General features: G+C 41.9%; 1 protein-coding gene across 2 annotated transcripts; it reads right to left on the bottom strand.

Annotated features, from left to right (window-relative positions):
- Nucleotides 1-22932: 22932 nt before the first annotated feature.
- On the bottom strand, nt 22933-84533 carry CDH17 (cadherin 17). 2 transcript variants are annotated; one of them, XM_043601383.1, is made up of 17 exons: nt 84387-84533; nt 79015-79113; nt 65523-65657; nt 64472-64610; nt 61868-62026; nt 61565-61764; nt 58906-59037; nt 58453-58603; nt 52196-52411; nt 48074-48150; nt 45995-46186; nt 36656-36900; nt 33076-33206; nt 30221-30460; nt 26259-26375; nt 26008-26121; nt 22933-23832 (listed from the first exon to the last, which is right to left on the bottom strand). In XM_043601383.1, the coding sequence occupies exons 1-17, from the start codon at nt 84432-84434 to the stop codon at nt 23732-23734; spliced, it is 2496 nt and encodes an 831-aa protein (XP_043457318.1). In that variant the 5' UTR covers nt 84435-84533; the 3' UTR covers nt 22933-23731. The 2 variants fall into 2 exon arrangements, with proteins under 2 accessions (XP_043457318.1, XP_043457317.1); XM_043601382.1 differs by lacking the exon at nt 22933-23832 and having other exon boundaries at nt 25185-26121.
- Between the last annotated feature and the right edge of the window lie 56799 nt (nt 84534-141332).

A 141332-nucleotide genomic window follows, 5' to 3' on the forward strand; every position in this document is an offset into this window, starting at 1 on the left:
GCTGTCAGCACAGAACCCGATGCGGGGCTCGAACCCACAAACTGCGAGATCATGACCTGAGCCAAAGTCGGATGCTGAACCCACTGAGCCACCTAGGTGCCCCATGTTATTCTCTTATTAAACATGCTCATCTATCTACATTTAACAAAAGGACAGATTTTCACTGAATTATTCATGGAACAATATCTTAAGACTTAACTACTTACAAGAGGGTTTGGAGGGGATGAAGTAGTCACTGACTTACCTAATAGGCAGTTATTGATTATTAATTATATTAAATGGTTAGGTAAAGAAATGAAAAGCATTACAGAACTGATATTTAAAAAAAATAACTCCTGGGGTGCCTGGGTGGCACAGTCGGTTAAGCGTCCGACTTCAGCCAGGTCACGATCTCGCGGTCCGTGAGTTCGAGCCCCGCGTCGGACTCTGGGCTGATGGCTCAGAGCCTGGAGCCTGCTTCCGATTCTGTGTCTCCCTCTGTCTCTGCCCCTCCCCCGTTCATGCTCTGTCTCTCTCTGTCCCAAAAATAAATAAACGTTGAAAAAAAAATTAAAATAAATAAATAAATAAAATAACTCCTCATAAAAAAGCATTCAAAACAAGAAACTCAAATGCTAAACGTTGAGAAGGTCATATTCCTGTAAAGCGTTTGGTTAAAAGAAAAGGAAACTTAAAATATTAGATAGAAAGTCCCAGCAGATGGGAGAAGGTTTGGACAATCCTGTAGGCAGGATAAATGAAGTCTGTCTAAAACAAAGGACCCAGTCCAAAAATGCTAGTCTGATTACTAATATCTGGGGTGGAAGCCATATTGAACCTCAATCAAAAGTCTATTATCCTATAACTTCAGTATCTCATGATCTCAGCTGTTCTAATGTGCCCCTCTGCCTCTTTGGATTTGGTAAATCCTGTGAATTAATCAGTTCAACACAATATATATTTAGTGTTTGCTTTAGAAATGGGTGGTGTCTTGTTTTAATTTTGTGGAATCTCTGTATATTTTTGAGCATGTTGAAAAGATTGGATAATTGGAATATACATACATATGTACGTGTGTGTATATATATATATGTACATATATATATATACACACACGTACATATGTATGTATATACACACACGTACATATGTATGTATAATCCCTATATATATATATGTACATATATATATAGTATATGTACATATATATATATAATTATATTTATTGGGTTAAAAATGTTCACTAGCTACATCTAAGGAGACACTCCAAAGGGAGGCTAATGAATCTGACAAGGACTTTTGGGGCCAAGTAAGATGAGTTCTGGGTGCTGCCTTGCCTCTAATAGACAGTTTCTTTGTTTTCCTACCCATGTGAGGGCTTGTTCTCAACACTAGAGCTAGATAAGAAAGCAGATTCTTGCCTCTATGACCAGTACTCCTGGCTAGTGTTATACAAGGTCAGAACACTGATGAGGCTGTGTATCACCTAGTCATCAACTTCAAAGGCCACAAGAGAACCTCTGGAAGCAACGGCTGGAATTTCTCTTGGTTGGTTGGCAGGTTTTACTACATTTCGAAAGGAAGCAACAAATTTCTGAACACCTCTGTCTCTGTCACCTGACACTTCTGTCCTCACTAGGATACCATCTATGTGATTAGAATGAAACGTCCAATTAACAAGGTTGGTCGCGCCTCCATTTTTTTCTACGCATCACGTGTACTATTACTATAGCGTTGTCTTGGGAGTAGATACATATGGCAGAAGTAAACAACTGCACGCCAGACATCTTTCAGACCTCCCTTGAGCTCACCCGCTCTCACATCTCGAGGGTGTACTTCCATTTTAGCAAACGTCCCCGCTTGCTCCATTCACCCCTGGTGTCTGGTCTGTCCTCTAATTCTTTCTTAGGATGACCAGGAGCCTCCAGCGACGTCCCTGGGTGGGCTGGGCAGAGGTCTCAGGGCCCGGCAGTCCACCTGGCAACAAAATGACCTGCATAATTCAAGGCTGTTCAAGAAAGTTTTCCTCAGGATGAACTTTGAGCTGTGTTTTGAAGGAAGGGTGAAAAAAGTGGTAGGCAAGGAGAAAGCAAAGCCAGGTGGAGGGAATAGTACAATGAAAGCAACGAGACCAGAGAAAAGAGTGAAGGAACCTACTTTGGGGGGGGGCGGTAAGAGGACCCTCACCAAGGAGTTATTATGGGATGCTGTTTTCCTTTACCTCCAACTAGGAAATGTGAGGAACGTGTCTTAAAAGCAGGCATTTGAGCCAGATGGCCTTGTAAAAAATAACCCATTCTATGCTTTGGAATGTTCTAAAGTGGAAACCCATACCCAAGAATGGACTATGAGAAACAGCATTTTGCTATTTTTAGACGCAAACGCCCTCTTTCTCTGAGTAATAAGCTTAATGCTCAGACTTATGACTCAAGAACTACAGGCAAATGAAAACTATATCAGATTAATATTTTCATAATATTGTTCCTATTACAGTTTTGCTCAGGATAACTGCCAAAAAGGATGTTGTGAATCATAAGCACATGGTTTCATTTGCTGGATTTAGCAAAGAAAGAGGAGTGAGGGCCTTGGGGTTAGTGATAAAGGCCGAGAGCGTGTCACCTGCTAGGCCAAGCTCTTGCAGCCATAGATCAACCTCTGAGGACTGTGCCAGGCCCTCTGCTCCCCGAACACAGCAAGCACAGCGAGAGGCCCACGGGGTTGCTTCAAGGACACGTGTGACTCATAAAGGTCCTAAGGAGAATTCTGTATGGTTATGCGTGAAGGGGTTTTGTCCCCTCTGTTTAAAAGTTCCCACAGTTCTGGGGCGCCTGGGTAGCTCAGTTGGTTGAGCATCTAACTCTTGATTTCGGCTCAGGTCATGATCTCATGGTTCGTGGCTCTGCACTGACAGCGTGTGGAGCCTGCTTGGGAGTCTCTCTCTCTCTCTCTCTCTCAAAATAAACAAACTTAAAGAAAAAAAGTGCCCATAGTTCTGCTTGATACCAGAAGCTGCCACGTTTTAGGAATGTCCATATGAGCATATATCTGGATCTTGAAGCAGCTAGATCCAGAATAAAGAGAGCCTGATGGCAGAGGGAAACAAGAGAGCAATAATACTAATGAGTACTCTTTATGAAGCACTCGCTACCTGTGATATTGTGATACAAAAGCAAATACATATTTGGTCTTGGGTTCCTGGCACAGAGCTCTTCAAACCCGTGTAATTTGCTAAGTGATAAGTGCTATAAAGGCTGGAAGGGAATCTTTTGTTCCACACAAGCCCCTTTCAACCACATCTGAGTTTATGTTAATGAAGTGATTTTTGGAAAGCCCACAGGATGGGGGCTGGTTGCCAAGGAAACCAACCATGTGATTAGAGGGTCGGAACTTTTAGCCCCACACTACCCACACTACTTCCGCTTCCCAGGAGGGGAAAGGAGCTGGAGACAGAGTTTCATCACCAATGGCCAATGACTTCATCAATCATGCCTATGTAATGAAGCCTCTGTTAAAATCCCTAAAGCTCTGGTTTGCTGAAAATGGAGGTGCTGGGAGGGTGGTGAGCCCTAAGAGGGCATGGAACCACACTCCTTTCCCCATACCTTACCTGTGCATCTCTCCCATATGGCTGTTCCTGAGTTATATCCTTTTATAATAAGCCAATAATCTAGTAAGTAAACTGTCTTTCTGAGTTCAATGAATCACTCTAGCAACTTATCAAACCCAAGAGGGGGGTCATGAGAACCCCAGATTTATAGCCCAGAGGCACAGGTGGTAACCTGTTCTGGTGATTGGCATTCAAAATGGGAACTGGGGACAGTCTGGGGGGGACTGTGCCCTTCACCTGTGAGATCTGATACTGTCTCCAGGTAGATCGTGCCAATAGAATGAAATTGAGTTAAATTTGTAGGACACCTAGTTGGTGTCCACTAAGAATCAGAGAATTGCTTGGTATCAAGGAAAAAATCACCCCACACACTTGGAGTACAGAAGTATTCAGTGAGTAGTGAATAAAGGGAGCCAGTGTTTTCCTTTTCATTACCGTATTTCTTATAACCCTGATGGGCTGATGGAATCCTGCAGAGGGACCACTCCACATCCATTTTCCCCTCTCTTTTATCACTGTCAGTTTTGTTTTCCCCAAGTGCAGCCTGCAGAAAACCACATGCATCCCTGCTCCAATGATGGGCCTGATCTATCTCAGGGTAAGCCTGTCCCCTTCCCAGTACTTGGTTCAGGAATGGCCACTGTAGAGGCCACTTTTAGGGAACAGGCTTGAGCAATGGAAACCTGAGTAAGGGAGAAGGATCCACAGTGACTCCCTGGCTGAATACTGTCAGACCCATCGGGCAACCCACCTCAAAATACCCCTAAGCCCTAGCTGACCAATGGGCTACTTACAACCAGGCAGTTACCAAAAAAGGAAAAATTCCATATGTCCCCATACCCCCTGATCTTCCTCTTTTAAAAACAGCCCCACCCACTGCCTCATTGCACACAGTCTCTTCTTTGCTGTCCTGCCAGCCACTCCCTTGTGGTATATTCAATACCCTTCTATCGTCTTTGTTCTGCCTCAGGTGAATTCTTACGCCACTGGATTCCACAGATCATCATGTTTTGGGGCCCCCATCCAGTCAAGAAAGACACCACAGCCATGTGTACCTCTCATCTAGAAAGTGAGTTGGGAGGAGAATGCTCCTGGAGCACTTCTTAGAAAAGTTTCCTTAATATTTGATGCTTAGATCAGCTGCAAGCATATAGCTAACTGGGCAGAGCCAGCATGAGGGCGGAAGGGGCCAGGAGAGGTAAAGACTGGCTTCCTAGCTAGCACAGTTGAGCCGCTGAGTCAACGAGCCCTGAAATCTGCATTCTTTAGGACATCCTATTATGTAAGATAATCAATGTCCTGACTGCTTAAGCCAATGTGAGTCGTATCGTTTTGCTACTTGCAGCCAAAACCATCCTAACTGATACACTGCTGTCTTTTCCCACTTGGAAATCTTGACGCAGACAGCTAAGTAACCTACTCAAGAACTGCAGAGCAGACTTCAAAGCGAGGTCTCTCTGACTCGAATGCCAAGCTCTAATCTGCTGACTAACCTGAGAATGGGCCATTCGTGGCTGTGGAGGAGAGCCACGGAAACAATGAGCCAGACGTGGGGGCTGCAATATCAGAAGGGAGCTAATGCGACTCTTCTTCAAATGTTCCTTCCCACACAGTGGGAGGGATCCGAGGCACGGCCTCCTCATCAGTCAAAGCAGCATAAAAATAACATCATCACGGAGTTTTTCTATGTACAAGGTGCTCTTCTGATAGATGATGTTAGCTGATCTCATTCTTTTAACGATCCTGCTGAGGCATGCATCCAACTTTATAGATGAGGAAACTGAGGGTCTATAAAGTTACAGGACTTGCCTGAAGTCCCCTATCTATGTGGTCAAGCGGGAGCTTGCTACAAAGTGAATCTGGGGTGCCTGGGTGGTTCAGTGAGTTAAGGGTCTGACTCTTCAGCTCAGCTCACGGTTCCTGGTTTTGAACGCTGTGTTGGGCTCTGCACTGACAGTGTGGAGCCTGCTTGAGATTCTCTCTCCCAGTCTCTCTGCCCCTCACCCACTCTCTCTCTCTCAAAATAAACAAATAAATAAACTTAAAACACAAAAAACAAAGTCTTATTCTAAATCCATGCTCTTTCCACGTCGCTGCGTTTGTCAATAGGACCCTTGTTCTTACAGAAGATATGCTCGAAACCATGTACTTCAGAAAAAAATTCTTGGCAACACCTCGGGGAATGGCAGGCTGCACAGTTAAAGTGAGGACTGAGAGGTCAGTACACTCACCCTTCTAAAGTCTCCAAACACACCTCAGCCCTGGGGCCAGGAATCCTTATTGTCTAGAAACAAGGCCCTCAAGGAAGGCTGGGAACCCTCAAGCAATGAGCCTTTCAGCCAAATCTCCTGTAGGATTGGAATTTTGCAGTGCACAATCTTTCGTTGAAAAGCTCTTTGTTCCCCACTAATAGCCTTAGGCCATGGAAGAAGACATTCCCAGTATCTATCTGTTGGTAAGTGGCAAAGGAGCCACGCTGAGGAAACCTGTGTCATAAATCAGTGGAGAAACGCAAGCTGTTTGTCTCTTGATTTTACTGGCTGAGGTTTCTCCTTGGTTTTTATAAAGATGATTAGAAATTGGGTTTCCCCAGAGGCACCTGGGTGGCTCAGTCAAGCCCCTGACTTCGGCTCAGGTCACCATCTCACGGTTCGTGAGTTTGAGCCCCACATGGTCAGCTGTGCTGACAGCTTGGAGCCTGGAGCCTGCTTCGGATTCTGTGTCTCCCTCTTTCTCTGCCTCTCCCCCTGCCTCCCCCGCGCCTCAAAAATAAACATTTTAAATAAATAAATAAAAAGTGTTTCTTCGAGCAAACACACACCCACCCAGAACTTTTCTGTTGTCTTCATTAGCAGCTGTGTGCATTGGGGGATTCTGTGTAGAGCCCCTCCCTGACATTGCCATGGGATGGCACTAACTCCATGACTAGCCTGTAGGACAAAGGTAGCAAGAGCAGATTTCATGGCGGATCTGGTTAATGAGCCGTCAACTATGCACACATATTATGCTAGCGCTTGGTAGAATCAATGTTGCCAAAGACCTGGTCATTAGTGAGTTTCCAGTCTAGTAGAGACAGCTGTTGTAGCCGAGACTTCTATTTGAAATCCAACATTCATTCTTCCCTTCTCCTAGAGAGAGAGAATTTTTAAGTGGGTGCATGATTACCGAGCCAAACACTGTACTTCTCAGCCTCCCCTGCAGCTAGGGGTGGCCCTGTAACAAAGTTCTGGTCAGTGGGACTTTAGAAATGTTCTGTGCACCTTCCCTGTTGTACCTTTAAAAAGAAGCAAAGACCTCGCCTTTCTCCCTTCTTTTCCTTCCTGCTGCTTGAAATACAGACGTGATGGCAGGAGCGGGAGGTACCATCTAGAACCATGAGGTGGAAGCCACATCGTAAGGACAGAAGAGCAGCAACATAGGAGGAACTAAGGCCCTGATGATTATGGAGCTGCCATACCACCCCTGGATCATCTCCCTGAACTTTGACCCACAGAAGTTAACTTTTCATTTAAATCACTACTATTTAGGTCTCTTTGTTGAAGAGGCCGACTTAATATCCCAACGAATATAGATGAACACAGAAATCCCTGTAAACCAATGTCGAACAGCTCAGTAGCCCCCATCTGTGTAATGGCAGGACCCCAGCAAGATGTCCTCCATTTACTCCAGCGAGCTACCAGAAGATGCTTCACAAGTGACCTACAACCAGTTTATTAACTTACACACTTGCTCTGTTCTTCCCTTTCTGCTCCCTGTCATCGACATTGCCCTCAGTGTGGCGAGCCTTGTTGCCTTCACAGCCCATCACAAGAAGACCAAGAGTACTATGTCTTCCACTTCCAAACCCTCCAGACTTCCGGGTGAAGAGAGGGCCAAAATCTCTTTGCAAAGGCCAAAAGGGACCCCTTTACAATTCTAGTCACTCTGTGCCTCCTGGTGCATCTGGGCAGCTCTACCCAGAGCCCCTCCAGATGCTTGTGTTAGTTTTGGATTCTCCCTCTTCACCAAAGGGCACACTCCATCCATAGGGCCAGCCCAGGGGAACATCCCTTCCAAACTCCTCCTTCTCTTCTTTCTGTCGCCACCAAGGCTCTTCCTCCTCCATTGCTCACCAACCAGAAGCTCACTAACATGTGCATAAAGGGAAATAGACCTCAAGATGCATTGAAGGTGTGTGTAGGGGAAACACTGACAACAGGCAGCTGAAGTCAAACCATATATGTAGCTAAAGACGTGTGTGTGTGTGTGTGTGTGTGTGTGTGTATTGTGTGTTGATGTTGAGGATTCTGTAGCAGCAGGAGTAACCATGAAAGGCTTCACGAAAGAAGCATTATCTCCAGATCCAAGCCAGTTATATGGAGCTCAGAGAGACTTCCAGCTTCCCATCCACTCCAAATTCTTAATAGGTAGCCAGATAACAAAGTGAATAGGAAAACTGACAAACTGAAGAGTCTGTTTTTCCTTAATCCAGTTGTTTTGGTTCATTTATCAAGAGTTCATAATACAAAAGTGCCTAGAGGGACCATAAAGAAAATGTCAATGAGTGAAGTGAAAACCTGGGACACAGGTGTCCCACCCAAGGTGACAGTGGATACTCAGATTCTGCTAACTGTTGCCATGTAGGAATGGGGACCCAGACCAGATTAAGTCAGACTTGCCAAAGCAAATGAGCAAGACATCCTAGTTTTTTATGTGAACTATCCCAATTCTTATTTTTTAAATACTTTTTTGGAAATATCCCATTTTTAAATGCTGATCATTAACTCAAATCTTTTTAAATCACTTCATTGGGCCAAATTAAATTCATTTTTGGACCACATTCAGCCTGCATCCTGAATTTTGAGATCATGTTTGTATCTGTACTTAATGTTTGTTAAATACTTGCTTTGAGCAGACCATTGTATTAGCTCCAGGTGGAATGTGTATACATGTGCATGGAGAGAGTTATAAAAACAAGGTCACTGTTCTCAAGGAATTTATAAGCTATAAGGGCAGATATGAAGATATGACATAGACACATACAATCGCAGAGAGGAGGAAGTCACATCTTATTTTGGGAAATCAGAGATAGCTGCTGGGAGGAATCACCACTTCCAGAAAGAGAAGCCAGAAGAGATGAAATTTAGGAAGGGTGAGGTGGGTCAACAACACCAAGTGCTACCCAGCGATTACAGAGGACAAAATCAGGGATGGTTATGGACGTTGACAATCAGGAGGCCATCGTCCATGGAGGAAAGGGTAATTTTAGAGGGTAATAGGACAAAGGAAGTGAAATTATAAGTGATACCACTTGTTGGAGAGACTTGACCACTTCAGGAAGGAAAGAGGAAGAGAGCTAAGGGATTAGCGAGACTGGAAGAGACAGGAAGCCAGTGAAATTGGGGAGGGGGGGACATAGGAGAGGGAGACATGGGTGATGGTGAGGCAGAGACAAAGTGTAGATTCAAGGAAGGAAGAAGGAGATGGCACCAAGGGTATAGGTAGGGGGTTAACCTCGGCCAGAGAAGGAAAGCCTCTGTGAAAGGAAGGAGTCGTCGCTCGGAGGATATCACAAATCACAACACAGTCCCCAGAAGTCCTGTTTCTGAAAAACATCAGAACAGAAATCTGTGCTGAAGAGTTGTAAAGAAGGGGGGGGGGGACACTTAAAATTATTTCCATGGAAGTCCAATTAAATAATAAATCTTTTTGATTGCAGGAAACATCTTTGAGAAAATAGGAACTCAGTGACAAGTTTTAAATAGGGTTGGAGGCAACACAAGTGAAGATCCATAAAATTCAGCTTGGCTGCAGATGGAATCAAGAGCAGGGTTAGCCTAAGTGCGTCTTGGGCAATGGAAAAAATGTTCTAAGAATCCACATGAGTAGAGTGGGGTTATCTGTGGGGAAGAAAGAAAGCCAATGACTCTGCAGTTATGAAACGGAAAAACAGAAGGATTAGACCACTGGAGATGATCTTAGAAAGGAGTGGGGTCGGTGGCACAGTCGCCCCTTTTCCATTCTTAGACCTCTTCCAGCCATTGTGAGAGCTCAGCATTCGTTCCTCTCCGGAGCGTGCCTTTAGTTGTCCATCCACACTGGCTCCGTGCCTGGCTTCCGCTGGCTGCTTCTACTTGACGACGGCTTCCTAGAAAACCCACAACTGCCTCTCTGGCATGTCACTATCCCACTAACTTGGTTTTAATAACAAGACTCAGTGCTTTAACTTGTGCTACTTACCTCGCTCGTGGCCTCCGGCAGATTTCTGTGATTGTTCCTGAGGCAATATCATGGGCAGAAGGTGACCTAGAAATAACACCTAGCATTTGTCACAGCACATACCTACTATGTGCCAAGCTGGGCCTCACATACAACCATTATGGCGGTCCATCATGACAGTAACCCTCTATCCAATCTCTGCCCCCTTACCAGCTGTGTGACCTCAGGAAAGCTTCTTACCCTTTCTTCAGTTTCTTTATCATAAAATGCAATAATAATAATAATAAAGTCTATGTCATAGAGTTGAGAAGATTAAATGAGTTTGACACACTTAGTGTGCTTAAATAGTGTTTGGTATGCAGTAAGCTCCCAATAAATGTTCACTGTTATTATTAAGGAGGGGCCATTATCATCTTTATTTTATTTGTGAGGAAACTGAGGCAAAGCTTGTTTAACTCATTTCCCCGATGTTAACACAGCCAGCTGGTAAGAGGTGGACCTGAATGATGCCAGAGTCCTTCTTTTTATACAAGAAACCAGTTAGAATAGTGAGCTGACTCCAAGCTTTGAGAAAGAGAGCTAAGTCAGCCAGTGATTTAGGGAAGATGTCTTCTGTGTCCGTCCTCAAGTCCCTAGGGCCACCACTCGTTGCTGGTAGGTGACAGAATGGCTACAAAGTGATCTTCAGCAATAATGTCACGGTACTTCTCGAGATAAATGGAAGAAATCTATGTCTAGTAATACATATTCCTAACATGGTAAATGATTGCAGGAATGCCCTTGGATACACATGGCTGCGGCCGGCCTCAGGTCTACACTGGCTGTTGGCCAGAAACATCAGGGTTTTTTTTTTGTCAGGTGACTCTCCCTTCAGGGTGGCTCACAAGGCGGCTTCCTCCAGAACAAGCAAATGAGAGAAAGAAAGTCAGAGGACAGCCTGAGAGAAGAGCCACAGTCTCTCTGTTACCCACTATCACAAGTGACATCCATCCCATCTGCCAGATTCCATTCACCAGGATCATGGCACTAACTCCAGCCCACCCTCAGGGTCAGGGCACACAAGCAGGTGATGCAAGGAGTTGGGGGCAATTGTAGAGGCTGCCTACTGAATGAGTCTCGGATGCAAACTGTTAACTATTATCATCCAGATCACCACCTCGTTGTTAAATGTTCTTGACACTTACCGGTCCGGTTTCCGAGGCGTATGACTCCATTGGACCTTATCAGCCACTCACTCCTTTTTACAATGGTCTTCTCTAATTTTTTGTCAACACCTCAGTTTGCGAGTGTTTGCCTTACCTTTATTTGGCTGTTGTTTTTCTCGTCTGCCACAGGCCCTCGTTACTCTGCCAAACTTCAGGTTTTCACCTTATTCTCTTCATCAAGTGTCACTTTCCCCTGGATTTGTGTATCACTGAGATGAACATTTTCTGAGTAGCCACCATGTATTAGATGTCCTGACATTCACCATTCTGCTTGGCAGAATCGTTTACCGATTAAATTCCTTTGAATCAGTGACCCCGGGTGTCTAGAGTCATATTATTGGCTCTGAGGACAAACATATCAGACCTTTCTTTTGCCACCACTTCTGTATTAAATCTGACATTACCTGTATAAACAGGTGGGGTAAGAACAGACCATTCCGCTTTATTGTTTTCCATTTTGCTTTTGGAACATATGATGTAGTTTCAAAAAGTTGGTAATGTTTGTCCTGAATTTGCTCATCTGAAAATGATTTCAGTCGAGTAATTTAATGATTGGAACATTTTAGAGCTTTTTCCAGGGCACCAAAACTCTTAACTTGGTTTATGAATTCTGCAGCACTCTCTGGCTGACTGTTCCCAGCTGCTGCAAAGCCTTTACCAAGTCTCTGTAATTCCACAGATCTGGCCTCACAAAGGGGTTTTCATCCCTTTTGTTTTCTTAAAATGTTTTCCACTTGGTTTTTAGGATCAGGCTCTGATCACGGTAAAATAACAGAGACAGAAATGTTCCTAGGTGGGTAGATATTACTATAAACATTACTTACTAGTCATTTGGCGGAAGAACCCTTGAACCTGGGGTCCGGGAGCATCCCAAACTCCTTCCGAAGGTCCGACAGGATTCTGTTGAGCAAGAAGATTAATGGAAAGGAAGCTGCCAGAATAATGGCTGCAGTGGATGTTACCGCTACTTTCTGCCTGCTTATTAGGAATGAAAAAATAATACATAGTAATTTGTGGATTATGTGACTAATGCATGAATTTGAAGAGGATTCTTAGCTAAATTCAAAGTGTCCTAATTCTGGGAGTAAATATCACGTCAGCCACCACGATGACTCTTTTGGTGAGGCTCTCGTTAACAAAGCAGTCTTCATCACGCACTATTAGGGTGAATGCTCTCTCACCCTCAACAAATGCTTTCTTCCTTTCTTTTCTCTCCCTCACTTGGAGCATTCTCTATGCTTCTTTTGTATTCTAGACAGGATTTTATCTCAAAAGCTATGAGCCTTACTAACGTTAAGCTGTTTTAAAGAGCTGGACATATGTCAAGAAGAAAACTATTCAGGGCAGGGTTCCAGAAAATACATACCCAAATGATTTCATTCCTAGCTCAATCACATGGTGTTGTCCTTGGCTGAAATGTGGCGATTAATATTCCCTTCAAATTCTGAAACAGCTAGAAGCTTCTTAAAGGGTTGAGGTTTGTGGCAGAGAGTTTTGCTTAAATTTTTAAATTGTTCCATTATAGCAGAAAGTTATTTTTAGTTCATTCTTCTGTATTCTTTGTTCAATAATGTCTAATCTTGAGCAAGGAGAGGCTTCCCAAATTAAGTCACAGATCAGTTAAGGCTAAAGTGAGATTTCTGCTCTTTAATAGTCTTTGACGAGGAGGACAGAAATTCTGGTTTATATAGTTAACAGGCGACAACTTTGGACTCAGGTAAACTGAGGCAACGTGCTCTGCTAAAAAGAGCAGAGAACCAAACTTCTAGAAGGTCTTGGAACTCTTCAGTTTAATTCAACATTTACCAAGAAGTTGTTTTATTGAGGATTCTTTGCTGTCAGCAGAACTACGATGATAATAAGACATGATTTCTTGCCCTAAAGGAGCTCAGAGTGTGTGCTTGATGGGGGTGGGGTCCGGGGAGGCAAACACATGAATAAATAATAAGACTTGATACTAGACAAGTAAGATAAATAAATGTCTGTTGAACATCAGGCAGAACATGTATAACATGGTAGTGAGTCTCCTTTTTTAAATTATACTTTTTATTTTTCCCTTTATTTTCACAATAATATCATAATAATTCTTATTTCTATCTTACTTTTTCTATTGTTCCTTCCAACTTCTATTAATTCTACCTAAACACTCTTTTTTCTTAAGTTTTTATTTTAATTCCAGTTATGTAACACACATATATTATGTTACTAATATATATATTAGTTTCATATGTATAGATGAATATAATACAGTATATATATTCGTTTCAGGCGTACAATATAGTAACTTAACACTTCCATACATCACTCTGTGCTCATCACAAGTGCACTCCTTAACCCCAATCACCTATTTCACCCATTACTCCACCCCCCAATTCCCCTCTGGTAGCCATCAGTGTTTGTTTCTATAGTTAAGAATCTGTTTCTTGGTTTCCCTTTCTCTCTCTCTTTTTTGCCCCTTTGCTCATTTGTTTTGTTTCTTAAATTCCACAGATGAGTGAAATCATATGGTATTTGTCTTTCTCAGACTGCTTTTCATTTAGCATAATACTCTCTAGCTCCATCCATGTCATTGCTGGTGGCAAAATTTCATTCTTTTTCTATGCCTGAGTAATATTCAATTTTGTATATGTATATCTTCTTTATCCATTCATCAGTCAGTGGACACTTAAGCTGTTTCCATAGTTTGGCTATTGTAGATAATGCTGCTATAAGCATCAGGGTGGATGTACCCCTTCGAATTAGTATTTTTGTATTCTTTGGGTAAATACCTCGTAGTGTAATTGCTGGATTGTAGGGTAGTTCTATTTTTAACTTCTTGAGGACTCTCCATACAGTTTTCCAGAGTGGCTGCACCAGTTTGCATTCCCACAAACAGGGCAAGAGGGTTCCCCTTTCTCTGAATCCTCACCAACACCTGTTGTTTCTTGTGTTGTTGATTTTAGCCATTCTGACAGGTGGGAGGTGGTACCTCATTGGAGTTTTGATTCACATTTCCCTGATGATCAGTGCTGTTGAGCATCTTTTCATGTGTTTGTTGACCATCTGGATGTCTTCTTTGGAAAAATGTCTATGCATGTCTTCTGCCCTTTTTTTAAATTGGATATTTGGTTTTGAGGTGTTGAGTTTTATACATTCTTTATATACTTTGGATACTAATCCTTCATCAGATATGTCATTTGCAAATGTCTTCTTCCATTCTGTAGGTTGCCTTTTAGCTTTGTTGATTGTTTTCTTCACTGTGCAGAAGCTTTTTATTTTGATGAAGTCCCAATAGTTTATTTTCACTTTTGTTTCCCTTGCCTCAGGAGACATATATAGAAAGAAGTTGCTATGGCTGATGTCAAAGAGATTACATACTGCCTGTGTTCTCCTCTAGGATTTTTATGGTTTCAGGGCTCACATTTAGGTCTTTACTTATTTATTTTGAAAGAGGGAGAAAGACAGAGAGAGACAGAGAGAGCACACAAGCAGGGGAGGGACAGAAGGAGAGAGAGAATCCCAAGCAGGCGTCATGCTGTCGGCAGAGAGCCCCACATGGGGCTGGAACCCACAAACTGTGAGATCGTGATCTGAGCTGAAATCAAGAGTTGAACACTCAACTGACTGAGACACCCTGGTGCCCCTCACATTTAGGTCTTTAATCCATAAAAGGGCAACATGTCTTGACCTTCAAAATATATGGTATGGAAATCAATGAAATTCAAACTCTGCAAGTACATAATTCAGTGAGTGAATCAAATTATGTACTCTATTTTATCTTTGTGTGGGGAAAAAAAACCCAACCAGGAATAGCTGACTAAAGATATTGTAATTGGGGAGACCTGTCTCTACTTCTAAAATCCTCAAAGGAATTCTAAAATATGGGCATCTGAGGTCCTTTCCGGACATTGGGACTCATTTGGTCCATGATGCATAGTAAAAATGAGGATAGCATCCATGATGGTTTCCCCCAAATTGTGCCCATTCCTAGGCTGAGAAGCCATGAGAATTCAGTCCCAATATTGTGTTCAGTCTCCCAAGGGAGCCCACAAAGCACTCCAGGGACAGAAGCCTGGACAACTGGCCATTGGGGTCTTAGCCCATGTTCCAACCAGTAGAAGGAGAGCCCAGGGGTTAAGGAAGGCTAGGATGATTCCCGATACTGAAAATGAAGGTACTTCAAACCTGCAGAAAGAGAAAACTATTTTTTGTCCTCCCACAGACTGGATTTTGCTCCTACCCCCTTCCACTGATTTTTCCTCCCTGGCCATTCCTAAGTCTCTGAATTCTGCCCATCCTGTTCAATGCACACATCAATCTTTGCATTCTTTGAGCAGTTGAGCAGCTAACTCTTTTCTGTGTCCTAGACATAGATCTTGGCTCCTCAATCATATTCTAAGCTAAGACACCATCCATCCAAAACTGGAGCACCTACTATATGCCAGGCATCATGCCCAGTGCTGGAACACAGCGGTGAACAAGGTCTCTGCCCTAAAGATGCAGACTAATAAAGGACACAATTATACACTATGAAAAGTGTGAGAGAGGAAATTAGCAGGTGTTATGATAGAAAATAATAGGCAGGACATCTCAGAGGAGGCAACCTGGACACCGAGACCTAAAACAAGAGCAAAGGTGAGCCACACAAAAAGGGAAGAGGTTATAGGACATTCCAGACAGAGGCACTGTAAAGGAACAGAAGTGGAAGGACTTTGGCCTCCTCAAGGAAGTGCAGATGGCCAGCGTGACTAAAGCGAGTAAGGCGGGAGGAAGCAGTTGCTGAGGCTGGAGGTGAGAAGGGCTGCAGCTGGACCCCAACATTACATTTATATTCATTCAACTTTGGTGCCCAGTCCATGCCTCCCTTCAGTGATCCCCTTAATGCCCAGCACAGACCTTTGCTCAGGGTAAACTTTCAGCAAATACTAGACAGCTGAAATGATTGAGAGGCTCCAGTCTTGCACCACCCCCACCCCCAGCACCCCCCACCCATCAGTCATTATCTGACCAACTTCAGAGTCAGGACTCGGGACAGCCGCTCCTCAATCCTTGTGTTTGATCACGTCCAGCTCTCATCCACGCTTTTCCCAGGAAATGGGGAGCTCAGTGGATGAGAATGACTTTGGTGAGCACATCTCATCACTGATCGGCTTTCTTTTTCTTTCAGCTTTATTGAGGTGTAATTGACAAATAAAATGGTAAGATAGTTAAAGTGTACAACGTGATGATTTGATATAAGTATGCATTATGAAGGGATTCCCCCATCAAGTTGATTAGCACATCCATCACCTCATGGATTTACCTATTTACTTGTTTATTTAGTGAGAATATTTCAGTTCTTCTCTCTTAGAAAATTTCAATTATACCATACAGCGTTATCAAACCAATTTGCTTCTCAGAGGTGGTCCAGCAGTGTAATGAAAGTCTGAGACTTGGGAGCCAGGCTTCTGGAGATTCTTACCCTGGTTCATTCTCCTCCAAGCTGTGCACTGTGGGGTAAATCAGTCCACCTCCTGAGCCTCAGATTCCTTTCCTGTAAAATGGGACTATTAAGAGTGCTTTCGCCTAGGGTTTCTGTGAGGATTAAAATGTATGATGCATGAAAAGCCCTTCACACAGAGCCTGGCACATCATGAGCTCTTAATCAATGATTCACTATTGGTGTTTTATTATTAGCATTAGCATTATCAACCATGGCCCTTAAAATACCCCAAATTTCCAATTCCACCCTTCCCTTTTCCATTTGGAGAAACCCTGGGATGCAGCTGGATGCCTCTTCCCCTGTGATGGCTTCTTAGACACTGCGGGAGGTGAAAAGCACTGACTCACTCCTCTCTCGGCCACTGCAGTGATCTGTGTGCTCTGCTTCGGTGACATTTGATACTCACCGCGGTGCGTGGCAATGGTCTGTCTCCCCTGTGTGACTGTGGAGTCCGTGAGAACAAAGGCAGTGACTTTGTGCAATAACTGTCGAATCAAGGTTCACATTTTTTCACATTTTAACATCTCTGAACTCGAGGATGCATCTTACGAACAATGGCATGGTGCAGTCAACTGACAGTTCTCTTTTCTTTCTTAGCATCATATGAAATAATAACGTGTCTTACAACAGATGGCATCTTACGTTAGATAAATATGATAGCTCTGGGGACCGGCTTCAGAGACACTGCTGGGGTCTCCTATTTGGTACGTGACCTTGAGTGAGTTACATATTTAACCTCTCTCTACTGCGGTTTCTGATCTGTGCACTAGACATAATAATTGTATCTCCCTCAGCCAGTAGCTGTAAGGCGCCACTGACTTAATATATTGTAAGGCATTTAGGATAGTGCCTGGCACACTTTAACGTTGTAGAATTATTGGCTACTGTTCTTTGTGTTCCTGGTGGCTAGGGTGGTAACTGGCCAGACTGGGGGCTTAATAAATACGTGACAAATAAGTGAAAGAGCAAAAGAACTCACTAACCTTGACAGCCATAGGAGAAGAGGCTCCGCTCTTCCTCTGAAGGCTCCTGCACCCAGCTGCTTGCTCCCACCTCCACCTCCGGGATCACACCCCCAGTCAGCCACCCAGACAATAGGGGTTCCAAGGACAGGTGGTTTCAGTCCAATATGGGCTCCGACAGATAGATAATCTTTGCTCCGGGGCTCAACATCAACCCCACCCAGACTCTCAGAGCTGGACCACACAGAGGCCTGAGATTCTTCCTATCCATCTTCCTTCCTTCCTTCTCTTCTTCAACAGCTATCGAACTTCTATGTGGTGTGGGACCCCCCCCTCCCCCGCCTTCTCCTGTTCCTCCCCTAAATCCCTCACAGACCTTTCCTCCCCTCAGTCTCTTCCTTGCCTAATTCCACCTTGGCCTCTGCTTCTCAGAGGGCCCCTCCTGAAGGACATAGTAATGCCTACCTGGACCCAAGCAGTGCTTCTGCATCTCCTGCCTCGTCAAGCATAATGTTGCCAGAGGAGAAGCAGCAGAGATAAGAGGATGTGGAACAGCCCAAGAAGAGCTCAAACCCACTGAAAACCCAGTGCCATTGGGCACAACTGTGTCAGGATTTCAGCAAGCATGCACAAAGCCATATTTGCTTACTGAGGAAAACCCCTTCTCCCTTGGAGGCCCCAGAAAGGCTGTCTGAAACCCCGCTGTAAAAGGCAAAACTAAGCAGGGAACCTGAGCCACGGTCTCTCCCCTCCTGCCCTGTGGTGGACCTGGAAACCTTGAGAACATTTCCTCGGTTCTTTGTGCCCTCCGCCAACCAGACCATGCCTCACTTGGGTTGTGTCTGAGCAGAGCCGCCAGAAATTCTGTCATTGGGATCTTTTCTTGGCCAGGAGCCAAAGAAGCCCCGTTTTATACTCTGTTACCAAGAATAGATTCTGTTTCCTCCCAATCCTGTGCTTAATTCAAGAGTAGCTAAAAATGCTAGGTCAACACACATGCTATTTTTATTCCCACCTCCCATGTGCACACCCTTCTCCGCTTCGAAACGGTAGCCTTTCAAATCCTGGAGTTACACATCAGCCCAGTTGTTGCCATGGAAAAAATGAAAATGACGCTTTCTCTCAATCAGATGGGCACTTGTTTCTATGGCCTGCCCCTTCCTCACCTGGCCTTCCTGTCTCACTGCCTCTCTCAGAACAAGGACCACATGAAAAAAGGAGGCTTTGGTTTCTGTCCAGAGAAACCAATGACTACTGGAGACAACTCATAGAGGCCTCAAGTTTGGCTTATGCTTTTGCCACCACCATTACCAGACCTGAATTCCAGGACAGCCCTTTACCCATTAGAAGTATCTACCATCTCAGGAGGCCTCCCTGCTGGAAAGGCCCAGATAGCTTACAAATGGCTAACACATAACACGTACTCAGGAAATCATTTTGAAATGCCAAATGGATCCTGTACCATGTTAGTATGTAAAAATGGAAAACCAATAAAATGGAAGGTAACTGTTTGTATTTTTAAAAAAATGTTCTTTGTGTTTTGCATGGTTGATAATATTTCTTTAAATAGCCAACTCTCTTTGCACCTGGGTGGCTCAGTCGGTTTAAGCATCCGACTTCGGCTCAGGTCATGATCTCATGGTTTGTGAGTTCGAGCCCTGCATCGGCCTCTGTACTGATGGCTCAGAGCCTGGAGCCTGCTTTGGATTCTGTATGTCCCCCCTCTCTCTCTCTCTGCCCCTCCCCTGCTTGTGCTCTCTCTCTCTCTTACACCCTCTCTCAAAAATAAACAAAAGCATTTCATAAATAAATAAATAGCCAACTCTCCAAGCACAGACACGGGAGGGTGACTTTACACAGATGCACATTTTTAGAGTAATTTTTGAGAGACTTATCTACGGTGAAAAGCTAGTCATTGACGCTCCCTCTCCAGCTGCAAAGGCTTCTTTCTTCTCAGCTTCTAGGTTGGAGTTCATAGGCTCCCAGGCGGTGGCAAAGTGACTTGAGCCTGGACGCACCAGGCTGCTCTTAGTTGAAGGATCTCTGTGGGCCAAGGAATGGCTCTCCTGCCAGCACCCACCCCACCCCAACCCCCCTTCCCTGAGCTCTGGGTCAGGGACGTGTTTGCACCTGGAAGGGGTCTGGGCAGGGCTGGTTAGGATTAAAGGTGCCCAGAAATTTGAGAGGACTGGGGAGCCAAGGTTCTGAAGAAGCATGCTGATTCAGACCCTAAAAAGGATCACATTCCACCCCACCTAGGTGCTGACTATGCCCTCCAGGGATCGTCTGGAGGAAGAGTTCTCAGTTGGGGATACACATTAGATTCATGCCGGAGAGATTTTGTTTTTAATGCTAAAGGCACGGCCCTCTGCCCAGAGATGCTAATTCATTTGGAGAAGAGGCCCTGGGAATGAGTGTTTTTGAAAAACTCCCCCAGGTGATTTGAACATGCAGCCACCGAGAACCCCTGTGGTAAACAGCTGGTCACCCACCACCTGACCACACTTCTTGGGCCTCGGTCAGAACGAGACAGGCTTTTGTGAAGAGAAATTTAGGAGCAATGACAGCATGTGTGGTGTCTGGGGAACAAACATATCCATTGTATGGACATCTTCACATGTGTGTAAAATGTATATTTAAGTGTATACAATGTGTGTGATACATATGGATGCAGGCAAAACCAAAAATAGCCTTAGTCTTGAGAGAGTTTCCTCATGAGACAACTTTTAGGTTTTGAATTCTATTTTTTTTCCTGCTACTATTTTAAAACATTGATATTATGGACAAACATGGTAGGATTCCATTTATATGAGGTACAAAGAATAATCAAATTCGGACACAGGAAGTTAGAATAGTGGTTCTCAGAGGCTTGGGGAAGGAAGGGGATGGGGAATTACTGTTTAATGGGTAGAATTTCATTTGGGAAGATGAAAGTGTTCTAGAGATGGATGTTGGTGATGGTTGCACAACCATATGTATTCACTTAATGCAAATGAATTGTATACCTAAAAGTAGTTAAATTGGAGGTGCCTGGGTGGCTCAGTCAGTTAAATGGCTCTTGATTTTGGCTCAGGTCTTGATCTCATTGTTCACGAGTTCGAGCCCTGCATTGGACTCTGTGCTGATAGCACAGGACCCTGCGTGGGATTGTCTTTCTCTCTCTCTGAAAATAAATTTTAGAAACTAGATAAACTGATTTTTTCAGTTGAGTTACAAGATGTTGTATCATTTTGGATAACTTTTAGGGTTCCGAGTTTAACAAGCTCCCATGATGCATATAGCATTGCACCGAATCTTGGAAATAAATCGGTTCCTTCTTCCCTTAGATACTTCAGAGGTAATCTCCGCTTCCTGCCTGTGGGTTCTTTAGACTAGGGACCAATACCCAGAGATCTCCACTCTAAATGTATTGCTCCCCAGAAGCCTTTGAGACTTTCAACAGAGCTGCTCACAAAAGTTGTCACCTATTCCTCCCACCTCCACCACCAAGACCCTCATCTCACAGCTATTCGTAACCATCCAGAAATTCTCAGGGGCTTTTTAATTCATAGGCCTCATGAACCACCACAGCCAGCTCTGAGGATGTTTGAATGGATCATCAGGGTTTGTATGTAGGGAAAGAAGGGCGGTAAAGTGGGACTTCAGATGTCTTTGAGCATAGGGTAAGTGAACACAAAGAACGAATTAGTTCCAATTTTGTCAAATGAATGGCACTTAAATGACAATAGCATAAGTGGCCAAAATGAATCAGCTCTTCCATTTATGCATACTTCAAAAAACTATGGAGGAGCCACGATGAGCCAAGACTTGTCACAGTGGCATTGCAAGGACTCTGAGAAGTCCCCGACCAGTTGCAGAGATTGAATGGGCTCTAATTGTAGAACATGAGAAGGGCCATAAGCAAGGTTCAAATACCACCCTTTTTCTTGCAAGGGCCAGAAATACATCAAGGCTTAAGTTAAAAAGGATATACTGGCTCACAGGATAGAGAAGTCCAAGGCAAGTTTGCTTTCAAACAAAGCTGGATGCTCGTCCTCAACATCTTTTGAATTTCTCCTCTTATCTCTTAACTCTCTATAGTCTTTGTTCAGGGACAAGCTCACTGTAGTGGTGATCAGAATGCTCTAAGCTAACTTCCTACACGATTAGCAAATTCCACTTGAAGAGAGCTATTTTCTAAGAGTGCCAACTAGAATTCTAGAAGTCTTAGTGAGATAAAGTACCTATCTCTAAAACTGGAAGGATGAGGAAACACAGGGGGTTGGCTCTACCCAAACTACATAGATGAGGTGAGGGGTGGAGGAAATGTTTCCCAGTGGAAATAGAGCTACCCTAACCAGAAGAGGGGATGGAACCTGGCCGAACAATTCTTCTCACCACACTGTGGAAGTTTAGATGAGGTAATAGGCCTGATCTCCTGGAGGAAATCAGAGAAGGCTTCTCAAAGGGACCAGTATTTAAATCGATCTTAAAGACCTTAAAAATGGGTAGGATCTGGTCATGGAAGGAAGAAAAGGTTGAAAGAAAGAGCCCACCATGGTAAACAAACAAACAAACAGAACAGCAAGAAAAGTATGAATACTAATCAATGATTTTAGATGAGAAGATTCTGTGTGATCAGTCTATTATTAGGTGGTACAAGTTGGTCCAGAGAGAACAACACTGAATTGAGGCAGGTTAGATCCCTGAACCCAATTCAGAAAACTGCCTTGGACGGTTTTGGTCTTTCAACAATGATAATAGGATTTCTTGAAAATGAGCAGGGCAAGAAATGATGCAATTTTACGTGACCTAAATGTCACATCATAGTCACTCTTGATCAAAACATACAATATACCTATAGAAGTTGCTGAGGAAGACTATTCTTTAGGTTGGGGTATAATTTGTGAAGTAAATTTTCTTTTGGCACTCTTGGATTTTTGTTTTGCCTTCTAATGTACAGTGAGACAAGGGAGAACTTTACCCATTACAAGACTTTCAATGAGCCTCATGTCAAAAAAACAGGTAAGAGTTTGAAGTACAAGATACTAAATAAGAAAGCAAAATGAGGTCTTAGGGTTTGGATATTTTCTTTTGTTTTACTTTTTTGCCCATAAAAAATATAATAGAAGTCCACAAAAAGGATTATTTAGGAAAAACAGAACTCCATGGCCTGCTTCAGCTGCCATTCTAAGAGCACCTTTTCAGATACAAGTTCTCTTCCAAAAAATTCTTGGAAATTCTGAGAGGTTTTGTAATATTGAATGCTTTCAAGGCTCAAAGCCTGAGCAAGACAATATCATCAGACCTAAAAATGCTTCCAAATGTCTAAGGTTCTCTTATTTAAAATTTTAAAATCCCAACTATATCTGTCTTGAACCCAATCCATGGTCCTGAAAGCAGTGAATTTTTATTTCATTGGACACTCCTCCTTACGGACCCACTCTACATGGGAGGCAGTTCTGATAAACCGTAAGTAACCATGGCTCTCCAGGTGTTCCCTCAACAAATGCAAAGAACTGGCAAGTAGAGCCAAAGAGCTCAAGAAACAAAACCATAGCCAACATTTATTCTTGGTTCTTGTCACTACGTCTTTCGTGCGTTCATATTTTCTTTTACCGTTAAATATACAGTAACCAAAACTATTAATATACACATAAAGAAAACACGTGCAGCATGTAAGCATGCTAGGTAGTAAGTAAGTCTAGTCAGTGGTTGGTTTCTGCACCAAGATTGATGAAAGGGGCCTGTGTGGCTTGTGCCATTCCCAAGTGGACGAACCTCAAACGAAGAGCACTATGAGCCACGGTGAGCCAAAGAAGGCTACTAACACAAGAGAGTGTCGGTTCACACCAAGGGACGGCGCTCCTATTTTATTTTTTTCCTGAGATTTCCCTTTGTCCTGGTCTCCAACAAATGTCTTAAAATTGGTACAATACCAAATGAGACATGAGGAAGGAGACATAGGATAGAAGTGGAGAAAGTATGAGTGGAATCCAGGAAGTTCTGTGGTGGAGGACTGATAAATCTCGATAAGGAGAAAGTGAACAGAAGAGTTCATCAGTCCATCTTTCCCTAAAGGGAAAAAACACATACATTTTTGGCTTTGGATAAATAGCGAAGGCTTTTGCAGAGGGGAAAGTGTCATGGGAAAATGGAAAATATCTCTAATGTCTATAGCACATGAAATATCAAAGAGTAATAAAATATTAAAGGGCAAGAGGGTATATCTGTAAAAAATTACAGAGCACATGTTGGACAAAAAGTAAAATTATGAGATTAAATGGTTGTGTTACGGAAATAGCACTTGGTACATAAACTCAAACATTCCTGTTCAGATTCAGTTTCTCAGAGGTTGGGCTTCAGATGCCTGAGCACTTTCGACAGTATCTTTGCCTTCATTCTTCTTTATTCGGATAAACACAACTGCTAAAATTATACCTAAAAGAGAAAATTCAAGGTCAAAGAGATGGAATCTTAAAATGTACTATCACATTTGTTTATGAAGTAATACCCTGGTAGGAAAAAGTGACTCATGTAACTTCATTTCTTTTCGTGGGTCAACAAAGTTTTGTTGTCCTGGTGAATAAGGGATTCTAGGCATTGGCTTTCTTGGGTTCATAAGCTTATCATTTATCTTGTTCGGTAAGTACGTATCAACTCCCAAAGCGTATCTCTGCTGGTGGCTATTGCTGGGTCTTTACCAAGAAATATAGGACCTAATGTATGTGGATGACTAAGTGCACGAGCATCTGGCAGACTTCCTGAACTTTGGACGTACTCAGTGAACGTTGATTCCAGTCCTTCATCCTCTTCTCTAGAGGAAATAGTTCAGTGAGAACAACCAGAAAGCTGTTCTCTGACCTGTTCACCTACCTAAAGCTCGGGTGTGTCCACGCCAGTTATCACATTTTCTTTGGTGCCTTCCTCATAGCTCCAGCTTGAGTAGACTCCCTAATCTTTCTGGTTTCTCCTATCTCTGAACACCTACAAAATTACATTGTGCGTTTTAGCAGTCAAGGTGTACTATAAACCAGAGACCAATATGGAAAAGGGGAGTTGTTTGAAGGAAATTAACCTGCAGTGAATTTATAGGAGGAATCGTGGCAGAAAAGACTGGATACTCAGAGACCCATTAAGAATATTGCACTAATTCCAGGGTATCTGGGTGGCTCACTCAGTTAAGCATCCGGTCATACTCAGGTCATGATCTCATGATTCGCGGTTTCAAGCCCTGCATCGAGCTGTCAGTGCAGAGCCTGCTTTAGATTCCCTGTCCCCCCCCCTCTCTGCCCCTCCCCTGCTTTTGCTCTCTCTATCAAAAAGAAAAAAATAAACATTAAAAAAAAAAAGAATCTTGCACTAATTCAAACCCTACTTTGAAAAAAGTAAGGGCATGAAACTGTAAGATCCTATTACTTCTATCTCCAGATATCCCCAGACTTACCCAGTCTAACTTGTGGCAAAATTATGGCTTTACATGGTCATCTGAGAAACTGTTATTTGGTGCATAAACTCAAAAAATCCTTTCAAGATGGGAGGGAGGATAGAATAAAAAAAGGCATCGAAGTAGAAGGAAGCTTAAGTGAGTGACAACTCAAAATTTTAGCTCAATTAGTATGAAAGGGGATGCACCAACCTGTGATCAGGGGGAAAAGATGATCCCCATGCATATGTTAGGATGAGTAATGACTATGTCACAAAGGCCCTTCCATGTCATGATAATGAGGAATCTGGATGGAATGGTATAAGGAAATGAGGTCCCTTTTAGAGCTGCGAATCAGAGTCTAATGTGGTAGACTGGATAGCAGAGAAAAGACCAAATGCTAAGAGAACGAGTAAGAATTCTTAGAATAATCCCAGCCTTCCTTTTCAAAGAGAAAGGATGTGAAATGGTATAAACCCCTTCAGTCAAGTGGATATGACTTGGTGAAGTATCTATTTCTACTATTTAACTTATGGTGAGGACAACAATTGAAAGAGGACCTCTTTGAGCACTGAGCGTTTCACAAAAAAAGAAGACGGCTAGAAGTGGGGACCCTGCTGTTTAGCCTGGCCAGGGCCAAAGCAGAATAAGGCCCATGATAAGTTCGACTTGTTCTGGGGTAACAAAGAATTAGTCTACCATCATGAAAATACTCAAAGGGAAGTTCTGCAACATTTTGGGTATGTAAGCGTCTCCACCGGAAGGCTAATTCTACCTGTTCCAACAACGGTAGACTGGCCTGTAAGCTCTGTGAGGGTAGGATCCGTGTATATCTTGCCCATCACCTATCCCCCACATCAAGCACCGTGCCTGCCTCATAGCAGGGGCACAGCTACTGCATCTCTCTCTCCTGTATCACAAAAGCTTGGACACTAGGCACAAAACATAACAATTTATGCTTTAAAGCCTCTTGTGTGATATTTCCCAACTAACCAATGATAGGTAATGGGTGGTATTAAGGCAGCAGATCTCAACTAGGAGAGTCTGATGGTTTGCTGGTAATGCATATTCCTGGCTGTTTGCCTAGAACGTCAGTAAGCAGCCAGCAGACCAGCCCCAAAGACAGACCCTGAGGTGAAGGTCTCTAAGGCCCAGAACAGGAATCCTTGAATCTGAGAAATTATACTCACCAATAACCAAAAATGTGGTCAGGAGTATACCAACTGCCATGCCCACAGTGGGCATCCCAGGCTGGTGACCTGCTGGCTGAAAACAATGTCCTTCCACACACGTGCAGAAAGTAACTACAACGCAAAACAGTATTTGGTAAAATATATTTTCAAGCAAAAAGTTTGCAAAATCCTATATCAAAGACAGGAATTCTCTCAAACTACCCATGGTGACAGACATTATCCCAAGTTGCCTGTGGCAAAGTACCTACCTGGTAAAGAGACTACCCCTTCCAGCGGTGGCCGGCCACCATCATTGATGCGGATTGGGACACTGTAAAGTCCCTCTTCAAAGTTCGTGTGCTTGGTAGAAAGTTTGGCATGAGTTCCTGTCAGAATAGGGGGAAAAAATGAATGACATAAAAACACAACCTCATACCCATGTATCAACAGGAATAAAGCTCACCTTTGCAATATAATACTAAGGTTGGCCAGGAAATCATTCGATATAAGTATGAGTTAAATTACCCAAAGTATCACCACTCAACATTGCCTTCCATAACGTCAAACAGGATGCCAAAGCACCCTTTAATTTCTCAATTTATGATTGCTCTGTAGAATAAATACTACTAACTATCATAGCTCTGTAGCTATGTTTTATAACATTAGACTGAATGAAACACTGAATTAGAAAAAGAAAAAATATTTGAAGACGTAACTGCTAAATGATTTTCCAAATTAGGTAAAAACTCTAAGTCCTCAGATCCAAGAAGATTAGTAAATCCCAGGAAAAAGAAAAACAAACAAAGTGACACTAAGGCACATAATTATCAAATTGCTTAAAACTAGTGAGAAAGATCATCCTGTGCATGCGTGTGTGTGTGTGTGTGTGTGTGTGTGTGTGTGTGAAAAAGAAAATCTTAAAAGCATCCAGAGGAAAAAGGACAAATTATATTTAAGGGAACAAAGAAGAAACGGTGCAATCCAGGACACCAGGGGAAAAACATCCTCAAAGTACTGAGAGACAGAAGTCTCAATAAATTTAAAAGTATTTTAGCCAATTGTCCCCTGGTTGCTAAGCAATTAAGTTAGAAATCCATAATCAAAGATGTGGGAAATCCCCATATATTTGGGAACTATATAACACACTTCTAAGCAAGCCATGGGTCACAGAAGAAATCTAAAGGGAAATTAGGAAGTATTTGGAATGGAATGAAAATGGAAACACAACACGTCAAACTTTGTGGGCTACAGCTAACATGACACTAAGACATAAAATTATTGCACCAAATGCCCACAATAACAAAGAAAAACTTTCCAAATTAATTGCCTCAGCTTCCACCTTAATAAAAATAAAACAAGAAGAAAAAATTAAATTCAACATAAGAAGAATAAAAGAAATAATAAAAATCTGAGCATTGAAATACAAAACAAAAATGCAGGAAAAAAATCTATGAAATCAAAAGCTGGTTCTTTGAGAATATCAGTAAAATTAATGACCTCTAGCCAGATCGATCAGGAAAAAAAAAAGAGACAACCTTCCAATATCAGAATGAGGTGACGATATCACTACAGAGTCTGTAGATTTTAGGAGAATAATAAAACCATATGACAAATAACTTTGTGCCAATAAATTAGACAAATCAAATGAAACAGACAAATCATTTAAAAGATGCAAATTAATAAGTTCAACCAAGAAAAAATCTATAATTTAAATAGCCCTGTATCTATTAATGAAATTGAATTTTTTAAGCTTATTTATTTTGAGGGAGAGAGAGCATGAGCAGGGAAGCGGCAGAGAGAGAGGAAGAGAGAGAGAGAATCCCAAGCAGGCTCCATGCTATCAGCTCTCAACCCAACGTGGGGCTCGATCTCAGGAACCATGAGATCATGACCTGAGCTGAAATAAAGAGTTGGTCACTTAACTGACTGAGCCACTCAGGTGCCCCAAGAAGTTGAATTTTTACTTAAAACTTTTTATAAAGACAACTCTGGGTCCAAATGGCTTCATAGTAGATTCTACCAAACATTAAGAGAGAAATAAAAAACAATTTTACACAAACTCTTCCAGATAATTGAAGAAGTAGAATATTTCATAACTCATTCGATGAAGCAGCATTACTCTGACATCAAAACCTGACAAAGACATTACACGGGAAGAAAGATATAGACCAATATCCCTCATGAATACAGATGGAGAAATCCTTAAAATTTTTGCAAATCAAATCCAGCAATACATAAAAATGCTAATATTTCACCACCAAGTAAGCATTATACCAGGAAGAGATTGGTTTAAGATCTAGGAGTTGATTCCAAAAGCTGATTGACACAATTCACCAAATCAATAGACCAAAAAAATCAACCATACAATCATCTCAATAGATGCAAAAGAAGTACATGAAAATTTTAGCGTCCATTCCTAGTTAAAAAAAACAAAAACAAAAAACAAAACAAAACAAAAAACCTCTGTGCAAGTTAGGAACAGAAGATAAACTCCTTGATCTGATACACAAAAACTATAGCAAACTTTATACTTAATGGTCAAAGCCTAAGTGCTTTCTCCCAAGATCAGTTTATTTCTACTCTCACTACTTTGATTCAACATTCTACTGATGGTTTTAGCCAGTAATAAAAAAATAAAGAAATAAAAGTCATCTAGTTTGGAAAGGAAATTAAAATGCTATTATTTGCAGACAATATGATTGTCCATGTAGAAACTCTTTGGAGGGGCACCTGGGTGGCTCAGTCAGTTAAGCTCAACTTCAACTCAGGTCATGATCTCATGGTTAGTGAGTTCGAGCCCCGTGTCGGGCTCTGTGCTGACAGCTCAGAGCCTGGAGCCTGCTTTGGATTCTGTGTCTCCCTGTCTCTCGGCCCCTCCCCTGCTCATGCTCTGTCTCTCTCTGTCTCTCAATAATAAATAAATGTTAAAAAAAAAAAACTTAAAAAAAAAACACTTACAAAATGCAAACGCAAGTCATAACCCATGAGAAAATATTTGCAAACATATATCTGACAAAGAACTAATACCTCGATTATAGAAAGAATGCTAGAAGTCAACAATAGAAGGCCAACAGCCACATTTTTCAAATGGGCACAAAATTTGCCCAGCCCCTCCACATGGGTGGCAAATAAACACATGAAAAGATGCTCAACACCATTAGTCTTTAGGGAAACTTACATTAAAACCATAATGAAATGCTACTGCACTCCCACTAAAATGCCTACAGTTAAAAAAACCAAGCAGAGCAAGTATTGGGAGGAATGTTGAGCAACCAGAACCCTCACAGACTGCTGCCGATGTAGAACGTTACAAACTGGAAAGCAATTTGCCATTTTCTGAAAACTTTAACCATACAGCTACCATATGACCCAGCCATTCACTTCTAGGTATTTAACCAAGAAAAATAAAAGCATATGCTCCTACAGAATTCTTGGTCACAATGCTCATAGCAGCTTTATTTGTAACAGCGAAGACTGGAAGCAAACCAAGTGACAGTCAAGAAGTGAATGGCTAACAAACTGTGAGAGCGTCTTACCATGGAATGCTACTCCATAATCGAAAGGAATGGGTATTGATACACAGAACGACATGGAGAAATTCCAGAATAAGTAAGCTAAGGCAAAAACAGCCAGCCAAAAAGAGCACATACTGTATTATTTTATTTAGATAAAATTCTTGAAAATGCAAACTAATCTATAGTGATGAAAAGCAGAGCAGCCATTCCCGGGGATGGGGGGTGGAGGACTGGCGGGGTGGGGGTGGGGTGGGAAATGAGGACTGCACCTAGAGCTAGAGCCTGAAAAATCTTGGGGGTGGTGAAAATATTCTTATCCTCATTGTGATGAGGGCTTCATGGGCTCGACATTTATCAATTTCTATAAAATTGTGCACTTTAAATATGTGCCGTTTATTGTGTGACAATTATTTTTCCATGAAGGTGTTTTTAAAAACCATTATGAAATCTGTCCCTCGGTGGCCATTGGAAATTTTGCAAATGCTGTTCAGATTGTCCAACTGCCCCTATACACTAAGGGGGATGCTGTATGTTAATCTCTCCTCCCTCCGAAGCCCAGGGCTTTCTTCCCCCTGGAGAGCTCCCCTCTACAGGTTCTCAAAGCATGAGCTTCCTCCCTGCAGCATGGGGGAAAACTCTGTGTCGAGTGCCACCGCAAGCACACCAAGGCAAACAAAAACTAATTTTATCATCCGTCAGTGTTTTGTTCAACTCACCGTTGACTCTCGAAACTTCCCAGTCATTTCGTGAGCTTTCACTGACGAGGGAATATGAAAAGTGTGGACTCGGAAATGACCGCTGATCATCATCAGTGACCTCAAAAATGAGAGTCCCCTCTTGGTGGAGGGGATGGCACAGAAACAAGCCCGTGTACTCCTTGGCTAGCCGAGGGGGGTTGTCGTTGACATCCAAGAGGGTCAGGTGGAAACTGGCTATGGAGCTCTGGGAGGAGCCGCCTAAGGAAGTAAGGGATTGAAACATGATATCAGCTTTCTCATTTTCCTCATAACGTGACAAGATACCTTCTTTTCTTTAAAATAAATAAATAAATACACACACACACACACACACACACACACACACTCTTAAAGCAGTTGGGTATGCTGAAGTAGTAGAAAGATAACAAGCTTTTAGAATCAGACCCGCTTTCGTTTCCTGGTTAAAAAGTCTTAGTGATGATAATAATAACTAAGATTTACACACTAATATTTTATACGTATTACTTCAAAACAACTCCAACGTGCATTTACTGATGACAAGACTGAGGTTCAGAGAAGTCGTGTGACTTGCTCAAGGTCACACAGCAGTAGAGAGGCTTCCATCCCAGGAAGTCTGACTCTAGAGCCCACAACTGCTCCTCAGCACTGACTCGGGGATGTTTGTGGTTTTCTACACCCCGTTTCTTCAGCTGTACAACATGTGACTTTGTGAGGATCCCATGTGTCGTGTTTGTTGAAAACAGTAAAGGGCTGCACGAATGTGATTTTCTGTGGTGTAGTGGTGAAAGATTTAGACCCTGTAGCCTTAATGGTTGGTAGCTGTGTGATGGTGGGCAAGTTACTTAACTTCTCAGTGCCTTGATTCCCTCGTCCATAAAGTATGGCCAATAATAGTACTTACCCAAAGTGTTGTATGAGGATTAAGTTGTCACACTGAGTGCTTGAAACACGGATGCCAGGGCAACATAAACACTGACTCTCCTCATTCTCCCTGACATCAATCACAGATACCATTTCCACAATTTCTGACCCCATCCCGTTTCAATTCCAGTGAACCCTGTCTTCCTGCTTTGCTTTTCAACTGTCTTCTAGGGCCCTGACCACATTTAACCAAAGGGGGGAAAGACACTGTGCTCTTGAGGTCGTTTCAGGCATCATTTCAGAGCCAACAAGGGGTGCAGAGCATTGAATCCCGATTTTGATTTGTGAAACTTCTAAAATGTGAGAGGCCCTTAGGACACATCCAAAGTCAAGCGTTAATCCCCATGGTATGTTGTAGCGGAATGCGTGGCACAAAGGCTCAGCCAGAAACTTCCTGATTACTCGGGAGCTTTTAAATCAAGAATTAAAGGTATACAATGTGATAATGGAATGTGCATCTGTGGAAACAAGCAAGGGAGAAAGACCGTCCCCCCCCCCCGCCCCACCCCCACTTCAGCAAGGCCCGTCTGCTTGCACACAATCGTTCCAAATTTGGCACACGCTTCGGCATTTCTACCCTCATTGGCTTAATCTGACTGTGGTGCTTTTGTTTCTCTTAATCTTTTCACAGGCAGGGGCCATTTTTATGATTTCCATCCACTGGAATGTTCCCCATTCCACCTCCCAACCCTGGGCCTCACATTTTGAGAGTTTATTTATTTATATATATATATTTTTTGGTCTCAAACTGTATTTATTTAGTCCCAATTTGTTCAATTCTCATTTTCTGGTAAACCAGGCAGATATATTTACTATTTAATTAGAGGCTTCAACCAGCATAAGAACAACAGAATTTCCACTCTAAGTTAGAAAACTCCATTTAAATGCAAAGAAGCCTCATGTTTTAATCACCAGCCTTATCACTGGTAAGCATGCTATTCCTGTGGATTTATGTTGATTTTAATTTTTTAAATTCCCTGGAACTCTACGTTCAAAGTAGCACCACAACGGGATCCAACGGCATGCAAAGATTCTGCGGGATGATTCAAACATCCTGGGCTCATCTATATACGTCTTTTCTTTCAAATGGTCACCTGATTTCATCAAAACAGAGATACCCAGGGCCAGCCAAACCTAGTGAATCAGAATCTCCAGGGGTGAACTCCTCCTACCTTATTGAACAGGCTCCCAGGTGATTCTGGCACATATCCAAGTTGACAACATGGCATAAAACACTTTCTGTCTCAGGGGTACCTGGGTGGTGCAGTCGGTTAAGCGTCCGACCCTTCCTCTCCACTCAGATCACGCTCTCACAGTTTGTGAGTTTGAGCCCCACATCAGTCGGGCTCTGCACCGATGGCACTGAGCCTGCTTGGAATTCTGTCTCTCCTTCTCTCTGCCCCTCCCCTGCTTGTGCTCTCTCTCTCTTCCTCAAAATAAGTAAATAAACTTAAAAAAAATTTTTTTTTAATATTTTCTGTTTCAGAAAGGATCAGACCTGAACCACTGCAATCACAGGCTGAAAGAGCAAGTAATGGTCTAGGTCAGCAGAGCAGTGGTTTGGCCCTGCTCTCGAGAGAAACCCACAAGCACTTTGGAGGAAGGGGAGGGAGTTCAGCGGGGACACAGACACCTGCCCAGAAGCTGTAGTCCCTCCAGGAACAAGAGCGAGTGGCAGCAGCTCTCTTGCTGCCTAGCCAGCCTGCAGGTGCACCCCTGCCTGAAAGAGCCCAGTTCAGGGGCACCCGTGGGCCGCACCTTGCACAGAACCAGGAAGGTGTGGGCCCTTCACTCCACTTTTGCACCCTTATCAACCTTCCACTCTAAGATAGGCTGACAATTTGACCCAGTTAAGTTTCCCACCCATGCCATCTTCCCTCCCATGTCTATTAACGTACCACCTAATAATTTGCTCCTTTTTTCTTTCTCACCTACTTCGGTCGCCATCACTTGCACCCGATACAGACTTTCAGCTTCCCTGTCCAGAGGAGCCGTGGTAAAGATCTCGCCAGTGACAGGGTCAATTTTAAGCCAGCCTCTTGTGTTGTCTCTCAGAGAATAACTTCATAGAGTAAAAAGAGCAAAAGAAAACCCACATTAGTCTGTGTGAAAATCAGATATGTTATATATCACTTATAACATATTTAAAGGATAATTAATTAATATTATTAATGCTTTATTTGTATCTCATCTATCTTCAAAAGGAGGATGTCCTCATCCTTACGGATTTGTAGTTATACTTGTTTTATTAGAAAAGGTATAGTCACAAATTCTGGAGGAAAGAAGTTAAACTTTTCTGCAAATCAAAGGTTTCTAATTAAGACAGCCTGGAAACATCTTTAAAAAATTTTTTTAATGTTTATTTATTTTTGAGAGAGAGAGAGAGAGAGAGAGAGAGAGTGTGAGCGGGGGAGGGGCAGAGAGAGAGGGAGACACAGAATCTGAAGCAGGCTCCAGGCTCTGAGTTGTCAGCACAGAGCCCAACGCGGGACTCAACCCCACACATGGTGAGATCATGACCTGAGCCGAAGCCAGATGCTTAACCAACCGAGCCACCCAGGTGCCCCCTGGAAACATCTTTTAAAACTGATTAGCAAACCACTCCCTCTAAGAAAACTTGAACACCCAGGGGCGGAGATGCCAGGGAATGGGTGGATACTCAGGCTGCTGGTGGCACAGTGAATTGTTCCTTCTACAAACATCTACTGAGTGCTTAGCAAACATCAGGCTGTAGAACAAGAGAGGAGATTATCAAAAAACAAACAAAACAAACAAACAAACAAAAAAACCCAAAAAAACAGGCTCTTAGGCCAATGGAGGAGACAGACACAGAAATAGATAATTCCAATAAAATGTGGTAAATACAATGAGAGGGGCCCTGTGGCACCCCAGAGAAGCCTTTCTGAAGCAGGAGATGTTAACTAAGGCAAGAAACAGGATGCTTCAGGCAGAAGCGATTGCATGAGCTAATGCAAAGAGACCAAGGAATAGCCTGGTGGTGTGAGAGGGTCAGACATCCCAGCTGTGTTGGGATAAAAACGGGAAGCAGTGGATGGCAAAAGATGAAACCAGGGAAGTAGAAAGAGCCAGATAATGGGAAGCAATGGGCAGCCGTGGAATGCTGTTAAGCAGGAAGGTGATCTAGTCATATTTGTGTTTTCAATGGAACTTGTTGTTAGGTGTGTGAGAGATGAATCTGAGACAAGACTAGAACCACAGGAAAACCGATTAGTGTTGCCTTTTGAGAGGCAACACAACATAGCCATAAGGATATCCATATCTTTAGGCCAAAGAATACCACCTCTGGAAATTTTCCCCCAAATAAAAAACAATTTAATCAAGGTTAAAAAAGAATTCCATTCATGCATATATTCAAAATATTTTATATAATAAAAAAATACTGGAAACAACCTATATGTCCAGAAGCAAGAGAATGATTAAAAAGCCAGGGTGTATTAGTTCATCAAATTAATTTTTTTTTGTAATATTAGTATGTTCTATATGCCAAGCACTGTTAGGCTGCATGTACAGCTGATGAAGAAGAAATCCTATGTACTTGGGATTTCATTCTGAGTAAGATGGGAACTCTTTGGAAGGTTTTCAGTGAAGTCCTTTGAGCTGATCCACTTTTTAAAAGGACCACTGTGATTGTGGCAGGTGGACGCAGGGTGGGCTGGAGGAGTGGGCAGGGATGCACCCAGGAAAGAGAGGATGGTGGGCTGGACCATGGTGGACATGGTGAGAAGCATTTGCATTCTGGATATATTTCCAGGAAAGGATCTCTAATTTTTGCTGGTGGGTCGGATTAGGACCCAATGGGTGCTGATGGATTATAAATTTGGGGGGCCGAGAGAAAAAGAATGCACTCAGGCCAAAAACTTTGGAGCCATCCTTAATTCTAAACTGACCTATTACTCGCCTCAGAAATAATGATTATTCCTCGTTCTTGAAATGCCTTTTTTCATTTGTCTTCTTACAGGACACTCCCCTTCTCGGTCTTCTTCCTCATCTTCCTGATCTCAATTTAATAGCATGTATATCTTTTCCTTGATCCAAGAAATGTTCTTAAACGACTTTGTTTTCCCTACACATAAACTCAAATTTTTTTTCACTTATCTTTGACTAATAATCTTTATAGCATTCTCGTGAAGAAGGCAGAAGTATTTGTTAAACAATAAATGGCCGTAAATTACAAATATTTTGTGCCCCATCATAATTTGTGGCTCTGATGTATATATTAGTACCTACACTAAACCACACAGTACAGCCCCCACTCTTCTTTCTTTCTTATGTTTGCCTTTAAAAAAAAATGTTTACTTATTTTTGAGAGAGAGAAGCAGAGCACAAGCAGGGGAGGGGAAGAGACAGAAAGAGACACAGAATCCAAAGCAGGCTCCAGGCTCTGAGCTGTCAGCACAGAGCACAGTCCCGTGAGATCATGACCTGACCTGAAGTCAGACGCTTAACCAACTGAGCCATCCAGGCACCCCTTATGTTTGTTTTTATGGAACCAGAGAAGGATGTAGAGAGTGAAATTGTAGATGGGAACTTTATTCCTTGATTGACAATCAGAAAAAGGTCTTAGAAGTGATCCCAAGTACCTAAATGACAGCTCACTGGGAGGCAAGACTCCCCTCAAATGTTTCAAGAAATTTAAGGAATTTAAGGTCATTCATAACCACATGCAATGGTTTAAGGCATGCTAAAGTATTTGTCATGCCGCAGAAGCAAAAGATTTGGGCTCAAATCCTATCTATTGTGCTTGTTAACTATACAATCTTAAAGAAGTTATAAATATTGATACAGATATGGATACACACACACATATATATGTATCTTGGGCAAATTATCATTGTTCACTTCTAAGGCAAATCTGTGTAAGTCCTGTCGCACTGGGAAAAAATGACTAAGATTTACATCTTTTTTTCTAACTGCCTCAGCCTGGGCACTGACCTCTCCAGAGGTAGGCTCTGGAATGAGTCTTGTCACCCCAGAACTATTGTCCAGAGATCCAAGAAATATAGGCACTCTGCATCCAGAAGATTCCCTTATATCAGGGGGCTGAGTCTGTCCAACTGGGTTTTTGCTTCATTCTCTCTGTCTAGAGCTTCAGTCCATTTTAGGGACTGGACTAGAACTCTCTCCCAAACCCTGGCCCCCGTGGCTGGTACAGACACAGAGTCTGGCTTTGGGTCGCCCAACTTCTGGACCCCATCTGCTGAACTCACCATCTCTCAGCCACAACTTGCAGTTAGTGGGCTGGGATGGAAGCTGACATGCTTCCCACTTGCCTGGGCCTGGATTCTCACTGATGCCCAGAGGGTACTGATGACTGTTGGGACCAAGATTAAGTTCACCATGGACCCTAGGATAGAGCGTCAGATCACTGGCTGCTTTCTTAGAGGAGAGCCCTGGAGTCAGGCCAGCTTCTCTGCCCCTCCCAGCCCTTCTTCTTCCCCACTGGCCATGGTCACAGCACAGCTAGGCCTGCCCAGCGTTGCTCTCCTCTACCTTATGTCCAGATTTTCCGGATCCTTGGCAGTCACATTGCCCACTTTAGTGCCTACAGCCACATCTTCCCTGATTTTTGCTTGGTATATGCGCTGGGAAAATTGAGGTGCTTCATTCACATCTGTCACAATAAGCTTGAACTTCGCAGAAGAGCTGGTGTTATAATTTACACCAGACACCAGAGGCTCAGGATTCTCCGCTTGGAACACAATGTTGTGAACGGCTACTGTTTCAAAATCAAGAGGCTGTGTAGGGGGGAAAAAAGAGGAAAAATTAATTTGGAGGACGATTAGCTCCCCTAAAAGATTCGGTCCCAAAAGTCCTTTAAAAACTTTCTTACAGAGCAGCAGTTCCCAATTTGGTGTCAGCAAAAACCTACTTCTCGGAATGATAACAGAACCATAAAAAAGACTTTGCTAAAGGACTTATCAGAGCTTTTAATACGCTATATGCATTCTGACTCTCCTAAAAGAGGAAATCAATATAGCATTCCTCAAATTTACTTAACCCTGGGATATTCCATTCATTCAGCAGAAATTTATTAATTCTATCAAGAAAATTCCCAGAAGACAGATGGGGAAAGGCTCATATTGAGATGTTCACATTGTATGGAGAATCATTTCCCAGAGACCTCGGGATCCAAACCCCAAAATAAAGGACTTAACCTCATAGAGGGTAGCAGAGGTTAGCAGAGAAAATCAAAAGATAGAGGATCCACTCTTGTTCCAGACCATGCTGGACAGAGCCAGGAATCAAGAATCAAGAAACTAATTTGAGTGTAATAAGAGGAAGCACATAACAGAGCTACCCAAGACAAAGAGTTGCTTCAAAAACCAGTAAATTCCCAACTCTGATAGCTTTCAAGAATAGGGTTAAACAAGATATAATAGGCTAGCCTAGAAACAACTTACATATCATTTAAGTAACTGGTTCTGTGTGACTTTTAAGGTCTCTCTCAAGGCACAGACTCCATGATTCTGGGGGTGGGGGAGGAATCCTAACTTTAAAGGCCTGCTGAAGAGTGATAGCCCCTAAAGTTGGGCTTCTCATCTGGGATTAAAAGGCTTCTAGGAAGCTGTGAAGCCCTAGAAACCAAAATTGAAATATTTATATTTGTGTACATGTGAATTTTTTTCCAGGGAGAGGATACAGTCACAGTCTCAGTGGCACCCAAGACCTCAAAAACAAAGGAACCAAAGCAAAGCCCAAAAGGTACATTATGGATTGTGGAAACCACACTGTTTTGTTCACTCTCCCAGGCCTGTAGGACCCAGGACCTCTGGTGAGCTGTCAGTCTTTTAACTTTGGTTTATGTCAGTTGCTCATCAGTTAAACAGAAATGGTAATATCCATTCAGGAAGAGAAAAACTCATCGCTTCTTGGCCTTTTGGCTAAGATCAAGGAAGAGAAAAACTCATGGAGGATTTGACACACCATCGCATTAGCTTGGCCTGCCCTTCCCTAACATCCGAAAAAGTTCTCTCCCTCAGTCAGAACTTGGCTCAATGTCAATGTTGTCCTCTCCACATCAGCTTTCCCAATCCCCACCGGCTATCCCCAGATGGACGGTCTCCACATCCTCTGTAGTCTCACAGTACCTGACTCAGGAATCTCATTGTTTGGTTATCTATTTTAGATCTTTACTGAGCATAAGCTCTCTGAGAGGAGGAATTGTGTTATATTCATCTTTGTTTCTCCACTCTTCCTTGGCATGCAGTATCCATTGTGTTATCAGTCAAGAAATATAAAGATGAGAAGGACTTGGTCCTTCCTGGGCTCTTGAGAGCCCCAGTAGAAAAGAGATTCTGGGGAAAATTCCCACTCTTCAGAAACCCCTCTCCTCTATGCACACACAAACACACACAACATCACAACACAATTTCTAGTTCAATAGAAAGGATGATAGAAAGATTGTTCATATGGAAGAGAAAGGATTATGTCTGAAGACTCAAGGTCATTTGAGATAGAAAATAAGAAGCAATTGACAGGATATAACATACAGGATATAAAATTTTGTAAGCTAGACAAGATGTAAAAGAGAGGATGTTTACAGAGATAAGCACCCCCTATCTGCAGGCCATGGCCCCATAATGATTTTTGATCACCTCCAAGTGATCTGATAGAGCTCCCCACCTGAGGGTGGGGTGCAAGCTAGAGCTGCTGACTCCCAGGGACCCACTCCTTATCTCAGGGGATGAAGACAGGGGCATCAAACAGAGAAATCCTGGCAGATAGAACAGCCCCAGAGCAAGCCTACAATGTGGGCAAAGGATGTACTCTGTTCCTTGCTGGTCCAGCCAAGTCCAAGCTCATGCAGGCAGCTCAGCTCTCCATGTGCTCAGACAGAGGAGGGGCATCCTATCCTCTCACCAAGTGGGTCCTACCTGGCCTCCCTGGACTTCCCACCCCATCACTGCCGCCCCCAGAGGTGGGGGATAAAAACACGAGACACCATGTCTGCAAATGGGAAGAAGCCTGTGTTATCCCGACAGAACATGTGAGACTGAGAGTAGAAAAAGATGAGAGGGGAGACTGTGTGTTCAGCTAAAGAGCTGGAACTTTATCCTTGAGGAGCAAAGAGAAGCATTACGCACAAGACTGACAAGGTCAGATTTGTGTTTTAGGAAAATAACTGCAGACGCAGCCATGTGAGGGTACCCACACCCAACAGGGAGACCGGTAACGAGAGGATGTCAGTGCTCCTTAAACACTTACTGAATGGAAGACCAAATGAGAAAGGAGCAGCCTGCTATTGATCAGTGTGCTTAACTTTCACACCAGGAAAAACACTGACCCACATCTTCCAGGGAAAAAATTAGAAATGAAAGATGCTAAATTAGCAAATGATAATCAGCAGAAATTAATCAGAGACAAGCCTTATCAAACCCTCTGTATCATCTTTCATAACACAGGGAGGTGCCTGCAAAGCCAAGTCAAGAGGCCCATTGTGGCCTTTTGGGATGGTCTTGGGTCCCTCTAATGAGATATATTCATCAAATAAGCTGAAAAAACATGTTCAGGCCTCAATTCCTCTTCACACAACTACTTGAAAGGTCAAACGCGGTGATTTAGATTCAACCTGGAGGCAGAGATAAAAGTGTTGAGAGAGAGGAGTTGAGACTGGGTTTATTTCACATTTTTACCAATGACTGGTGACGAGAAAAAAGTGTGTGCATTATTTTTCCAAATGATGCTTGAGCTGGTTAAAAATAGGCCACATATTGAGAACTCAAAAAGCCCAGCCACAATAGAGAAGTGACAAATTTGCACTGAAAAAGTTAAAGCTAGGGGCACCTGGGTGACTCAGTTGGTTAAGTGTCCCACTCTTGGTTTTGGGTCAGGTCATGACCTCATGGTTCATGAGTTCAAGCCCCGCATCGGGGTTCTGCGCTGACAGTGTGGAGCCTGCTTGGGATTCGCTCTCTCTGCCCCTCCCCCACTCTCTCTCAAAATAAATAAATAAACTTAAAAAAACAAAAAGATGACCTAAAAATTTTCAAGCTAAAACAAAACCCTGAATTTTAAAAAGGGGGTCCAGGGGAGTTATTGATAAGCTGAGCAGGACTCAAAGGAATAGACTTCCTGCTCCTGATACCCACTTGGCCCCAAGACTATCATGTTCTATCACACAATAGGCCAGCACTCTGGGTGGCAGTAAATATTGAGCAGGACAGCATTCCTAAAACTTGATTCATCCTAAGCATCACTGTGGCATGTGAAATAATAGAAAATATATATATTGTTCCCTGCCCCTGGCTCCTGACACTGAACTCCTAATAAGCCCCCTGGAATTTCCTGGGTGAGAAGTACCTTTTGTTCTAACGAAGCAATTCTTGGTGGGGTCCTGGATTGCTTCAGGATGGGGGCTGCTCACCAGAAAGAGCAAGCCATAATTAGAAGCTTAGCACTTGTGGCCCCACCCCCTAGGAAGGGGAAAGAAAGCTAGAGATTGAATCACCGATCAGTCCTGTCTGCAGGACAAGCCTCCGTAAAAATCCCACAAGCTCACAGAGCTTCCAGGTTGGTGAACATATCCGGTGCTTTGAGAGAGTGGTGCACCCCAACACAGTGGGGACAGGAACTCCTGCACTGGGGACACTTCCAGACCTTGTCCCATGGGGCTTTTCATCTGGCTGTCCACCTATATCCTCTATCATATCCTTGATAAAATTAGTGAATGTAAGTGTTTCTCTGAGTTCTGTGAGCTGTTCTAGCAAGGGGTGGAACCTGAGAAGGGAATCATATAGCCAGTTTATAGCCAGTCTCTCTGAAGTGCAGGTGACAACCTGGGGTTTGTAACTGGCTTCTGAAGTAGGGGTGGTCGTATGGAACTGAGCCCTTAACCTGTGGAGTCAGCACTATCTCCAGGTAGGTAGTGTCAGAATTTCGTTAAGTTGTAGGACTTCAGGCTGGTGTCAAAGAATTGCTTGGTGGGCAAGACTCACACACGTAGCATCCAAACTGAAGTGAAGTGTGATATTAGTAGGAGAGTAAAGGAAAAAACTAGGAGGGTTTCTCCTCTTTGCAGGGCACTTGTTAAAATGACTGATTTCGGAACAGAAATTCCACATTAGACGTTCAATAAATATTTATTGAATGAATTAATGAATTTTTGCCCCAGACAGGAACCTCGGGATCTTGCACTGCTTACAAAGACCTGGTACATGAACCTAGCCAACATCAAGTTGCCTTTCTTCGACGAAATTACATTTGGTACTCCTCTTTACCTCCAAAAAGATAAAACCACTAAGAGTGCTCTGCTCCCTTCTGCAGAATGTAAGCTCTGTAAGAACTACCTTAATAAATAGCAAATGTTATCTTTAAAAAGTAAATAAATAAAACAACTGATTTCCAGGCCTTCTGCTGGAGAGGCTGAGTCAGCAGATCCCTGGTTCGCACCACTGCACTCTTGGAGTAGGCAGGTTTGGCCCCCGCAGCAAGAGCGGAAACACATCTGCCCACGGGCAGAATGCTGGCTTCTGAATTCATCAGAATTAAAATAATGCCGGACATGTATTAAGTTTACTATGTGCTGGGTGCTGTACTAAGAGCTATAAATGTATTTTCTCATCTAATCCTCCAACAGCCTCAGCAAGAAGGTCCCTCCATTTTACCTATCTCTACAGATTAGAAAACCAAGACTGTGGGAGCTGACAGCAGTTGGTTAAAGTCACAGAGTTGGTAAGTGGCAATACCAGGCCTCAACAGAAACGTTTTGTTAGAGGAGCCAGAGGTTGGGGGTCGAGTTCCCAGCTCTGCCATCACTGGGGGACCTGAACCACATGCATGCAGTGGAGCTTAGTTCCAGTCCACTGGAGTCCGTGTGAGACATTAGCACATTTGCCATTCAGATGAACAGGTGCTGATAGAAATGCGATTAAGAACTTAGTTTTCGGATATGACACCAAAAGCACAGGCAATAAAAGCAAAAATACACCAGTGGGACTACATCAAAGTGAAAAGCTTCTGCAGAGCAAAGGAAACCAGCAACAGCATGAAAAGCCTACCTACCTACCTACAGAATAAAAGACTTTACAAACTGCATATCTGATGAGAGGTTATATGCATCATGTAAGAAGAAACTTCTGCAGTTCAACAGCAAAAAACTGGAAAAATTAAAATAATCCGATTTTGAGACGGGCAAAGGACTTAAAATAGACATTTCTCCAAAGAAGATATACAGGTAGCCAACAGGTATATTGAAAGATGGCCAGCATCGCAAATCCTCAAGGAAATGCAAATCAAAACCACATCTGTTAGAATGGCCATTATAAAATTTAAGAAAAGAAAATAACAAGGGGCACCTGGGTGGCTCAGTGAGTTAAGCATCTGACTTCGGCTCAAGTCATGATCCCACGGTTCGTGAGTTCAAGCCCCGCGTCAGGCTCTGTGCTGACAGATCAGAGCCTGGAGCCTGCTTCAAATTCTGTGCCTCCCTCTCTCTGCCCCTCCCTCGCTGCACTCTGTCTCTCTGTCTCTCATAAATAGATCAAACATTTTTTAAAAACTTTAAAAAAAGAAAAGAAAGTAACGAGTGTTGGTGAGGATGTGGAGAAATTGGAACCCTCACACACTGTTGGTGGGAATGTAAAATGGTACAACTGCCATGGAAAACAGCATAGAATTTCCTCAAGAAATTAACACTAGAGCAGCTATATAATCCAGGAATCCACTTCTGGACATTTACCCAAAAGAACTGAAAGCAGGAAATTTGCATTCCCATGATTATGACGGCATCATTCACACTAGCTAAGGACGGGACATAACCAAAATGTGGACTGACAAGTGAATGGATGAAGAAGATGTATATACAAACAATGAAAAAGTATGCAGCCTTTTAAAAAAAGAGGAAAATCCTGTCATATGCTACAGCATGGAAGAACCCTGAGAACATTAAGCTAAGGGAACTAAGCCAGTCACAGAAGGACAAATACTATATGATTTCGCTTAAAGGAGCTCCCTGGAATAGTCAAATTTACAGAAATGGAAAGTGGAATGGTGGTTGCCAGGAGCCGGAGGGTTGGGGAAATGGGAAGTTCCTGTTCAAGGAATGCACAGTTCCATTCATGCACGATGAAAGAGATCTAGAGATATGCTATACAACCGTGTGCATATAGGTAAGGTGCACTATAAAATTTTAAAGGATAGATTTTATGCGATGTATTTTTGACCATAATTTTTTCACCTAGTTTTTTTTTTAACTGAGTTGAATCCTCAGCAGCTTTTTTTTTTTTTTAAGTTTATTTATTTTTGAGACAGAGAGAGACAGAGCATGAATAGGGGAAGGGGCAGAGAGAGAGGGAGACACAGAATTAGAAGCAGGCTCCAGGCTCTGAGCCATCAGCCCAGAGCCCGACGCGGGGCTCGAATTCCTGGACCGCGAGATCGTGACCTGAGCTGAAGCCGGACACTTAACCGACTGAGCCACCCAGGCGCCCCGTTTTTTCAACTAGTTTTAAACGTTGAAAGATGATTGACACGATGGTTCAAAGGCAATGGTACTCCCCTAGCAGCTTAACGGATAGGAATTAGAAGCCTAAGACACACACAAGTAACCACATTACAGGGTCTAATTTACTTAAAACACTAAGAACAGTCTAAATACACACATCTGTCATAGTGAATACATACATCCTAAGGGCTATTGGTTAACATTTGGTATATCCTAAACCCAGAATCTACACCTTAGGGTGAGCTGTTGCTTAGCATTTAAAAGATCTTAATCAGAGATACACGCTGCAGCTACTGCAGGCCTTGAGCCACAACTACCTCAAGCAGCCCTAGAAGGTTCGTTAATTGGCAGAGTGATCTTACAAAGAGATGGGGTGATATTAGTGGTCTCCAAGACATGTAGTCTGGTTTAAGATGTGGTATAATCTCTCAGTCATCACATGAACAACAGTGTGAGCATCTGGCTAGGCTAGCAGCCTATACCCTTCCGAGTTCTAGAACTCCAGTTCTGTTCTGTCTAGGATCCTCTTTCTTTGGACAGTCAGACAAAGCCTCTCACGAGAATACTGTCATCACAGTGCCTGAGGGACGGAGAGCTGGGACTTCACAGGACTACAGCACAAGCTGGATGATTCTTTTTGTGTATATAGTGCAGAATTCAGTTATTTATTCAGTCAACCAATATTTATCAGACTCTACGATGCGCCATGCAATATTCCAGACACTTGGAATACAACCACAAACACAATAAGGATGTGACAAAGATTTAGGTCAGAGGCCTGCGTGATTGTAACGTACCTCCTCACGCCAGGGTTGTGTGGGAGGATACTCACAGCTTGCACCCACCACTGATCATTCGGGGTCACCAACACCTCCCTAAAGGTGCCCAATAGCCACAAATGGTCAAGTTAACTTAAGCTGGTTCACAAAAGCCACCACAAAGAAATGTTGACATGTGGAAATTATCTGTACTGAGATGGACAGGCCTCTATCTTCTCATAGATCTCCAAAGAGCTCTGGTCCTGGACAAACTGGGAGCTGTTTGTCCCTGTCAGCATGCTTCCTGGAGCACCCACTCCCAACTCTTGAAAACTATCCTTTCATTTGCCTGTTCCTTCTGTGGTTCTTCTCCACATAGACAGCCATGAAGAAGGAGGGGGGTGGGTAGTTATAACATCATCTTTTCCAAATGTCAGACTGATACAGGATGCTAATGGTTTGAGTTGGTCCAAACACAAACCTTGCCGCTCGATCCCAACGAGGCCCTTTGTCAGAAGTGAAGTATATGGTAATAATAGGATCAGAATCCTGACACTCTGCCCTAGGGCTCCCTTCAACACTAGCACTTTCCTCCTCGTGCTTCTATCCATTTTCTGTGACATCATTCTATTCTGTCCTCCTCTTCAGCTTTCCTTTATTCTGGTCCAAAACTTTCCTCCAGCACCTTTTTTTTTGCAGCCTCTAGCACACCGCACTGCAAACCTTCAACACTCAACCACACCTACAGAGACTATCACTGTAACTCTTATCCCTTTTATTTCCAAATATATTGGATGACACTGAGTACTGCTTCCTATTGAGTCATCTGGTAGACTATTTACATGCTCTAGAGCATAGATGAGGCAGCCATAGAGAAAAAAGGTCAGTCGCGGGATGGGAATAGAATGAAGAAGGGATGGGAAGATCCTGTACAAGGAAGTAGCTACTATGGTAATTAGACTTTGGCTCTAGACTTCCCAGTCCTTACAGAAGGAAAGATAAAGTGAGAGCCAGTGAGTTCAGCAATACCAGAAAAGATGAAAGTAGGGGGTTGGCAGGAAGGATAGGAGGAAAGGATAAACTTGTCTATTAAACCTTGGAAGGAGATATACCAATTTCCAGTCATTATTAAAGAAGAACCTATGGATGACACATTAGAATAGAGGGTCTACGGCCTAAAGGGCTCATAGGGCTCATCCAGTCTAAAATCCCACACTTGCAAAGTAAAGCCCTAAGCAAAACCTCCCCATTCCCAAGATTTAAACATATAGAACACCTAGTTAAATTTGAATATCAGGTAAACAACAAACATTATTTTTAGTATGAATAGGTCCCAAATATTGCATGGGATACCCTTATTCTAAAATATTATTTATCCTATATTTTATATATCTTCTATGGCAACCCTCCCTCCCTCCACAAAGGTTACTTGCTGAGTTAGTGACAGACGCAGAACTAGAATCTTGGCCTTCTGTCTTTCCGGTGGATGAGAATGACTGAGTGCCCTAGGAGTCCCTCACTACACCTGCAAGGTCACTGCTAATCCATTACCTCTGCTTATAGATCCTTACACCGTCCTAAGTAACTTGATTTATCAAAAAGAAAACTTCCACTAACGGGGCTATTTACCTTTTTAATTATGACATATCCAGCGTTGGTTTGGGGATCTGTGTCAATCCCCAGTCGCCCCTCACTGTCTCCCTGTATAATACGATACAGGATTTTAGAACTCCCAGTAAATGGCTCATCAGTGTCTGTGGCCCGGATGGTCAAGATGGTGGACCCAACGGCTGTGTCTTCAGCAAGAGTCAGGTTTCCATACTAACAAAAAAAAAAAAAAAAAAAAAAAAAGGAGAAGAAAACGAGAATGTCCTCTGTCATCAAGCACAATTGCCAAAGGGCAAATTTGTCTCTTTGGTTTCACAATGAACACACGTCATAGTTTGTATCAATACTTACCGAGCATGTTTTCCTACTGATAAATTTGGTGCAGTTGATTTTGACTTCATTCATACTTGTATAATGATATCCATTGCACCAAGAAACAGGTCTCAGAGCTACTGGTAGGACTCTAAAATAGATTCCCCTTCTCACATCCAATATGTTTACTAACTGAAATTATTATACTAGTGATCATATAAATAAATAGCTACTATGTGTTGAGTACCTAAATTGTGGCAGGCACTTTACATACGTTATTTTAGTTCATCTGTAATCCACCAAGGAATAGAGGGTAAGAGCCTGAACTTTGGAGTCAAACAGCCTGGGGATGAATCCTAGGCTTGCCACTCAGGAGCCAGGTGACTGGAAGCAAGTCATCTAATTTCCTTACGTCTCAGGTGATCATCTGTCTAATGAAAATAATAGTAGGACCTACTTCCTGCTTGCTGTGGGGATTGAGAGAGATAAAGCATGTAAACCCCCTGAATGCCTGGCACATAAGTACTCAATAAAGATAAGCAATAAAACACTCCATTGAGTAGCTATATTATCATTTCCATTTGACAGAAAAACAAAAGATTGGAAGGGTAAACCCCACCCAAGAGCACACAGATAGTGAGTCACAGAATTGGGACTCAAGCCCATGCTTGTCCAGTTCCAAAGCCTGTGTTCTTATTCACTGACCTAGACCATCTCCACTGAAAATCCCCCGATCATCTCTCTCGGCATCATGATCTTAAAGATGGTAATGGGGCAATGACAGAAGCCCACTCACTCTCTCAAGAGCCCAGTTTGTATTTCCAACTCTCAAAGCAGGGTGTTCTTGTCCTCAGTGTGAAAGCACTGTCCAGATGGACCAGAAGGAAACCACAACACAAGGAAGGGCTCCTGGAGACTGAGAAGGAAGGGGTTCCTTACCCCATGCTTGTGTAGCCCCAGTGCCTGCTACACAAGTTATATTCAGTCACACCTCTTGCCGCCCCAAACCCTCTCATACATCAATTCCCTTTCTTTGTCACAGCCTTGTCCCTATTTTGATTTGTGATCATCATCACAGGGCTCTGGACCATCCCATAACTGACTTCAAACATGACCTAACAATCTAGTCAAATGGGCTTCCCTCTGCTCTAGAATAAAGAGAGACATCCCTTTTAAGGGAAGCAGTGGTAAAACCACCCCAAGTTTAAAGCCCAAATCAAAATATGTGAAATATTTTTCTTGACGTTCTCTACTGATCCTTTTTCTCCTGCTTTTTCTGACCAATTTTCGTAATTCTTGCAAATGTCTTAAGCACATCCTTCTTGAGCTTAACCGAGAGGTTAGTTTTTCTTCTCCTTTCTCTTACTCAATTATTGTAAAAGGAGTGGAAAGTGCCAATATTCCAAACATCACATTTTTGACTAAAAATGCTGGTCTGAGACCATTTATTGTCACACAATATATAATGACAAATTGCAATTAGCCATTCAACTCCATTCCATTTGACAAAGATTGCGGGTGCAGCTTTTAAGCAAGCCCTTGGAAGAAATGAGCCATTGGTAGAAGTTTATAAAATTCTGTTTATAAACGCTGTTATATACTATAACAGTGAATGCTATTGTTCCCTGAAGATTTCCACTGAAGATGGTGTCTGGGTTTGTTACCAGTTTGCCTAAAGCTACCTTTAAAGTCTGGAATTTTTCCTAACTACTTACAGTGTCTTTATCGCAGAAGTAAGGGTCAAGTAATATGAACAAAATAAAGAAACAACAGATGAAAACTACTCACATCTGATTTTTCAAAGATGGGGATCTGATCATTGATATCAATAACATTGATCTCCACGTGACAGAGGGTTTTGAAATCTGAAAGGCAAAGTCATATGACAATAATTTTTCGTTAGAAATCATGCATTAAAGGGGCGCCTGGGTGGCGCAGTCGGTTAAGCGTCCGACTTCAGCCAGGTCACGATCTCGCGGTCCGTGAGTTCGAGCCCCACGTCGGGCTCTGGGCTGATGGCTCGGAGCCTGGAGCCTGTTTCCGATTCTGTGTCTCCCTCTCTCTCTGCCCCTCCCCCGTTCATGCTCTGTCTCTCTCTGTCCCAAAAATAAATAAAAAACGTTGAAAAAAAAATTAAAAAAAAAAAAAAAAAGAAATCATGCATTAAAATTAGAAATCTGCAAGAAAAGCATTGGCAAGGCAAGTGACAGCCACAGCCAGAATTCTGCTACTGACATGCAGTTTTTGTGGAAACAGAATTCTCTGCTCCCACCTGTACCCACAAGCAGGTCACCAAAAGGAGGCTGGAGAAAGCACTGGAAGAAGTTCCTCTGGGCGCTCCAGGCACATGAACACATGCCCCTTCCTCGGTAAGACTTGTCCTGATCAAGGCAGTTTGGGTTTTTTTCCTGTGAAGCAACCAACCTCTCTTTTCTAACTAGTGAAACTTTTGTAGCCTTCAAAGCCTAGTGCAAAACTATCTTTCCAGAAAGCCTTCCCTGAATAGCCCAGCTAGCTGTCTTTCCTTCTCTGAACACTTCCAGTACTTACCATCCTGCTTCTCTGTCCTCTATGGTGGGAAAGTCGGGTGCCTGTTCCCTTTCCTCCAAATGAGGGAGGAAGTGTTACAGTTAGCCCTCTTCAAAAAGCCTGGCTATCCAGCCTGTAGGAGGTGAGAGGGGGTCAGAGGTAGCTGACCCTTTGGAACCCTTTGGGAAATAACACAGGCTTTGAGGGTGGGTTTGACTATTCAAATATCTGGTCAGAGAGAGCAGGTTCAACCTAGGTCCAAGAGGAACACAGAATACAGATGGGAATGGGGTGCCCAGGGAAATATCCAGAGTGAGGAACAACGTGACAGTTTCTTTTTCTGGGGTCCCCATGATTCTAAGCCATGATATATTATGTTGTATAATGGCTAAGACTCAGGGCTCTGGAGTCCCACTGTTAAAATCTGACTCTGTCACTTACCAGATGTGTAAGAGCTTGGTGTGTGTCACTCAAGGACTCTGTGCCTCAGTTAGTTTTTCTATAAAATGTTGATAACTGGGCACCTGGGTGGCTCAGTCGGTTGAGCATCCAACTTTTGATTTTGGCTCAAGTCATGATCCCAGGGTTATGGGATCGAGCCACGTGTCAGGCTCTGCACTGAGCGTGGAGGCTGCTTGGGATTCTCTCTCTTCCTCTGCCCCTCTCCCCCACTTGCACTAGAGAGCACTCTCTCTCTTAAATATAAATGAATGAATGAATGAATGAATGAACGAATGAATGAAATGTCAATAACAACAGAACTGAGGTTCTTATCCCAATGCAAATCTTCAGCATTGTATCAGTGCTTTACCAGCATTACTCATTTCATCTTCAGGCTAATTTCATGACGTAAGTACTATCATCATTCTCATTTAGTTCACAAATGAGGACACCACAGGATAGAAAAGCTAGATAAGCTAACCGAGGTCACACACTAACTAGTGGTTGAGCCAGGATTCAAATCCATGTGCTCCCTTTGCTCTCTCTGTCTGCTCTCCACCCTTCACCCTGCTCTGTGCCCTGGGAGGCTGACCTCAGAAACTAACTACATGGTGGACACCCTGGGTGCTGCCAATGGCAGCAGTGACAGGAGATGGGAAGAGGGGTGGGAGGACAGAAGTCGGGGGCAGTTCCCCTTTGCCAGCAGCCTCTCCTATAGGTACAAGTACAGGTCTTGCTCCTTCCGGGAATGTTCCCTTCCCTTGCCCCTTCCCACCCCACCTCCGCCTCCGTGGAAGGCAGGCCGTCTGTTATGCTTCACACCTCCCATTGCTTTCCCTTAACCTTGCCTTCAACCTTTGCAAATAACCCCTTCTTTAAACTCTTCTTGGTTATTCCTTTTGAGGAACTGTTTGCTGCTAGGATCCTGACAAACACACTCAGGCATGAATGGTGTTCAAAGCACTGGACATGAGGCCAGGCTTGTGATCTAATAACATTCGAATTATAATGATGGATACTGATTAAAGCTGGGGTCAGTCCCTGGAATATTTGCAGACAACAAGAATAGCTAACATTGTGGTGGGGGGCGGGGCTGGTGCAGGGAGGATGGAGGAGGGGTGGTCTCAGGACCTGAACTTGCTGGCTCCTCGCTCTGCACAAACCTCAAGTTGGGCCAACAGTGAGCCAGGATTTTATGTAAAACTATGTTAATTAAGCCGAGTCTCTAGGCTAGAGTAGTGTACAATTGAATGTTTCATTCCAACAACACACATACACACATATATATTTATGAATAAATATATTTCATGATCTGGTCCACATTTTTGATATAGATGTACTCACGAACATAGAGAATTTGTAATCTGATTTCCACCTTATGCCCTTGCAGCCTCAAATTTCTTCAGGTCTCAATGCATTTGCAGATGGAATTTCTTCTCCTCTATAAGCCCTGCACTTTATAACTTGTCATATTCATCCTTCAAAACTCAGTTCAATGAAACCCCTTCCTTTAGAAAGCCTTACCTGCCCTCTCCCTCCACTGAGTCACTCATTTCCTTCATGGGCTACCTTGTACATGTTTCTTGTAATTTATTTATTCACATGTCCATCTCCTTTATCATGAAATGCTCCTTGAGGACAGACACTGTGTCTTATTCATCTATGTATCTTCAGTACCTTGAATGGTATCTTATGCAAGGTAAGCGCTCAATAACTATTTGCCAAAAGAATGGATGGCTAAAGGCGTGAAACTGTTAATTCATCATAGGAAGGGATGATTTATTATACTCACTTCTGTTGTACCTCTTAACATAATGCTAGGCATATATCAGGCCCTCAATATTTGCCAAATTACTAACTTCCAAAAAGTCTGTAGTAGAGGCCTATTAAACCCTAATTCTCTTCAGTATATCAATACCCATATAAAGGGGGAAAGGTGAAGAGTGGTGTCAAATGATGCTCTCTTCTCCTCTGTGCCTATATGATCTATGACTCCTAGCTCAACAGTTACTGAACTATTGGTCGTGTGACATTCGGTGCTAGTTAACTCAAAGAAAGATTCTTAACCTAGGAGTGTGTGTGCCCCTCAAATAAATCTGGCTATGAATACATGTGTTTTTGTATGTCTCTGCACACTTGTCTGAAAATGTGTGCGTTTCTTAGAGAATGCACCGTTTTCATCAGAGTTTCAAAGGGTCCTGGGACTGACAAAGATTAAGAACCACTTGCTTTGAAATTGTACGGGAATAAGGAACAATGTCTCCTGGTGATATCATACGGCCAACTGGAAGCTGAGAGAAAACAGAACTCCCCCAAATGTATTGCTCCCCCACTTTCATACAATAGAGTCTTTGGAGTCTGAAAGGGAGAATAGAAAAATACAATTAATAGGCTGGTTCGTGATCACAGCAGCCATGAGAACGTGCCTTGCTGACTTCCAACAACAGGGAACTTAATTGACAATGGCCCTGCTGCTGTGCTTTGAAATCCATCAGCACATTTGCACTGAGGCCTCACTTCCCATGGGCTGCCCCAGCCAGTGTCCGAGCAAGGCAGGCATGCCAAGGCAGGCATGTTCAAGGAGATCATAGACTCTTTTGATGGCTAACCTTGGACTCCTCAATGACCTTGGCCAACTTTTCATTTTTTCCTTTTTTTTTTTTACTCTTAATGCTCTATGGTACTCCCACCAGCCTTCTTTCCTTCTCTCCTCCATTCAAGGTTAGGTTTGTATTGTGGTCTAATGGTTCTGATGCCTGAACTGTAACTCTGGCCTTTACCATGTTGGGCCAACTCCCTCTATGTTCCATGTGTGTTTTATAAAGGAAGGAAGAACTCTCAAATGGCATTCTGTAATACACCCAGGCATTAGAGCAGCTTAACAAATCGCAACTGGAAGGAAAACAGTATTTCACTTTTGACTGTGAACATGATACTAACCTTTGTCAGACACCTCTATTGTCAAATTGTACTGCGGAGTGTCTTGCTTCTTCAAGGACTGCCCAGCCAACTGGACCACTCCCGAGTAGGTTTGGACCAGGAAGAGTCCTTCCTTGGGAAGTTTGGGAACTTGATCCACAATTTTGTATACTAAAACACTGTTGGCAGTATTTTCTTCATCCATGTCATGGCCAATAAAAGTCCCAATATTGCTACCTGTGGAGAAGGAATAAAGTGAATCCATCCATTACAGGCTCTATTTAATCTACTGTATTAAAAAGGGTTTCACTGGATAAGCAGTTTCCTAGAAAGTGCTGTAAATAACTTTGAGTAGCAGACTAAAGTTCTTAGATTTATTTGGTTCTTCTCACTCTTTCCATAGTGTAGTACATCGAGCAGTATATTAGTCTGACAGGGCCAGCATAACAAAGTACCACAGGTTGGATAGATTTAGCAACAGAACTTTATTTTCTCACAGTTTCTGAAGGCTAAAGATCTGAGATCAAGATGTTAGCAGGGTTGGTTGGTTCTAAGACTTCTCTCCTTGGTTTCCAGATGGCTGTCTTCCCATGTCTTCACATAGCCAGTCCTCTGTACATGTCCGAGTCCAGATTTTCTCTTCTTAGAATGACACCATTCATATTAGATTAAGACCCACACTAATGGAAGCATTTCAACTTAACTACCTCTTTAACGAACCTAGTTCTAAATAATATTTCTCCTTTGACATACTGAGGATTTCACCATATGCGTTTTAGAGGGGACACAATTCAGCCCATAGCAAATAGTGTCCTACAAAAATTCATGTCCACCTGAAACCTCAAATGTGACCTTATTTGGAAATAGAGTCTTTGCAGATGTAATTAGTTAAGGATCTTGAGATGAAATCATCCTGAATTTAGAGTAGGCTAAATCCAGTGATTGCTGTTCTTATTAGAAGAAGGGAAGACACAAGACACACACAGAGGAGGTGGCCACGTGAAGGAGGAGGCAAAGACTAGAGTGACGCCTTAAGCAGTCAAGGAATGCCAGGAGCCACCAGAAGCTAGAAGAGGCAAGAAAGAATTCCCTCATGGCTGGCACCTTGATTTTAAACTTCTAGCCTCCAGAACTGTGAGAGAATACATTTCTGTTGTTTGAAGGCACCAACTTTGTGGTCATTTGTTATGGCCCCCCTTGGACACTAATAGACAAGACAAATGGCGTAACGAAACAAGGCTGAGCCAACTGTGGCTTGCTTCTAAGCAACTTTATGCATTGGTTGCAGAGACTGACCCCACCCCAAAGATAACACAGGGCAAAGAACAGGCACACATCCCCCACCTTGGTGCAGTTTATAGCCCCATGTATTTTATGCTAGTGAGTGTTTTGGTCCAGGGAGTTCCAGAAGTCAGAGGCTATGACTCACTGCTCCCTCTAGTTCTGAGTGAGTTCTAATAGGTTCTGGATCATCTTGCTCTGTGAAATGAGAACTGTGGGTTTCTCAACATGCAGTAAAAGTTCCATCTTGGGGCTAAAATTTGAATACATCCCAGTTGTGGAGTTAAGTTTTACCCCTTCCCCAATCAATCTGCATCAACTGACTTACATGGAAATTTAGAGATTTTTTTTTGACAGGAGAGGTAGAGAAGTATGTATGTTTTGTCTATAATGGAACCAGACACATGTAGATGTGTCTCATGGGCTGGGGAGGGGGCATTATGATCTACAGGGCATAGGCAAATATTTATCTAATATGGCACTGGCTGCTATTTCTGAGTCCATTATAACCAAGTCACCTTTGTGGCATACATCTGCCCTTAAAAATATGTGTGTTGGAATGAAAGAGTATCTTACTAAATTCTGTGATCCTTTGTGGTCTGAGCAGCCCTGCCTTGGACCTTTCCTCTCAGCAAGTAAGTGTAACACAGAGGACACTGTTCTTCTCCCACCCCACAGGAAAATTCCAGCTGTCAGAGTCACCATGAGGACTATCAACATCAGTGACTGGGGAAATTCCAGCAGAGGATGCTACTTAGTGGGAGCAGAGAACGTTTTGGGTGGGCCAGAAGTAAAAGGAGGGCCATGTCTCTGAGTGACAAAGGCCAGGGGCAGGTGGCAGCCTGAATTGATTCAGAGGTATATACAGCATCTCTTGGGGCACTCAGAAATAGTTGAGGCAGGTGGGGCAGGGAGGTGGGGCTTTTACGAGAAACGAAATTTCCTGTATGAGCACATAGAACTTGGTAACGAGTGGGATTTCAGAATTAATATTGGCATTGCTAAAACTTGGGGACATGAGTCCTACGAGATTTTGGCTAATAAAAGACACTAAAGATACTAAATCTTTGTTTAGGCTAAATATAGAGAACAGACTCAATCTGTGCTGATTTATAAGAATTCCTGGCCCATCACATCCACCATTTGAAACCTTGTGAAATATAGCTACAAAATAAATTCTCACCTTTAGAGAAGCAAATATCCCCTGGGCCCCTGAACAGTTTATTCTACCAACAGTGAGTTCTTCACCAGTCTCAGAAAGCTAGTACTATCCTCTTCCCAAAGGTAGGCAGCTTTTAAAATTGTTCCCAATGACCTCTCCCATATTAATGCCCTGGTGTAACCCCCACCTCTTGAATGTGGGTTGGGCCTAGTGACTCACTTCTAATGAATGGAATATGGTAAAATGATGGATGTCACCTCAGGGATTAGATTATAAAAATACTGACTTTCATCTTGGTCACCATTTTTCGAGCTCTCACTGCCCCCCACACCCAAGCTTCCCCTCTGAATCAAAGGTACCCAACTGAGCTACACTCTGATTCCTGACTCACAGAAACTTTGATATAATAAATATTTGTTTGAAACTGTGAAGTTTGGGGGACATTTGTTATGTAGCAATAGACAACTAATACACTAAATGTTAGGCCCTAAACAAAAAAACTTGAGTGATCATCTGGAAAGTTCTTCAAAGATCCTCTACCTTCATTTAGCATCACAGACCAGAAATTTGGGAGGTTGTCAAAAAGGGTGATGCCACAAGTATTTCTTGGCTATTGTAATACATTTCATTCTTACACAACTGTCACTGTTGGAAGATTCTTCCTTATAATTAACTAAAATCCTTCAAGCTGTCATTTAACCCTTCCTACTGCAGCAAGAATTAGAATAAATGAAAAAAGAGGACCTGAGCAGAACACACAGACAATAGGTAACCTATATAGGACTCCTGACAGCAAGAAAAGAAAAAAACAAAACAAAACTATGAGCAGTGAGCAAATAAGCCACAGGAGCAGTACTCATCAAGCTGCCAGAACGGCACCCACTGTGCCAAAAATGTGTAGCAAGAAGAGTAGAGAGATCAAAAGAAAATGGTAAGAAGGTCCACAAGGTATAGGAGGGTCTGCTTACAAGGACAGCAAGGCCCTAGGAGTGGCAGTCTAATCTTGCACAAAACAACAGACAAAAACATTTCAAGAAATGCCAGCCTGTGGCACAAAAACAGACACTCAGATCAATGGAACAGAATAGAGAACCCAGAAATGGACCCACAAACGTATGGCCAACTAATCTTTGACAAAGCAGGAAAGAATATCCAATGGGATAAAGATGGTCTCTTCAGCAAATGGTGCTGGGAAAACTGGAGAGCGACATGCAGAAAAATGAACCTGGACCACTATCTTACACCATACACAAAAATAAACTCAAAATGGATGAAAGACCTAAACGTAAGACAAGAAGTCATCCAAATCCTCAAGAAGAAAGCAAGCAAAAACCTCTTTGACCTCGGCTGCAGCAACTTCTTACTCAACATTTCTCCAGAGGCAGGGAAACAAAAGCAAAAATGAACTATTGGGACTTCATCAAAATAAAAACCTTCTGCACAGCAAAGGAAACAATCAGCAAAATCAAAAGGCAACTGATGGAATGGGAGAAGATATTTGCAAACGACATATCAGATAAAGGGTTAGTATCCAAAATCTATACAGAACTTATCAAACTCAACACCCAAAAAACAAATAATCTAGTGAGGAAACGGGCAAAAGACATGAATAGACATTTCTCCAAAGAAGACATCCAGATGGCCAACCGACACATGAAAAACTGCTCAACATCACTCATCATCAGGGAAATACAAATCAAAACCACCATGAGATACAACCTTACACCTGTCAGAATGGCTAACATTAACAACTCAGGCAACAACAATTTTATTTCAATAAATAAAATTTAAAGAAAGTATCTTTTAGGGAAATACAAATCAAAACCACAATGAGATACCACCTTACATCTGTCAGAATGGCTAACATTAACAACTCAGGCAACAACAGACTTTGGCAAGGATGCTGAGAAAGAGGAACCCTTTTGCACTGCTGGTGGGAATGCAAACTGGTGCAGTCACTCTGGAAAACAGTGGAGGTTCCTCAAAAAATTAAACATAGAACTACCCTATGACCCAGCAATTGCACTACTAGGTATTTATCCAAGGGATACAGGTGTGCTGTTTTGAAGGGACACAGGCACCCCAATGTTTACGGCAGCACTATCAACAATAGCCAAAGTATGGAAAGAGCCCAAATGTCCATTGATGGATGAGTGGATAAAGAAGATGTGGAATATATATACAATGGAGTATTACTCAGCAATCAAAAAGAATGAAATATTGCCATTTGCAACTATGTGGATGAAACTAGAGGGTATTATGCTAAGTGAAATTAGTCAGCCAGAGAAAGATAAATATCATATGACTTCACTCATATGAGGACTTTAAGACACAGAACAGATGAACATAAGGGAAGGGGAGCAAAAATAATATAAAAACAGGGAGGGGGAAAAAACATAAGAGACTCTTAAATATGGAGAACAAACTGAGGGTTACTGGATGGGTTGGGGGAGGGGGGGATGGGCTAAATGGGTAAGGGACATTAAGGAATCTACTCCTGAAATCATTGTTGCACTAGATGCTAACTAATTTGGATATAAATTTATATTAATTTTTTTTTCAACTTTTTTTTTATTTATTTTTGGGACAGAGAGAGACAGAGCATGAACGGGGGAGGGGCAGAGAGAGAGGGAGACACAGAATCGGAAACAGGCTCCAGGCTCCGAGCCATCAGCCCAGAGCCTGACACGGGGCTTTAACTCATGGACCGCGAGATCGTGACCTGGCTGAAGTCGGATGCCTAACCGACTGCGCCACCCAGGCGCCCCTAATTTGGATATAAATTTAAAAAATAAAATTAAAAAGAAAGGAAGAAAGAAAGGAATAGAAAGAAAGAAAGAAAGAAAGAAAGAAAGAAAGAAAGAAATGCCAGCCTGTTCAACCAATGGGCTCATTACCATGGGGTAATAGACAAGCATTGTGCTAAATCCAGGGAAGTCCTAAAACTCCCAGAAATCAGGGATACCCGGGTGGCTCAGTCAGTTAAACATCCAACTCTTGGTTTCAGCTCAGGTCATGATCTTGTGGTTTGTGAATTTGAGCTCCGCATTGGGTTCCATGCTAACAGCACAGAGCCGGCTTGGGACTCTCTCCCCCTCTTTCTCTGCCCCTCCCATGCATGTGCTCTTTCTCTTCCTCTCTAAAAATAAATAAAGCTAAAAAAAACCTCCCAGACATCATAATGTTCTCCCAGCAGTTGTCCTCTGTACAAAACCAAAGCTATCATTCAACACAGTGAAAAGAAACAAAGCAAATTGAGAACGAAAGGACAAAAATAGGTAGGACTTGAGCTTCATCTACCATCTTCCTGAACAATTATTTGATTCCTAGAGAGGGAGAATCAAGGGTCAAAAGCCAACTTGCATTCGTAGTGCTTACTTATTGTAAGGTATCTGACATTGGATGTAAATGATCATTTAAATCATTTAGCAAGTTTGACGAGATTTTATCGGATTGTCAGAAGGGCAAATAAGAATTGATGGGACAACCTTGTACATGAGATAACCTTATATATGTATACAGGATCCTGGCATCCATAAATGGTTATGATAATAGAGGTAGTTGGTAGTAGTAAATGGGTAGTAGTAGTAGCAATATAGTGGTGGTCGTAGTCATAAAACTCCAGTTTCAGAGCACCACCCACATACATTTGAGCCAAAATACTGTACCTATGGGAGTCCAAAGTGTATTCAATCTCTGCGCTGTGTTAGACATGGACAACCGATCCCCGACCAGGCTTACCTTCCCACCCACCACCTGGTAGAGAGGAGAAAGGACTTACAGAGGTAATATATGGTGGAGAGTTACACAGCTTCGAACAGCTCTCTTTTCTTACCTATATCTTCATTCTCCTGGACCTCAAATACGGTCACCGCAGATGGACATGTAGGTGGATTATCATTAATGTCTTTCACTTTTACACGAATTTGCAGTGGGAAGGCAAGCGGTTTTCCCATCTCATCCTTTGCCACGGCATAAAAAACATACTACAACAGGAAGATCAGTGTTAAGACAGGACTCCTCCATCATCCCCTTTAAAAGGCAGAGGAAACAGCTTGGATTTACCCCTTTATTTTCAATTTACTTAGAGCTGGAAGACGAGAAAAAATGAAATGAGTTGGATCTGTGGGCGTGCTCTCATGTCTTTGAGAGAAATAATATACTGGGGTCCAGAACACGGTTTGGGGCTCTGGTTGTCGTTTTTATGTAAAATCGATTCTGCACTTAGTTGTCTGTAGGCACTGGACTCCGTCTTGCTATCTGTGAAACTCCTCCCAGACTTACTCACCGAATCCTTTTCTTCACGGTCCAAGGGCTGAGTCACATAAATACCTCCTTCCTGGTCAATTGAAAACGGTAAAGTTGACAGCTTCTCCTTTTCAACTAAGGAGTATTGTGCACCTGGCTCATTCCACTGCACCTACAGGGCCCAGGGTGAATTGCGAGAAAAGATAGATCAGGACCAAGAGAACCGGAAAGGAATAAACAATTTTCCGGTTTTCAATTTGAAATTTCTGACGATCTTGTTTTTATGTCTGTGTTTTTCTAGAACTACTTCATATTCAACCAAAATAAGCCTTTTGTTTTCTTGTTTTACCAAGTTACATTGCTCAAAAAAAGCACACAGGGGTGTTTTTCTTCTCTAAATCAGGTCTTTGTGAATCTTTAAAGAATTTGTGGGTTGCTCCTTTGGAGGTCTGACCATGGAGACTTCATATCCATGAAACATTAGTTCAAGAAACAAAATGTACTTTGCAGCTGGTACTATCTGAGAACAAATCCATGACATAGGACAAGTTTCTGAAACTCAACAATGGTGATGATAAAAGCAATAGGAGACACTCTAAACTCTTCTCCATGCCATTATTTAAGTAAGACAAATAGTACATAAATAAAGCACATTCATCCCCTAAATATTTAGTCTTAGAGACTCCAAAGACAAGAATAACTGCCAACTCCTAGTGTTGTTCGTAAACAACTTGGCAAAAATAAACTGAATGGTAAGATCAGTCAACTTGCTAGAGACACAGCCTGGCCTCTCTGACATTCTAATACTTATAATAACACCTACAGAGGATCTGCCACATGCCAGACACAATTCTAAACACTCTTATGTACGATTTCATTAAATTTTCAAAGAGCCCCATGAGGTGGAGAGGTAGAGACTATTATACCCATTTTATAAGTGAGGAAGCCAGGGCACAATGTCTATGGCTATGAGAAATTTCTCTATGGCTGTGAGAAATTTCCAGACTAAACTATTCTCTCAGACCAGCTTGGGAAGGGTATCAAGGAACCACCCTTGCCCCTTGTTAGCTGTTTAAACACCACCCTCCTGTCAAGCCAAAGACCATGTTTTTGGTTCTAAGAGAGCTCCCCTTGTGTCCTAAAAATTCAGTCTGACTTCTTTTCTCTTGAGCTGTTCCCTCTACTCTTCTTCCTGGGTCTCAAGTCACCCAAAGCACTTTCCCCAGGCCTGGGTATTAGGTGCAGCACCTCGAATTTCTTTACATTGACAGCCCTGAGAACAAATAAACACGTGTGCTCTTTTTAGCATTTCTAAGTCCTTGTGGGGATAACCTACATAATAAATAAGACTTTTAGTAAAGGCCCCAAGTCTGAAATTTGCATGGCTGTGAGTCCTGACACATTTTCTTAGCTGATAAAGCAGAATATCTCTTGCTTTCATTCTTTTTTTTCACCCCGAAGGTGAAGTTCATTAATTCAATATTTCAATAAATAAAAATCCTTTTAAGATTGACAATAGGTATGATGGGATGGGCCATTCCAGGACCTCTTAACAACATCATTCAGAAAAATATCTTAGGGGAACTACAGACTGAGACTCATAATATTAAAACCTTTTATCCATGTTCACAAATACTGTTGCTGAGTTACTCTTCACAACAACAAGACAGGTATTATTATCCCCATTTTATTGAAGAGGAGCTGGGGCTCAGAGGAGTTAAATGGCTTATTCATGATCAGTCATTAAAATAATGGAGGAGGCATGTGGTTTTGGTTATCTGCTTCAAAATCTAGTGCTCTCTCACTAACCCACAGTTTTCACATCAAGGAACCCCCTGATCTTACAGAAAATATCAGATCTGGGTGGACCTGAAGGTGGATTTCCAGGATCTAAGGTAGGAGGGGATCCAGGGTAAGAGCACCAACCACAGAGGTGGGAAGAGGGGGGACATTTGAATGAAGAGTAGAGGCACATATAGGAGATGGAGTCGCAGGAGGGCGGTCTCCAAGAGTACAGGTTGCCTACTTGACTCCTACTCTTGGCCAGTCCTGTGTCTGTCCCTCAGTCTATGATGGAATGAGTCTATTGGATAGAGATTTTCTCACAAGAATAAGAAGCAGTCTTTCAAAAATATTTGCAACTGCTATTCAAATCATGTATATTAGTAGTATCTACTTGGAAGGGAAGGTGAGTACAATTCTTTTTTAAAGCTTGTGTATGTGTGTGTATGTGTGTGTATCTGAATCCAAGTTGGTAAAGTCCAGGGTTTACCCAAGATAATAAACTAATAGACTCCAGAGACTCAGGGCCAGAGACTTTGTCTATTTAGTTTGTTTTATAATTATGCTATGTAAAAATGTACCCAATAAATATATCAGTGAAGACCATGACAGAGGGCCTCTACAAAGTGAGGCCATTTATCTCATTGTCTTGAGGGGTGCCTGGGTGGTTCAGTTGGTTGAGCATCTGACTTTGGCTCAAGTCATGATCTTGTAGTTTGTGGGTTTAAGCCCTGTGTCAGGCTCTGCACTGACAGCTCAGAGCCTGGAGCCTGCTTCAGATTCTGTGTCCATGTCTGTGTCTGTGTCCCTTGCTTGCACTCTCTCTCTCTCCCTCTCTCCCTCTCCCTCTCAAAAATAGATAAATAAACTAAAAAAGAAAGTTATCTCGTAGTCTGGAGACATTCCTTGGGCACTACCTGAGTGATTTTGATGGGGTGAGGATCAGTTGAGTTTTCTACAATCTCCACAGGCTCTGGTGCTTTCCAAATATTCTCCTTCACCATAATGTTCACAGATGTGCTGTCACTGAAGGAATGATCATTCTGGCCTCCCATGTCCTTCACTGAGACCACCAGTCTGTAGGAAGGATTCTTAATGGGATCCAATTCCCGAGATCCTATGAGAAGTAGGAGAGAAGAGAAAAGGAAATGTCTCCAAGGGTAACACAGATCTAGGTCCCTCTTCCTGACTCAGTCTTTTGAGGGCATCATTTGACTTACCTTCTAGGGTAAGGGAAATTGCCCCTGTTTTGTTGTTGATCTGAAAGTACATGACATCATTGATCTTGGGAAGCTGGATGATAATTTCATAAATAAGCTGACCATTGGGAGTAGTTGGGTCATCCAGGTCTGTAGCATTGACATACATGAAGGGTTTTCCTGTTTAACAAAACATATCCAGAGAGGAAAAATATGTTAATTGAAATCCAAACCAACCATAGCCACTTTTATCTTCTAAGAGGCAGAGATAGGATGGGGGAAGGTACCATAATTTATACCAGTGGGGAAATATATCTTTACTCTGCTTCCTTCCCCTAGGATGGGGTTTCTTGAAGTATGGTCCAGGGACTTGTAGGGGTCTTTGAGATTATTTTAGGTTTGATGGAGTCATGCACATGTAAAAGATCCAGTCAAGCACAAGATAATTTGATGGATTTTAGCATAAAGGAGTATCAAAAAAAAGGCTTTGGTATAGTTTCAGATTTCACATTGTCACCAGCCTTTAAGAAACCACCACTTGTTGAGTTCTGGTGTAGTATCAAAGAATATCCACAGTTATCTGAGGATGCTATTACAATACTCCTCCCTTCTCCAACTGCATATCTGTGTGGGGCCTGTTTTTCTTCATATGCTTCAACTAAAACAGCCTATAGCAACAGAATGGGTGCAGAAAAGGACACAAGAATCCAACTGCTTTCAGTTAATTAATCCAGTTATTAAAAAGATGTGCAAAGATTAAAACAAAGCTATTCTTAATAATTCCTTTTGTCCTTAAAAATAGCTATTTTCATTAAAATATGTTTATTATTACTTACAATGAATTAATTTTTTAAATTTCTAATATGGTAAATATTGGTAATCAGTGATGTCCTAGAGCCAGCTCTTGAAAGCCAATGGTTGAATTTCCAGAAACTTTGTGAACCAATTATTAACACCACTGGTACCTTAAAATAAGCCATGTTGGGAGTATTGATACCACAGAAATTGGAAAATGTTACAAATCAGGGCTTCTCCCCTCAGAAAGATAGCTATTAAACATTTACCAGCACATCACTGGATATAATCCACATATTCAAAAGATTTTTGGAGTTGTTAATAATTTTTAAAAGAACACAGGAGCCCTGAGACCAAAAATTTTGGGAACCACTGATCTAGAAGACCCTATTGGTGAAGAGAGAAAGGGTAAGACTTAGAAGATTCTTGGGGTGCCTGGGTGGCTCATTTGGTTAAGCGTCCGACTTTGGCTCAGGTCATGATCTCACAGTTTGTGGGTTCAAGCCCCGCATCGGGCTCGTGCTGACAGCTCAGAGCCTGGAGCCTACTTCCGATTCTGTGTCTCCCTCTCTCTCTGTCCCTCCCCTGCTCATGCTCTGTCTCTCTCTGTCTCAAAAATAAATAAAACATTAAAAAATTTTTTTTAATTAAAAAAAAAGAAGATTCTTATTTAGCAGAATTCATAAGTGAGTCTTTGGTTGTGGTCTCAGGGACAGAAAGTGAAATTGCTGCACATGATAAAGTGGAAGAAATGTTCTTCCTGAGTTACTAGAAGTGGCACTGAAGAAAGAGATACAAGATTAAGTAACACAGAGGGAAACTTGACATTGAGTTGGTGGAAATGGCCAAGAGTCTTTATGAAAACTCAGAAGTCTAATATTCACATTTGTTTTCTTCATATTCATATTATGATATAATGCTCCTTCATCTCCCCAAATCTTCAATAATGCCTTGATGAGGGGCTTTAACGTAAATGAAGGGTAGAAGCATAGTGAAGGGATGGACTGTAAGCAGGAGTTGCAAGTAAGAGAAAAAACAGAACTGGGAGCCAGTAGTGACCATAAGCGTGTAGATTTCTGGGAGAATGTAAGAGACTGAGCTCACTTCCCTAGAGTATTCTTGAGTGTCTTAGAGCTCTAAGGTATTCTTTTTTTTATATAGTTTTTTGTTTGTTTGTTTGTTTATTTATTTATTTATTTATTTATTTATTTATTTTGAGAGAGAGAGAGAGACAGAGAGCAAGTGGGGGAGGGGTAGACAGAAAGGAGCAGAGAGAGAGTCCCAAGCAGGCTCCTGCACTGCCAGTGCAGAACCCAACATGGGGCTTGAACCCACGAACCATGAACTCATGACCCGAGCCAAAACCAGGAGTCAGATGCTCAACCAACTAAGTCACCCAGGTGCTCCCAGCTCTAAGGTGTTCTAAAGCTCATTCTAGAATCATAGTTCTCAACTGGAGAGATTTTGTCCCCCAGGTGACATTTGGCAATGTCTGAAGGCATCTTTATTGTCACAGCTTGGGGAGAGGGGTTGCTAACAGCATCTGGTGAGTAGATGGCAGGGATGCTGCTAAACATCCTAACATGCACAGAACAGCCCCTGACAAAAAGAGGATTATCAGGTCCAAGATGTCAGTAGTGCCAAAGCCGAGAAACCATGTCTTAGAGCAATGGAGATAATAAACTAACTCCTAGGTGACTGTTGTGAAATTTAAATATGTCAGGAAGTGCTTAATGAGTGATAGCCGCAGCTGTTAGCCATACAAATCTGCTCCTTCTGCCTGGTATTCTTCTACCTTTCCATAAATATCTCCAGACTCCTGCCTTTTACCTGGACGAGAATTCTGTCTTACTGAGCCTTCATAGTTTGGCTGGAGAAACGTGGGTCGATTGTCATTGATGTCCTTCACTTCTATGGTGATGGGAACTGGGCCCTCCACTGTGGCTCCATAAGCATCCAGGGTGGAGACCTGATGTAGAAAGGAAAAGGAAACCACCGTGAGGAGTCTGAACTTCATATGACACACTCAAAAGTCAGTTGAAGGAAATTAGACGTCAAAGATCCAATAGCCTTGTGACACCCATAAAAGCCCTATATTGGGAGGTACTAAAACAGGGACCCTATCAGTTAAATCTGGCTAATCATGACTTTGTTCTTCCAGCAGTAGGGTATACTGGACACTAGACGTGCTTCTTTTCTAAATAGTTGGAGTCAGTTAGATAAGAACACTTTGACCCTTAAGGCTGTGGAAGTGTCATGTCCTCTTACAGAGCATTTTAGTGGTCAACCTGCAAAGCCAATAGATGTTACCAGACAGGAAGCTTTTGCTTGTTCTTTTTTTTCCTACAGTTAGCTCTCTGCCATTCCCATGTATTCAGCTACAAACCATGAAAAACTAAGGAGGACAAAGAGGGAGAAGTTATCTTTAGTCAGATCCTCTGACCACTGGTTACTTCTGCTTCTTGCAAGGCCCACAGGAGGTCTGTCCTAGCACTGATGCTGCCTTCTCTGTGGATCCAGAACCCACACAACAACCAAAGGAAGATACCAGTGGAATATCAGAGAAGGGTTGGCTTGGTTTTGATCCAGGTACTTGAGCATGGCCATGCTTGGGCAAGTAATGCTTTCTGAGGGCCTTGGCAATTTAAATTGGGTTACTCTGGTTAAAAAGCCTGAAGAAAAGGGTATCTTTGCCATACCCAAAGGGGTATCCCTTTGTTGTTGGTAAAAAATTGACAAATGAGGTTTGCAAAGCATGACATTAATGTCAAAAGAGCCGTAACAGGATTCTGTGAAAGAAATGCAGGTGCCAGTGATTCTTCTAAGATAAAAGATGTTCAGAGAGGTTGGAGTTAGATTCCTTTGTCTGGTTTCAATTCACCTGGAGTTTGTGAACAGCTCTTGTTTCTCTATCCAGGGCTTTGTTATGATACAAAAGTCCATCTGGTTGTATCTGAAATATGCCATCTGTCTCTCCAGTTAGTTTGAAAGTCACAGCAGGAGGATTGGCCTTAAACTGGGGAAGAAAGCAAAAATCAGATTAGGTTGTAAGGAAAAAACAATGTTGTAGAATTTGTAGAAAAGGTGACGTTTTCATTTGTACAATCACTAAATAAGATCTGAGCTTTTAAAGTGGTGCATTCTAAAAGTTTGCTCTGGGTGGCTCAGTTGGTTAGGCATCAAACTTGTGATCAAGTCATGATCTTGTGGTTCATGGGTTTGAGCCCCATGTTAGGTTCTGCGCTGAGAGCTCAGAGCCTAGAGCCTGCTTCCAATTCCGTGTCTCCCTCACTCTCTGTGCCTTCCTGGCTTACACTCTGTTTCTCTCTCTCTCTCTCTCAAAAATAAATAAACATTAAAATAAATAAATAAATAAATGTCCACTTGAATATTAACTATCTTTTAAAATACATTTCCTCAAGAAACAATGTATGATATAATTTAACACATTGATAAAAGCAAATTGATGCTTTAAATTGTGGCTGTAGTTAGATGAGATTTTTCTGAGAATATCTGAAAGCTATAACATTACCAGCTTCTTTTTTTTTTTAAGTTTATTCATTTATTTTGAGAGGGAGAGAGAGCACAAGTGGGTAAGGGGCAGAGAGAGGGAGAGAGAGAAAATCCCAAGCAGACTTTTCACCACCAGTGCAGAGCCTGACACAGGGCTCGAACCCACAAACTGTGAGATCATGACCTGAGCCAAAGTCAGACACTTAACCAACTGAGCCACCCAGGTGCCCTAACATTATCGGCTTCTAAATGGGTGATGGGCATTGAGGAGAGCACTTGTTGGGATGAGCACTGGGTGTTGTATGTAAGCGGTGAACCACGGGAATCTACCCCCAAAACCAAGAGCACACTGCACACACTGTATGTTAGCCAATTTGGCAATAAATTATACTAAAAAAAAGAAAAGAAACATTAAAAGGGATAACGTGATTTCTAAGATTAAAAAAAGATGTCATTTGGTTCTTCTAAACATTATGACAAAGGTTAAGAGACACTTTAATGTTAAGAAAGCAATTTAAAAGTGGCTTCAACTTGATAAAATTCTATATGACAATCCTAATTGATTTTTCAGAAGTGAAGAAAATATCAGTAATTATTCATGGAATAGTTATAGCACTTTTAAGACCACAAGAATAGAAATTTCATGGGATCCCTGGGTTGCTCAGTCAGTTAGGAGTCCAACTATGGTTCAGGTCATGATCTTATGATTCATGGGTTTGAGCCCCACATCAGACTGTGCTGGCAGCTCAGAGCCTGGAGCCTGCTTCCGATTCTGTGTCTCCCTCTCTCTCTGCCCCTCCCATGCTCAGCACATGCTCTGTCTCTCTCTGTCTCAAAAGTAAATAAACATAAAAAAAATAAATAATAAATTTTTTTTAAGAATTAAATTTAAAAAAATTGAAAATTCACGTATAATATAATGGATTTCAAAGGAAAGCCAGAGTAGCCATATTTCATCAGACAAACTAGATATTAAAACAAAGCCTGTAACAAGAGATGAAGTGTATTATGTCATAATTAAGGGGTCTATCCACCAAGAAGATCTAACAATTGTAAATATATATGACCCCAACTTGGAACACCCAAATATATAAATTAATTAGCACAAACAGAAAGAAACTCATTGATAATAATACCATAACAGTAGGGGACTTTAACATCCCACTTATAGCAATGGACAGATCATCTAAGCAGAAAATCAACAAGGAAACAATGGCTTTTAATGACATACTGTACCTGATGGACTTAATAGATATATTCAGAACATTTCATCCTAAAGTAGAATTCACATTCTTCCCAGTACACATGGAATACTCTCCAGAATAGATCAGAATAGATCACATACTAGGTCACAAATCAGCCCTCAACAAGTACAGAAAGATCAATATCATATCATGCATATTTTCAGACCACAAAACTATGAAACTTGAAATCAATCACAAGAAAAAATTTGGAAAGACCACAAATTCTTGGAGGTTAAACATCCTACTAAAGAATGAATGGCTTAACCAAGAAATTAAAAAGGAAATTAAAAAGTATATGGAAGCCAATGAAAATGAAAACACAACAGTCCAAAACCTCTGGAAGCAGCAAAGGCAGTCTAAGGAGGAAGTACATAGCAATCCAGGCCTTCCTAAAGAAGGAAGAAAGGTCTCAAAAACACAACCCAGCCACACAACTGAAAGATCTGGGAAAACAACAGCAAATGAAGCCCAAAACCAGCAGAAGAAGGGAAATAATAATAAAGATTAGAGCAGAAATCAATGATATGGAAATCGAAAAAAACAATAGAACAGATCAACAAAACTAGGAGCTGTTTCCTTGAAAAAATTAACAGAATTGATAAACCTCTAGCCAGATTTATCAAAAAGAAAAAGGACCCAAATAATGAATGAAAGAGGAAAGATTACAATCAACACTGCAGAAATACAAACAATAAAAAAGAACATTATGAGCAATTAATATGCCAACAAATTGTCAATATGGAAGAAATGGACATATTCCTAGAAACATAAACTACCAAAACTGAAACAGGAAGAAGTAGAAAATTTGAGGGGGCACTTAGGTGACTCAGTCAGTTAAGCACCTAACTTTGGCACATGTCATGATCTCATGGTTTGTGAGTTCGAGCCCAGCATCAGGCTGTCGGCTGTCAGCACAGAGCCTGCTTCAGATCCTCTGTCTCCCTATCTCTCTTTCTCTCAAAAATAAATAAACATTAAAAAAAATTTAAAGAAAATTTGAACAGACCCATAATCAGTCAACTAACTGAATCAGTAATTAAAAATCTCCCAACAAACAAGAGTACAGGGCTGGATGACTTCCCAGGGAAATTCTACCGAACATTCAAGGAAGAGTTAATACCTATTCTTTTGAAGCTATTCTAAAAAAAAAAGAAAAAAGAAAAAAAAGAAAAGAAATGGAAGGAAAACTTCCAAACTCATTCTATGAGGTCAGCATTACCTTGGTATTCCAAAACCGACAAAGACCCCACTAAAAAGAAGAATTACAGACCAATCTCCCTGATGAACATGGATGCAAAAATTCTCAACATGATACTAGCCCACCAAATCCAACAACACATTAAAAGCATTATTCACCATGATCAAGTGGGATTTATTCCTTGGCTGTGGTGGTGGTTCAATATCCACAAATCAATTAACATGATACATCACATTAATAAAAGAAAAGGTAAGAACCATATGATCCTCTCAATAGATGCAGAAAAAGCATTTGACAAAATATAGCATCCTTTCTTGATAAAAACCCTCAAGAAAGTCAGGGTAGAAGGAACACACCTCAAGATCATAAAGGCCATATATGAAAACCCACAGCTAATATTATCCTCAATGGGGAAAAACTGAGAGCTTTCCCCTTAAGGTCAGGAACATGAAAAGGGTGTCCACTATTATCACTGTTATTCAACATAGTGTTGGACGTTCTAGCCTCAGTAAATCAAACAACATAAAGAAATAAAAGGCATCATCCAAATTGGCAAGGAAGAAGTCAAACTTTCACTCTTCGCAGATGATATGAAGATACACTACATGGAAAACCTGAAAGGCTCTGCCCAAAGCTGCTAGAACTGATCCATGAGTTCAGCAAAGCTGCAGGATATAAAATCAATGTACAGAAATCAGTTGCATTTCCATACACCAATAATGAAGCAGCAGAAAGAGAAATCAAGGAATCCATCCCATTTACAATTGCGCCTAAAACCATAAAATACTCAGGAATAAACCTAACCAAAGAGATAAAAGAACTATACACTGAAAACTGTAGAAAGCTTATGAACGAAATAAAGAAGACACAAAGAGATGGAAAAACATTCCATGCTTATGGATCAAAAGAACAAATATTGTTAAAATGTTGATACCACCCAAAGCAATCACACATTCAATGAAATCCCTGTCAAAATAACACTAACATTCTTAACAGAGCTAGAACAAACCATTCTAAAATTTGTATGGAACCAGAAAAGACCCCAAATAGCCAAAATAATGATGAAAAAGAAAACCAAAGCTGGAGGCATCACAATTCCAGACTTCAAACTGTAGTACAAAGCTGTAATCATCAAGACAGTGTGGTACTGGCACAAAAACAGACACATAGATCAAAGTAATAGAATACAGAAGCCATAAAAGGACCCACAAATCTATAGCCAACTCTTCTCTGACAAAGCAGGGAAGAATATCCAATGGAATAAAGACAGTCTCTCCAGCAAATGGTGTTGGGAGAACTGGACAGCAACATACAGAAAAATGAACCCGGACCACTTTCTTACACCATACACAAAATAAACTCAAAATGGATGAAAGACCTAAATGCAAGACAGGAAGCCACCAAAATCCTGGAGGAGAAAACCAGCAGCAAGCTCTTTGACCTTGGTTACAGCAACTTCTTACTAGACATGTCTCCCGAGGCAAGGGAAACAAAAGCAAAAATGAACTACTGAGACCTCATCAAGATAAAAAGCTTCTGCAAGGTGAAGGAAACAATCAACAAAACTAAAAGGCAACCGACAGAATGGGAGAAAATATTTGCAAATGACATATCAGATAAAGGATTAGTACCCAAAATCCATAAAGAACTTATCAAACTCAACATCCAAAAAACACATAATCCAATGAAAACATGGGCAGAAGACATGAACAGTTTTCCAAAGAAGACAACCAGATGGCCAACAAACACATGAAAAGATGCTCAACATCATTCATCATCAGGGAAATACAAATCAAAACCACAATTGAGATACCACCTCACACCTGTCAGATGGCTAAAATTAACAACACAGGAAAAAACAGATATTGGCGAGGATGCGGAGAAAAGGGAACACTTTTGCACTGCTGCTGGGAATGCAAACAGGTACGACCATTCTGGAAAACAGTATGGAGTTTCCTCAAAAAGTTAAAAATAGAGCTAACCTACAACCCAGTAATTTCACTACTAGGTATTTATCCAAAGGATACAAAAATGCTGATTCAAAGGGGCACATGCACCCCAATGTGTATAGCAGTGCTATCAACAATAGCCAAATTATGGAAAGAGCCAAAATGTCCATTGACTGGTAAATGGATAAAGATACACACACACACACACACACACACACACACAATGGAATATTACTCAAGGATCAAAAAGAATGAAATCTTGCCATTTTCAACAATGTGGATCAAAGTAGAATGTCTTATGCTGAGCAAAATAAGTCAGAGAAAGATGCATCCTATGATTTCACTCCTGTATAAAATTTAAGAAACAAAACAGATGAACATAGTGCAAGAAAAGGAAGAATAAGATAAAAACAGAGAAGGAGCTCTTAAATACAGAGAACAAACTGAGGGTTGCTGGAGGGGTGTTGGGTTGTGGCATGGACTAAATGGGTGACAGGCATTAAGGAAGGCACCTGATGGGATGAGCACAGGGTGCTAAATGTAAGTGATGAATCACTAAATTCTACTCCTGAAACCATTATTACACTATACATTAACTCACTTGGATTTAAATAAAATTTAAAAAAAAGAAAATTCACATAAAATGAAGCAAACATAAAAGTTTGTTCAACCTCATTAATAATTTTAATACATTTTTATATTATTTATTAACATTAAAAACTAATAACGGCCAATGTTGTAAAGGATGTAAAGAAACACATATATTATTGGTGGAAATTTAAGTTAGCATAATCTTTTTGAAAATAACTTGAGGCATAAAATGTAGCCTTTGATAGAAAACATCACCAAACAGAATTTATCCTAAAGAAATATTTTTTAAACAGTAAGCTAAAGGGGCGCCTGGGTGGCGCAGTCGGTTAAGCGTCCGACTTCAGCCAGGTCACGATCTCGCGGTCCGGGAGTTCGAGCCCCGTGTCGGGCTCTGGGCTGATGGCTCAGAGCCTGGAGCCTGTTTCCGATTCTGTGTCTCCCTCTCTCTCTGCCCCTCCCCCGTTCATGCTCTGTCTCTCTCTGTCCCAAAAATAAATAAACGTTGAAAAAAAAATTTTTTTAAATAAAAAAAATTAACAGTAAACTACATGTTTATAGTATAAGTAGCCTTATTTACAATATTGGGAAGTTGAAAACTCCTAAATGATCAAAAACTAAAGATGATAAAATTACTACTGTACATAATAAAGTTGATAGAGTGTTAATAATTAAAATGTTCATTCTATAAAGTATGAAGCAGCACAAGAAAAAAGTGGATTTATGAAAAATAACAAAAGGAGAATATAAGAGTAAATCTAGACTATGGTTGTAATAGTACCAAAAGCATTCATGTCAGTGGGCAAGAAATGGAAAAAAAATATATTTGATGTGTTAAGTGGGTAGAACTGTGGGTGAATACTTTTTTTTTTTTAATTTTTTTTTTCAACGTTTATTTATTTTTGGGACAGAGAGAGACAGAGCATGAACGGGGGAGGGGCAGAGAGAGAGGAAGACACAGAATCGGAAACAGGCTCCAGGCTCTGAGCCATCATCAGCCCAGAGCCCGACGCGGGGCTCGAACTCCCGGACCGCGAGATGGTGACCTGGCTGAAGTCGGACGCCTAACCGACTGCGCCACCCAGGCGCCCTGGTGAATACTTTTTTATGAGTGTTTGCTTGTTGCTATTATGTCATTTATCTACTAAATGAAAGTGTTACTATTTTGTGTTTTAAGGAAAAGTCTTAGATGTCAATGGGAAAGGTAGAGTAATGATCTGGAAAAAAAACAAAACTTTTCCTCCATAAAAGCAATGAGAAACTGGAAAAAAAATGTAAATAAATATAAACTTTATCAGAACCTTGGAAATTAACCAAAAACTTGCAAAATCCAAGGAGTGTTTATTTAAGAAAATTACTGTCAATAAGAACCAAGCTTTGTGATTACATTGAATTGCCCAAATTCCATTGTCCCTTATTCAAGAAAAACAGGGAGGGGGACAAAACACAAGAGACTCATAAATATGGAGAACAAACTGAGGGTTACTGGAGGGGTTGTGGGAGGGGGGATGGGTTAAATGGGTAAGGGGCACTAAGGAATCTACTCCTGAAATCATTGTTGCACTATATGCTAACTAATTTGGATGTAAATTTAAAAAAATAAAATTAAAAAAAAAGATATACAGTAGTCTTGAAATCCAACAGCCTCACAACCACAGTACCATGGAGAAGGGAGAAAGGGTTTGGAGTTTCCCAAAAGCCCCACCCCCAGAGAAATGCTGTTATCTGACCTATCTGGAAGTTTCCTGGAAATATAGTGTGAGGAATTTGGGAGTTCACTCACTGCAAACAATTTTTCTCTTGGGGAATTTGTCAAAAATAATTATCAGCAATTATTCAACTTTGCAGCTACCTGAGGCAGTGATAATAGTTAATATAAGCTGACCAAAATACTTAAAAGGTTAATCTGGGAAATAAGATGACCCTAGGGGGCATTGAAAATCTTCCATATATTCCTGGGAGTGTAGAAAGCCACATTCACAAGTAGGGCTGTGTACCTACTCAAGAAAGACCTGAGAAGGCCCTAATATCTCACCTCTGGCTGACCTTGAGGCTTTGTACAAGCAAAAAGTGAAGGCTAAGGCAGAGTTGTAAACTGTTTACCACATTCTTGAAGGTGTGTCCAACATGCACACAGAACTCCCTGGCAAATGAAATCTCAGTTCAATCACTTGGTGATATCAATGGCCACACATGACAAAAAATATACACTTTACAAAATTAATTCAGGAAAGTCATTAAACAAACAAACAGCAACAAACACTGGAAAGAGGAGGATATACAATTTCTAGAATTTCCATATCATATTCTTTAAAATGTCTAATTTTCAACAAATGATTATGAGACATGCTAATAAAAAGAATGTAAGGCCCATATACAGGAAAAGAAGCAGTCAGTAGAAATAGCCCCTGAGGAAGGCTAGATGTTACATTTACTAGATAAAGATTTTAAATTATTTTATAAATTTTTTTTCGACGTTTATTTATTTTTGGGACAGAGAGAGACAGAGCATGAACGGGGGAGGGGCAGAGAGAGAGGGAGACACAGAATCGGAAACAGGCTCCAGGCTCCGAGCCATCAGCCCAGAGCCCGACGCGGGGCTCGAACTCCCGGACCGCGAGATCGTGACCTGGCTGAAGTCGGACGCTTAACCGACTGCGCCACCCAGGCGCCCCATCAATACATTTTTAAACACTGAAATCATACAAAATATATTCTCTGACCACAACAGAAGAAAATTAGAAACCAAACAGTAGGAAATTTGGGGAAATCACAAATATGTGGAAATAACACACCCTATAACCAACAGGTCAAAGAGGAAATCAAAAAGGAAATTACAAATACCCCCCAACCCAGCCATTGCACTACTACGTATTTATCCAAGGTATACAGGTGTGCTGTTTCAAAGGGACACAGGCACCCCAATGTTTACAGCAGCATTATCAACAATAGCCAAAGTATGGAAAGAGCCCAAATGTCTATCGATGGATGAATGGATAAAGAAGATGTGGTATATATATACAATGGAGTATTACTAGGCAATCAAAGAGAATGACATCTTGCCATTTGCAACTACGTGGATGGAACTAGAGGGTATTATGCTAAGTGAAATTAGTCAGAGAAAGACAAATATCATATGTCTTCACTCATATGAGAACTTTAAGATACAAAACAGATGAACATAAGGGAAGGGAAACAAAAATAATATAAAAACAGAGAGGGGGACAGAAACATAAGAGACTCTTAAATATGGAGAACAAACAAAGGATTACTGAAGGGGCTGTGGGAGGGGGGATGGGCTAAATGGGTAAAGGGCATTAAGGAATCTACTCCTAAAATCATTGTTGCACTATATGATAACTAACTTGAATGTAAAGTTAAAAAATAAACTAAAATAAAATAATAAAATAAAATAAAAACATAAACAAAAATTTTAAGGAAATTATAAAATACTTTTAGATGAATTAAAATGAAGACACAGCAGACCAAACCTCATGAGATGCAGATTAAGCAGTACCTCGAGCTAAATCTTTAGCTGTAAATGTTTATAAAAGAAGAAAGATCTCAAGTCAGTCATCTTTTACTTTGAGAAACTAGAAAAAGATGAATAAAGGGAAACTAGGAAAAGATAAATAAACTAACCCCAAAGTAAGCAGAAGAAAATAAAGATTAGAATGGAAATTAATGAGGGGCGTCTGGGTGGCTCAGTCAGTTGGGCATCCAACTTTAGCTCAGGTCATGATCTCACATTTCATGGGTTCGAGCCACGTGTTGAGCTCTGTGCTGATAGCTCAGAGCCTGGAGTCTGCTTTGGATCCTGTGTCTCCTGCTCTCTCTTCACCTCCCCTGCTTGTCCTCTGTCTATTTCTCTCTCAAAAATAAATAAGCATTAAAAAAAATTTTTTTAGAATGTAAATTAATAAAATGGAGAATACCAAAGCAAAGGAGAAAAAAAAGCAACAAAATTGGAATTTGTTTTTTTTTTTAAGATCAACAAAATTGGGAAATCTTTAGCTGGGCTTATCAAGAAAAAAAAAAAAACAAGATTCAAATAACTGAAATCAGGAATGTAAAAGCAGACATCACTACCAACCTTCAGAGATAACAAGGATTAATGAGAATATGATAAGTAATTATTTACCCATCACTTAGACAACCTTGGTGAAATGGATGAATTCTTAGATGAAAACTATCAAAACTGACTAAAAAATCAACAGGAAATCTGAATAAACCTATAGCAAGTAAAGAGACTGAATTAGTAATCAAAAAACTTCCCACAAAGGAAACCCCAGGACCAGTTGACTTCACTGGTAAATTCTACCTAACACATAAAGAAAAAATAAAACCAAATCTTCACAAATGCAGCCCAAAAGTAGAGTAAGGAATACTTCCCAACTCATTCTAAAGAGGATAGTATCATCCTGACATGATTATATACCATGATCAAGTGGAATTTATACCAGAATATAAGACTAGTTCAAAATATGAAAATCAATTAATTTAATACCCCATGTTCATAGAATAAAGGACAAATCCAAATTAATATATCAACAGAGGCAGAAAATCATTTGACAAAATCCAATATTCTTTCATGAAAAAAAAAATACTCAACAAACCAGGAATACAAGGTAATTTCCTCAACCTGATAAAGGCCATCTAAGAAAAACCCACAGCTAACCTTATAACTAATGATGAAAGACTAAAAGCTTTCCCCAAAAGATTAGAAACAAGAAAAAAAAAATGCCCAATCTTGCCACTTCTATTTAGGCTTTATTCAAGGTCTAGGCAAGAAAAAGAAATAAAAAAACATCCAGATTGGAAAGAAAGAAGTAAAACTAATCAAAGACGGCATGATCTTATATATGGAAAATCATACGGAATCTGAAAAACTTATTACAGCTAATAAACAAGTCCAATAAGGTTGCAGAATAAAATATCAGTATAAAAAAATCAATTGTATATCTACATGCTAGCAAAGCATAATCTGAAAATGATATTAAGAAAATAATTACATCTACAATAGGAGCAAAAAGAATAACATACTTCAAGATAAATTTTAAAAAGAAATACAATATTGGTAAAGTGAAAACTATAAAACATGGTTGAAAGAAATTAAAGAATATCTGAATAAATGGAAAACATCCCATCAAATGAAAGGCTTTTGTGCTTCAAATGACACTATCAAAAAGTGAGACAATAACCCATAGAATGTGAGAAAATATTTGCAAATCATATATCTGATAAGGAACTTGTAATATAGAATATATAAAGAGCTCTTAGAACAATACAAGATAACCCAGTTTAAAAATAGGCAAAATATTTCTCCAAGGAAGATATACAGGGTGCCTGGGTGGCTCAGTCAGTTAAGCGTCCGACTTTGGCTCAGTTCATGATCTCACGGCTTATGAGTTTGAGCCCCACATCAGGCTCTGTGCTGACAGCTTAGAGCCCAGAGCCTGCTTTGGATTCTGTCTGCCTCTCTCTCTGCCCCTCCCCTACACGTGCTCTGTTTCTCTCTCTCTCTCTTTCTCTTTCTCTCTCTCTCTGTCTCTCTCTCTCTCTCAGGAAAAAAAAAAACATTTAAAAAAAAAGAAGATATACAAACAGCCAATAAGCACATGAGAAGATATTCAACATCATTAGCCATTATGGAAATGTAGACCCAAACCACAAAAAGTACCATTCCACCCCCATGAGGATAGCTGTAATAAAAACAGATAAATACATGCATTGACAAGGATGTGGAGAAATCAGAACCTATAAGCAATGCTGGTAAGAATGTAAAATAGTTCAGTTGGTTTGAGAACAGTTTTACAGTTCCTCAGAAGTTAAACATTGAATTAACTATGTTCTAGCAATTCTACTCCTAGGTATATATCCAAGAAAATTGAAAATATATGTCCTCACAAAAAGTTGTATATGACTGTCCCTAATAGCATTATTCATAATAGGCATAAATGTCCATCAGTTGAAAAATGGACATTCAAAATGTGGTATATATCCATACAGTGGAATATTAATCAGCTATAAAAAGCGAGTAAGTATTAATATCTGCTAGAGTATGGATAAATTTGGAAAACATGCTAAGTAAAAGGAACCATACGCAAAAGGCCACACATATGATTCTATTTATATTAAATGTCTACATAGGCAAATAGAGACGGCAAGTAGATTTGTGTTTGCCAGGAGCTCAGAAGAGAAGAGAATGAGGACTACTAATGAGTACAGGGTTCATTTTGAGGCTGATGAAAATGTTCTGGAATTAGTGGTGATGGTTGCACATCTCTGTGATATATTAAAAATCAGTGATTTGCACATTCTAAATGGTAGGTTTTATGGTGTGTAAGCTAAATCTCATTACAAGGAAAAAAATGACCTATCTTAGATTTGTATTATATTATCTTATGTTCTAGAAGCCCCTAGAGTACTGAACTGGAGCTAGTTTGAAAATCCTCAGTGAAAGAAGTCTGTGGCTGTTTAGCTCTTTTTTGTTTTAAGATGTTACCAACCCAAGGATCAGCCTCATGGGGCACTGAGCTCGCTTTGTGTCTCCCAAACTCCAGCCAAGAATATTTCCAGTGGTACCAAATAAAAGTATCTGTGCAACACCTCCGCACCATTGCAATAAAGAGTTCAAAGCACATCCTACCATAATTGGGTTTGCTGCATTCTCTCCATATACAAAGATGGAGAGAGTATGGTATCTCCATCTCCAAACAGGTATCAGGAGACCTGTTTTCTAATCTCAGTGTTGTTGTTAACTTACTTAAACTTATACAAAATGGAGAGACTATGGTATCAGGAGACCTGTTTTCTAATCTCAACTCTGCCAATAACTTATTTAAGCCTCAGTTTCCTTATCTGTAAAACAAGTGGTTGGTACCAAAAGTCTCCAAGGTCTTTTCTAACACAAAGATTCTGAGATCCTAGGAAGGAAATCCCCTTCATCTCCTACTCCTCTCCTCCAACACACTCACCCATAAGTAAGAAACATTCAGCCATGACAACTGGACTATCATTTCTGGCCAAGAAGAGATGGGCTTTGTAGGGTGGCTGGCTAATGGAAAAAGAACAGAAAAAGAGGTGGAGCAACCCAAGAAATGATTCCACTGACTGGGATACTCAGAGACTAGAATCATCTTACCAAGCCAGTTTCCAGGTCTGTGAAGTTTGTAAGTTGGGGATTGCCTCTATGGGGTCCTGATTCTGTTCAATAGAAAGTTCAATAGATGCCCACGGAATACCTACTCTATACTGCCAGTCCTCGGTACATGCTTTTTCCTCTGGCAGCACAGGGCAGGTGTCCATGCTGCTGCCTTTTTTCGGTCCCCTTTATAGCTGGAGTCTCTTACTTCCATCTACAGTCCACCCTCAATCTGATGCTTTTCTCAGTTACCTAACTACATGAGATGACCGCCTCCCAGCATGGCCAACCCACCGGCCAGGGCCCAGGGATGGGTTCAGAGAAGATAGTAAGGAAAAGCACACCATGCCAGTGCTACTCCAGAGAACCTGCATCTTCAAATGCTTCAAGCAGCACGCTCATTGGATGGATAGTCAGATGGCCATCCCACTCCAGGGACTTGTTCCCTTCCCACCCTGAGGAAGAGGCAGTGCCTTTAGGCACCAAGCTGCGCACCCCCAGGGATGGGAGCATTTCCCCCAGACATGGCTGAAGAAGTCTGAATGAGAATGTCACGTACAACCCCTTACAATACTGAGGCCACCCATCTCTCTGTTTAACTTAGCTTCTGAAATCATTCTTGATAATGAGATCTGCCATGCCTCTATTTTATTTCCTGCTGTACAGTAGATTAAGGAGTAAAGTCCACTGTGAGAGCCTGTAAAATGAAGGTGACAGTGATCAAGAGTAGCCATTACCTGGAATATGACTTGACTTGGTTCTTGGCCTTCAAAAATAGAAAATGTCATGGGTTTCAGGGGTCCACTAAACTTCCTCTCCTGGCCATATCCAGCTGTCTGTTAAAAAAGGAAATAAAAAAAGAAAATTGGCATACCCATCATTATGAATACATACATGCCACTTGCTAATTTTATTATGGCTTCTAGGACTGATATAGAAGACACAACATTCTAACCTAGTCAAAACAATGCAAAGTATATTCAAAACAGATAGAAAGAGATCTGATATTGTTGAGTTTCACTATATCAAAATGGCTTGCCATGAGTCTTGTGCTATTTTTCTCCTTTAACCATTCAAGCAATCCCCCTGTAGAGAGAATATTAACACTCCCATGTTACAAATGAGGCTCACAGAGGTGAAGCTACTTGCCCAGAGTAAATGCCTTAAGTGGTTGTCAGGGCACACACACTAAGATCTAACTTAACAAAAGCTTCTATCTGCCCACAATGCCACTCTGTCTTCTAAACACAACACAGTGTTAAATCAGCTTCTTAAAACACCTTTCCTCCACTCCTATTCATTTAGAAGGACATTTATGGAAGATTCCCAGCACCCTAGAGTTCATGGTCACTTCAAGGACAACTAAATTTATAAGGGAAAAAAATATTTAGATGTGTTGAGTACAGTGCTTACTTGGTACAACTGTAACTTCAAGAAAAGCTTACTATTTTAACGTTTGATTAGCAATCCATGCTCATACAGGAAAAAAAAAGAACAAAATGTTTACTTCAAGTAACTAAGACATTTCTAAAGCCAAAAGACCTTGAATTTGACAGGCAAGAAACCTCTGCAGACACCCAAATTCAGGCTGGAATAGCAGTACGTGGTGGCTGGGACAGTAAGAAGAGAAATTAGTTATGTCCCGAACTCAGTCCTAAAAACAGTTAATCCTGACAACCACCTGGGGACAAATTATTACTGCCAGCTCCACTCTACAGGCAATGAGACTAAGATGCTGAGAGGGTAAGCAGTTTGCCCAGGTGCTGACAGGAAGCAGGATTCTAACCCATTGCAACTCTGCAATGGCTGCCCTCAGCTGCTATGCCCCACTACCTACCAGAGGGAACAAAAAAGGACCAAGACAATCTGACAGGAAAACAGGTGACATCAAGGATGTACAGGAGGGTATGACTCCCACCATTCCCAACCCAGGAGGATGGGGAGCATCCAGCAGTAACCCCTGCCATCCCTCCATGTCCCACCACAACTATCCTTCTAAAGTGAGACAGAGCATGACAGGTGGCACACAGGGGGACAGCCAGCCATCAACCCACCCACAGAGGGCGCCCTCTGGAATGAGGGATTTAGCACCCGTACCCAATGCTTCTTGTGTGGTTCTTCAGGTCTACTTGTGTAGAAATCATGGGTGGGATAGGTTAGGATCAGAAGTATAACATGAGGAGTTGATGGTTGGGGAGCTGGAGAGGTAAAGTCAAGAAAGTGTGAAGAACTCGGGGGAAGAGAATTGTTTGCCACTTCTTCAGGGAGAGCAAGTACACTCTTGGGATGGACATGCTGAGAATAAACCAAGAACAATCGGTATGAGAGTTTGGGGGAAGGCCTTCCACTATATCCCTTGGTTCACTGAATTTCGATTAACTTGATACTGGTTGTCTGTCAAATGAAAACACAGAGGGCTTTGGAATTTGGTCTCCACTCCCTCAGATTGTGGAAGGCCCGTGGACTAGCTGCCCCCAGCCATCACCAATCTCTCTCTCTCTCGGGAAGCCAAGAGGTCTCTTTCCCAGACTCCCCTGCAGCTAGCAGGGAGCTGAGTGACTTAGTTCTGTCTCCTGAAACAAAAGGTGAAGTCTACTGGAGGGTTTCTGGTCAAGCTTTTATTTTCCCATGAAAAAGGATAGATGTGGCCAGCATTGTCACCCCCCTTCCCCGTTGTTCTTGCTCAGACCATGGACCACATGTCTATGGCTGTGGTGGCCATCATGAAACCACAAGGGAACAAATCAGCTCAAATAATGGTGGAGCGAAGAGAATGATGCCCAAGTCTCTGATAATATCACAGAAATGCAAAACCTGCCTTGGCTGTCCACTTCAGGCTTCTCGTTATCTGAGGAAATAAACCTCGACTTACTAGAGCCACTCCAAAGTTGAACTTTCTATTGCCTATACTAAAAGCATCCTTAACTGACACAATAACGTTATAGACTTCTAGCTCATCAATTCCTTTAAGGGAATATCTTCCTCTGGGGGCTCTTTCTCCCCTGCACTCCTTTTCCACATATCCTCTAGAGGGCAGGACACAAGAACTGGGTGCAGATGTCCAGGCACCACCATGGTTGGTACAAGATAAGAGCAGTGGTTTCTGTGGGATCATGATTTAACAGCAAACTGCCTTCATCAACTTTCTGCTCATGTCAGCAAGCGGCCAGTCTTTCAGCAGCTCACACTAGTAATGGCATCCAGAAGAAACTCCCATTAGTCGAGCAAACCTCACAAACAAGGCTGTGTTCTTCCTGCGAGGACAAGCTGGCTCACCTATCGGGACAGGAGGGTATATCTCAGTTGCAAGGTTCAAAGTTGCGTTCTCGTAACAGGGCAGCAAATCTCCCTACATGCCCATTAACATTTCTATTTGGGCTATAAAGATTTCAAAATGCGTGTGTGTGTTCTGAGTCATCAAGCCACATTGCCCGAACTGGGAAAGGTGGTGTGGGGGAAACGAGAAAGAAAAGAGGGTTCATGCAGGAGTTGGAGAGGTAACACCTACCATCCTGCACGAAGTAAAAGGAAGGGAAGAGAATAGAACTGTCATTTTTTAAATGTTTCCTGTGCAGCAGCTGTGGGACTAGACCCTCCACACGTATCATTTCTTCTGCTCCTCAACAAGATCAGGAAAGTACGTCCAGAAAAGTGCCACAGCGGAGACACAGATAATGTGGGATGAAGCCAGCTCTGTGGCACCACCGAGCCCCAACTCTGAGCCACGTTGCCACCCCCTTCCAGACCAGCAAAGGATACATGGGACTGCTAGGTCTGCCTACCGTGTAGCCACCCTCCTTGTACTTCCCAGCAAGAGTTCTCTGCAGTAATTACATAGTATTTATGCCAAACCCCCCTTACTTCTAGAAGAAGTACAATCCGAGGCAAAACTCTAAAACAGGTGGCTTCTCCTTGATTTCCCTACCTAACTATGCAGCACCCCTTCCCAAACCCTGGTCACTTACTTGCTTTCTCTTCAGGGCCCTTGCAATATATTCATGCAATGTTTCGTGCCCCTGACGGAAACCAGTGCTCAGGAGAGAACAGGAGAGCCACTTGCTGAACAAATGACTGAGGGTGAGGGGCGCCTGGGGGGCTCAGTCAGTCAAGCGTCTGATTCTTGATTTTGGCTCAGGTCATGATCTCACAGTTGGGAGATCAAGCCCCACCTCAGGCTGAACATGAAGCCTGCTTAGGATTCTCTTTTTTTTTCTCTCTCTCTCTGTTCTTCCCCCACTTATTCATTCTCTCTCTCTCTCTCTCTCTCTCTCTCTCTCTCTCTCTCTCTCTTTCAATAAAATAAATAAGCATTTAAAAATTTTTTTTAAATGACAGGGGGTGGTGGGGTGGATGGTAGCAACTCCCTTCCTTCACCTGACACAGCTGTGCATGTGGCTATCTCCCGGGCAAGGCTCTTGCTGCCAGCAATGGTTTGGGCACTATTTCTTACTCTAGGTAGAAATCCCACTGGCCTGAGAGTAGAGAGAAGGAAAACTCATATCCAACGTTTTATCCAGGAAAAAAAAATGCATGTCTCCTTCTCAGACAAGATAAGCCCACTATTATCAAATTATCGTGATAGAATCTTGTCTTAGATCTTGCTGTCTCCTAATATAAGTCCATGATTATGTACTTAATTTCTACCCTGTTCCTGGCATAGTGCTGCGTGCTGAGGCTGCAAAGATGACTAAAAGATAGTTCTCCTCATGGAAGTCAAGGTCCATATGAATGTAGACACTGAATATTTAAAATGCTGTAGTAATAATAATAGCCAATATTTATCTAGTACTTAGACTGGGCCGGTCACTGACCAAAGGGCTTTGTATAAATGCACTAGCTCATTTAATGGCCAACAACCAATAAGGCAAGTACTCTTTTAAGACCCATTTCATGGGGCAGAAAACTGAGGTTCAGAACTTAACTATCTCACCCAAGCTCCTATCACTAGTAAGTGGCACTGCCACTTTTGTACCTAGGTCTGACTTCACTACCACCCTGTGATAAGACAGATAGCAAAGGGCATTCAGTAGGATAAGAAGAGGAGACAGGTTAAGAGGGGATGTTTGACATACTCCAAGGAGCCCTTGTGTCTGGCTTTGAGCCCCCAGTCTATGAGGAGGCACATCGCTCATAAAGTTGGAACCGCAGCTTCCTTCCCTCCCCCGGGAGGAAGGCTCTGGTAGGTTTACAAGTTTGGCTCTGTTTCATTATGTCAATATTCTGAACTTTGAGGATTCTAGGAGGCTCTCAGGAACTTAGAATTTGATGCTATTTTTGGGTCCCAGAAGAAAAAAAAACAAGATTTGAAATGTGAGGGTCTAGCAACTTCCTTCTAAAGAGAAAGCAGATGCTTCCCCATAATCTTGCCTCCTAATACAACAGACTGTTGGGCAAGTGTATGACCTTTATGAGACTCATGAATAAAACAACAATGACACCCCACTATCTACCCAAGATTGAGGGCTGGGTCTCTCCAGAGTCCATCCAGCTCTAATTTCTAGAAGCCTGTTAGTCAACAGGGTTGACTCAACAAATGGCTAAAGACAACTTTGACCAGAAAACTCCAAACCATATGTAGGGGATAAAAGTACAAAACAGAGCAGGGTTGAAAATAGAGAAAATGCTTTTCTTAATATTCCCATGGTAATTTTTCATGGTCAAAGTAAAAAAATAAAGTCAAGATTAAGGGACATAGACTAAAGTATACACACACACACACACACACACACACACACACACTACATACACATAAATATATTTAGTATATATGTACATTAATATATGTACAGTATACTTTTCTTTCCAGAGTCCCTGAGCTATACATGAAGATCTAAAAATGAATAGACAGATTTGTTTTAAACCTTGCCTGTTAAGTGGTATTGGTTTTTAAGAGTTGAGGAGAAAGTACCTCCCTGGTTGAAGAGTAGACATTTGACTTGTAGCCATTTCATCAAAAATATCACAGTGGGGCAAACTACGTGTCCTTTGTATACAATTTAATTTTGATAGATTTTTTTTTAGGTGATGATAATCATCGTTTCCTTGGTATGAGGTAGAAAATGGCAGAAAATATTCTGGCAAATAAATAAAGAACATCCTCTTCTCTTACCAAATAAAGTGTAAGGAGACACAAGCAATGGAGTTGGGCTCGCATCATTGTGGTTTTCTGTATTGAAACTTCTGTGAATAAACCAGAGATAAAAGTGATTAGTTACCAGTCGGTTAATATCACATATTTCCAACCAGAAAGGATCATTGAACAATATCTAGTTATAAACCTAGTAGAATGGGATTTCTAAAGGCCAGCTTCTTCTCGTTTTGGAACCACCCAGCCTTCCAGAAGCTTTATGATGCCTCATCCATAGCAACACACAAGTCAAAATCCCAAAAGAAGTTCATAGTAATTCCATTTCTTTACCTGTTTCACTTTATTATAATCTTCTCCATTTAAGGGTCATAAATGGTAGAAAATAAGTATAGTTTTCACTTTTATTGTATGCATGGGAAAGATATGTTTTGGCAAATGCCAGGATAACAGATACTAAAATTTTAGTGATTCTGATTCAAAGTTGCAAAGACATGAGCTTCCTCGAGCAGAAAGAACCCAAGAACGTTCATCATCCTTCATTCAAAGACTTCACCAGCCACACTTCGGTCTTCTAAACACTGTTGCTAACTAGGCAATATGCCTAAGGGAAAAGTATATTTCTTATTACTCCAAAAGCAACCAAATAAGAATCCAAACTCTGCCCTTACTCTCTTCTGTTCAGCATTATTCCTTTCTTTCTTGTGGCTTCACATTTTTTCAACATTATAACTTTCACTCTGAGACACATCATGACGGACTGATTTTTAAGATCTGATATAAATTTTCCACATGGACTATAAAGCAGGGTTGTTGCCTGTCATACTGGACTGCTAAAACAAAACCCAAAAAATTGGTAAAATGGAACATGTACCCATTTCACCAAAATTCCAATGAACTTATATCACTAATATAGTCACCATGAAAATATGGTTATTGAAATTCTAACCAACCTAAAAATGTAGTTCCTGACATTTTAAATTTCTTACATTTGGATAGCTTATATTTGAACTTTATAAGTACCACACGCCAACCGGTTGTGCCACTGGAGCTCCCATATTTGAACTTTAAAAAGGTAAATGTACTACACAATTTTAGCCTCGCAAATGCCTTAGGAGATAAAGATGGAAATAAGCATTTATTAAGCAACATCTAGGAGGTAGATTTGGGAGGAGCCTTTACAACCAGTGTAACAGTGATGTAGACAGTGGATTCTGAGTCAGAAAGCCTGTGAGTTTCTCACAGACATAATGAGTTAGGAAATGTTATACTTGTTTTATATATGAGGAAATGGAAGCTCAAAGTTAAGTGATTTGCCTAACACATAGCTAGAAAGGCACATTGCATTGCTTCCAGCCAGATCTGTCAGATCCCAAAGACCTAAACCTCTTTCAACTCTTTCTACTGTACTGTGTATAATGTGGGAGCTGCAGAGATACAGATATAGGAATAGAGGTATGGAGATATATAAAATGTATATATTGTTCCTACATGCTAAATCAATGAAGCAACTATTCCCAAGGTTCTACAGCTATGTTAAGGAAGAGCTAGAATCAAAACCTTCAGGAAAATCAGATTCATAAATTCTATGAATGTTTAGAAAGGAGCTTTTGCAACAGAATTAATTTGGTCGTTGTGTTCAAACATCATTTTAGAATTGGCTCATTATCTTAAACACAAACAAGACATTTTTCTACTGCTTTAGACTGCTTATGTGGTTTGGAAACACATGGAAATAAATAACAATGCCAGGCTGAAGCATATTGCAATATTAAATATATATATATATAAATGAATCAATTATTAAATCTAACTAGGTTTGTTTGTTTTTTTCACATTGGAAAAATTCATATGATCAGCTGTCACCAATGTTTTTAAGAGAAGGGGTGCCTGGGTGGCTCATTCAGTTGAGCGTCCAACTCTTGGTTTCAGCTCAGGTCATGATCTCATGGTTTGTCGGTTCAAGCCCCACGTTGCACTCCAGACTGACAGTGTGGAGCCTGCTTGAGATTCTCTCTCTTTTCCTTTCTCTCTGCTCCTTTCCCACTTGTGTGCATGCGCGCGCTCTCTCTCTCTCTCTCTCTCTCTCTCTCGCTTGCTCTCTCTCTCAAAAAAAAAAAAGTAACAAAAAATAATAATTATTATAAAAAATACTTGTAAGAGAAGTGAAAATATACATGATAATGGCACACTTGGGGATCATTCTCCTCAAGCTCCACAGCATTCAAGAGCTTTCAAATACTGGTCCCAACTTACTCTTCCAGCCTTATCTCCAACTCCCTTCCCACCCTCAGTAAAGCTGTCTACCAGGATGGACTCTGCACCCGAGATTTCCTGTCTCCATGCTTTGGGGCTTGCTGTCCTCCCCACCCAGCACAAGGCCAGCTGCAATAAAGGGACAGATAATATTTGCATCAGGAAGTTGGATTAAGATTGTCCTTCCTGACCTCTACTCATACTACTTGTCATACCTTACCTCTAGTTCCAACTTGTTCATTTATTTCAAAAGCATCGAATTATTATAAAAAGCTTCTCATATGCCAGATACCATGCTAAGAACTGGGATACGCAAATAAGGGGTAGCTCACGGAGCTAGAACCAAAATCCTACTTCCTTCATGAAATCGTCAGTGATTTCCAGCCAGATGTATCTTCCTCTTGAAACCCCTCCTGCATTTTATTTTTTTATCATTTATTTATATATCCGTGTTATTTCCTCTACTAGGAAGCACAATCCTTCAAGACAGAGGCCTAATTTTATTTTTTTATTTAAAAAAATTTTATTATGTTTATTTATTTTAAGAGAGAGAGAGAGAGAGAGAGAGAAAGTGCGCGCAAGCGGGGGAGGGGCAGAGAGAGAGGGAGACACAGATCCAAAGCAGGCTCCAGGCTCTGAGCTGTTGGCATATAGCCCGAGGCGGGGCTCGAACCCACAAGCGGCGAGATCATGACCTGAGCCGAAGTCTGACGCTCAACCAACTGAGTCACCCAGACGCCATCAGGCCTAATAAAAAAAAAATTTTTTTTTTTTTTTTACCTCTCACAGCTTGTCATACTATGCCTTGCATATATTAAGCTCTCAACAGATGTTTGTTAAATTCTAAAACATTTTAATTGTCTAACACTGATATCCTATGAATTTTGTCCAATCTATAAGAGCTTTCAGAATAAACACAAATTGTTAAAGGAAGTTAATTTGGAATTTAAAGATTTGTTTTGATGCAAAGTAATACAATTTTATTGTTGGTGAAAAGGGTTGCTTCTCTTTTAAATACACTAACAGATTTCTGCTCAGTAAATAGGTTAAGGACTGGCCGATATACATCACCTCTTCCTTGAACTGATTTCTTTAGTGCTTTTAATCTCCCAAAGACATATAAATTGAATGATAGAAAAGCAAATGAAAATAAAATAAATGCCTTATTTTAGTCAGATGCTCAGACAGGCCACCATCTGGGATGCTTTAAGGAATCTAAAACGTAAAAGTAGCAATGCACTTATCCCTTATTTTGTCAGTCATAGCACAGAAAGGTTTCCAGTGAGCAAGAGAAGTAATTGCTCTCTGCTGCCATGCCTAGGGTTCCATGATTTATTTGCAACAAATATACCCCACAGTGCGGTTGTTGGGAACACAGACCCCGGAGTTAGACTGGTTGGTTTGGATCCTGGCTCCTCCAGCAACCTGTCTGTATTCCTCTGTAAAGCAGGGATGATCATAGTACTTACCTTTGAGATTTATGGGGTTCAATGAGTTAATAGTTTGAACAGTGTTCATCACATAAAAATTCATTCTGCCACCTCGTTCCCTTAGTCAGAGCTTTCAGCACTGTCCTGTAGAACGTCTCCTTTCTTCATCCCTGGCATTTGGAGGCCCCCATAATACTCAAGAAGCAGCCTTCACAACCAAGCGAAGCAGTGAGACAAAGCCTTTATCTGAATGCATCAAGGCAAAAGGCACTAATGCTGGGATTATGCCAGAGGAGGACTTTAGCCCCTCAAACAAATCTTGCCTATATTTCCTCTGTGCATGGACGTAATTCCACTAATGAATATCACATCCTGGATCATAATATTGCTGGAGGGAAACCATAGTTTATAACCGCAACTGCCTAAAACCACCACGCCACACACACTTGATAGATTTCCTCACAAACACTGCTTAGAAAAGGATTGGAGTGTATTTCTAGATAATTCAGTGACATTTTAGCTGCCCTACCCGAAATGGTTGATCCAAAGATCTGCTTAGAATTTTTGCTATTTGTTGGGGTTCCCCTCAGGCACAAAGACTAAATTCAGACAGTTTCTATGGCAACTATCTGTGAGGCCAAGCACATCCTTAGCAACACAGGTCAAAGGTTTTGTGGGAAAGGGGGATTTTGGAAAGCCACCACCACTTGCTTTAACCATGGACCATCGGCAAATACAGAATCAGGGCTGCTGGCCTTGCTGTTGACGGCTAATGCCTCGATTCACCACAGCCCACAAAACACAAATCCCTCTGCGTCCTAAATCTGTGTCCAGCCGGAAGAATAGCACGAAGGCAGCTAACACTTACTGAAAACCATTTGCCATGCACAGGCTAAGACTTCTATATGCGTTACCTTATTGATTTCTCATAAGAACCCTCTGAAGCAGGTACTGTTAAAATCTGCCTCTTAAAGATCAAAAATCTAAAGGTGAGGGTTAAAGAGGTTAAGAGACGTGCCCGAGATCACACTGCCTGGCTAATTCTACACCCATGTTCTTTTCCTAAACATAATGAGACATCTAGTATCACTTAATCCATTACACATCTTCCCAAAAATTCAAAAAACTTTTTCTTTTCCTTTTTTTTTTTAAACTCTGCTGCTCTTCCTCGTCAGAAACTGTTATGATGCCCCCTGCTCAGAGGAACATTAGCCTAGGAGATCGAGTTCCTACAGAACACGTATTCCCGTATCGTACCATCTCTCCTCATTTCCCCGCTGACCTTCACCTTAGCAGTCTCCTTTTTAAAATTTTTTTTAACATTTATTTTTGAGAGACAGAGCAAGAGCAGGAGAGGGGCAGAGAGAGGGAGACAATCTGAAGCAGGCTGCAGGCTCCGAGCTGTCAGCACAGACCCTGACGCCGGGCTTGAACCCACAAACTGTGAGATCATGACCTGAGTCAAAGTCGGCACTTAACTGACCTAGCCGCCCCGGTGCCCCAGCAGTCTCCCATTTTTTAACCAAGCCAGGTGTTATGTGTTGGATAGTGCCCACACCCAATTCGTATGTTGGAGTCCTATCTCCCAAGGACCTCAGAATGTGATGTTATTTGGAGATAGGGTTTTTACAGAGGTAATGCGCTTAAAATGAGGTCATTAGGGTAGGCCTTCATCCAATCTGACTGGTGTCCTCATAAAAAGGGGAAATTTGGACACACAGACACACAGAGAGGGAAGACAATGTGAAGAGACATAAGAAGAAGATGAGCATCCAGAAGCAGAAAGGAGGGGCCAAAAACAGACCCTCATGACCCTCTGAAGGAACCAACCCCTGCTGACACCTTGATTTTGGATGTCCAGACTCCAGAACTGTGAGATAATAAATGTCTGTTGTTTAAGCCACCCCATCCATGGTGCTTTGCTTTGGCAGCCCTACCAAACTAATATACCAAGGAACTCTGCTTTTGACTAAGAAAGGCACTGCCATTCCAGGACAGAGGTGGCCTCAGAAAGGGCTGTCTTCTATTATACATGCAGTGCCCCTGGCAGGCCTCTCAGGGCTCCGTTCGAAGCTTGATTGATTCTCCTGCTGGGCGCCAATTCCTCCAAGAGGCATTTTTAGACACTCTTGTCATTTCCCCCTTTATCTGAGTAAGGACGTGGAATTTCTAGATCCCAAGTCTCCAAACCTTCAAGTAACTCAACACACAAGCATTGATTTTCTCCCCCTTGCAAAAAGCTAGAAAGGCAAACCTTAAATAGAGTTAGTCATCGCTCATCCTTCACAGAAAAAAAAAAAAAAAAATGAAGCATTAAGGGCTTTGAATTCAAATAATTTACCCTGCTCAAAGGTTGAACTATGCATTTCTAAAGAACAAAGGAGGTGCAGGAGGGAAGGACTAGAAAATTTGTTTTCATAGGTGATGTGGGCAGGAAAGGATGTGACTGGACTTCATAATACTGCCAGGACCCAACAGCACCATATATCCTGTGTACCATTTCTTTCATCTCTGCACTGTATATTGCTAAGAGCCCCATAAATTATAAAGCAAGGCCAGATATGAATAAAGATCAGATTAAAAGCCTGCTCACGCCATTGTTCATCAAGTGATGTTCAGATCAATCATGCCCATCTTGTCAGTCTTGCTCACAAATCTCTGGCACCAATTACATCTCTAAAGGTCTAGAAAAATCACAGGAAGATCTGACCAATTTGCACTCTTGACAAATTAGGGACCCAATTAAAGCGGCCATTAATAAGCTAGAAGTAAACAGGCAGGCATAAAAGCAGGGCCGCTGCCTCATCCTTCAGACTGATTTAGGAGGAAGGAAAGAAGAAAATGAGGGATGGACGCCCACCCCCGGGCACACAAATAGAAGCACTTTGTTCTCTCGCTAAGCTTTGTAACATAGATATGCCAATATTTCAGTGTATGAAAATCTGGATTTACACATCTACAAAACTGAGAGTGATTATTTGTATCAATAGGTTCGTGGTCAAGATAAATGGGCTCACGAAAGATAGACAGCCTCCCCCAGGACTTAAAATGTTTTTAATTTATGTGATCAATTTAAATACAAATGACTACTGGAATCAGTCGTATTAAAGAAGAAATGAACTCTAAGAAACATTTTGGGACATGGGCTTATGCCTATTCCTGCCTAGCTTTATTCCACCCAACACTCCCAGGAAGGGAGTAAGGGAAGGGCAGCGGGAGTGAGGAGCCCTCTCTTCAGAGTCGCACAGGATGCCCCATCCCTGAATGAGAGGGTGGTCAGGGGAGGTCAAAGGGAAGGGAGGGCCCCAATGGGCATAGATGGATGCCTAGTCATGGTGCTTGCCTGACATGTCAGGCAGGTTGGCCGTAAGACGTCAGTGTTGCTTTCCCTGCGATGTGCAGGTTGACACCTCAGAAACCCCGGGAGGCCACAAGGGAAAGATGTGCTTTCCTCCGTATCTGTCAGAACATCCTAAGGGCCTTCCCTGGCCTAAAGAGGAGGCTAGGAATCATTATTTCTCATAAAAGATGGCTGAATTGCTTTTGACAAAGTGCTTTCTCATGATACAACAGTGACTTGTGTATTATGAAGGACACAGACAAGCATTTGCCAGTATAATAAAATCACACATTCTGGCCTTAGAAATTCCTTGTGAGGTAAATCTAAATTAGATTTCATCCCAATGGGTTTGGACACAGAGATTAAAACAAAACAAAACAAAACAAAAATCCCTAAAACACTTGTTGTAATACTAGCTCATTTATAAAGTAGCCCCGAGGCAAGGGTTCTCATGACAAAAATGTACAGACATGCTCAACTATAGCAGGTTCACTTTCCAATCCCTCAATTAAATCATAATTGGCGGCTGGGATGAGTCAGAGAGTAAAAGAAAAATGAATTTAATTCTATCTTAATAAAGAATACCATGCCACTATGAAATCTCTCGTGAGTTAGTTTTTTTATAGTTGAAAAAAAATTTTTTTTAATCAGCTAGCATTTTATGAGCATTTACTAAGTCAAACGCTTTGGGTAACTTATTTCATTTAAATAGCACAACAATCCAGGGCACCTGGGTGGCTCGGTCAGTTAAGGGTTGGACTTTGGCTCAGGTCGTGATCTCACGGTTCACAGGTTCAAGCCCCACGTCAGGCTCTGTGCTGACAGCTCAGAGCCTGGAGGCTGCTTCTGATTCTGGGTCTCCCTCTCTCTCTGCCCCTCCCCCACTCGTTCTCTGTCTCTCAAAAATAAATAAATATTAAAAAATAGTAATAATAAATTAAAAACATAAATAGCACAACAATCCTACAAGGTAGGTCCTGTTGTCATCCTATAGGGAAGGAAACTAAGCTCAGAGAGGTTGAGGAAGGGGCACCAATCTGGCTGCACAGATCAAGCACAGAACCCTCCCTAGGATGAACAGAAAAGGTGTTCATCCTTAGTTTAAACATTCTTTAAAACCACAAATCTACCATTTTGACTTCTCTTTATCTCTTTGTCAAGAACACAAGTCTTAATATTTAAAAATAATTAAAATATGGTAAGAAATTATTGATTCAGAATATCATGGACGAGAAAATTCAATATGTCAGTCTTAGAGAATCTTTTGAGAAAAATTAAGTTTTCTTTGTGCCACATACACTAACCGAGCATAGCTTGGGCTGCTATATAAGCTTAAGTGAAAAATCAACTTTTTTTTTTTTATTACTTCAACCACTAAGTAAATATCTGTTTTTATTACATTTATATTTACTGTACCTCAGTAAACATTGCTATTTGTTGTCACAAGTAACAAATACGTAGATAGATACTCCCGTAACAAACTGAAGTACTTTTTCCGTGTTGAATCATTGAGTAGACCACAGAATGAGCCCCAGTCTAGGCTGGAGACCAAGGATTTCTGAATGAATGCAATTTTATGCCAACAGTTAAATCTATAGATTTTTATCCATGTAAACTAACACCCATAAAAGCACTTATTTGTGAGCCTTTGGAAAAAGAAGCAGGATGATTCATGCTCAGCTTTCCTTCTCAGAGTCACCTCTCTTAACATGGAAGAAAAGTGGGGGTGCATTCTCCTTTCCAGGGACTTCTAAGTTGAGTTCCTGCCAGCATATATTTTGCTTTTCATAAAAGAAGGGAGGAGGCATAGGAAAGGTAACCTTCATCTTGAACAACAATGACTTTTCCCAGGGGTCACTGAGGCAAGTTTCAAAGGATGCCACGCCCACTGAAAAACTTACACAGTTGACCCTTAAACAACTCAGGGGTTAGGGGCACTAAACCTCCGTGCAGTCAAAAATCTGCATACAACTTCTGACTCCCCAAAACCTTAACTACTAATGGCCTACTGTTGACTGGAAGCCTTATGATAACAAAACCACTCCATTAATACATATTTTCTATGTTTTATTAGATACTGTACTCTTATAGCAAAATAAGTTGGGGAAAGAAAATATAAAGAAAATTATAAAGAAGAGAAAATACATTCATAGGACTGTGCTGTATTTATTGAAAATATTTGTACCTAAGAGAACCCACAGAGTTCAAACCCATGTTGTTCAAGTGTCAACTATATACAAAACATCAGAGGGGCTTTTAAATGCCTCTCATAAAAACATACAAACAAAAAAACAAAGCCCAATTGTTTAATCATTCTATCTTTGGATTTCATGTCCTTAGAATAGAATCTGTTGCTCTCTTGCCCAAAATGCCATTACTGTAACATTACTGTTGTTTTTCCCTAGGAAATGAAACAACAACTTTTCAGCTTGACCTGAATCATCTACTTGACCTTTTTAATGGACAGGAGAGCCAACTTTCATTGGACAGCTACCACATGGCAAGCAATGTACCAAATTCTTTACAAGCGTATCTAATTTATTCTCACAACTGCTTGGTTGGGCAAGTATCTCCATTTTATAGATGAGAAAATTAAGGTCCAGGGAGCTTAAGCAATCTGCTCAATGCCTGCTGGCTGGTAAATGATGAAACTGGCCTAACCCATCTGCCCAACCCTGAAGACTCATAAATTATATACCCTGCAATCTGCGATAAACCCTTACTCAGTGATTCTTTTTTTCCTGGTGAGAGCTAAATGTCATCCATTTTTCTTGTCACCTAAACATGTGCTTTCTTTCTCTTTGAAAGGGTTTTTCACTTGCTATCTAAGTTTTTGAAGAAAAATAAAAACAAGAAAATATCAGAGAATGTATTGCTCTTCTAATCTCCTGTTCAGCATCCCCCATCAGAGACAGCATCTGTCCCGCAAAAGTCACCCATAATAAAGAAAAAAACAAGACAGAGGCAGAGACTGGACCTTTGAAGACACAATAGGCTGTACACAACTTGACATCTCAAAATAATCACTTGTTAGCAGATGGTACATCTACCAATGAGGTGGAAAGAAACACCAAAAGCTGACCAACACATACAATAAGTCTTGCTTTCCCAAGACTTGCTTGCAGGTCTGTCTGTTTCCAACTCTTTGTTTGTTTATTTGTTTGTTTTTGTTTTGTTTTTTGGTTGTTTTCAATTCTTATATCCAATACTTTTAAGAAAAGGGTTTCTTTTCTCCTATGCATTTCCCCTCCCCCACTGTGTCCCAGACAGTCCCAAGAATCCTAAGTTTAATCTCAGTCTCTGAGAAGTAGATAGAATGCTCATTTTTTGAAGACCACATCTGAGAGAGAACACTTTTTAAGAATAAGATTCCAATTCTAATTTCTGGAATACAAGAGCTCCAGAGCATCTTAGCTCTAGGCGCTCTTATATTTTAATCAGAAAGAATGGGTATAATACTCATTTAAACATCCCAAAACTCCATATTTTCTTTGTTTCCACTGCCAAGCTTGATTCAACCAAAGCTATTTCATTAAATTTATAAAATAGAGGCTAATTAAAAGAAACTGAAAAAGAAATTATGCTCCCTAAGCAAAACTTGTCACACCAGAAATAAGCTTCCCTTCCCTTCCCAGCTACATAGCACTCTTCAAGGAATAAATTTGTCCAGCAACTTAAGTACTCTCCCTCCACCATCTATTTTGTCATTCTTGAAGAAGTACATTATCAACATAGTTAAGACATGTCAACCCTTACCTTTCTGTAAGTAAATAACAAAATGGCCGTTAAAAGTTATTTTCTTCCATTCAGCTGTTGAGACTCTTGCTGGGGCTTGAGAATCTCCCTGGAGAACACTCCCTCCGCACTGTTCTGCTTCCCCAGCCTCTCCCTTCAGACTTCCGTCAAACATTAACCATCCTATTAGATAGGTTTTATTGACCGCAGAAGCCATCAGATGTCATAAAAGGTATCATTGTATTCACTCCAGACAAGAAGTGGGCTTGTACCAAAAGAAGTTAATTCATACTCAATACATCTCCAAACAAGTATCTGAACTTTTGAATGTAGAGAAGTAAATTAGAAGACAAACAGAAGCCAAAAAGGGGAAACACTCTATGTATTCAACTGCTTCTAGAGCGTGGGCTCCATGACATCAAGACTGTTTGTCCATATTTTGTACACCCAACATTTAGCATAGTGTCTGTACAGAAGGCTCAATCGACAAATTTTTGTCAATTCCATCGCAAACACAGACAGACCACAGGGATCCACGTCTGAGCAATGACGCAGTTCACGGATAACCAGCCTCAGGAGACATTAAGAAATAACTCAGAAGGTGTGACCAAAGATGCAATCTGGCAGTACCTGCTTCTGCAATTCAAGGGTCCTCTTCAAAGTCGACATGAAACAACCAGTAGTAGCCTTTCCTCCAAACACAAACAAGTCCTTTTTTTTTCTCCACAATTGAATAGATTTACCTAAAAATCAGGTTACTTCTTCCACTCAAAATGAGGTTTCCAATTAAACAATAAAAGCCAATAGCCCCAGATTTCTTAAGTCAAGTCATCTTTTAGGCTGATTTCTGATTCCCATCCTTCAGTCACTCTGGGAATCCACACTGAAGAGGAGAATCAATGTCACTTTTGTGTCACGTGTGTCACACTTTATCCGGTTTCTGTTGACTTTCTGATATTCATTTCTGGGCTTCTCCTGAGCTGTGTTATGCTTTCCATTTGTCTCTAGGTGTGCATCCAGTACAACCCACTGTCTAGATGGACTTCCTCCTTCTCAGATCCCTTAGGAAGCCCATGGTTGCTGTAAGCCTTATTTATCTTGAGGACCTTGAAAGTGAAAGCATCTCGTCACATGCCAATGGTTAGCATATTCAGTGGATCAGCAGGTCTAGGAAAAATCCTTCTCCTTTGTCTCACAGCCAACATAACTATGTTTAAGGCAATGAGGTCAGTGAGGCTAAGCGAAATTCTTAACACCTTTGCCCTCCCATTAGTTAAATAAAATGACCTTGTTCTACCAAATCAAATAGCTCCCGCTTGTATATTTTACTTCCTGAAATCACTGACAATATTCCACCAGCGTGGCTCTAAAAGGAGTTTGCTTCTTTAGAAATTTTGAAATAATGTATGTAAAAAGTCCTTTTAAATCTATAAAGTGTTTTTTAAAAGTATATATGTATAACTTTTAGTCATTCTTTCTCAGCAATATTATATGACTATGTTCATGGCATATCAGCTTATCAGTTAAAAAATGTTTTCTCACTTAATCTTTACGACATGTCTACAAAGTAGATTCCATTCTATAGGTAGAAAACAAAAGTTTTACCTTTTCTCCAAATCACACAGCTTGATTATAGAATTAGGACTCCAAACCTGGTCTGATTCAAAGCCCAACCTATTCACCACAACTATAGAATCTGTCAATTATTTTCCTTCTAGTTCCATGTGAGTAATATGAATATCCATAGGAAGAAAGCTCCCTGTGTGACATCATTCGTGATAGAAGATAGCCAAGTTCCCAAACAAGGCTTCCCTGTGCATTTTATGCTACTTCCAGCCTCTAGCTTCCAAGTCAGAGAATCAGATTGACTAAACTCTAAAAGGCCAAAGTCAGCCATCAGAAAAATCAGGGGTGCCTGGGTGGCTCAGTCAGGTAAGGGTCCAACTCTTGATTTCAGCTCAGTTCATGATCTCATGGTTCATGGGTTCAAGCCCCACATCAGGCTCCACACTATGACAGTGTGGAGCCTGGTTGGGATTCATTCTCTCTCTCTCTCTCTCTCTCTCTCTCTCTCTCTCTCTCTCTCAAAATAAATAAACTTAAAAAAAAAGTTTTTAAACAAAACAAAAAAACAAAAAAAAAGAAAGAAAAGAAAAATCAATAGGTGATTGCATGTCTGAATTATAAAGGCTTTTCCTGTGCTTTCCAGGATAACAGGTTAGCAAGGTTCTTATAATTTATACAGTTGTCTGAATTTTATCATTCTATATGTTCTGCCCTGTGTTTTGGGATGAATACCATGGCATGTTAGGGAATTCATTTTCATGCAAACATGAAACATTGTTAGTTCAGTAGTTTAATACTGACTCAATAATAAGGGGAATAAAGAAAATTTAATTGGTAAATTACTGATTGCCTTTATCAGACAGAAGGGGATATAAATGATTTATATGATGGAAACATGTGAACAAATGAAAAAAGTGGGCAGATACTTCTAACTAATAGATTGATGGTGTTTAAAACATTTTAGCACTTTTGTCTATAATAATGTTTTAACCATTCCTTTAACGCTAGCCCTAGAAAATGTACAAATAGTGTTCTAGTTTATAGACAATGTTAGTTAACAAGGAATAACTAACATTGGATAGCCTCCTGTGAGAAGTAAGAGAGATGATTCATGTGCTGTCCAGTTAACAGTAGGTTTACAACGTACTGGAAATATGTACAACCCCCCCCCCCCCGAAACACACACACACAATGGAGTCCCAAACCTTCAGACACTTCACTTCTTCGTTCTTCTTCTTCCCCTCTCCATTTTGTGGGCTTCTTTTCATGGGCTTCTTTTCACGGGCTTTGCAATGAGCATGGACCTTTTTACGGGCTTTGCAATGAGCATGCGCTGTAGAATAAAGGGAGGAGGGACTAAAAGTCTCTGCCTTACCTCAGAGAATGTACATTTGTTCCAATCAGACTACTTTTTTCCTTACATGGGCATAGGTGATGTCTGGGTAAGGCTGTAAGCTCTGTAGTACTCAGCCAATGAGGAATCAGGGGAGGGACTTGCACTCTAGGAGATAAATTGCCTGCTGTGAGTGCCCCAAATGTGCCTGTCCATCAGACACCCACTCTTGCAAGTACGTTGATTAAACCCTTGCCTCACTGTGCTCCTAGTCCTTGTCCCTCCTTTGATTGGGTCAGTGGGCTTATCTCTCACACCTGCTAGATAAAAAGTCCATGAAAATTTGGAATTATTCTTAAAATTCAAAGTATGTCACATTTCTAATATTTTTATTCTTGAAATCTCAAAATAAATGAAATCTCTGAATTCTAAGTTTTTCCACTTATTATGCACTTGCATTTTAACATCTAATTTTTCTGTGTGTTACATAGCAGATATTTTGACAACATTTATCACATGTTTATCAACACACAAACCTCACCGAACAGAAGCATATAAAAATATTTTTTGAATTACTTATTTAGTATCTGTCTTGCTCTTGTTAACTTAATGATGGCACAAACTTTGTCTTCCGTAGGCACTCAGTAAATACTTTTTAGAATCAAAATCATTTCAGTTATTAATTCAAATGTTCAGGATTACATTCAGAGTCAACCAAGGCTCATGGGAACCCACCCAAATGGATGATTTTGCACCTCCTCAAACCAATATTTTACACCTTTTGTTTCACGTTTATTTAGTGAAACAAGGTGAAACTAATCTTCTGGTAGGGAATATTTTAGGTTGAAGCAAAGTTTTCCCTAGTTAATTTCACTGGCCAGGACAGTGTCCATTTTCTGATAAATTTAAGCAACACGACTCTCCTTTATGCAGCTCTTAATACTTGTCTCTGGGCTTGTTTGAGTCTTGGTTTTTTGTGTTGTTGCTGTTGTTTACATTGTCAGGGGAGGGGGATAATTTCCCAAAGCAGAACACTTTAAGGAACCATTAAATGATTTAAGACTCAGCTCAAATAAATCACTAGTTCCAAGTTAGAAACACTAAACCATACATAATTCTGTTGCAAAATCTTAGCTGACAGCCACCTGTGCTCATCCTAAAAATATTCAATAATATTCAAAAAATATTCAAAAAAGACAGTTTGAGGTTAACAAAGGTTTGGGATTTTTTCCCCTCACTACTTCGACTGAAGTGAACCCAGTTTTCAGCTGTTTATTCCAGGAATATATTTTTTAATTTTTTTTTCAACGTTTTCCATTTATTTTTGGGACAGAAAGAGACAGAGCATGAACGGGGGAGGGGCAGAGAGAGAGGGAGACACAGAATCGGAAACAGGCTCCAGGCTCTGAGCCATCAGCCCAGAGCCCGACGCGGGGCTCGAACTCATGGACCGCGAGATCGTGACCTGGCTGAAGTCGGACGCTCAACCAACTGCGCCACCCAGGCGCCCCAATTCCAGGAATATTTTAACTCCATCTATAGATGGTTACTCTAGGCAACTGCCCAGTAGACAAGGTTCTTAATCTGGCTCTAGTTACCAGTGTCATGAAACTGCTAAAGAATCCTATGAACGGAACAGTTAGTAATATCCCTATCATTAGCTGACAGTGGGCAAATGTCTTCTAGAGCTTTCTAAACCCAGAGAGTTTATTAAAACTTAGCTTTACACCATGAGATCCCAATTCAGTAGGTCCAGAATACATCCCAGGGATGAACATTTTTGAAACACTCTGGATTTCTGATGCAGGTGATCATGTGGATCCTTCTGTGAGAAACACAAGCTTAGGGATTTGTGCTTTATCTGTCAGTACATATTCTTTAGCAAAGCCTGCACTTGAAATTAATTCCCCCCCACTATTTAGGATCCATTTCTGCAGGATCTGTCTCAAACAATGACGCAGTTGGTTTGATATTGTACATGCGAACTGGATCAAGCACAGATACGCGCATCTTCCCTTAGACACTTTTTCTCAGTCTACAGATCCTTTTATTTGACCTCGGATTTTCTTTATATTTTTTTCAGATTTTCTTTAAATTCCAAGAGGTTACAATAATCTTGTTGGTTTTCTAAGACCTATCTCTATCTCTCTGATCAGATTTCACCAACGTGAGTCTTTGCTCACATTCAGTTCACCTTTCAGACTATAGCATCTGGATTCCACCTTCCCTATCCCACTGAAACTGCACTCACCAAGGTGACTAAAAACTTCTTCATAGGGGCTCCTGGGTGGCTCAGTCAGTTAAGTATCCAATTCTAGATTTCAGCTCAGGTCATGATCTCACGGTTCATGGGATCGAGTCCCGAGTCCCGCATCAGGTTCTGCACTGCCAGCATGGAGCCTGCTGAAATTCAGTCTCACTCCCTCTCTCTCTCTCTCTCTCCCCTCCCTTGCTCTCTCTCTCTCTCTCTCTCTCAAAACAAATAAAGTTTTAAAAAATAATTTAAAAACTTCGTAATAATCAGAGATACTCTCCAATCTGCACCTTACCAAACTTCTCCCAACATTTGATGCTATCATATGTTTTCCCTAAATCGCCCTTTCTCCATGGTTTCCTTGCCAGTACTCTTTCCTGGTTTTTCTTCTACCTCTCAAGCCAGTCCCTTCTGACCCCATTTGTAGGCTCATCAGACTCCCAGTTTATCTTGCCTTGTCACTCACTCTAAGAGATTGGATCTGCTCCCGTCTACATGCCAAAGACTCAAGTGTCTCTCTCTGCCCAGACCTCTCCCTTGGCCTGGGCTTCAGTCTTTTATAACCAACCACCTATTACCACCCATATGCACAACAAACTCAACACAGTCAAAATTAGCCTCACTATATCAATTCCTCCCAAACTGATCTTCCTGGGACACCACTCCTTCATGTCAGCCCTGGCAGTCATCAAGTCTCAGCCAGTAAGTGCTGTGATTGATTAGTAATCTCTATCATAGGTATAAATAAGAGACTGGCAATGGATATGCCTTGGATTCACCAATCTTTCCTAAGAGGATTCTGTAGCCTGGATACTAGGAGCTCAGTAAATATCAGTTTCCATTCTCTGTTTGTGGATCTCTCATTAGATGCTGAAACATCGGGATTGCCTCTGAAAATTTTGTCCTTAAGTATTTCCTGGCGGGGGGGGGGGGGGGGGAATAGTCTTTTCAACAAATGGTAATGAAACAACTGGTTATCCACATGCAGAAGAATGAAGTCAGACCCCTACCTCATACAAGTCAGAAAAATTAACTCAAAATGGATCAAAGATTTTTTTTTAATTTTTTTTAATGTTTTATTTATTTCTGAGACAGAGAGAGATAGAGCATGAGCAGGGGAGGGGCAGAGAGAGAGGGAGACACAGAATCCGAAACGGGCTCCAGGCTCTGAGCTGTCAGCACAGAGCCCGACGTGGGGCTTGAACTCACAGACCACAAGATCATGACCTAGGCCGAAGTCGGACGCTCAACCAACTGAGCCACCCAGGCACCCCTGGATCAAAGATTTAAATGTAAGAGCTAAAATTATAATTATAAAAGTCTTAGGAGAAAACAGTGGTAAATCTTCATGACCTTGGATTTGTTAATGGCTTCTCAAATATGACATCAAAAACACAAGCAACAATAGAAAAAAGCAAATTAGACTTTTTCAAAATTAAGAATTTTTGCTTCAAAGAACAGTATTAAGAAAGTGAAAAGAGGGGCACCTGGGTGGCTCAGTTGGTTAAATGACCAACTCGGTTTTGGCTCAGGTCATGATCTCATGTTTTGTGGGTTTGAGCCCCATGTTGGGCTTCATGCTCACAGAGCAGAGCCTGCTTGGGATTCTCTCTCTCACTCTGTCTCTGCCCCGCCCCCACTCACTCTCTGTCTCTCTCCCTCAAAAATAAATAAATAAGCCTCTACTACAAAGCTGTCATCATCAAGACAGCATGGTATTGGCACCAAAACAGACACATAGACCAATGGAATAGAATAGAAACCCCAGAACTAGACCCACAAACGTATGGCCAACTCATCTTTGACAAAGCAGGAAAGAACATCCAATGGAAAAAAGACAGCCTCTTTAACAAATGGTGCTGGGAGAATTGGACAGCAACATGCAGAAGGTTGAAACTAGACCACTTTCTCACACCATTCACAAAAATAAACTCAAAATGGATAAAGGACCTAAATGTGAGACAAGAAACCATCAAAACCTTAGAGGAGAAAGCAGGAAAAGACCTCTCTGACCTCAGCCGTAGCAATCTCTTACTCGACACATCCCCAAAGGCAAGGGAATTAAAAGCAAAAGTGAATTACTGGGACCTTATGAAGATAAAAAGCTTCTGCACAGCAAAGGAAACAACCAACAAAACTAAAAGGCAACCAACGGAATGGGAAAAGATATTCACAAATGACATATCGGACAAAGGGCTAGTATCCAAAATCTATAAAGAGCTCACCAAACTCCACACCCGAAAAACAAATAACCCAGTGAAGAAATGGGCAGAAAACATGAATAGACACTTCTCTAAAGAAGACATCTGGATGGCCAACAGGCACATGAAAAGATGTTCGGCGTCGCTCCTTATCAGGGAAATACAAATCAAAACCACACTCAGGTATCACCTCACGCCAGTCAGAGTGGCCAAAATGAACAAATCAGGAGACTATAGATGCTGGAGAGGATGTGGAGAAACGGGAACCCTCTTGCGCTGTTGGTGGGAATGCAAATTGGTGCAGCCACTCTGGAAAGCAGTGTGGAGGTTCCTCAGAAAATTAAAAATAGACCTACCCTATGACCCAGCAATAGCACTGCTAGGAATTTATCCAAGGGATACAGGAGTACTGATGCATAGGGCCACTTGTACCCCAATGTTCATAGCAGCACTCTCAACAATAGCCAAATTATGGAAAGAGCCTAAATGTCCATCAACTGATGAATGGATAAAGAAATTGTGGTTTATATACACAATGGAATATTACGTGGCAATGAGAAAAAATGAAATATGGCCTTTTGTAGCAACGTGGATGGAACTGGAGAGTGTGATGCTAAGTGAAATAAGCCATACAGAGAAAGACAGATACCATATGGTTTCACTCTTATGTGGATCCTGAGAAACTTACCAGGAACCCATGGGGGAGGGGAAGGAAAAAAAAAAAAAAGAGGTTAGAGTGGGAGACAGCCAAAGCATAAGAGACTGTTAAAAACTGAGAACTGAGGGTTGATGGAGGGTGGGAGGGAGGGGAGGGTGGGTGATGGGTATTGAGGAGGGCACCTTTTGGGATGAGCACTGGGTGTTGTATGGAAACCAATTTGTCAATAAATTTCATAAAAAATAAAAAAATAAAAAAATAAATAATAAATAAATAAATAAATAAACAAACAAAATTTTTAAAAAGAAAAGAAAGTGAAATGGGAGAAAATACTGCAAATCTCATATTTAAGAAGGGAATTATATCTAGAATACACTAAAAAAAAAAAACCTTACAATCAAAACTCAATCAAAAGTGGACAAAGGATTTGAACAGAAACTGTTTTAAAGAAGGTACACAAATAGCCAACATGAACATGAACTGAATCTCACCATCATTACACATATGCAAAATGTAAATCAAAACCACAAGATGCTACTTCGCACCCAGTAGGACAGCTGTACTAAAAAAGGCAGGGGCGGGGCACCCAGGTGGCTCAGTTGGTTAAGCATCTGACTCTTGGTTTCGGCTCAGGTCATGACCTCAAGTTTCATGAGTTTGAGCCCCCCATCAGACTCCAAACTGACAGTGAAGAGCCTGCTTGAGAGTCTCTCTCTCCCTCTCTCTTTTATCTCTCTTTCTCTCTCTCTCTCTCTCTCTCTCTCTCTCTGTCTCTCTCTCTCTCAGAATAAATAAACTTAAAATAATAAAAAGGCAGATTGCAACAAGTATTGGAAAGGAGGGAGAGGAGTCAGAATCTTCCACTTCTAGTGGGAATGTAAAATGATACAGCAACTTTGGAAAACAATGATGGATATTTTCTCAAAAAGTTAAACATAGAGCTACCATTTGACCCAACAATTTCATTCCTACGTATCTATCCAAGAGAGATGAAAATGTATGTCCACACAAAAGCGGACAAAAGCACATGAATGTCCACAGCAGTATTTTTCATAATAGTCAAAAGTGAAAACAACCCAAATGTCCATTGACTGATGACTGGATAAACAAAGGGTGGTACATACAGATAATTGAATATTATTCATCCCTAAAAAGGAATGAAGTACTGACATGTGGTATAACATGGATGAACACTGAAAACATTATGCTGTGTAAAAGAATCCAGACCTTTGAGGTCAAGTACAATTAATGGTTGCCTGGGGCCAGGGCATGGGGCATGAGGCTAGAGAGTTATAACAAAAGGGTACGGGATTTCTTTTACTGGTGATAAAAATGTTCTAAAATCCATTGCAATGTAGCACCAGCATTCTTCTCAGAGCTAGAACAAACGATCCTAAAATATGTATGGAACCGCAAAAGATCCCAAATAGCCAAAGTAATGTTAAAAAAGAAAACCAAACCTGGAGGCATCACAATCCTGGACTTTACCCTCTACTACAAAGTTGTAATCATCAAGACAGTATGGTATTGCCACAAAAACAGACACATAGACCAATGGAATAGAATGGAGGACACAGAATTTGACCCACAAATGTATGGCCAATTAATCTTTGACAATGCAGGAAAGAGTATCCAATGGAAAAAAGATGGTCCCTTTAGCAAATGGTGCTGGGAGAACTGGACAGCAACATGCGGAAGAATGAAACTGGACCACTTTCTTACACCATACACAAAAATAAACTCAAAATTCATGAAAGACCTAAGTGTGAGACAGGAAACCATCAGAACCCTAGAGGAGAAAATAGGCAACAACCTTTCTGACCTCGGCTGCAGCAACTTCTTACTCAACATCTCTCCATAGACAAAGGAAATAAAAGCAAAAATGAACTATTGAGACCTCATGGAGATAAAAGGCTCTGCGCAGCAAAGGAAACAATCAACAAAACTAAAAGGCAACTGACGGAATGGGAGAAGGTATTTGCAAATGACATATCAGATAAAGGGTTAGTATCCAAAATCTGTAAAGAACTTACCAAACTCAAAACCCAAAAAACAAATAATCCAGTGAAGAAATGGGCAGAAGACATGAATAGACGCTTCTCCAAAGAAGACATCCGGATGGCTAATAGACACGCGAAAACATGCTCAATGTTGCTCATCTTGAGGGAAATACAAATCAAAACCACATTAAGATATCACCCCACACCGGTCAGAATCGCTAAAATTAACAACACAGGAAACAGCAGATGTTGACGAGGATGTGGAGAAACAGGAACCCTCTTGCCCTGTTGGTGGGAATGCAAACTGGTGCAGCCACTGTGGAAAACAGTATGGAGGTTCCTTAAGAAGTTAAAAATGGTTAAAAATTACCCTATGACCCAGCAATTGCACTACTAGGTGTTTATCCAAAGGATACAGGAGTGCTGATGCATAGGAGCACATGTATCCCAGTGTTTATAGAAGCTCTATTGACAATAGCCAAATTATGGAAAGAGCCCAAATCTCCATTAACTGATGAATGGATAAAGAAGATGTGGTTTATATATACAATGGAATACTACTTGGCAATGAGAAAGAATGAAATCTTGCCATTTGCAACAATGTGGATGGAACTGGAGGGTATTATGCTAAGTGAAATAAGTCAAAGACAGAAATCATATGCTTGAGAAACTTAACAGAGGACTATGGGGGAAGGAAAAGGGAAAAAATAGTTACAAACAGAGAGGGAGGCAAACCATAAGAGACTCTTCAATACAGAGAACAGACTGAGGGTTGATGGGTGGGGGGGGCAGGGAATGGGTGATGGGAAGTGAGCCGGCACTTGTTGGGATGAGCACTGGGTGTTGTATGTAAGCAATGAATCATGGGAATCTACTCCCGAAGCCAAGAGCACACAGTATACACTGTATGTTGGCTACCTTGACAATAAATTATATTTTAAAAAAAAGAAAGAAAGAAATTTAAAATAAATAAATAAATAAATAAACAAAAAAATAAAATAAAATAAAATTCATTGCAATGATGGCTTCACAAGTCTATAAATATACTAAAAACTGTTGAACTCTATGCTGAATTTTATGGCATATGAATTTTATCTCAATAAATGTGTTACCAAAAAAAGGAAGTTTTCCCTGCAACCAATCCCACCCTATTCAAGACTTAGGCTAAATACTTTCAGTCACCTCAATCCAGTCCCTTTGAAACAGATCATTTGTGTTCTCTCATCACAGGTATTTTGGGATGTTTTAATCATTTTATTTTTGCTTAAATATATTTGTTTTACTTATTAGTTTATCTCTTCTTATAGGTTTTCCTTTTTATAATGTGAATAAAAGCATTTCCCTACTTGAAGATTATCTTTGCCCTGAGCAAAGAAGAAAGGAGGAAACAACCATGTGACCACAGAGCCCTTGGGTCTGTTTCTTAGTGTTTCAGCTCAGCCAGTTCAACACTGGATAAACCTCTGATCTCACCGCCTGCCTTTCTAGGCGCCTAAACCTAGTTACTTGAGAAATAAAGAGGAGAAAATTTTCTTCTCCTTGGTGTTCCCGCTCGGGATCACATTAAGCCTAGCCTCAGTAAAAACCCAGGAGAATTTCTGGAAAAGCCTTGTTATCTTAAGTCTGGAATTTTCCAGGTGCTATATGAGAAAATACAGGAACTGAAATCTCACATCTATGAGAAATACAAGAACTGAAATCAATCTTCACTGAATTCCCCTGCTGAAGCCCAGTCCATGCGAGCGGCCCACAGCGCAGAGGGAGGAGGTAAAGATGGAATCTACTGGAGACGGAATCTCTGGCCTCATCAGCAAGTGCTCAGGGCACCAGATCTCCCTTCTAGCAAAGCATGCAGAAGGCCCAGCAGAGCATCCTTAACTAAATGGCTGGAGTCCCGCTTACCCACCGGCCCCTCGGCCCCTTGTAAATCCGATTGGCTTGACCAGCATCTCACAGAGGCGGCCCCTCTTCCCAGTGCTGCTCCCTAAGCAAGAGACACAGGGAATTGCCTGAAACCGGGACTGTTTCCAAGCAGATTTACAAGACAGAAGTGGCAATACCTTCCCTAAGTTACCACTTAATACGAAAGAAAACCAGTAACAGTTAACAACACAGGGCTTGACAAAAAGTTAACCAAACCCACCACTTTTTTTTAACCCCCTGAAAGAGTTTTCTAAATACAAATAATTAGTGCAGGGGTTCGCAAACATGGCTACACTGAATCACAGGGATTCTGATCTGTTGGTCTTTGGTGAAACCCGACAGCAATCCTTTTTAAAGTTCTCCTTGGTGCCCAGGCACTGCTGAGGTGAAGAACCAGGCCCATTTCTAATTGCCCGGGCCCATTTCTAATTGCTCTCTATATGATATCATTTCATCTTTGCAGCAACCCTGTGAGGTAGCTATTATTATTACTCTACAAAAAAAAAATTTTTTTTTTGAGGGACAAAAAAGGTAAAAATAGACGCTCCACAGTTTGAATCCAGGTAAGAGTAGGGGAGAAAAAAATCCAAGCGCTTAAGAGCTTGCCATTGCTGAGCTCAAGTTACAGCCTGCAGACCCCGCCACCCCGTCTCCCATCCGGCCCTACTTACCCATGAACACCCTGGAAACAGGGTGGCTCCAGTTCACCAAGCAGCTTGATCAGCTCACAGATCCACAGCCAAAAGAGCAATACTTTCACCCCAATACCATTCCCACCAGCTCTCCCTCCCACGCCACATTTCCTGACTTACTTCCCTGGGAATTCTATCCCAGCTGAGCAACCTGCCCGGGTACCATCTCCATTAACAGCAACACCAACCACTTTATCCCGTTGAGCATATTCCACCCAAATTTTCTCCCTGCTGATAGCCTCCCAGGGTTCCTCCTGCCCTCCCTTGTCATGGAGCAAAAAAGCATCACCTGGCCGCTTCAGATTCGGTTGCTGTCTTTCAATTGCTCTGGAGGAAGGTCACCCTCTCTCAGAGCTAATTAGGAAGTGGTTAGCTTTGCTGTAGCTCAGCTCAGACAAGTCAGGCCTAATGACCAATATTGCTCAAGGAGTTCTACGTAAACACTGGGCACACCTTGCCCCTAGCAGTAACTGAATTATCCCTGGCTCACGAGGCTTTCTAAAATGTACCCTCCCCTCAAAATACACATCAAAACCACAAAGATATACCAACTTACACCTGTCAGAATGGCTAAAATTAACAACTCAGGAAACAACAGATGTTGGCGAGGATGCAAAGAAAGGGGAACCCTTTTGCACGGCTGGTAGAAAGGCAAACTGGTACAGCTACTCTGGAAAACTGTGTGGAGCATCCTCAAAAAAATTAAAAATAGAACTACTTTATAATCCAGCAATCACACTACTAGGTATTTACCCAAAGGACACAAAAATGTTGTTTTGAAGGGGCATATGCACCCCAATGTTTAGCAGTGCTATCAACAATAGCCAAATCATGGAAAGAGCCCAAATGTCCATTGATTGGTGAATGGATAACGAAGATGTGGTATATATATATATGTGTGTGTGTGTGTGTGTGTGTGTGTGTGTGTGTATACTGGAATATATATATATATACATATATATGTGTATATATATATATATATATATATATACTGGAATGCTACTCACTGATCAAAAAGAATGAAATCTTGCCATTTGCAACAACATGGATGGAACTAGAATGTGTTATGCTGAGTGAAATTGTTAGGGAAAAATCTGTTATATGATGGCCAACAGGACTGATAAGGGAATTTCAGTTCCTGCCTGAAAACTTCCCTTCCGGGTACTTGTTCCCACCCTGCTTGCCTCAGACACCAAATTACTGCTAATGAGGAATGCGGAAGAAACAGACTATAAATTGTCCCCTCTGTTGATGCTCTGGGCTCAGATCTCTGGAGAATGATCTCCTCTGGGCCCACCGGTGTAAAATAAACCTCCTTCCATCCAAGATCTCAATTGCCACTTGGTTCTTCTGCCTGGTGACCCAGACGAGTTTCCATAACAAAATAAGTCAGTCAGAGAAAGACAAATAAATGCTTTCACTCATATGTGGAATTTAAGAAACACGACAGATGAACATAGAGGAAGGAAAGGAAAAATAAGATAAAAACAGAGATATGGGGCTCCTGGGTGGCTCAGTCGGTTAAGTGTCCGACTTCAGCTCAGGTCATGATCTCGCAGTTTCACTAGTTTGAGCCCCGCGTCAGGCTCCGTGTTGACAGCTCAGAGCCTGAACCCTTCTGTGGATTCTGTGTCTCCCTCTCTCTCTGCCCTTCCCCCTGCTTGTACTCTCTCTCCCTCTCAAAAATAAATAAAAACATTAAAAAAAAAAAGGATAAAAACAGGGAGCAAACCATAAGAGACTCTTTTTATTTTTATTTTTTAACGTTTATTCATTTTTGAGAGACAGGGAGACAGAACCAGACAGAGCATGAGCGGGGAAGGGGCAGAGAGAGGGAGACACAGAATCGGAAGCAGGCTCCAGGCTCTGAGCTGTCAGCACAGAGCCTGACGCGGGGCTTGAACTCACAAACTGTGAGATCCTGACCTGAGCCGAAGTTGGGTGCTCAACGACTGCGCCACCCAGGCGCCCCAAGAGACTGTTAAATACAGAAAACAAACTGAAGGTTGCTGGAGGTGAGGTGGGCAGGAAATGAGCTAAATGGGTGATGGGCAATAAGGAGGTCACTTGTTGGGATGAGCACTGGGGATTGTATGTAAGTGATGAATAACTTGGTTCTACTTCTGAAACCAATACTACACTCAACATACATACACTGTATGTTAATTAACTTGAATTTAAATAAAGAATAACAAATCAATAAAATAAAATAAAATGTACCCTGCTCTCAATGACTGAATATCCTCTCCATTACTAGGCTATCATGTGGCTCCCCACATAACAATTCTGACCTGAGGATCTTTGTTCTAGAATTTAACATTAGTCTACAGGGACCTTGGACTTTGAAAATTAATTTTCTTCTCTCTTTGGCATACAAAATTCTTTGGTCCTTTTGTTTTTTGGTCATGAAGCAAAAGAGTGTGGGGAGAATTACCAGGGAGCCGGTCTGGGGGTCACAGTGCCAGTGGCACATTCCCCCGAGCCTGACACAGGCAGTGGGAACTTATTTCTCCCTGTCTTTATCCAGCTCCATGACAAATTAGTGTACTATTCTTTTTTTTTTTCCAGTGTACTATTCTTTAAGCAGAGTGTTTAAGACCACAGACTTTAGGGGCACCTGGGTGGCGCAGTGGGTTAAGCGTCCAACTTCAGCCAGGTCACGATCTCGCGGTCCGGGAGTTCGAGCCCCGCGTCAGGCTCTGGGCTGATGGCTCAGAGCCTGGAGCCTGTTTCCGATTCTGTGTCTCCCTTGCTCTCTGCCCCTCCCCCGTTCATGCTCTGTCTCTCTGTCCCAAAAATAAATAAACGTTGAAAAAAAAAAAACCCACAGACTTTAGAGACTGGCAAATTGGGATCTGAATCCCAATTCTAATGCTATTCTTTGACCTCGATATGTATCACCAGCATGGATTGGGAAATCTTAGACTAGACCCTCGATAATGCACCCTCCACTCTGTGCTCGTTACTTCAATAGCGCAGTCAAGGGGGTAAAAACCCAAGGTGCATTAGGGGTTTTTGTAGAGAGCTCTGAACACCGTCTAAAAATGGGACCAATATATTTTAAATATATATCGAAGGTGGAAAGAGGAGATTCCTAACATTTTCCGTTAACTGTTTTTCTAAAGAGGTTTCAACTCTACCTCACCTGCCTTAAGCATATTTTCCCATTTGTTCCTCCCAACCACACTCAGACCGGAAGCCAACAGCAATCAGCCTTATCTGTCACAAGCCTAAGTAAGTAAGAAGAGAGTCACCCTATGTCATGATATTACAAAGGCTGCTAAAAAATTAAAATTAAAACCTGGTGTCTTTACCACACCAAACCAGATACAAAGGAAGCCACAGAAAGTTAAGTTCAAATCCTCATGTAAGTTTCTATTTTAAAAGCTAAACTAAAAAAAAAACAAACAAAAAAACAAACTACAGCAAGCATCAGTGAGAAAGCTTGAGATGAATCATTAGGCATTGTAGTGGACATAATCTGGACATGGCATTTCTCACCAAATGGCTTCTGGAAGCATGGTGAGGACTCTGATTTCTCTTGGTAGCTGACTAGGGGTTGTTCTGACTCTACAGCCCTACAGCAATGTCTTCATCTTTTGTGGAGCCTGCAATACTCCCCATCAGAAATTTTGAACAATTTTCAAATGTAACCCATCTGATTACTCCAAAAGTTAGTTTGCCACCTGAAGTGTTCATCTACTGGATTTAAGGATGAGCTCTGATTCTCATTCAACTGTTTACTCTGAGAAATAAACAGTTACTTCGATTTTCTCTGTTTAGCGAATGTTTGTTCTGTGCTAGGCATTGGGAAAAGTGCTTGGCTTACGTTATCTCTAATGTGCACAAGTCTGAAGAGCAGATCACAATCTCCAAACCCCATTTACAACTGAGGAAACTGAAGCTCAGGGAAGTCAACTATCTTGCTCAAAGGCACTTAGCTGGTAGATTACTGAGCGAGGATTTGAACTCAGATGCAGTGACCCAAGATCTTTGCCACTCTGTACACCGCTCTTGGTTTATAGGGATGTCCTAGTTACAGCTCCTGCTCAGGACACCACGACCATTCCTTTTCTATTATCACTTGGCCTTGCCATGGCTTTACTGCCACCAACCAGAAGGGGACTTAGTATATAACCAACTCGTGTGTGTGTGGTGTGTGTGTGTGTGTGTGTGTGTGTGACAAATGATAACTAAATTTATGGTGGTGATCATTTTGCAACATATACAAACAGCAAATCATTTATTTTGCACACCTGAAACAAACACAATGTTGTATGTTGTTTATACGTCAATTAAAAAGTGTTTTTAAAGGCCAACTCTGTTTTATAACAATCTAAAAAACAGCTCTGGAGAATTTATGTCAACACTAGAATTGCTGCTTTGGGCAAACTCTCTAATGTTTAAGTAGGCAATGTTAACCAGTCCTATGTGTTTGTGTGCTCCTATATTCCCTCCAGGACATATTTATATAAATTCATCCAGAGTGCTCTGTTCAAATTCCAAGCTCTCCATTTCCGAAGACTCCTGGGCTCACTAAGATTTTCCTGAGATGGTAGCAATTGGTTGTTGCTTCCCTTAGCATTTTCCAAGCTGAAGTCATGTCTGCCATGCTCTATGAAAAAGAACTCTAGAGTCACAAGGAAAAGTTTCTCTTAAAGATGTCTTTCAATAAATAAACGAAGTGAGAATGATAGAATTTGAATGTTATCATTTTTCAAACCCTACTGAAATCATGATAAGTCTAGGCAAAGACCAGCAATGGCTGCCACATCACAAATAGACGAACCGGTCACCATATGCCTCCTAATAAAAGCATGTAATGCTGTGTATGCAGGACTAATGTTGAAAAAAAAAAAAAAAGTACCTGAATCAGATCAAACCTCCAACTTTAGAGAGTAGATCCAACAGTGTAAGATCTCTCTGCATTGAGAGTATAAAAGATGCAGAAACATTCTCTAGAAGGACATTTTTTACATCCACCATTGGTAAAAGCAAAGGATATATCATTAAAGTGTAACTTAATAAAGGCTTTTCTACAGGGGTTTAAATTAAGGAAATCCATCTAGGATAATCTTTCTGCTAGTGATTAATTTGATTCACAGATAGGCAGAAGGCCCACAGAAGTATCTGTAGTCTATAGTCATACCAAATGTTTCATCCAGGCTTTGTGTGTGTGTGTGTGTGTGTGTGTGTGACTTGAATTTTCTCATTTTAACATTTTGTGATAGAAAAGTTCAAACATAAACAGAAGTAGAGAGAATAATGTAATGAACCCCATGTACAGCAATTATCAGCTCATGTCCAACCTTGTTTCATCTATGCCTCCCTTGAAGCACACCATCCCCCACCCCAGAGCATCCAGATTGGCTTCTTAGAAAAAGAAAATGATGATCTTACTCTGGAAGCAGCCCTCTGGTCAACTCTGATAAGGGTAGAATGGTCCTCCCTTACCTGGAATACAGGCCAGGCTTATCAATTCATAAAATCGTGTCAGCTTTGCTCTCTGCCTGACTGGTATCTGAAGTATAGAAGCTCTTCTACTTACAGACAGATCGGATTCTTAGAGGCTTTTTCCAACTCTATTTGTGCTCAATTCTGAAGAGACGTCATACAAATTACTTTTAACATTTTTTGTTTGTGGTAGACAATTTTGAGGGATTTTTGCTTTCTTAACTGCAGATATTGGTGAGTTTTGACTCTTAACTACAGGACTTCATGAGTTCTGACTCTGAACCACAGAATTTTGTGGTTGAAAAGACTTTATCTTTCAGTCAACCACCTTCCAGGCCCTAACCAAACAGCTAAGTCTGCCTGGCTGCTGCTACTCAGCTCTGGTCAAAAACCGGCATGAATGTGGGAAAGATCCATTCCTCACACCACACACCAGAATATGTTTCAAGTCGATCAGAAATTAAAAAAAAAAAAAAAAAAAAAAAAAAAAAAAAAAAGTTAAGAAAACCATACAAGTACCAGAAGGTGAATTCCTCTACAACCAGGAAATGGAAAAAAACTTTCTTAACTCAAAACCTCAAAAAACAATGAAAACATTGATAAACACAATAATATTAATTTTTAAAAACAATTTGCATGGGCACAAACACCAAGAACAAAGTAAAAAGAAAAGATAAACTATGGAAAATACATGCACTGTATAATAGAGAGAGGGTTGATATGTTTAATGTATAAGAGCTGCTAAAAATAGAAGCAAAAAAGATCCCCCACAAAAGTAGACAAATGGACAAGCAATATGAACAATAGTTCATAAGAAAGGAATGCAAATGGCCCTAAAACATATGAAGAAGAAAAGTCTGTACCTCACTAGTAATGAGAAAAATGTAAATTAAAAACAATTATTTATCATATTAACAAAAACCCAAATACAAGGCCTGTTGAAGAGCTATGGGGAATGCATAATGATACAACCCTGTGGATGGGAATTTGGCAATATTAACAAAATTACATTTACCCTTTGTCTTAGAAATCTCATTTCTAGGAAAATATCCCATTGAGACACTGGAAAAAATTTCCTAAGATCTATGTATAAGGTTATTCATTGCAGCATTAGTTATTAGTAAAAACTGAAAGCAACCAAAATGTCGACCAATAAGGTTCTGTTGAATACAATGTGGTATATCTATTAAACACTTTTCAGCTGTTAAAAGGAATCGGGATAATTTCTGTACACAATTATAGAGCAAGCTCTAGGATACACTAAGTGAAAGAAACAACATTTTTATTTTTTTTTAATTTTTTTTTTCAACGTTTATTTATTTTTGGGACAGAGAGAGACAGAGCATGAACGGGGGAGGGGCAGAGAGCAAGGGAGACACAGAATCGGAAACAGGCTCCAGGCTCTGAGCCATCAGCCCAGAGCCCGACGCAGGGCTCGAACTCCCGGACCGCGAGATCGTGACCTGGCTGAAGTCGGACGCTTAACTGACTGCACCACCCAGGCGCCCCAAGAAACAACATTTTTAAAAAGTATATATAGTATACCATTTACGTTATATCTAAGAAGGGGAAGATACAAATATGTATATTTGTATGTATGTAAAACTATGTACACATATAAAAACACATTTGTAGGCATTTGCTTATTCGTATATTCCTTGATTTATGAAATGTCCTTGATTTATGATAAACCCATCATAAATTGAAAACATCGTAAGTGGAAAATGTATTTAATACACATAACCCACCCAACATCAGAGCTTAACCCAGCCGACCTGAAACTTGCTCAGAACACTTACATTAGCCTAGAGTTGGGCAAAATCATCCCACACAAAGTCTGTTTTATAACAGTGTTAGTATCTCATGTAATTTATTGAATGTTATACTGAAAATGAAAACCAGAATGGTTGTATGGGTGCAGAATGGTTGTGAGTATATCAGTTACTGACTCTCATGGCCTCCTGGCTGACCAGGAGCTGTGGCTGTCCCTGCCTGGCATCGTGAGACATGATCGTCTGGCGTATCGTTAGCCCGGGGAAAGAGCCAAATTCAAATTTTGAAATACGGCGTCTACTGAATGTGGATCACTTTTGCACCAGCGTAAAGCTGAAAAAGCAGTAAGTTGAACCACCATAAGTCTGGAACCATCTGTACTTTAGAAAATAGAAGAATAAACCACATTTGTTTAATTGCTACCGTAGGGGAAGAGAGGGACGAAAGTGGAGAGAAGAAGCGAAGTCAGGACTTCTCTTGATAAAACTTAGTGTTATAGATTCGACATTGGAACCACATAAATTCTTTACATAGTTATAAAACAGTCTTAAATCAAAATGAAAGGAGAGCAATTCCTAAAAATTGAAACCAAATAAAACAAGTGAACTTCACTATGTATGGAGTTGGCAACATGACTACTGACAGGAATTAATCCAAGTAATTTTAAAACAGTAATTTGACTGCGTATCCCTAGTGGGATAGATCCTAAGGACAAAAATAACTTTAAAGAATCTTACACTGTTTTCAAATATCATACTGTTAGTAATGATATTAATATTATGATTCTGAAACATCATAAAGCAGAAAGTAATTATGTTAAAATTGTTTGGAACCAGGATTTTAGGCAGAAGGGTGAAAATATGCAAATACAAAATCGAAGAAGTTAAATTAAAAAAACCTTGCATTACTAAATCCAAATTCAAAATATTAGCAGAAACTCATGATGTATTTTCTGCTAAAAATTTTTTTGTCATTCTGTCCGCCAAAACAACCTAGAAACAATGACCAACTTGTAAGCAATGGGCAGCCTAAAACCAGTTCGTGATCTTTAAATATCATTTTTCACAAAAGGAGCTAAGCCTCCTTGGAGAAATTGCTGATTTCAGGTCTGCAGTAGGAAATCCACAGAATGTGCCTCGAACATTTTTCATACTGGACAGCAAAGAAGTTCTCAAAAACTACTGGGGTTGTATCAAAGATTCAGAAGCCAACAGGAAAGAGGCTCTCACAAGCAAAAGATGGAAAATTTTGAGAACCAGTAAGAATAATGACTCCAATACGAAGCACATGAAATATGTAAGATCCAGGTGGTAGTAATTATACTGCACAACAAGAACTCGCTGATCACCTTTGGGGGGTGCTAAAGAACCAATTTACTATTCTGGAAAGGTGTAAATCCAGGGCAAGAATCAAGGATTTAACCTGCCCTTCCTATACACGCTGAATTTCAGGGGAATCAAATAATAAAAAAATAAAATAATAAAAAATAAATTTTTAAGGAAAAGTTTCTCTTCATAAAAGTCTTCCAGCTAATAAATGAAGGAATGATAGAATTAGCATATTATCATTTTGCAACCCCTACTTGAAATAATGGATCTACACAGAGATGATGAACTAGAACAGACAACTGGTCACTATGTGCCTCCTGAGAGATGTTATACAAGTCAGCTTAGGAGGAGTTCTTGATGAAAATTTGTACCTGCATCAGATCAAATTTCCAAGTATAGAATGTGAGTCTAACAGCTAGTTTATAGGAAATGCTGGTCAGAGGAACAGTTATGGATGAAATGACACCTCAGGTTGCAAAACACAAAATATGAAAAACTACAGGACAAATGACTTTGTTTCTTCCATATATAAATTGAAAGGGGTCAGGGAAGAGGGAGCAGAAACCTGTAGATTAAAACAAATTTAAGAGAATTTTTGGACCTGATGGAAACAACCAATTCTTTCTAAAGTGTGGGGGTAGGGAAATGACACAACTAGGAAAATTCCAATGTTGTCCATTTTTAGGTGTGATGACAGTTATGTGGTTTCAGTTCTTAAAGAGTCCTTATCATGCAGAGATACATATGGAAAGTTATGGATTAAGTGGTTTGCTGTCTTGAACTTGCTTCAGAAGAACCCATTTGGGCTGTGAGGGTGGGTTGTGAGATGCAGGGGAACAGAGGTGAAATAAGATCAGACGTGAGCTGGTGACAGCGGGAGCTGGGTGATGGTACATGGGAATTCATTACGTCATTCTCTCTACTTTTGTTTGCACTTGAATTCTTCTATTAGAAAATGTTAAGATGAGAAAAAATCAGGTCACACACACACACACACACACACACACACACATCCTGATCTTCTCTCTAACTTGTTCTTGAGCAAGGATCTGGGTCAATAATGGCTAAGTGGTGGGGTTGTTTGTTTGTTTAATCAGGGCATTTACTTCTCTAAAAAGAGTCATGAGCCTGGGTGACTCAATCGGGTAAGCGTCCTACTTCGGCTCAGGTCATGATCTCATGGTCTGTGAGTTCGAGCCCTGCGTCGGGCTCTGTGCTGACAGCTCAGAACCTGGAGGCTGTTTCAGATTCTGTGTCTCCCTCTCTCTCTCCGCCCCTCCCCCACTCATGCTCCGTGTGTGTGTGTGTGTGTGTGTGTGTGTTTGTGTGTGTGTGTGTCTCTCTCCCTCTCTCTCTCTCTCAAAAATAAACAAACATTAAAAAAATTTAAAAAATTTTTTAAAGACAGTCATGAGCACATTCCAACTGGAAAGCTGTCTGACTATTCAACCATAACACCATGTGCTGAATCCTCTTGGTTTGCCTTCTCGGTCTGGCCTTTCAGAAAATTTAAATGAAAGCTCCTGAATTAGACAGTAAATTTGAAGATCAAAGTCCTAAAATATTAGTATTGAAACACAAAAACTGTTCTCCTGTGTCAGCATCTAAATGTAAAGCTAGGATTCATGGCCAGGTGGCCACAGAGTGAAACAGAGCGTGTGCAGACACAGGAGCCAGTGACCTGGGAGTAAGGAGGATGTAGGGGGCGAAGGGGCAGATGGTCCACTTGTGACTAAGCCCCACGAATTTTCAGCCATTGTGGGGATGTCTTTAGCCTCTCACAGCATGACTTGGGGTTCTGTATTTCCAGTGGTCAGGGAAATCGGAGGAGGTTCAGAGAGGTCGAATAATTTTCTCAGGGTCACAGAGCTGGTAAGTGACTTAGCTCATCTTCTAACCTAGGGAAGTCTGCCTACAAAACCCTTTCTCCACTGTCTACTTTGGCAGGCCCCAGAGCAGCACTTTGTGGACACTGATGGTCAATGTCACTGCAGGGGTAATTCACAGAACATTTCCCAGGTGAAAGTCCAAATCCTTACAGTAAAGGCAACAGCACCGTGATGGACAGGATGAACACCTTGTTACACAAGGCAAAAGAGTTCAGAAGACAACTCATGCCTTGGTCATTTATCTGGCAGCAAATCCAGGAGCAAAGCTTTCAGAAAGCCTGGCAGGTGCTGGTGGGCAATGGAAGCATATTTCACATCTCCTTTTCCCATCACCTTATATCACTTTTAAATAGATCATGAATGATATTTTTATAGACAAATCCAGGCCCTTTCCCCTGTGGCAAGTAATGCAATAAGAGCTCATTTATTTAGCATCCTATTGATTAGAAAGCAGTGATACAATACAATGAGTATTGATGGCCGTAAAGATACCCAGAGGCAGCGAAATATCCTAAAAAGGTTTATGACTCATCAAACTGCAATTATACTCCAGAGAGGCAGAGCTCTAAATATCTCTTATTGAATTAAATTTATCTGATAAATGTTCAGCTGCATATGGCTATGTGAAATCTATACAACCAGAATACTTCCTTACCCAGAATAGCACATTCTCTGACCACACTGGGTTTTCTGCCATTGGATCTAGATAAATATGACCTCTGCCAAAATATTTACTCCATCACTGGAAGATTTTGGAGAAAAGAGCCTTAAAACCGAGTTGGAAAGAATATGGTAGAAAATGATTGCTCGGTACATTTGGGGAGACCTCCCAAATCTGCTCTCATGTTTAAGGAAATAATATATGTAAAGTCCTATATATGCCCACAATCGGTAAGGGATCCTAGGTGGCCACTATTGTTATTATTGTCATATTATAATTATTAACATCATAATCCTTGCCTTGTAGGTCCTGAAAATAGAACTACATTGGGAGGAATGGGCTTGTGTGCTCAGAAGAGGAGTGGGTGTGTGTCTTTGGTCTTAGCTTGAGCTAAGATTCACTTGAACATAGTACAATCTAATAACCACCAAACTATTCCTCATTTACTGCTTTTAATTTATCCCAAATAAGCAAATACATAAAAAGCAGGCACAAGACAAAAAGACTATTCCTAAAATGCAAAATCTTCATTGAAATATGCTAGGAGCTGGGTTTTCAAGTGAAGTCCTTCAGCTGATACAAAGCAGCAGAGAATACTGATGCTTTCATTGTCTCACTACCCCTGTGTTAGTCTGGGTTCTCCAGAGAAGCAGAACCAATAAAATGTATATCTATATAGAAAGATATTGAAAGACAGACAGATGAAAGAGAAAGAAGAAAGAAAGAAAGAAAGAAAGAAAGAAAGAAAGAAAGAAAGAAAGAAAGAAAGAAAAGAAAGGAAAGAAAAGGAGAAAAGAAAAGGAAAAAGAAAAGAGGTTTATTTTAAAGAACTGGCTTATGCAATTATGAAGGCTGGCATATCTAAAATCTGCAGGGTGGGCCAACAGGCCGAAAATGAGAAAGAACCAACGTTGAAGTTCCAAAGACCATCTGCTAAGAAAATTTACTCTGGCTGAAGGGGAGAGAGGAATAAGGGGGAATCGATCTTTTGTAGTATCCAGGCCTTTGACTGATTGAGTGAGGCCCACCCATATTAGGGAAAGCAATCTGTTTTATTTAAGTTCACCAATCTAAATGTTCATTTCACCCAAAAACATCCCCACAGAAATATCCAGAATATTGTTTAACCATATATCTGAGCATCATGCCCAGCCAAGTTGACAAATAAAATTAACCCTCACTCTCTCTCTTTCTCTCTCATACACATACACACTTGAGCAAGTTTCATCACAAAGTGAGGAAGGAAGCATCTAGAAGGAACCGGAGTTATTGTGGAACCTTCCCAAGAGGCCACATGCCTGATGAGAGCATCACCGCCTTGATTCCAAGGTATGATTTTATCTCTTTTTCTCTAATGAGAAAAACAATCCATTGATTGAGAAAATAGGCATTATGTATCTAAGATGCTATTTTTAAAACCCGTGAGCTAAATATTGTTGTATTCTCATTTACAGATGGAGGAACTCTTTTCAGTTAAGTGATTTGCCTTAGCATCTATCAACTAATGGAAGAATCTAAATATGAACACAGGTTTTCAAATTCCAAATTACCTGTGATTTCTCTTTATGCTGTGTCAGAAGTAAGGAAAACATGAAGTCCAGACAAAATGCCTATAACAGAAGGAACTTGTGATGGTAAGTGTGTAATATTACATGTTCTATTTCCTGTAACGTGTAATGATGTCATGATTTCATCCGTGAAACGATTGTTTCATCCGCGATTAGGGTAACTGTGGGGAGCAATCCCCATGCAGATGGCAGTAGACTGCAAACTATACCTTCTCTTCGAAAGAGATTTAGGGAAGCTCTTGGTAGCAGGGCACGCCCATATCTCCCAATCTGTCACACCCTCCTGACAATCATCATTTGTCACAGATTGCTAAGGAGGCCCTGGATAGGCTCTCACCAGGCCATCTGCCAGGTGTCTTATCTCCCCCAACCCCAAACTTAGACTAACGGTGGCTCATAGTTTGTGGCGAAGCTGTTCCAAAGAGCCGTTGAAAGGCAGGCAGCCAGTGGCAAGGCTGCGCTTTGATCTCTAACTGACCCTTCTAGCACCCCGGGTGACCTGCTCCAGGGCCCCGCCCCGGGAAACCATGTCTTTAGTTTATGCTAAGATCTACCCTTGTTTGTGGCTGGTGTTTCAAGGGTGGAAATATTGAGTTGGAGAAACATAAGAAGAAGATTGTAGTAGAATCTTCGTGCTATTTGCTCTTAAAGTTTGTGTTGGTATTTGGGCTAGGAAAACAGTCTGTCTCTTCTTCTTCCTGCGCCCCCAGATAACCCTACTCTCAGATAACCCTACTCTCGCTTTAGTTCAGTGCCTGATCTCAAGTAGGACCAGGGGCCTGGAGAGTGGGCAAGAGGCTGAGTGCTCAGCAGAGCCACAGGCATGCCCCCAGGTGCAGACATGAAAATAACACACCAGTCTATGGGGCACCACTCAACAGGCACGTGTGGGGCAAGCCACATCTGCCATGGCCAACTTCTGGTGAGAGCGACCAGGAGAATCTGCGTTCCCTTCTGCGGTGCCTCTTGCAGCAAGCAGTGAGCCAGTCCGTGCGCATTTGCCAAAGCTCAGAAAATCACGGCTAATCTGAAAAACAGTGCAAGAGCTGTTAGTCCCAGCCAGGGCAGCCATGTGCAAGTAGTAAATTAGAGTCGAAGAGAAGTAATGCCAGACCGTCCTAGGCAAAGACAATGACCAGAAGCCAGGAAAGTGGTTGCCATAATTCAAAGACATATACTTGTAACAAGGCAATAATAGGGGAGGATTCCTGTAAGGAGAAGAAAATAACACATGAACACATTCAGATATCAAAATGACATTATGAGGCACCTACATACACATTACGACTATTCTTCTAGATAAGGAAATGGGCCCAGAAAAGTTAAGTAAACTTGTACAAAGTAACACAACTAGTAAAGTGGCCCCATCAGGATTTGAAACCAGGAGGTCTGACTCCCAAGTTAGTAAATTACATTCTAGCTTTGTAATTGCTTTCTGCTTATGAGACGGTTATCAGGACTGTTGAGATTTATTAGTTTTAAATTCCTCACATCGTATTTTTCACAATAATATCACATGCATTGGTTTATAAAAGAGACCATAATAAAATTGTGTATTTTCTAACTATTTCGTAATTTGGACTTTTTTCCCACCAAAATAAGATTTTGTCCATGCCATTCTTCCGGCACTTTCCTATATATGTGACTTGTACTGGCTGGGCCAACTTTTAACCCAAATTGGTTATTTAAAATATGAGATCATTCTCCTATACTTCATGGTTTCCTTCAGGTCACATTAAATTTTAGCTTCTTTCAAGAATGATTCTATTTTATCAGAAATTAAACCCTTAAACTGAGCTCTAATTTCTTTCCACACACCCATGAGTACGATGACAGGAAACTGAAGTAAGATTTGGGTTTTCTGATTTTCATTTTTTGGAAAGGATTTGGGGTGTTTTTTGTTTTTTGGTTTTCACTTATGGTCTTCCTAAAACCATACCATCGAGATAATCTCATTTTGCATCTGGAGACAGGTGAGCAATCTGTTTCAAAGTGAATAAAAATCGTATGGGAGGTTTTTTAAATGTCATTCCAATGCCTTCAACAGTTCTTGTGGTGTCACGCGTTGTGCTGTGACCTAGGTTCTTAGTTGCTGTGACATCATACCTTCTTGAAACCTTCATTCTCTCAACTGCAAAAAGGAACCAATGATCCCTACTTCTTGGAGTTATGAGGTATAACTAAGCAGTAAAGATAAAGACCCAACACAAGCCTAGCACAAGGAGGGACACAATGACAGTTAAAATCTCCATGGTTCTCCCTGGTCTGAGCTCTACCCGTCACCATTCATGTGACTTTCGAGATGCTTAATTCTTCCAGAATTTTATTTCCTTACATGTGGGTCTAGATATCAAAGGGTCCCAGTGACTCTGTGATTCCAAGGTGTCCTCTGTCCCGCCCACACCCCTCATTATGCTTCCACTGCCACATCCATGCTGGCACTTGGCCCAGGGCCCAGGCTCCTGCCAGATCTTTGCATCCCTGCTCACATCTATTATCTCCAGGACATCCAAATGGAGCTAAATGTGCCAATTAGGCTCTACTCAAGTAATTGCACAAGTTTGAGGCTGCCTCCGTTAAAATAAATGTTTGGGCTGAAGAAAACTCAACTTGGAAAAGAAGAAAGATACCCAAGTTTGCCAGAGAATTTTCTTAGTGCTTTTAATAATCTGGAGCTGCCAGAGCTGAGGGCTCCCCCGAGCAATAGAAATATCTCTCTTCTGCCTTCTTCCAACACGACTATGCCTCTATGTTATTGCTACCTCTCTCTATCCATTGTCATCACATTTGATTTGGAAACTGGATCCAAAAGAAAGCAAACTAAGCTTAATAAACTCTGGGGTGCTGAATGAACACACTGATAATTACATTACCCGGCATTCATTGAACACTCACTTTGGGTCTAAGCACAATCATTAAGACGTATTAAATAATACCCACCATAATACTATATTACTTATCATAGTATTTATTTGTGAAGTAGGAATTTTAATTACCCTCATTTTACAGATGAGAAAACTGAGGCGGAGACCAAGTTGGCTGACCGAAAGCCCACATTCCTTACCACCACACTATGTTGCCCATGATAGCACCAGTCACAGTGATGATAGCTCATACTTAGTGAGCTTGTGCACTACACTGGACACTTTACAAATGTAATACAAAGAGGGAATTCACTGATTAGGAAAAAAAAAAACAGCTTCTAAAATGTCCACATTTTAAGGAAGGAGCAAAATTTATCTCAGAGATACATGGTGTTTTTGTTTATTTCAGTGGTTTTCTATCCTACTTACATATTAGAACCACTTTGTAGTTTTTAAAAATACCAACATCCGGGGCGCCTGGGTGGCGCAGTCGGTTAAGCGTCTGACTTCAGCCAGGTCATGATCTCGCGGCCCGTGAGTTCGAGCCCCGTGTCGGGCTCTGGGCTGATGGCTCAGAGCCTGGAGCCTGTTTCCGATTCTGTGTCTCCCTCTCTCTCTGCCCCTCTCCCGTTCATGCTCTGTCTCTCTCTGTCCCAAAAATAAATAAATGTTGAAAAAAAAATTAAAAAAAAAAAGAATACCAACATCCCCCCCCCCCCCAAAAAAAAAAAAAACAACATCCAGAGACACCTGGCTGGTTCAATGGGTTGAGTGTCCAACTTCAGCTCAGGTCATGAGCTCACTATTTGTGAGTTTGAGCCCCATGTCGGGCTCTGCTGACAGCTCAGAGCCTGGAGCCTTCTTCAGATTCTGTGTCTCCCTCTCTTTCTTCCCCCTGCCCTTCTCACACTCTTTCTCTCTCAAAAATAAATAAACATTAAAAAATTTAAGAAATAATGAATGAAAAATACCAACATCCAGAGGCACCTAGCTGGCTCGTAAAGTATGTGACTCTTGACCTCAGGGTTGTGAATTCAAGTCCCACAATGGGCATGGAGCCTAGTTAAAATTACATATATATATATATATATATATATATATATATCAGTATCCAAATATATATACTATATATATATATATATATATCAGTATCCAAAACCTACCCCTGGTCCTGGGGGTGGGACCCAAGCATCGGTCTTTGGTGGTTGTTGTTGTTTTAAAGAAAGGTAGACTACCGGGGCGCCTGGTGGCTCAGTCGGTTGAGCCTCTGACTTTGGCTCAGGTCATGATCTCACAGTCTGTGACTTGGAGCCCCACATCGGGCTCTATCCTAACAGCTCAGAGCCTGGAGCTGTTTTGGATTGTGTGTCTCCTCTCTCTCTACCCCTCCCCTGCTTGTGCTCCGTATCTCTCTCAAAAATTTTTAAAAAAATAATTTTTAATTAAAAACAAAAGAAAAAAGAAAGGTAGACTACCATATAAATACTTCATTTGGTTGTGTCTGGAGGCTTGGAGGCTTGACTACCCTATGTTCTCCTACAAATGGACCTTGAGAGCTTATTTGGAGTTTATAGCAGGGTAGTGCAGCTACTTGTATATCCTTGACCAAAGAAAGATCCTCTTCTATTGGGGAAGGTCGTCCTCTTGGACCAAGCATGCAGCTTCGGGAGGGACGCACAAGGAGCAGTGAGGGAGAAACAGGACATCCGCCTAGACAGCCAGAGCAACCAAATCAACCACGGTGATCAATGGGGTGACAGATGTCACAGCCAGATCACCCTCACATTCAGGCATCAGTAATTTTAAGATCTTTTCCGGTGACTCTGATGCCCAAGCAGGTTGAGAACCACTGGTTTACTTTAATCAACACCCTTAAGACCATTTTTTGTGTGGGTGAACATGATTGGGAAGAAAAAAAAAAAGTCGTATATCCTGCATCATAACGTTAGGAGACTTTGGAGTCTTCTTCAAGTAGGAAGAAGAGTTGGGAACCCTAGAACAGGGAGAAGAGAATATTTGGAAAGCGATCTAGACAGTCCAGGAGGAAAGACTAAAGATCCACAAACAGGACAGAAGGCGAGACCCTGACAGAAAAGGTGGTATGCTGGGTTACAAAACACGGATACAACACTTCACTCTTCCCCGAATGCGCACCCTTTGCAATATGATTTGCAATCCCCCTCATCCAAAACTAGAGTCCTCTTCCCCTAGTCTTGAACCTGGGCTAGTCCCGTGGCTTGCATTGACCAGCAGATGCAGCAGGAGTGACACAATGCCTGTTCTAAGCCTAGATCTCAGAGACCTTGCATGCTTCCACTCACTTCCATGTGTGTGAACCTGGGTTAATCTGCTACAAGTTGAGAGACCACATGAAACAGACCCTACGCATCCCAGTCCAGCTACCAGACATGTGAGAGTTCAGCCGAGATCAGCAAAGGGACCCACAACTAACTCAAGACCCACGTGAGAGTCCAGCTGAAACCAGAAGAACCACATTGTTGATCCTCAACTGCTAATGCGCAGAATTGTGACCACTGCGTTTTGGGATGATTTGTTATGTAGCAGTAGCTAACCAATACAGATACTAGGGGGATGGTCTGTAGAACGGTGGAGGATCACAAGAAGGTTGACATCTAATCCTGTTTTAGCTTGTCTGGTTTGTGCTGTAAACCCTCTTGCGCCACCCACAATGAGGCCCAAATCTGCAGTAGACACAACCACCTTGGTAGATGACATTTCCCACTGAATAAAGGGGATCCGGGTGATGAGTAACAGGAGCACAGCCACAGCAGGAGAGGTGCAGAGGGGCTTGAAAATCTTGCAGAAGCAGGAAATCAAAGTGGGGGCCATTAGGAGGAAAACAAATCCCCCCAAGAACTCAGAGGACAATGTGGAACAGGTCTCAAGTGAGCCTTCCAGGATATCAAAGGAAAAGGTGAGTCTGCTAGGCTGGAGGGCTCAGGAACACACCTGCAGCAGCCCCAAGGGTCTGTTGGTATTATTCATCACATCAGCCCTAACTGGAAGATGTTTATGACCTTCATATTATAAGGGTAAGGATTACAAGGTTAAATAACTTCCCCAGGATGACTCTTCAGGGAGGAGGTGGAACCAGGCCTCTCTGCCTTAAGGGCTCTCTGGATAAATCTAATTAGGTGGTGTAGCTCTGACCACCTATTCTTGAAACTCCAAACCCCCAGGCCTTCCAGGATGTGGTGATTCACAGCATGCTGGCCTTATTTGAAGGCTAGGTAAAGTGACCCCCAAACCACCAGATTTAAATCATCCCGTCCCACTCAAATGGGGACCATTTCACTCTAGTGGATGGTTCCATTGGCCTCCCTCATCCCGTCCACCCTAATTCCAGCAAAAGCCAGTGCTTCGGGGTCTCTGTGACCACCCTGCCCTCCTGGACCTGGTGGGATCAGGCCCTTAGGTCAGGAGCTGGGACTGGCCTGGGGTCGCATTAGCATCGCCCCCCTGCCCCCTCACTCCAGTGATCTAATTCCATCCAAGATGTGGCACTTCTTCCCCAGAGACTGCACCTGTCTGTGACACGGAGAGCAAGCCTCAAGCACTCCAGGATGTTCACCGATCCTCCGCGTTGTCTGGGACATGAAACCAAGACATGGGCATGCTAAAGACGGGGGGTCACAGGGAGTATCAGGCACCCAGAAGGAGCCCCATTCATGTCTTGTGTTTCTCTCTCTCTCTGCCAGTGCAAGGTCAAAATCATCTGTGTACACGTGAAATTTCCCCGTTTAAGAATTACACTTTCTTCCTTAAAACACACACACATATATATACACGTGTATATATACATATATACACGTGTATATACATACACACACACACACACACACACACACACACACACATATATATGAATGATGCTTTCTTGAGAAAAAAAACCGTGCCATCTGATTTCTCTTTCAGATTCCAAAAGTACAGGCTTGATTTTACCTCCCCGGATCTCCAGAGGGTGGGAAAGAGGACAATTAAGCTCATTAGATGCCCATCTGCTCGGTTTGCACATCTCACAAACACACTCTGCAGTCTGGAAAGACCCAGAGCTGCAATCCCCCTTAGGCCCTGGCGGAGAATGTAATCCTTCCAGCACGAGCAGAGCCTTGCCTTAGGAGACCAGACAGGTCAGATAAAAATTAATTGAATGTGAAGCACCTTTTCCTCTTCCTAAATGCAAAACTAGTTTCAAGCCTCACATTTGTAAGGGAGTTTTCTTATAATTAATCATGTATTTTATGGGAGGGCAGCTGTGGAGACAGCTTGGTTCTGGTCTCTGGGTTTCAGATCATGCCTGTGAGTCTCTCCTGCGGTGACTCACACATGCATCCCTCACACCCATCTCTACGAAGGCCATGACTTTCCTCCGTTAGCATCTGTCACCTGAGGGTGACTTCACCAGCCTTCAGAGCCTCCTTTCCTGGAGACCTACGGCTTGTGGATTCATCTCCGGACTGCTCTGCTTACTCTATCCATAACTGTCCCCGAGCTGCTGGCTACCTTAGAAGGTCCCTTTGGAGCCTCTGCATAGCCCACACACTTCCTGTTGCTAACAAGTGAGTCTAAACTGATCACAGCAGCTTGCAAGATAATTAAAATCCAGGGCCTGGAGGGTCAGCCACTGATGGGCAATTAGGACCCCAATTACCAGCCACCCACCATAAAGGACCATCTGTGCTTCACTCATATCCGGTGAACTCAACCTTACTTTGAACCCTACAAGTGTGGAAAGTCACAGGAAGATACAGCAGGACGCAGTGAAGGGAATGACAAGGTCCTGAGTTTGAATCCTGCCCTTCGACCCTCTGGCCGAGCGGCCTTGGGCAGGTTAGTGAACCTCTCCAAGTTTGAGGCTCCTCATTTGTAGAATGGGGACACTACTCCCTGCCTCACAGGGTTGTCGTCGATGAGATAAAGTTCCTATCAGCAAACCACAGGTGTGAGTGAATGATGCTTACCCACGTTGCTGGGCCAACTCGGCATCCTGCCCTCAGAAACTAAGGTCAGGGCTTTGAAGCCTGGCTCCCTCTGTCAGTGATTAGCGAGACAACCAAGATCTAGTCCCTTTAAACATACACTCCCCATATGCATATTAGGGGTGCACCCCACTACTGTTCAGCCTTCCCACAATGGCGTGAGGCTAAGCAGAAGCCCCAAGGCAAGGGTGCTCCCCCGCCAGAGGTTCATTCGTTCTCAGAGCTTTCAAGTGCTGGATAAAGAGAGCACCACGGGCAGGCTTTAGGAAGAGGAAAGTCCTCTTGGTTGGCCTGAGTGTGGGAGCAGGGAGCCCAGGATGGCGGGCACAGGGAGAAAGGGAGGGCCTCCGTCCCCAGAAGCAGCTTCCCCAGCCAGCACACATCATCTCTTCTGGAAAACGACAGGGTGCTCCCACCTTTCAGCTGACTTCGATTGGGACATCTAGATCTATGGGACCTGGGGTGTCTCAGGAGCCTTGGATGTCTGACATGAAGTTTCCCCCATGAAGACTCCGGTCTCAGGGCCTTCAACCCAAAAGCGGGCCCTGGCCAAGGCCTCTTCACAATCAGCTCCCTGGAGTCTTCTGGCTCTCTCCCCATCCTCCAGTGGGAGCCCAGGAAAGACCATACCAACCTTCATCTCTGCAGGACAGAACCGAGTCCACTGCGCCCCTGGTCATCTCTCTCAAAGATTCCAGAAGACAGTATAGCATAACAGCCCCAGAGCAGACCTAGCATCAAATGCCCCTGATAAGCTGCACAACTCTGTGCAAGACCCTCAACCTCTCTGAGCCCCAGTTTCCTCCTCTGTGAGATGACAATAATAATTGTGCCTATTGAGGTTGCTGCGAGATTTCTCTGAGAATGCATGTAGCAGGACCTAAAGTAAGTGCTTGGAAAATGATAGCTATTTTTCCACCGGGTGGAAAAAATCTGGAAGGAGGGAGCATCATAGATACTAAGGAGGAGAGTCATAGACAGCAAGCTACAGGGCAGAGAGCACAGGACTGACAATCAGAAAATCGGGAGTCAAATCCAGTTCCGCTGTTTAGTAGCCGCGTGGCCTTAGACAAGTCATCTGACACCCACACAGTGGGAAGGACAACACATTTCACAGTGCAGGCATGATTATGCATGTGAAAGTGCAGCGTTCAAGGACTGCAGTAGGGGAGGCGTTATTTTACAGACTCAGACAAGAGACCTTGGAAATTATCTTCACAAGGGCATGTATCTTGCTTTATTTAATGTCACATCCCTCTAGCACAGAGCCTGGTGCCTAACCAAAGCTCAGTAAATGTTTATTTTCGAATTAATAGATTTATCCCAACACACTTCACTTTACCAAAGAAAAAACCCTGAAGCACAGAGGTGACCAGACATTCGAGGAAGGGCTGAGGCAGGTGCCACGTGTCCAATTTCCTGCCTGCTGGTTCACATTCTAGAAAACACCATTCTGAGCACTAGGAATATTCCCGCTGCCCATTCTCATTGGTCCTAGCTTATTGTACTCAGCCGGTCCTTCATCCCAACCCTGACCCTCAGAGCCTTAAAGGGCTCCTACAAAAACCCCAGTTGCTCCCTTCCAAAACCTGTCTTCAGAGAGTCCCAAATCAGCCTGCCAATTGGCCCTAAGTTTTGGAATTAAAAACCAGTCATTTCCACCTGACCAGTCCTGGTGGACAGCCACTGATTTCTCGAACTCCAGGATTTGTGAAAAAAGAGAAATATGGGTGCCTACATGGAATTTAGAGAAGCAACAGAAAATAAAAGGCACTGGTTCTGAAAGTCACAGAAGGTTCCCAAATCAGTGACTGGATTCCCAGCTGTGCCCTGGGGAAGACAAGCCCTTGCCCAGCCCCCACATCTATCTGCTCCTAATCACTTCAAGCCACAAGCCTGTCAGACACCAAGACTTAGCAAACCAGGCACTTGGCCAAGGGCATGCCAATACCTGTCAGGCCACAATTGCCAGACTCCTCTGTATTTCCAAGGACTTCCAGAACACAGCTCTACACAGGTTTGTCATGGCGAATTTAATCAGGATAGGAACATTGAACCCTATTGAACCCTGTTGCTACTTTAGAAGTATGCTGTCCATTTTTGGAAGCTGGGAGACCAACTATAGAGTTTCAAAGACTGAGCTCTTTCTACCCGCTGGAGACTTGTCAGCCCTTTGTCCCAAGGTCTAGACCAATGCTCATCAAAGTATGGTCAGAAGACCTGCTGTATCAGACTCTCCGGGGGAGCTTGCTCTGGGCCCCATTCTGGTACTGGAGCAGAACCTCTGGAGACAGGGCCATGGATCTTAAAAACACCCTGGGGCCCTGAATTTGACTACCAGTCTGCAATCCCCTTACCCCACAGCTGGATCACTGTGTTCCAGAGGAGGGAATAGAGGCATTGATGCTTTGAGGTAAGAAACAGAAATTACTCGATGTCAAACGAAATGGGAGTCCCAGAGCTTGTGGAGGAGATGGGGCTCCTGCAGGGCTGTCCCAGGCTCGCACTGTGCCACCCCCATGGGCTAGCGGACTTCAGTTGGGGTGTGGCTTCCTGGGCACCTGCAGAGGCAGGATGCTAAGAGATTTGGGAAGCCACACTAGGAGTCCTGGGCCAAGCCTGAAGTCAGGGAAGAAGCACACAGTGGAGGGCATCTTAGGAACCCACCCAGAGTGTCAGTGCCCAATACATGCTGGGGACCAGCACCCAGGGTGGGGAATGAGTATCAGAAAGAACAGTAGTGATAAAGGTAACCATCCCCTAAAGACCAGTTCTTTTGGCCTCAAATAAATCCCCTGGTTTCATGAATAGTCCAAAGGAGTGGAGGTCTTCCAAAAAGACCAGCCTGCTGAGGAACGGCTTAGATGAAATTTTCCTTTAAAAAATAGAGAAATGTGTCATTCTTCACATCTCAGTGTCACAGAGAAATTTGTACTCATCACGTAGATAATATGCCCACCAAAAAAATTTCATGAACCATATTTCTGCTTGGCTTATGTGAGGTCATCATTCAAGCTGTGAGTTTATGAAAGAATTCCTCAAGTCTGACTCCCAGCTTCCCAGCATGAACTTGGAAAGTCCTAACCCACTGCTGCTCAGCACTTGCACGTGTGCGACATGTGTCCTCGCCTTTTATGTAAGATGGGTCTGATTTACACACTGAAGAAAAAAGCCAAGCAGGACTGAATTCGCTCTTGTACAAGTACAGAGTTCTTTTTATTAGCATGTGAGATCATTCCCCAAAACACGTCCTATGGAACATTAATTCTGAAAGACGTACTAAAGGGTGTCTCGGGCCAATAGATGCGAGAAACATTGCATACTCTGTTCCTCCCTACCAGGGATTCACGATGTAGTACCGCAGCTCTGAGAAAGTTTTTTGGTGAAGCATTTACTGTTTGGCCTGCTCAGTGCCCCTCCCCATCTGTCCCCACTTTTATAACAGCATTCTAGCTTTCCTTTAGGGAAATACTCCCTCCCTCCCCCTCGCCCCATTCAACCATGAAGTTCATGTGGCTTTGCTTATTGAAACCATTCAGTGACAATGCTACCTCATATTCAACACACACACACACACACACACACACACACTCTTCCCTTACAGGTACACAGCCAAACACAATATCCAGCACAGAGGTACACACGCACAAGATTATTGGAGCTGAGGGGCGCCTGGGTGGCGCAGTCGGTTAAGCGTCCGACTTCAGCCAGGTCACAATCTCGCGGTCCGTGAGTTCAAGCCCCGCGTCAGGCTCTGGGCTGATGGCTCAGAGCCTGGAGCCTGTTTCCCATTCTGTGTCTCCCTCTCTCTCTGCCCCTCCCCCGTTCATGCTCTGTCTCTCTCTGTCCCAAAAATAAATAAAAAACATTGAAAAAAATTAAAAAAAAAAAAAAGATTATTGGAGCTGAGTCATATTTTGTACCTCCAGAGATTTTACCATTCATGTTTTCCCTTAATTCTTACGAACTATCTAGAATTATTCCATTTATTAGCCTCTGTCTGTTTCTGTTGCTTGCAACCCAAAAACTCTAGATGAAGCAAGAGACCTATTTTCCACAGGCAAAAAACATGAAGTTGGGCCCTTACCCTACGCCTTATACAAAAATTAATTCAAAATAGATCAAAGACCTAAACATAAAAGTTAAGACTATAAAACCCTAGAAGAAAACACTTTAATAACATGGGATTCAGCAACGATTTCTTAGCCATAACACCAAAAACACAAGCAACATGGGAAAAAATTAGACTTATCAAAATTAAAAATATTTGTTCAGTAGAGAACACTATAAGCCAAGTGAAACCCCACAGAACGGGAGAAAATATGTGCAAATCATATGCCTAATGAGGGATTAATATCCAGAATATATAAAGAACTCCTATAATTCAACAACAGCAAAAAATACATAACCCAATTTAAAAATGGGCGAAGGACTTTACCAGACAGTCCTCCAAAAATAGCATATAAATGACCAATAAGCACATGGAAAGATGTTCAATGTTACCAACCATTAGGGAAATGCAAATCAAAACCACAACGAGACATTACTTCACACTCAGGATGGCTATCATAAAAAAGAAAAAAAAAATAGGGGCGCCTGGGTGGCGCAGTCGGTTAGGTGTCCGACTTCAGCCAGGTCACGATCGCGCGGTCCGGTCCGTGAGTTCGAGCCCCGCGTCAGGCTCTGGGCTGATGGCTCAGAGCCTGGAGCCTGTTTCCGATTCTGTGTCTCCCTCTCTCTCTGCCCCTCCCCCATTCATGCTCTGTCTCTCTCTGTCCCAAAAATAAATAAACGTTGAAAAAAAAATTTAAAAAAAAAAATAGGAAGTGCTGGCAAGAATGCGGGGAAAGTGAAGGCCTGCACTTCACTGGTGGGAATATAAAATGGTACAGTCACTGTGGAAAACGGCATGGAGAGTTCTCAAAAAATTAAAGATAGAATTAACCAAATGATCCAGCAATTCTGCTTCTGGGTATATTCTCAGAAGAATTGAAGGGCACCTGGGTGGCTCAGTTGGTTGAGCCTCAGACTGTTGGTTTCAGCCCAGGTCATGATCTCCCTCTCTGCCTCCCCCCCACTCAGGCATGCTCTCTCTTCTTCTCTTTCTCTCTCTCTCTCTCTTTCAAAATAAAAAAAAAAAAAAACCAATATTTTTATTTTAAAAAGGTAGAAGAAACCCAGGTGTCCATTGATGGATGAATGGATAAACAAAAGGTAGAATACATTTGTGCATATATACAATAGAACATTATTCAGCCTTAAAAAGGAATGAAATTCAGGCACATGCTACTACATGGATGAATCTTGAAGACATTATGCTATATGAAACAAGCCAGTCACAAAAGGAAATATCATATGATTCCTCTTATATAACGTACCTGGAATAGTCAAATTCACAGAGACAGAAAGTAGAGGGTGGTTGCCAAGGGCTCGGGAGAAGGCGCATGGGATGTTATTGCTTAATGCACACAGGGCTTCAGTTGGGGTAAATGGAAAAGTTCTGAGGAGGGGTGGCTGTGATGGTTGCACAACAACGTGAAGAGACTTAATGCCACTGAACTACACACTTAAAGATGGTTAGAATGGTAAGTTTCATCTTATGCATATGTTATCACAGTAAAAAAGAAGCCTATTTCACTTTCTATAACCAAAATTTCCCTGGATGCATCTGACCACGGACTTCTCCCTTTCACCAGAACTCCACATGAATAACACACAAAGCAAGGATCCCAGAGAATATCCTTTGGGAAAGGCCAGCGTGTCATGTTGTGGCCGAACCTTCAAGGATAAAATCCCAGGGTGGAACAGAGCAAGGGTCTCATCTAATGCAGGGAAGAAACACTGAGCCAGTCATCTAGCGAAGGAAGAGGGCTTTGTGTCAGTCAGTAAACTAGGATTCAGAGAGAAAGCATGCAATAGCAGAGCGCAGAGGAGACACCTGCTTCTCTGGGCCTTCATATCAAGATATCGATGAGGTAGCTCCCAAGTGGGAGAACTTAAGGATCCTTCTTCTGGAAGCAGGTTTGGAAGGTTGGAAATAAGAGAGCCAGGCAAGAGGACGGAGACAATGCACCCCAATATGCATCCCCAGGGACTGGGGGCTAATTACCTCCACCATTATAGACTGTACTGTTTACAGGAAGAACACAAGTTGCTTAGCAATCTCAGAACTTAAAAAAGGCTTTTTGAAATGTTTAGCGGTTCTCAGCCACTGAGCAGAACTCTTTAGGCAGGGAGTTGGATCCATCCCTTGGCCAGGGCATTCAGGCCGGAATGGCATTGAGATTGCCCAAGGGAAAGATGACAATTTAGGATAATAGTGTAGAAGTCTCTTGTTAAGTAGCCCCTCCCTCATTGCAGGCTTCCTCCTAAGACTAATCTCTGAAGGCTCTTAGTTTTCATTTGCATAAAGAAAGTAATAAAACATAATTAAAAGCGTTGAGCTTTTCGTCATGTGCCAGCAGTTGGCTTTGTATGCATTTTCCCATTTCCTGTAAAGAACTAAGAAGTAGATAACTTTGTAACTCATTTCCTCGATTTCTTCATTCAGATGAAAAACCTGAGCCTAAGAAAGATTAAGTTATTTGTCCAGGTTTCCCAGCTGGGAGCCAGGATCAAACCCAGGCAACTGGACCCCAGAACGGACCCTTCTCTCGGCCACTTCATCCCCTCTTTCCAGCCGCTCGTGTACAGGGCCTCACAGTCTGCATCTTCCTTCTCAGTCACAAAGGAAGTGGATTCTTAATGTCCATTTCCGTCTTCTTTCTCATATGCACAATCATAACTGAAAGCACCTGTGAAACCCTCACGTCCCATTTATCTGTTGCATGGAGCACTTGTCTGCATAAAAGCAAGGGAATGGACAAGGTCACTATCAACCTGATTTTTTATGAGTAAAAAGTCCTCATCTTCAACACCTAAAATAGCATTTCTCATTGCCCATTGTCTGTACAGAGACTCTCAAAGACACAATTAAGGAAATCAAATGAAGAGTTCCTTTCTTCTGCTGCCGCAAGAGATAGCATTGGCATTTTCCCAGCTGCTAATGTTTTTCAGCTGGCTTTCCACATTCCAAGAGACAGCGATCAGGGCCAGTCCAATATATCAGCAAAGTAGGCGAATGTCTACATTCTGGGGTCCAAAGGGTAAGCTGGGGGAGGGCACTGAGACACCCACCTATTTCAAAAGATCTTTCCCACGTGCCAGTCACACGCATAACTGTAATTCTCCCTCAAACACTGTTGAAGTAATTGATGTGCCAACAGGCCCTAATACCACCTCATACGTGTATAACACTTTAATAACCCTGTAGAGATTTGAATATTCTGAGGTTCCAAAACACTTTTACTTATCACATTTTGTCATCTTAAAAACGCTGCGAGGTTCACATCGCTTTTCCTATTTTATATGAGGATTTTCGAGCTCACTAGTAACTAGCAAAGCCAGGGCTAGCATCTAAGGCTTTTTTTTTTTTAACTCCAAGACCAATGTTCTCTGGATGTAAGATATTTTCACTCATCAACACCTCTTGCACAATTCCTTCATCTGCCAGAAGCCTGAGCCTAAGACAGGTAAGTTTCAGTAGCTGTACTAAGACAAGCCAACTCTGGTTGGAATTGACCAATCCGGCCTTAGCCTGGGAACCCCAAAGCACGAACTCTAATAAAGGCACATGCCCCAGGGCCTGCTTCTCTTTCTGCTTGCACCCTGCCTTGACCTCCCCATGCGGCCCCCCGAGGAATGCCTGGTTGATATTTTGTCCAGGACTTGTGCAAAACTCAATTTCAATTTCTCTTGTGGTCTGTTTTTGAACCGTGGCTCCCTGTCTGGCCCCTGTACTTCACCTAAGAAATGCTAACTTAAACGGTTGTAACAATTAGCACTACCATCCTTATCAATAATAATCTTGGCTGTAACTTGCAGAATTTACAGTTAATAGTGACCATTCAAATCTGCCCTTCACCTGGTGCTAAGAGAAGGTATACACGGGGCCACCAGCCTGCTGGCCGGGGTTGCTTATTCATGGTCTTGCAATTCTTACCCAAAAGACACCTGGAGGGCCTGGTTTCACTTTTTTTCAACCGAGGCTCCGAAAGGCTTTTGCCCAACCATTCCTCAGATAACCCAAGCTCCTCACACTGCTGTTTCCAAATAGTGAAACACATCATGGCAGGCCACCAGTTCCATCTTTAATCAAATAGATGAATCGCAAGGCGACTTCCTTTGGCTTTTTTAAAAATAAGATTTCCACTCCTACCTCATGGCATTGTCCAGCCTGACGTTTACAAAAAAAAAAAAGAAATTACTGCTTTCAAGTACACCCGATGGCATTTGTTGTTGTCAAATAAAAGTTGACTGACTGCTTGAGTTGCACTTCTCACAACCCTGTGCCTCGCCCATTTTCTGATGTTTGCACACTTGTGCTCGCTTTGTGTCTCGGGGTGCTCCTGGTAAGGTACCCTTTGCCAACACTCGTCAAAAGGCTGTAATTCCCTCATCAGATATTTATTTCAGAGTATCTGCCATCTGGACCACATCAACTCCCTGTCTTTAAACAAGGCTGCTGTTAACGTGGATGTGTGTGTGTTGAACACATACATATCCACAGGTAGGTATGTTTATACATGTATAAACATGTATAAACACATATATATGTATACATGTATGTATATGTGTGTGTATGAATATGCACGTAAAATTTCACACACCTTTCAAGAAAGCACCTTCCAAAACTTTCAAATTCCCCACAAGGCAGCCAGATTTCTCCCAAACAGCTGCCCTAGGGCCTCCGGTGATACCAGGAAGAGCAATTCTCAGTCCCCCTATGTTTCCATTTTTCTAAAAGCCTGACAGTAAAGGAGAGCTTCTCTACTTTGATTCAAGCAGTTAAAAACTCCAGCACAACAGAAGACACAGGCACATTTTTGTCGTGACTTACTTGACCACCATCCCAGCAAACTTAAATTACAACTCGTCTTGGGGCGCCAGGGTGGTTCAGTCGATTAAGTGTCTGACTTCAGCTCAGGTCATGATCTCATGGTTGGTGAGATTGAACCGTGCTTCCGGCTCTGCGCTGACAGCTCAGAGCCCGGAGCCTGCTTGGGATTCTGTGTCTCTTTCGCTCTCTGCCCCTCCCCCGCTTGTGCTCTGTCTCTCTCTCTCAGAAATAAACATTGAAACAAAAATTTCTTTATTGCAACTTGTCTTGAGTTTTAGAAAAGACATGCACTTCTTGAATACTTCATTTCCCTGAAAGACATTAAAATAAATAAGACCACTGACCGCAGCGGCATTTGGGGCATATACTGAAGAGTAGAGCAAGATGAGAGTCCGGTTGATACTTGAAGTTACTCTGCTTTTTATTTAACTGTGAGGCATCTCTTCCCACCCCCTGCCGTACCCCTCCCCAACATACACACGCATATACATGCACACTCGCATGCACACGTGCGTGCCCACACGTGCACAGCCACGCAGTCACCTGAGCATCCAATAGCATTCTTTGGCCGAAAGCCTCAAGTCCCTGTTTGCATACATGTTTCCCTAGCCATTTCACAAGAAAAGCAGCTGTGCGGTGTTGACTTCCTCATTTCCCCCAGAAGTTAAGCTGGACAAGGACTGACGGTTTAGGGTCTCTCATTTGTTGACCGTTTTCCAGGCAGTCAAAGTCAGAATCGCTGCAGTGCAATCTTGTGACGGGGGCCTCGGCTAACCCTTAGGACTCCCCCACTCAGCTGCCTTCCCCGCCCCCACCCCACCGCCCATTTGCTCTGCTATCTGCTGTTGTAAGGTGCCGGGCCCCGTTGCTTCGTGAGCGCTCCTTGTACAAAACCTGAACGGGGCCAGATACAGATACACGCTCTGTACGCCCATCCTCAGACTCTCTTGAGGCGCTGTTTCTCCCAATGAACAACTCCCTCCCTCCGTCTGCAGCGCGCGAACTGGACACACCAGGCTAGGTGTTCTGGTGGCTTCCTCACTGATCTCCTGGCAGTGGCTCCTGCCAGTCAGCCTTCCTGAGCCATGTCCTGAAGCAGCGCCACTTGGCCTGTCGCATCCTTATTTGGAAACATTCAAGCTCCAGCGTTGCCTTCTGAACCAGGTGGAAACTTCTCAGGCTGGAGACCACCATATTCTACAATGGCTGTCTATCTTCTCTTGCAGACCGCTCACTTTCCACCTCCTAGACAGACAATAAGCGCTTTACATTTAATCCTCACAATAATCCTTCACCCTTGTTTTCCCAATGAAGAAATTGAGGCTTATAGATGCTAAGTAAGTTGCCCTAAATAACCCAAAGTATTTCATTTCCTAGGACTGTGAGCTTACCATAAACGTGGTGGCTTAAAATAACAGAAATGTATTCTCCTGCAGTTCTGGAGGCTAAAAATCTAAAATCATGGTGTCGGCAGGGCCATACTCCCTTGGAAAACATTAGGGGAGACCCTTCCTTCCCTTTGCAGCTCCTGGTGGGTCCGGATGTTCCTTGGCATTCGTTGGCTTACAGCTGTATCACTCCAGTCTCTGCCCCCATCTTCACAAGGCCTTTCTCCCTTGTGTGTCTCTTCTGTGTCCAGATCTCTTTCTATCTCTCCCTCCTTTGTCTTATGAAGACACCACTCATCAGGTTTAGGATCCACACTAACTCCAGAATGATTTCATCTTGAGATCCTTAGCTAATTACATCTATAAGGACCTACTTCCAAATAAGGTCACATTTTGAGGTGCATATGAATTTGGAGAGAACACAATTCAACCCAATACACCCAGCAAGTGAGAATTTAAAACTACTTCTGACTCCAGGCTTCAGACACTTCACTTAACCATCTAGAATGTTCCTCGCCACATTGAATTTCTCTCATTTTTCTAAACAGAATTTTCTCTCTTCTGCCTCTCTGCCCTTGCTCAAACTATATACTGTTTTCTTTACATAAACCAACCTCTCCCTTTTTCTTTTCCTCAGCCCATCTCACCTGTGGAAATCTTCAATAGTCTTCATGATCAAGCTCAATGCCACTTCCTCCAGGAAGACATTCATGATTGCACCAACCAACCAAGGAATTTTCTCCCCCACCCAAGCTCCAACTGCCTTACTTCACTTGTCTCTGCTGGCCCATCTTATCTTCTCCATCATTCTAGGTTTTTGTGCCATTGTCCTCATTCACCACCGTGCCCACATCCCACCAACATGTCACAGCTCTATCACAAGCTTCTTAAAGGCACAACTGCTTTCTCACACTGTCTTCTCCACAGCCCCTTGCACAACAGGAGCTCCTTACAATTAGCTCACATTCATCAAGTGAACTCATAATCATCTCTCTCTCCCTGTATTGAATAGTTCATGTGTTAGTGAGCAAAAATGCAGGATGCTTACAAAACAAATGTCCCCAACATTCCCGCTTCCCCAAAATGGAATTTTAAAAAATAGCTCAATTTACTTTTCCACATCGAATCCAATCATTTTACTGATAATTTTTGTCCTTCATTTGAATTTTGTCTAACGGCAGTAAATCCAGCCCTTCCCAGGTATCATCCTGGCTTTTTCAGTTTCTTCCTATCTCCAATGCCACCTTCCCTGGCTTCTTAGGACAGGCAAATATACTATTTTCAGGGGCTCTGAGGGCCAGGACAATGTCTCCATCCTTGTATCCCCAGCACCTAGCGGTGCCCGGGTGCCCAACAACGTCTGAAGGATGCATGCGGGAACAAAGGTGTAAATGCTGCCTTAGAATAGAAGTCCTCAGAGTCCTCTAGGGCTGATCACTTTTGCAGGACTCACACCATCCTCACTGCAACCCTGTGAAGTAGGTGTCACGGTTTTTCCCATGTCACAGATGGGAAAACCAGGGCTGAGAGGAGAAGGGACTTCCTCTTGGTCACACATCCACGTGACGAAACCAGAGTGAAACCCAGGTCTGGCTGGCTCCAGGGCTGTAGCTCTTAACCAAAAAGCCTCTCAGACGGGAATGCACCCGCATTGTCTGGCCCTGGCCCGAAGGGAGCCCCAGTGTGACAATCCTGAACACGCTCTTAAGCTTGAGAGTCTTGGCAGCTGTTGGCCATTTGGCTGGGAAGGTCTGAAATAAGTGAGTAGGACGGTTGAATCTAGGACAACAGACAATAATGTAAATAAAGACTGTGTATGTATACACGGGGTGCGGGAGTGCGTGTGTGGTGTTGCATATGGGGATGCGGCGTGTGTGGTGTGGGATATACCTGCTGTATTTTTTTTATGTAGATGTTTACATGTGTTCTGTGCGGAGGGGCGTGTGATATGGAGTGTGTGGTGTGTACGTGGTATGGGGTGCGAGGGTGGGTGTGGGGCGTGTGGAATGTGTGTGGAGCGTGTGGAATGTGTGTATGGTGCATAATGTGTGGTAGGGGGTGTGATATCGTGTGGAGTGTGTGCAGGATGTGTGGGATGTGGACGGTGGTGGGGCATGAGGTGGGGGGGGGGTGTCATGTGTGGGGAGTGCGGTGGTTCCTGGGGATGAAAAGAGCTGTGTCTATAGGAAACAGTTTGGGATACCAAAAGAAGCAAATGACTCTGAGTCACATCTGGCCTCCACTCCTAGTTCAGATATTGAACATCTGAACAAACAGGGACAGGTCACTTATCCCTCTGAACTTGTTTGCTGTAAAACGGCCTTTCAACCTCATGGGGCCACGGGGAAGAGCTATTCAAGAAGAAACACTAGAGGGGTGTCGGGGTGGCTCAGTTAAACATCCAACTCTTGATCTCAGCTCAGGTCTTGATCACACGGTCGTGAGTTCAAGTCCCACATTGGGCTGTGCACTGGGCATGAAACCTACATCAAAAGAAGAGGAAGTAGGAGAAGGAGAAGAAGAAACAACATTATAAAAGCCCAATATAGGGGCGCCTGGGTGGCTCAGTCGGTTAAGTGGCCGACTTCAGCTCAGGTCACCATCTCGTGGTTCGTGAGTTTGAGACCTGCGTTGGGCTCTGTGCTGACAGCTCAGAGCCTGGAGCTGCTTCGGATTCTGTATCTCCCTCTCTCTCTGACCCTCGCCCACTTGCGCACTC

The sequence above is a fragment of the Prionailurus bengalensis genome, chromosome F2, assembly GCF_016509475.1.
Source record: "Prionailurus bengalensis isolate Pbe53 chromosome F2, Fcat_Pben_1.1_paternal_pri, whole genome shotgun sequence".
Lineage (NCBI taxonomy): Eukaryota > Metazoa > Chordata > Mammalia > Carnivora > Felidae > Prionailurus > Prionailurus bengalensis.

Bases quoted from the DNA above. Each gene is read 5' to 3' on its own strand.
- CDH17 (XM_043601382.1), bottom strand. From the start codon at position 84,434: ATGATGCGAGCCCAACTCCATTGCTTGTGTCTCCTTACACTTTATTTG. The intron at 65,658-79,014 runs GTAATGGCTACT...TTTCTTCCCCAG, and splicing joins CAAGTCAAGTCATATTCCAG to TTTAAGGCCAATCCTCCTGC. The intron at 62,027-64,471 runs GTAAAAGGCAGG...TTTGTTAAACAG, and splicing joins AAGACAGAATTCTCGTCCAG to GAAAACCCTTCATGTATGTC.